Here is a 144,179-nt window from a genome sequence, read left to right on the forward strand (position 1 = left end):
GATCGGCATGGGGCCACTGAAATGTACTAGTCATCCTTGACTATGCCACGTGGTATCCAGAAGCCATTCCTTTAAGAAACCCCACATCCAAGGCAATAGCAAAAGAACTTCTCCAGGTTTTTTCCAGAGTGGGCATCCCTAAGGAGATCCTGACAGACCAAGGAACCCCGTTCATGTCAAAATTAATGAAAGACTTATGTACCCTACTCCGCATCCAGGCCATACTTACCTCAGTCTACCATCCAGAAACAGATGGACTGGTCAAGTGGTTTAATCATACCCTTAAAAGTATGATCCGGGAGGTGGTAGCACAGGACAGAAAAGACTGGGATACCCTTCCACCGAATCTAATGTTTGCTATATGGGAAGTCCCCCAGGCATCCACTGGTTTCTCTCCCTTTGAACTACTATACGGGCTCCACCCACGCGGAATATTAGATATTGCCAAGGAAGATTGGAAAGAATGTCACTGAGCATGTGACACAAATGAGAGAGCGAATAACTCGAGTAACCCCTATAGTATGAGAACATTTGGAAAAAGCACAAAAGGTCCAGCGGACATATTGCAACTGTCGGATGAAAGTACGGAGATTTCAGCTGGGGGAACGGGTAATGGTGCTAGTACTGACAGCAGAAAGCAAGCTCCTAGCCAGCTGGCATGGATCATATGAGATCGTGGAAGCCATTGGGGAGGTGGACTATAAGGTCAGACAACCAGACCACTGAAGGCCAGAGCAAATCTACCACATCAACTTACTGAAGCCCGGGCATGACAGATGACCCACAGGGGCAGGTGAAGATATCTTCTGAGTTAACTCCAGAACAACGAACAGAGGTCATTGATATGATCCAATGGAACCAGGACATGTTCTGTACACAGGTGGGCCGTACAACACTGGTCCAACATCATATTCTCACCAGTCCCAGAGTAAGGATGATGATAAGACCGTACCGAATACCGGACGCTAAAAGGGACGAAATTAGGACAGAAGTGAAGAAGATGCTGGAACTCGGGGTTATTGAAGAATCCCACAGCCAGTGGTCCAGCCCTATCGTCCTAGTCCCCAAGCCTGAGGGCACCCTGGGGTTTTTCAATGACTTCCAGAAGTTGAATGAAGTATCCCAATTCGATGCCTATCCGATACCAAGCATTGACGAGCTAGTTGATCAGTTAGGCGAGGCCCGATACCTAACCACTCTAGACCTGACCAAAGGATATTGGCAAATTCCCTGGCCAAGAATGCCAAGGAAAAGACTGTCTTCTGTACACCCGATGGCCTGTTCCAATACACTGTCCTCCCTTTTGGACTCCATGGGGCCCCTGTAACATTCCAACGACTTATGGACAAATTGCTGCGACCCCCATGCCAAGTATGCTGCTGCCTATCTAGACAACATATTCTTCCATAGCCCTGACTGGGAAATGCACCTCGGAAAAGTAGAAGCGGTGCTAGATGCCCTGCGGAAGGCCAGCCTCACTGCCAACCCTCTCATGATAGGACTAACTGAGGCCAAATACCTCGGGTATGTAGTAGGGAGAGATTTGGTGAAACCCCAATGGAACAAAGTGGAGGCAATACAAGGCTGGCCTCGACCAGTCTGCAAAAAGCAGGTCAGAGCATTTCTAGGATAGTAGGATACTATCGGAGATTCATCCCTCATTTCGCCACAAGAGCAGGGCCACTGACAGATTTGATAAAGTCTCGAGGCCCCGAGATAGTAAAGTGGACTGGTGTGGCAGAAGGAGCATTTGCAGATTTAAGGACTGCCCTTTGCTGCCATCCAGTACTCATAGCCCCAGACTTCAAGAAGGACTTCATCCTACAAACAGATGCCTCAAGGGTAGGATTAGGAGCCGTCCTTTTGCAGATAGTAGGGGAGGAGGAACTCCCGATCTTGTACCTCAGCCGGAAACTCCTCCCCAGGGAACAAAAGTATGCCATTGTTGAAAAGGAATGTCTGGCAGTAAAATGGGCTATGGACACTCTCCGCTACTACCTACTGGGGCGGCGGTTTACCCTCGTGACAGACCACGCCCCACTCCAGTGGGTGCACAGAAACAAGGAGAAGAATGCAAGAGTGACTAGGTGGTTCCTATCCCTGCAGCCCTTCCGTTTCCTGGTACAGCATAGGGCTGGAACCCAACACAGCAACGCTGATGGCCTATCACGACGGCACTGCCTCTCATCCCAAGTAGCCCAACTCCATGGTGTTGAGCAGGGGCGGGGGATATGTGATACAGCATGGCCAGAGGGCAGTAGGAGAGTGTTAGAAAAGAGCCTTATTCCCTGTAGAAAGAAGAAAGTTTGCTATAGATTAATTAAAGCACCTGAAGCCAATCAGAGCACCTGAAGCCAGTCACCTGATAAAAAACCCCCTGCTTCAATCAGACAAGGGGAGGAGTTGAAACAGCATGAATTGGTGCTGGAATAGAGAGCAGTTTGAAGGAGTTGAAGCAGAGTGGATTGGTGTTGGAGCAGAGAGCAGTTTGGAGGGAAGCAGAGGAGAGTTTGGAGAAGTGCTGTGGTGGGCTAAGAAGACCAAGATCCTAGGTAAAGGGACACCTGGTTTGTGCAGAGGGAAGCAGGAAGCTGAAGGGCAGGAGAGGGAAGTAGCCCAGGGGAAGGAACCGCTAGTTCAAGCAGTTTACTGCTATCCCTAGGGCCCCTGGGCTGGGACCCGGAGTAGAGGGCGGGCCAGGGTCCCTCCCTCTCCACTCCCCTCCTCTAGGACACTAGTGGGGCAGTTAATACCCTAGTTCAGGAGTGAGAAACGGTGCCCTGAACCCTTCCCAAGAAGAGAAAGCACAAGACACATCAAAGTAGTGCCGGCAATTTGCCACAACATAAATGTTGTTATTTAGAGCTAAGTGTATGATTTCAGCAGATAACTTATCTGATTATTTTAGCCACTCTGTCTGCTCCTATGATATCCAGGAATACAGTTTGTAGGTTTTGCAAACTGAAAGTATCAGTGTATATAGTGTGTGTGTGAGAGAGAGAGCATTTTTAACTCGGTAGCTTGATTCCCCAGTTTCGTGATGTTTACTGTCTATGCCATGTTGGATAGCAGTGCTTGGTTAATACTTGTATGTACACATTTATATTCATATTGCCATGAATATATTTGCATGTAACTTTGAAATTCCCTTTCTGTGAACATCCACAGTAATATTCATGACTTCATGAATATTTGTAGAAAGTCACTACAAATGGATTGCAATAAATTAATTTCAAAATATAGATGCATTTTAACTGATTCCTTTTCATTTGCAGTATCTGCAAAGCTTTCTCTTTACTGTCCATGAAGGACAAAACCTTGTGTCAGATTTTGCCCTCAAGATCCTTACAGAGGGAGGCTGCAGCATGCACAGATCTTTCCCCTTTCATGATTGATGCAAACCCCTTCCTCCCTTTCGACCTCCAGGACTCTGCTGTTGGGTCTCTGCTGAAGCTGGGAAGTTTGCAGGCTTGTAGTGGGAGCAGGATAGGGCATCATTCCCAAGAACTCTGTGCAATTTCATCATAAAATATACATCCTAGCTATCTTATCATCATAAAATATCACATCCTCAGACCCTCTGCACACTGGCGGACCCCTTTTAAGGAGAATACAGAGGGCCGCTATAGTCAGAGGACATCTTTACTTTACAGGGAGCTGGTTGGGAACTCCATGTGGCTAGCCATGATCTCCTCTAGAAATCTTCTGAGGTCCATAGTTTCTGAGTATGAGAGTACAATTCATTACTAGTCTTGCGGTGGGGATGGGAGTAGGACACCTCTGCCCCACTTCTTACTTGGAATGATTTAGCAGAACTCCACCAGGAAATCCTCATTAATTTTCCTCCCTCAAATTGCATCCCTTTGCAGGTATTTCCATGGGAGAGGATGTTCTCGGCCTAGATGATGATTCTGCAGTATTGCCCTGACAATGCCCAATATTTAAATCTTTTCGTGTATATCTGTGTGTAAGCAATCATACTGACGTTACATGCAAAGATCACTTTCATGGGTATTCTGTTTATGGATAAACATATAGCTAAAAGGTAGACAACTTCTTGTTCTCCTTCATTTTGTTCTGAAGAAGTAATGCATGCAGTAGATTCAGTAAGGGATGCAGTCATGTGGACCTTAGAGTCCACTAGGAACCTATATTTGAACATAGCCCTTTTCCTTGTAGTTTTAATATATTACAATGGATTATTAATGTCTCTATCTTAATTCCCTTAAATGGTAGCTAAATGCTAAAGACTAAGGGATTGTGTTTGCTTTAATTGTAAAGGTAGTTTGATCAAATGCATTAGCAGCTGTATTTTCATGAGGCATTTTTCATGGCAGATGAATCATTATAGTTTCAATATTAACATTCAAAATAACACTCCTTTATATAGATAGTGAGTTTCAGAGCCTTTTCATTAGTATATCTTTGGATATAATTCTGACTATCTTGAATATTTGTACTGGCTTCAGTTTTGTACTGTAGCAATCAGATAGTGAAGAACATAAGTGGTTATAAAAGTTCACTCCCTTTCATATATAAAACTAACCAATATCTGTGAGCAAGTATAGTGCACTATATGAGGAATAAAATTCTGGATTTGTTTCATATGAGGATGGATTCACCTATTGGTCATAAAATTATTTTCATTTTTTAGCTATTTTTCGTTAATCTTAACTAGAATGTATTTAAGAACTATATTTGTGTGTTTTTGTTGTTTCAATTGTTGTTCTTAGATCAAATCAAATAATGGTAGGATTTGTTGATCTGAAAAATTGCCTTCCACGTATGGATTGGTAGAAGATTATCCCACCGGGAGGTTACTATCTGGGAAATTAATATTAATATTTTGGTGACTAAATGATTCCAAGGGGGGAGAATCTATGATAATGAAACTAAGTCTATTCTAAAATGCATGGCATCCTCCCTAAAGCTGGTGTTAAGCACACTCAGAGAAAAGTTTGTGCATTATGATTATCAAACTGGGTCTCATTTAATCCACTGATATTTAAAGAGTCTTTTAAAACCATTACTCAGAAAAATCTGTGGATAAAAAGAAAGATTTTAGAAATAACAGAATAAAAGAATGAAGCATCAGTGACCTTTATCCCTCTATTGTTGTTGTTAGGAAAAAAATCCAAAAGTGGCTGTAGTCCTTGTGTAAATACAGTCTATGTCTGTTGAAAATACAATAATTCATCATAGTGTTCTCCATAATTTTAAGAATTTGAGAAATAAAATGCATAATTAAATAGAAGGCAAGACTGTATAATAAATAAGGCTGTATATAGCAAGCATGCATCTGAAATACATGCCAAATGTGATCCTTTTTCAATATGTAGCGATGCAGCTGGTTGAAGGAAATTTGTTTTGCTGTAATCAAGACAACCAATTTTAAGAGTATTTACTATAGCTGAAGTAGCAAGTCATTAGCTTTATTTTATGATAATAGAAGATATGTTGCTGTATCAGCTGGAGTAACGTGAATATATATTTTTGTTTCCTAGACTTAGCATATGAATACAAAGCTGCTTACAGTAATATAAAGAACTGCAAAATAGCCTTGTGAGAAATTTAGCTATTTGGAAACTGGTAAGTAAAACTTCTACATTTGTCTCTGAGGAAGTAAAGGAATGGATATTAACTTCCAGTTTTTAGTTATATTTGATATGGAGGACTGGTCTATATAAGCAGCCCCTTGAGATATAATTCATGTGTACCCTCTTTTTGTATGCATTATTTTTTACTGGAAATTACATATACTAAAATGTATTCACAATATACTGAAAATAGTCATTGTGTAACTGAAAACAAAGAAGTGATAATTAACATTGTTTCAATTTTGCCTTTGTACGAAATATTACAAAAGTATTTGAAATACTATAAGTATAGTAGTAACAATTAATGATTGACATATCATAGACTCATAGAATCATAGAATATCAGGGTTGGAAGGGACCCCAGAAGGTCATCTAGTCTAACCCCCTGCTCGAAGCAGGACCAATTCCCAGTTAAATCATCCCAGCCAGGGCTTTGTCAAGCCTGACCTTAAAAACCTCTAAGGAAGGAGATTCTACCACCTCCCTAGGTAACGCATTCCAGTGTTTCACCACCCTCTTAGTGAAAAAGTTTTTCCTAATATCCAATCTAAACCTCCCCCACTGCAACTTGAGACCATTACTCCTCGTTCTGTCATCTGCTACCATTGAGAACAGTCTAGAGCCATCCTCTTTGGAACCCCCTTTCAGGTAGTTGAAAGCAGCTATCAAATCCCCCCTCATTCTTCTCTTCTGCAGGCTAAACAATCCCAGCTCCCTCAGCCTCTCCTCATAAGTCATGTGTTCCAGACCCCTAATCATTTTTGTTGCCCTTCGCTGGACTCTCTCCAATTTATCCACATCCTTCTTGTAGTGTGGGGCCCAAAACTGGACACAGTACTCCAGATGAGGCCTCACCAATGTCGAATAGAGGGGAACGATCATGTCCCTCGATTTGCTCGCTATGCCCCTACTTATACATCCCAAAATGCCATTGGCCTTCTTGGCAACAAGGGCACACTGCTGACTCATATCCAGCTTCTCGTCCACTGTCACCCCTAGGTCCTTTTCCGCAGAACTGCTGCCTAGCCACTCGGTCCCTAGTCTGTAGCTGTGCATTGGGTTCTTCCGTCCTAAGTGCAGGACCCTGCACTTATCCTTATTGAACCTCATCAGATTTCTTTTGGCCCAATCCTCCAATTTGTCTAGGTCCTTCTGTATCCTATCCCTCCCCTCCAGCGTATCTACCACTCCTCCCAGTTTAGTATCATCCGCAAATTTGCTGAGAGTGCAATCCACACCATCCTCCAGATCATTTATGAAGATATTGAACAAAACCGGCCCCAGGACCGACCCTTGGGGCACTCCACTTGATACCGGCTGCCAACTAGACATGGAACCATTGATAACTACCCATTGAGCCCGACAATCTAGCCAGCTTTCTACCCACCTTATAGTGCATTCATCCAGCCCATACTTCCTTAACTTGCTGACAAGAATACTGTGGGAGACCGTGTCAAAAGCTTTGCTAAAGTCAAGAAACAATACATCCACTGCTTTCCCTTCATCCACAGAACCAGTAATCTCATCATAAAAGGCGATTAGATTAGTCAGGCATGACCTTCCCTTGGTGAATCCATGCTGGCTGTTCCTGATCACTTTCCTCTCATGCAAGTGCTTCAGGATTGATTCTTTGAGGACCTGCTCCATGATTTTTCCAGGGACTGAGGTGAGGCTGACTGGCCTGTAGTTCCCAGGATCCTCCTTCTTCCCTTTTTTAAAGATTGGCACTACATTAGCCTTTTTCCAGTCATCCGAGACTTCCCCCGTTCGCCACGAGTTTTCAAAGATAATGGCCAATGGCTCTGCAATCACAGCCGCCAATTCCTTCAGCACTCTCGGATGCAACTCGTCCGGCCCCATGGACTTGTGCACGTCCAGCTTTTCTAAATAGTCCCTAACCACCTCTATTTCCACAGAGGGCTGGCCATCTCTTCCCCATTTTGTGATGCCCAGCGCAGCAGTCTGGGAGCTGACCTTGTTAGTGAAAACAGAGGCAAAAAAAGCATTGAGTACATTAGCTTTTTCCACATCCTCTGTCACTAGGATGCCTCCCTCATTCAGTAAGGGGCCCACACTTTCCTTGACTTTCTTCTTGTTGCCAACATACCTGAAGAAACCCTTCTTGTTACTCCTGACATCTCTGGCTAGCTGCAGCTCCAGGTGCGATTTGGCCCTCCTGATATCATTCCTACATGCCCGAGCAATATTTTTATACTCTTCCCTGGTCATATGTCCAACCTTCCACTTCTTGTAAGCTTCTTTTTTATGTTTAAGATCCGCTAGGATTTCACCATTAAGCCAAGCTGGTTGCCTGCCATATTTACTATTCTTTCGACTCATCGGGATGGTTTGTCCCTGTAACCTCAACAGGGATTCCTTGAAATACAGCCAGCTCTCCTGGACTCCTTTCCCCTTGAAGTTAGTCCCCCAGGGGATCCTGGCCATCCGTTCCCTGAGGGAGTCGAAGTCTGCTTTCCTGAAGTCCAGGGTCCGTATCCTGCTGCTTACCTTTCTTCCCTGCGTCAGGATCCTGAACTCAACCAACTCATGGTCACTGCCTCCCAGATTCCCATCCACTTTTGCTTCCCCCACTAATTCTACCCGGTTTGTGAGCAGCAGGTCAAGCAGGCAACTCTAAAACTTTAAAAGTGTTCCATAGATTATAAGGCAAGGAAGGACCACTCTGTTCATCTAAGTGATAATCATACATGTGGCATAGGAGTAAGTACACCTCATATGGAAATGTATACATTGTGATAAAGGTGTGATTACAGAAGTGCTTTGCTCCTGGCCCCCAGTCAGATGAGTCAGGGCTATAAAAGGTGTATATCTAGTTTTGCTTTCTCTGTTTTATGGGGCTTTGTATTAGCGTCAGGGAAGGACTGAATTATAATCAGAATAATCTTCAAGTTGAGCCTTCAGTGGCTCCCTCATTGAGCTTTCGCTTTCTCATTGGCAGATTGCTACAATGCACTCACATTATACAAACAGGCCTATCTTTTCAGGATATCATGAATGAAATATTTTGGGTGGGACAGTGCTTGTAAACAAATACACATTCAAAAATGGCTAGCATTGTGATAGTTGTAAAAAGTTTTATCAATCTGGATTTATACCAGTGCATATTTATATTTATTTATATTTATAAAAATGCCTAGCCAATTATTTGGATATTATATTCTCTCTCTCTTACTTTAATAGATCCCAAATCCATTTAATCCATGATATTTTATTCATTTATGACTGCAAGCATCCATATATTGTGAATTCATTGAAGGATAGCTCAATATGTTCTGTATATGTAAAAAATAAATACAAATAAAATAATGTAGATATGAGATATTATAAACCCCTTTTTGCATTATGGAAGAACATGTTTTCAGTTTGTCTGCTTTCAAATAAGTTCCAGCTTATTTTGGAATGACTGACTATAGAAGTCCTGCTGAGACATCCAAAGCATGGCATTTTAATTTACACCTTCTTTTCATTTCTAAGTAATGGAATGCTTTTCATCTCTTGACATAAGTTATCATTTTGAGGCTCAGCTGGTTAGTTCTATATTTTCATTTATCCTAGACCCCAATACCATATTTTCAGATGGTGTTGGGATTAGACATGGCTTTCTACTGCAGCTGTATGTTTAAAGTAAAACAAATTCAAAGACTGTCTCTAAGAGTCAGTAACATTTATTAACGTGGTATTCAATCAATCTGTTGCTGAAAAGGTTGTAAAGATTATAAATTATGACATTTTACCATTACAGATAAAGACACTGAGGCTCAGGGCTGGCCAAGCTGTGCTCAGCACACGACCCATCTATGATGCCTCAATCCCTGGGGGTCAGTTTGGCTACTGGTATAATTAGAGAGAGCCTTGGTGCTGCTTCATTTATGAAGACACCCGAGAATGCATGAGATTGCCAGAGTGCAGCAAGTTTTGGCCTCATCTTCTCTCCTCACTGGCACCCTGCCAGTGTGCACCCTACATTGGGGTCTGTAGAAATCTGCCTATGCCATAAAATGTTTCCCTTTTGCTAGGATGTCTCCAGCTGGCCATTTCAACTATCTTTAAGCCTTCTCTGTGCCAAAGAAGAGTGGCAAAGCAGCCTTATTTGGACTGAAGATCTGGCAGATATATAGGATCTCCGTATCTAACTTTGTTGAATGTTACATCAGTGATCCAAAATGATGGTTTCGTGTTGTGTTCATCTATTACTGTTTCCTCGGTAGCGTTCAGAACAGAATAAAGTATGGTATTCCTATCTCTCTATTTGATCTATGGGATATTGAATCTTGATTATTTTAAGGATCACTTTTCTAATCCCAAATGGCTTGTACCTTAAAGTAAGTAATGAATAGATGCTGTCTTCTGCAATTCATACACTTCTAATGTTTCTGAGTTGAGATTTTTACTACTTTAAAATTGCTTGGTTGGGGTGAAAATTGCATCTGCAATTTTATCAATGAAAATTACTTTGGGTGGGTTACATGCATAACCCCCTTCACCCTCCACCTCTTTGTGAGGAGTGGACAAATTCGCTTATCTACACATATTTTAAATTGTAATTCTTGTCACAGTTTGTGTGCAAAAGCAGCATTTTGAAAATTTAGCCATTACTGATCAGTGAAAATATCATTTCTTGGGGATTAATCCAGAGTTAATGTGGAGAAATCAGCCTAAGAGAGGGAGACAGGCACCTTTTGAAAATTAGATCCAGCCCATTTTTGTTCATAGGTGGATCTGCTGTACTGTGTCCAGGAGACACAGGTAGGAGGGTGTATATTTGCAGTCTCCTCACCTGACATGATCCCAACCACAAGAAAAATCTCTATGTATAGGTGTGGATCGGAGGCTTTTTGCTTAATGCTTATCCAGAGAACAATAGATTTTCTTGCAGAAATAAATTCTGGCAGGGATTACCAAGTCACAAAACTCATAGAACTGTAGGGTTAGAATAGTCATCTAACCCGCTGCCAAGATGTAGGATTTCTTGTGTCTGAACCAGCCAAGGTAGATGGCCATCCAGCCTCCTTTTGAAAGCCTCCAATGAAGAAGCTTCCACAACTTCCCAGGGCAGTCTGTTCCATTGTCTTACTGTTCTTACAGTTAGGAAGTTTTTCCTGGGATTTTATCTAAAGCTTCTGTGCTGTAGTTTGAACCCATTGCTTCTTGTCCTGCCCTCTGTGGCAAAAGACAACAACTTTTCTTCATCTTTTTTATGGCAGCTGTCATAAATATAAAGGACAGGGTAAACCCCTTTAAAATCCCTCCTGGCCAGAGGAAAAATCCTCTCACCTGTAAAGGGTTAAGAAGCTAGGATAACCTCACTGGCACCTGACCAAAATGACCAATGAGGAGACAAGATACTTTCAAAAGCTGGGAGGAGGGAGAGAAACAAAGGGTCTGTGTTTGTCTGTATGCTGCTTTTGCTGGGGATAGACCAGGAATGGAGTCTTAGAACTTTAGTAAGTAATCTAGCTAGGTATGTGTTAGATTATGATTTCTTTAAATGGCTGAGAAAAGAACTGTGCTGAATAGAATGACTATTCCTGTCTGTGTGTCTTTTTTGTAACTTAAGGTTTTGCCTAGAGGGATTCTCTATGTTTTGAATCTAATGACCCTGTAAGGTGTCTACCATCCTGATTTTACAGAGGTGATTTCTTTACTTCTATTAAAAGTCTTCTTGTAAGAAAACTGAATGCTTTTTCATTGTTCTCAGATCCAAGGTTTGGGTCTGTGGTCACCTATGCAAATTGGTGAGGATTTTTACCAAACCTTCCCCAGGAAGTGGGGTGCAAGGGTTAGGAGGATTCTGGGGGGAAAGACATGTCCAAACTACGTTTCCCAGTAAACCCAGTTAGAGTTTGGTGGTGGCAGTGGAGATCCAGGGACAAAGGATAAAATTAATTTGTATCTTGGGGAAGTTTTAACTTAAACTGGTGAAAGTAAGCTTAGGAGGTTTTCATGCAGGTCCCCACATCTGTACCCTAGAGTTCAGGGTAGGGGAGGAACCTTGACAGCAGCTTTTCAAGTATCTGTAGACTGTTAATCTTCTCTTTCCCAAACTAAACATACCCAGTTCCTTCAGCCTTTGCTCGTATGGTTTGCATTCCATCCCTTTGATCATCTTTGTCACTCACCTGTGGATTCTTTGCCATTTCTATACGTCCTTTCTAGCATTGGTGACCAAAATTGGATACAGTACTCCAGCTGAGGCCTAACCAGTGCCAAGTAGAGCGGTACTATCACCTCCCATGACTTGCATGCTATGCATCATTAATGTAACCTAAAATTACATTTTTTTTTTGCAACAGCATCACATTGCTGACTTACGTTGAGGTTGCGATCCACCACAACTCCCAGATCCTTCTCAGCAGTGCTGCTACCAATCCAGTTTTCTGCCATTCTGTATTTGTGCATTTGGTTTTTCTTCCCTAAGTGTAGCACCTTACCTTTGTCTTTGTTAAATTTCATTTTGTTGTCTATAGCCTAGTTCTCCAATTTATCAAGATCCCTCTGAATTTTAACTCTATCCTCCAAAGTATTGGCTAGCCCCCTCCCCGGAGCTTTGTGTCGTCTGCAAGCTTGATCAGTGTGCTCTCTATACCTACATCCAGGTCATTAAAAAAGATGCTAAACAATACTGGACCAAGATCAGATCCATGTGGAACCCCACGTGAGACCTCCCTCCAACCTGACATAATTCCATTAATAGTGACTCTTTGTTTGTGATTGTTTAATCAATTACGTATCCACTTAATCTACTTGGTTCTGTTAAGCCTGCATTTCTCCATCTTACTTATTAAAATGTCATGTGGGACTGTGTCAAAAGCCTTTCTGAAATCCAGGTATATTATGTCTACTGCTTTCCCCCATCCACAAAATCAGTTATTCTATTGAAGGAAATCAAGACTGTTTGGCATGATTGGTTCTTGGTAAATCATTGCTGGCTGCTAGTGATTAATCCCTTCATCCACCAGGTATTCACAAATTGAGTGCTTTATACATTGCTCGAGGAGCTTCCCCCAGTATCAAAGTCAGGCTGACTGGTCTATAGTTCCCCAGCTCCTCCTTTCCCCCTTTTAAAGATGGGTACTATATTAACCCTGCTCCAGTCTTCCAGTAAATATTATTGCCAGTGGCTCTAAGATTTCTACAGCTATTTCCTTCAATACCCTCAAGTTAATAGTATCTGGCTGCGCAGATTTGAAATCATTCAAATTGGTCAGAAGACTTTGACATGTTCTTTACTTACCTTAATCTGCATCCCTTCCCCTTTATTGTCTATGATACCTTTGCTAGTCATCCAATTACATGTTGTTTTTTGTGAGAAGACTGAAGCAATGTAGGCATTGAGCAGCAGTACCTTCCTGTTACCTTTTGTTACCAGCTTGTCTTCTCCATTGAGTAGCAGACCTACACCATCCCTGATCTTTCTTTTTTCATCTGACATATTTGAAGAACTCTCTTCCATTTGTGTCTAACATTTCTTGGCAGCCATAACTCATTCTTTGACTTGGCTTTCCTGATTTTGTCCCTACATGCTCATGCTATTTCTATGTATACTTCCTTGGTGACATGTCCATCCTTCCATTTTCTGTATGTATCCATTTTGGGTTTTAGATCACTAAAAAGCCTCTTATGCAGCCACATTGGCCTCCTGTGGCTCTTCTTATCTTTCCTCTGTACCGGAATAGCTTTATGTTGAGCTTCTAATATTATGTCTTTTTAAAACTGCCAGTGTGCTTCAACTCCTTTTCTTCCAATTGGTCTTTCCATGGGACCTTGCCTACTATTTCTCGGAGTCAGTTGAAATCCACCTTTCTGAAGTCCAGTGTCCTTGTTTTGCTGTTCTCATGTCCTCCTTTCCATATGTTCTTAAATAATCTCAGATCATGATCACTTCCTCCCAAGTTCCTGACCACCTTCACATTCACAACTAATTCATCCCTGTTGGTCAAAACCAGATCCAAAATGGACGACCCCCTAGTTGTTTCCTCAACTTGCTGAATCAGAAAGCTGTCCCCTACACATGCTAAGAATTTGTAGGACGTATTATGTTTTGCTACAATAATCGACAACAGAGGTCAGGGAAGTTAATATCCCCCATTAATACTAGTTTGTATGTTAGCTAATGTTGTTGCCTACTTGTAGAATGACTCATCCGCTTCCTCTTCCCGATTTGGTGGTCTAAAATAGACCCCCCCCACCATAATATCACTACTGTTCTTTTCTTTGTTATCCTCACCCAGAGACTCTCAGTAGGTCTGTCGCTCACTTCCCCTGGGATCTTGGAGCAAGTGTATACATTTTTGACATATAGCATAACACCTCCTCCTTTTCCCCCATACTTTTCCTTTCAGAACGAGCTATATCCTTCAATGCTGGTACTCCAGTCATGGGAGTTGTCCCACCCAAGTCTCCGTGTCAATTAACTCATAATTTTCTTCATCTGCCATGACTTCCAGTTCACCCTGCTTGTTCTCCAGGCTCCTTGCAATTATATACAGGCATTAAAAATATTTTGTAGACTGCCCTGTTGCTTTTCTTTTTGCCCTTTTAATGCAGTTGTGATTTCTAGACCCTTCTCCAGAAATTAGCTCATAAAGGCTTATGCACAGTTGAGATCCTTCACCTACTTGTTGGTTGAAGTCAGTGGGATGCATATTGTGATGGAAGTGGCACACAGCTAGACACATGGAAAAAGAATAACTGTTGGCTCCGATGGTGCAGCTTGATTCAGGGCTTGTGTATTTTGGGAGGTTTTGCACGGGACTAGCTAAACTGATCTAACTACACCCATGCAACCCCCCCAGTGCAGATGTACTGTCACTAATCTGAAATGGTTTTCAGATGTGTCAGAAGTCTATTGCAGATGGATCAAACTATTCACATCACTCCCAGATTTGGTATCTCCTCTGTAAGGAACTCTCCATAGTATGACAGGTTTCAGAGGAACAGCCGTGTTAGTCTGTATTCGCAAAAAGAAAAGGAGTACTTGTGGCACCTTAGAGACTAACCAATTTATTTGAGCATGAGCTTTCGTGAGCTACAGCTCACTTCATCAGATGTGATGAAGTGAGCTGTAGCTCACGAAAGCTCATGCTCAAATAAATTGGTTAGTCTCTAAGGTGCCACAAGTACTCCTTTTCTTTCTCCATAGTATGTGTCTGCATGTTTAACCCCATACCTGAATGAGGTGTTTGGATATGCTTGGGTTGTGCTTCACTCACATTTTGTTTGAGGTTGTGGGAAGACAAAAGTTACGACAGATTCTATAGCAATTTGAGTTGCTTCTCAGGCAGGATACCTTTACTGAGTAGCTGACAGTCAGTGGTTAGCCCCTTCGAAGTAGCTGGTGGCTCTTATATTAGTAAGAACATGCAGTGGTCACCATTCAAAATCAGTATGATCCAACAGAAGGTGCACAGTGATACCCGAGGTTGAATAGAACTAGGAAACAATTGTCCTATCTGATGGCTAAACATGGGATTTGAATGGTGATCACAGTAAACTGCTCAATTTAAGCTCTGATTCAAGAAAGCATCCCTATTTAGGAAAGCTCTTAAGCATGTGCTTCAGTTTCATTGATTTCAGTAGGAGTTAAGTGCATGTTTATAGTTAAGTGTATGCATAAATGCTTTCCTGAATATGGCTGGAGTTAAACACATGCTTAAAAACTTTCCAGAACTGGGACCATAGTCCCTCTCTCTCCAAATGGATATTCAGCAGTCACAAATGTACTTGGCCCTTCTGGAAGGAGAAGTTAGTGTAATATTGTTGCAGATGCCTGGACCTGGTGATACAAAAGTTTGACCACATGTGTGGCACTTGGCTCTTCTGTGCACATAGTCGGACTTTCATGAATTTTGAACGAAAGTGTAGTGAATACATTATTCCATGTCAGATTTGGAATAACTTCTGCTCTCTGGCTCATTTCTTGTGAACTTTAGAAATCAAGTGCTCATCTCAGACCTCTGCCTTTTTTTTTTCTAGCCAACTCCCAGACTGTATTACCAGTCCAATGTGCTATTCTGTCTCTTCTCAGAATCCCTCTTCTCTACTGTTCTTCTACATACTCTATCTCTCTGTGGAGATAGAGGTGGTTAGGGACTATTTAGAAAAGCTGGACGTGCACAAGTCCATGGGGCCGGACGAGTTGCATCCGAGAGTGCTGAAGGAATTGGCGGCTGTGATTGCAGAGCCATTGGCCATTATCTTTGAAAACTCGTGGCGAACGGGGGAAGTCCCGGATGACTGGAAAAAGGCTAATGTAGTGCCAATCTTTAAAAAAGGGAAGAAGGAGGATCCTGGGAACTACAGGCCAGTCAGCCTCACCTCAGTCCCTGGAAAAATCATGGAGCAGGTCCTCAAAGAATCAATCCTGAAGCACTTGCATGAGAGGAAAGTGATCAGGAACAGCCAGCATGGATTCACCAAGGGAAGGTCATGCCTGACTAATCTAATCGCCTTTTATGATGAGATTACTGGTTCTGTGGATGAAGGGAAAGCAGTGGATGTATTGTTTCTTGACTTTAGCAAAGCTTTTGACACGGTCTCCCACAGTATTCTTGTCAGCAAGTTAAGGAAGTATGGGCTGGATGAATGCACTATAAGGTGGGTAGAAAGCTGGCTAGATTGTCGGGCTCAATGGGTAGTTATCAATGGTTCCATGTCTAGTTGGCAGCCGGTATCAAGTGGAGTGCCCCAAGGGTCGGTCCTGGGGCCGGTTTTGTTCAATATCTTCATAAATGATCTGGAGGATGGTGTGGATTGCACTCTCAGCAAATTTGCGGATGATACTAAACTGGGAGGAGTGGTAGATACGCTGGAGGGGAGGGATAGGATACAGAAGGACCTAGACAAATTGGAGGATTGGGCCAAAAGAAATCTGATGAGGTTCAATAAGGATAAGTGCAGGGTCCTGCACTTAGGACGGAAGAACCCAATGCACAGCTACAGACTAGGGACCGAGTGGCTAGGCAGCAGTTCTGCGGAAAAGGACCTAGGGGTGACAGTGGACGAGAAGCTGGATATGAGTCAGCAGTGTGCCCTTGTTGCCAAGAAGGCCAATGGCATTTTGGGATGTATAAGTAGGGGCATAGCGAGCAAATCGAGGGACATGATCGTTCCCCTCTATTCGACATTGGTGAGGCCTCATCTGGAGTACTGTGTCCAGTTTTGGGCCCCACACTACAAGAAGGATGTGGATAAATTGGAGAGAGTCCAGCGAAGGGCAACAAAAATGATTAGGGGTCTGGAACACATGACTTATGAGGAGAGGCTGAGGGAGCTGGGATTGTTTAGCCTGCAGAAGAGAAGAATGAGGGGGGATTTGATAGCTGCTTTCAACTACCTGAAAGGGGGTTCCAAAGAGGATGGCTCTAGACTGTTCTCAATGGTAGCAGATGACAGAACGAGGAGTAATGGTCTCAAGTTGCAGTGGGGGAGGTTTAGATTGGATATTAGGAAAAACTTTTTCACTAAGAGGGTGGTGAAACACTGGAATGCGTTACCTAGGGAGGTGGTAGAATCTCCTTCCTTAGAGGTTTTTAAGGTCAGGCTTGACAAAGCCCTGGCTGGGATGATTTAACTGGGAATTGGTACTGCTTCGAGCAGGGGGTTGGACTAGATGACCTTCTGGGGTCCCTTCCAACCCTTATATTCTATGATTCTATGATTCTATGATACTCTACCCTGTACCATGCCCATCACACTCTTTGCAGCAATGTACTTTGGTCAATGTACAGGTGTGGGTCTCAGCTTAGGACTGAGCCTTTGAGATTTTTATCTGTTTTTAATTCCTGTCAGAATTTATTTGAATAGGAAAATTGGCAGACATTAATTAAATACTCATAAGAAAGAATCCTGGTTGTCCATTTGTGCCTTTGTTTTGCCTGTCCTTCCTTGGGGTATAGAGTTGAATCTGAACAACTCATGCATTTGTTTAAGATTTGATTAAGTTGGAACTAAATTAGGGAAATTTCACTTTGTCCTTGTGATGGGATATAAACCCCACACTGGTACAGAGGGTTCACAGGAGCCTGAAAAGGGGGGTGAAGTAGTGCAGTTAACAGGTTCACCTGGGAAGGAGTCAGGTTTCCTTAGAAGGACTGAGTAAGCTCAGGTAGGGGGGGTTTTGCTCTCTGAAAATGGTCTGATAGAGTCAGAAGAGAGGAGAATTGGGAAAAGCCACCGGATGGTGGGTTTCAAATTAGGGTTGAGACTCCAGGGAGGTGGCTGTCAGGGTTCACCTTTAATGCAGAATACTGCGGGAGCTGTGTACAAGGCCTGGAAGGGTGGAAGTGATTTAGGTTTGTACTTTTGGTTTGGCAGTTGCTGGAGAATTCCAGGGGAAATCCTGAGAGCCACAATCGTGAAAGCAGGGCCAAGCCTGAGGCCTCTGGGAGCCTCAGAGGAATGCTGACACACAGTGAGCCCAGGAAAGGACTGTGGAAAAAGCCTGCAGACAAGTTGAAGGAGGATGGAGGGGGCCTGAAAAGTCAGACCTTATTTGTTTATTACAGGGTCCCTGGGCAGGAACCCTAAGAAGAAGGAGGGCCTGGGTTCCCCTACCAAGCACAAAGACTCCAGAGATCAGGGATGAAAGGACTATTGAATCAAGACTCAGGCCAAAGACTTTGCTTAGGGCTGTGGGACTACTGTTTATTAGAGTTTTGATTACCCTGGAAGGGATGGAACTAAAAGTGACCTGGCCAGAGGACTGAGTCACAAGAAGGGGCAGACCACTGGAATGGCTGTTGGTAGGGGGCGCTAGATGAGGAGAGCCTGCTATGCAATCACTAGCCATTAGGGGCTGCACCAGTGAGGAGTGCACTCTGACAGTTGAGTGTTCAAAACTATGATTAAGTTATCAACATTTTTAGTAATCATAACCTTAATACTGCAAGGTGCTGAACATCTCATGTGAGATACTAAGCACCCTCCTTTTATTTTGAAGCTGTCCCTATATGATGTTTGCAAAGTTCACCATATTAATCTAATTATTTCCATCAACTGCTGCATTTTGTCAAGGCCTGAAAGTAGTGAAGTCCTGGCCCTTGTTATAATGGAAGGTCAGGTCAGCTGAAAGTGGGACCACACATTTCTGGCAAACTAATTCTAGCCCTGCTTCCAACAATCAATGTATATCACAAAGTATCAATCAGCATGTGTTATCATGTTCAGACATCTTAGGAATTCCCTACACTAAAGCCTTGAATTTTAATACATTATAATCAAAAGTTTTCTCTATGAGAGTTAGCTGTTGGAATTCTGTACCTGTCAGAACCTGTAAGTTAACTGCTATTCAGATGCAACTAAAAGTAATTCAATAGCAGCTGAAATATGTTTAAATTCATTTAAAATTTCATTGAGATGCTATATGAGTAATCAAGGAGGAGAAGAAATTTATTTTTATTTTCAGTGTCTCCTTGGAGATGCTAACTATTTGAAGCAGTAAAATCTTACCAAATCATTGCAGAGGAAGATTATTACATTGACAGCAGGGGCTCCAGTGTAATACTTGGTACAAATATTATTAACATACTAAGTGAAGAGAGGTACACTGGGATGAGTTATACTATTTTGCAGGCATTTTGGAGAATTGAAACTAATAAATATGGTCATTGTCATCACTGGTTAAGCTGGTATAATTTTTATCAGCACACAAGTAAAATTCCTGTTTGTGGCTCATGAACAGCACAGAAAGGTTTTGACATTTGCTCAAAATATGTTTCCAGTCTGTAATGAAGAAAACAGACAACACATACATAAGGCCAAGCAGTCATAAAGTGACCTCCCTCTGGGTCGGTGAGTAGACTTCAAAAATGTTTATATACACTGTGACGTTCCCCTCTGGTGTTGTCTGGACCAGTGATCTGCTAGGTCACTCCAATCCTTGACTCTGGGAGCCAGCCTTACTCTGCTCTGCTGTGAGAACCCCCACTCCTAGGCTGTTCACGCACAGCCTCTGGCATGTAAGCTGCTCCCAGCTACTTGCAACTGAATGACACTAGCCAGTATCTCCAGTCCTAGACACAACTCTAGGAACCTCTGTTTTGCAGTGTTCAGTTATGCCCGCCGGACACTGCAAGCTTATATGACTTCATAAATTTAACAAAGAAATTGATATGTACCAGGCTTGTTATCCCAAGGGGAGCTTCTGACACACTTCAAACCAAACACACTGCTTCAGGTAGAATAAACAAACAAATGTATTAACTATAAAGATAGATTTTAAGTGATTATAAGTCAGAGTATAACAAGTCAGATTTGGTCAAATGAAATAAAAGCAAAACGCATTCTAAGCTGATCTTAACACTTTCAGTGCCCTTACAAACTTAAATGCTTCTCACCACAGGCTGGCTGGTTGCCCTTCATCCAAGCTCTCCCCTTTGATCAGGGCTTCAGTCGCTTGGTGGTGGTGGTTTCTGTAGATGTAGGTGGAAGAGAGAGCATGGCAAATGTCTCTCGTTTTTATCATGTCCTTTCTTCCCTCTTGGCTTTGCCCCCCCACCCCTTCAGAGTCTGGTGTGCATTAGCTCATCACAGTTCCAACTGACCAAAGGAAGTGGTGTGACTCACTGAAGAGTCTAACAGATTCTTTTGTTGTTTCCTAGACCAGTATCTTTTGTTCCTGTGAGGCTGGCCTGGGTTTGTCCCATTCACGCCCTGATGAGGTGTGAAATGCCCCTCTGCTTCTCGAGAGTTTTGGTCTTTTTTGGATTTGCTTTAAGCCATGAGGATACATTTTCAGCCTCATAACTATATACATGCAATTATACCCTATAACATCACTATAACAACAATACTCAGTATATCATGAGCCTTCCGAAGACACCCGACATGACAAACTTTGCATTGGATACCACACAATCATTTTACAAGGATGAACATGGGGATGCTGGGTATTCCCCCGAGGTACAGAGAGTCACATAATTTTTATCAGCACCTAAGCAAAATTCATGTTTGTGGCTCATGATCAGCACAGAAAGGTTTTGACAATTGATCACAATACGTTTGTAGTCTGTAATAAAGAAAATAGACATCACATACATAAGGGCAAGCAGTCATAAAGTGAGCTCCCTCTGGGTGTGTGAGTGGACTTGCAAAAATGTTTATACATACCTTCTAAATATTAACATGTGGAATAGATCAATTGTACATGCTGATGCTCCACAAGAGCGTCCTGCAAATGAAGCTGCCACTTTAAATGCACAAAAATGGAGGCAGGATTGTTGTACAGGCAAGAACACCCCAGTTGACAAGAAGGTCTGAGTACTGTTGGAAATAGGTGTCATCCAACTTGATTGCATTGGCTTTGTTAGCACTATAAAAGTAATTTTCCCTCTCTTGATATTCACCCCTTCTTGTCAACTGTTGAGAATAGGCCACTTCCACTTTAAATGAATTGGCCTTGTTAGCACTGACCCCCCCACTTGGTAAAGTAATTCCCATCTGTTCATGTGCTGTGATATATATACTGCTTACTGTATTTTTCACTCCATGCATCTGATGAAGTGGGTTTTAGCCCATGAAAGCTTATTGTATAGGAGTGTAAGGACCTAACTCAGGTTTAATGGGTTAGAGGCACCACAATGTTCAGTGTTGCAACACCTAAGTTCCTTTGTGATTCTGGGCCCCAGTCACTTGCATAACATGAATTGCTGATCTCAGTCTAATTTATAGTGCTCAGACACACTAATTTATAATGCTCGGATGTCTATATTGCAGAATAACTGTCATGTTTTGGGGTGCAATCCCAACCAGTGGGGGGTTGTCATTGCCTGTCCTGTAACCATGGTTGCCTTAAATGCTCTGATGCTTTGGCTCATAGCCTGGACTCCAACAGTCTCAGCCAAGAGTGCACCATCTGTATTAAGCAGCTCTGTCTCAGCTCTGATTCCTGCAGCCTACTTGTTACACCACAACAGTCCCACTGTAGTCTCACTCACCTAGTTACCTTGTGCAAGGGTGACCCCAACACACTGTCTCAAATTCCCCAAAAACTGTCTGCCCTGAAGTGTCTGGCCCTCCCCAGGAACACTTAGAGAAATAGTACAGTTCATTTGCTTTTCTAAAGAGACAAAATTCATAGCTTATCACTTTGATAGGAGTTAACTAACACTTCAGTTCAAACTGAGCACTGGTTTGTTTAGGTAAAAAAATCAAACAAGTTTATTAACAAAAGGAGATAGGATTTTAAGTGAATTCAAATATAAAAGATAGTGTTAGAAATGGTTACGTTCAAATAAAAGTGAAAAAATGTTTTCTACTGGCTAAAACTTAACACTATAAGCTACAGCCTTTATTCAAGGTAGTTTTCTTACTTCCAGCACTCTGGTCAGGATCTCCCACAAAATCCAAATTGCTCAGTTCTTTTGTCTTCTTAGGTGAAAGATAACTTGGGATTTTTTGCCCTACTCTTGTATAGTTCAGTGAACTTTTGAGATGGATTATTCTGGAGATTACTCCCCAAAGTAAAGTTCATTCAAGCTGTGAGGAAGGCAACATGGAGTCTCCTGGTGAAGGAAGTTTCATGCTGGTTTCTTCCCCTGCTTGTGTTTGCTAATGTGCAAATAAATGGCCACTTGACATGTGATTGCTAATAGAGTCTGACACCTGGTTGGAGACATCAGCCTGCCCTTTGTCTGGGAGAAACGTGTTTATCCACTCCCAGACTTCTCTGGTGAGCACTACTTAGTTCTAAATTTCATTCATATTTGTATGTCCTCTTGGGTGTTTACCATACATACACCATCAAGAACATTAATGATCAGTGTGTTATTAGTTTTCCAAGGATACCTTACATGCCACATATCAGATACAGTTTGACATTAATGAATTGGGACACACTGAACTGGTCAGGCCAGCTGAAACTCATTAGATACCATGAGCCCATTGCCCTCTTGCACTGGGATTCTGTTAGGGTCACAATAACACAGCAGCAATTAAAATCAGTTATACCCATTTATTACTGGCAGTCTCAGCAGAGAGAACAAGGAGTCAATGGGCATGGAGAATGAATTAGCCTTTTATCCCGGTGGAGGTTTGCCCTCTGGATCAGGGTTGAGCTACATTAGAGAGGGAAATTTGCACTCCCTGGTGCTGACTGTGGGATTATCTGCTGTACGGACTCTGTATTGGCACCGCTATTGTACTATAGCTACGCCACTGCAGCACCACAGCTTAGATGCTTCCTACAGCAATGGAAGGGGATTTTCTGTTGTTGTTAATCCACATCCCTGAGTGGCGGTAGCTAAATCGATGGTAGCATTTTTCCATTGATCTAGACACGTCTACACCGGTGGTTAGGTCAGCCGAGCTACAGCACTCAGGTGTATGAATTTTTCACATCCTGAGCGATGTAGCTATGTCAATCTAAATTTTAAGTGTAGACCAGGCCACAGTTATACTTGCTGCATGAACAAGTGTTCTAGTTTCCAATAATTCCAGTCTGGCTTTTTTTCATAAGCACTAAACTAAATTTAAAAAAAAAGTCACTTTTTACCTTAATCTTCCTCTTTCTGATGTGGTGGTTTCTTGCCTTTTTTAAAATCGATGATTATTAATTTCTCTCCTTTGGTTAAATTCTATTTACTCACCTCCATCTCTCATCAAAAAGTGTCTTAGACCTCAGGACAGCCTGATTTCCCCAAATTCTTTCTTTGAACTTTCAACTCCAAATTTTAATGAGCACCCATCTGATTCAGCTCAAGCTGAAGTGGGTTATTCTAACTGCTCTGCTCTAAATTGTCTGGTTGCACTATTATGCAAAAGTTCTTGAAATCTTTGCTACCACCTTGGGTTAACATAGGTCTTTTAAAAATAAAAAGCAATTCTCCATTATTTTGAAGGGAAATATGTTTCTAAATCAGAGTAAAAATACCAGGGGTGAAACTCCTGGTTGCCCTGATGTGAATGGGAATTTTGCCATTGACTTCAGGGGAGCCAGAATTTCATCAAAGATTTTGAAACGGCATCATTTTGATCTTAGAGCTGTCACTGCTGACAAGTCTTTTGTTTTTGTAAATATATATTAGCTATTGTAGACCATATATTTCCCATTGCTTTATTTTAATTGGTAGCATATCCTCTGACAGCTAAAATCAATATAGATTTCAAGCACTCTTCCAGCATTTCTTATATGAATTGAAGTAGCACTTAGATGCCCAATTCCTGTTGTTCTAGGCCCTGTACACACACACACAACAAAAAGATGGCCCCTTCCCCAAAAAGCTTACTATAGAAATATAAGATGAAAGACAACAGATGGATGTTCCCAGTGGTATCTTTTGACCCTCCTAAGAGGGTTTGTATGTGCTCTTCATTCAATCTTAGCACCATTTTGCTATGTGTACAGTGTCATTCTGGACCCACCTTGATTTATGGCACTTCTGCTGCTACTTCTATTTAAAGAGACCTTTTAAAAGGGTTTACTGCTGTGGATAACTGTAAAGCATGGCTTATGTGAGACTTCAGTGGTGGAACTGCCTTATACTGCACAAGGGAAAATTTCACCTTTATAAATGAATTTTACTATAATTATTTAATTAAAATAAATCATAATTTTTTTCCCACAGACTATTTCTTGTACTCTTTTCCTAAAGTACCATTCATTTCTTTCTAAAATCATACAGAATGTAACTGAAACATAGTTTTGCGAATATTTGCTGTTCCTTTCCAAAAAAACCCATCAGTTTGGTTATACATTCTGCACCTGTAATGATGAAGTAGCCTCTCTCTGACTGGTGTGAAATAACCTCCTGTTTCACTCAATAGTCATGTTGATATGTTAGATATATCTCTGAAATTCAGTAATGTTGATCAAAAGAGAAAAGAATCTTGTACTATGAGTGAAGCAGTGTCCTCATTTGTCTAACCATTCACTTTCTTGGTTCCATTCCCTTTGTATCCTATTGGACTTATTCTTTTATATTTGGATGATTTACATCCATCTGTCTTTTACAAATGCATGGTTCCCTTTGTTTAATATTTATATGATGCCACTCAGAGGTATCATTCACAGTAATAATTTGTCTTTTTGTTCTTATGTAGATGATACACAACTGCACTTGACATTTCTCTTGATTCAGGGACAATGCTGTAGTTCATCTCTGTCTAGTTTTGTGATGTTCATCATTTGATCGAAGGGAATTGGCTGCATCTCAGTCTGGGCAAAACAAATTGTAACTTGTTGACGACCAATAAAATTCTGTTAAATTTGCAGATTTTAATCTTTTTATGGAACTACGTTCCTGATGTGTCTCTCCTTCAGATTCTGACTTATGCAGTATAAGTTAATTGGTTGAAATATGATTTTCAAAAGAGAAAATTCTCTAATATTCATAAAACATTGATTATGTTCTTACCTCTGACTCCCTTATATTTGTAAATTTAGAGCTTTATTTTAACTAAATTTAGGTTTTACTTCTGGTAGCACAAGCACATCTTGTGTTAATTAAAGGAGAATATCCATACGCACACAAAACATCACCCTCATCTTGAACTTCAATAGTTGTAAAATATTGAGAAGTAAAAATCAATTACAGAGTTCCAGATTAAATAATTTGTAATCTCTCATAAGAGAGACACTTTTGTTCAGATGTAATCAAGTACTTTGGAGAAACCTGGAAATAGCAGACCTTTCTAACACATGCAGTTTCTGTAATATTGGTCTCAGAATTTTAGGAAAAGAATCAATTATCAGAAGCCAAATCAGAGCACAAAACAGCCTTATTATTCGAGTTTACAGATTGAGTTTCCCTATTTCCTTTAGAACTTTGATGGTCAATATAAGCCTGTGTTCTCTGGGGGCAAAGATACAGAGGGGTCAAGAGTGGGAGACCTGCAAGATATTCTGGCTGAATCAGGCAGAATTCTTCAGTGAGCTCTGAGGAGTGCACACTACTACAGAAGCTGTAACATTTGCTTACACAATACAGTATGATGGCCTACCTTTCTTGCTTGGTGTGAAAGGAGTTGAGCCGTGGTTCTGCCCTTTCAGGTCCTTTGTGACTCTTAGCTCTGCTGACGGGTAGGTTTGTCCTCTGTCTGTACTTTCTCCTAGGATTGTGTCTGCATCCTGGGTGAAGAGGGGAAGGCTTCTTGACTCAAATAATCAATTGCATTCACCTTTTATGTGCACAAGCGTAGGGCTAACAACAGTCAGAACCTTCTAATTCCAGAATCCTTTCTCAGCCCAAACCAGACTTTAAACCCTGTGGATGTATATGAAGAGAGTCATCTGGGGATTTTAATTAGCTGTTCAGTTCTTGGTTTTTTTGGTCTTTTGGGGAGCTAAGTTCTTTCAGATTCATATTACACAAAGAAATTCTTTAATGTAATTTTATACACATTATAATTCTTTAATGTAATTATATAATTATACAGACACAGAAAAATTTTACCCAAATAATTAAGGCTAACAAACTATAAACAAATATAATAATTAGTACTGATTGAAAATTACCTGTCATTTTTCTGATAGATAATTTGGTTTTCAATTAGAATCATATTTTTGAGGAAAATATTGCTTGAAAATTTAGTTTTCAGGTGAATTTTTTTTTCCTGGTTTTCAGTTGCCAAAAATTTGTTTATTCTTTTTTTTAAAAAAAGGGAAAAAATCTAGACAGAAATGGAAAAAATAGTTTCCTTGACATTTTCTATGGAAGAAGAAACTATTTTGTGACTAGCTCTAATAAAAAACCAGGCAAGATTGATCCTGCATGGTGCAGATTTAGACAATTGCACACATACATGTAAAGTAAAAAAGATGAATTGGGCAGAGACCCAGGGTAACAAAAGTTCTCCTTTATTAAGGTGGCTGCTGCTATATCGCAGCGAGTTACTCACATTCCTAGTTGGGAGTAAGGCCAAGGGGGGTGAATTGCTGAACACTTCATTTACAGGCTGAGAAGAACACTTAACCCTGTGTCCCATCAGACTTGTCTAATCTCTTGTCATAATCCTGCCCTTTATTATACCTCATGCTCTGGAAGCAGATATGAAAGGGAATTGAGACTTCACTCAGCTCAGAGGGCTGTCCCTAACATTCATGTTGTTTGCACTTGTGTAGCCTTTGCTCACCTTTGTGCTGGAGTAAAAGTTTTGTGTTTCTTGCTGCATGTTGAACAAGATCAAGGCCTTAGTGTTAACAGAGGCACACTTTTCCCTACACCAAAGAAAACTGCTGTACCATCCCATCTAAAGATGTTGAGGAATGTTCGTTAGAACCGAATTTCCAAAGCCTTTATATTAACTCTTACATGCATGTACTTGTAAACCTCTTGAACTGAGACTTGAATTAAAAACACTCACTGCTCCAGTTAGAGTTCAAGATTGTTCCTATATTAGTAGTAGGCATCCTTCACTCTCGAGAGATCGTGGGTATGCACCCTTGAGAGTTAAAGAATTTACTCAGTTGGTTTTATGGCAGCGATGAAGGTGGCTGAAGAGACCCACTCAAGGGAGACAATCTCTGCTGCATCTGTTACATTTAAAGGTGATGTTTCGACCCTTTGGGCTCTGCCTACTGTGAGCTCTTTTCTCCTCTGCTAAGCTGGAAGGCTTCCTCTCATAACTCTGGAGACCTTTGTTAAGCTATTGTTTCCAAAGGCTGTGGTCTTGAGTGTGATCTTCCCATTTGTCCACATCAATGTCCATTTTTTTGAGGTTTCACTTGCACACATCCTTGAAATGCAATTTTGGGCATCCTTAGGGTCTTTTTCCATATGCCAATTTGCCATAGAGAATGTCCTTTGGGATGTACCCATCATTCATTCGGCACACAAGCCCAAGCCAGCAGACACATTTCTGTTTGAGGAGTGTTTGCATGCTGGGTATGGTGGCCCGTTTGAACACTTCAGCGTTGGCAACTCTGTCCCTCCAGGAAATTCCAAAGATTCCATGAAGGCAATGCATATGAAAGCTGTTGAGCCTCTTCTCCTGATAAGAGTATAAGGCCCACGTCTTGCTCCCATACAAAAGATCTTTGTGTGTTCTGTCAGTTTGTTGTGGCGGCTTTTCCAATGTGGACAATGAGTTCCATTTCAAGTGAAAGGTTGACTGCGATAGTGGACCCCAGGTATGTAAACTTGTTCACCACTTCAAGTTCATAATTGTTGATCTTGATGGAGGATGCTTCCTCAGCTCCTTGGCACATTAGGTTAGTCTTTTTTAGGCTTATAGTAAGCCCGAAGTCCTGGTAGGCTTTGGAAAAACTGTCCATTAGGTTTCGAAGATGAGCTTCCATGTGGGTTGTCACTGTTGCGTCATCAGCAAAGAGAAGGTGTTGGATAAGGGCCTCCCAAGTCTTGGTTTTAGACCTGAGTCTTGCAAGATTGAACAGCTTTCCAAAAACCTTGTTTCAGTAGCAGGGAGAAGATGATCCTAAACAGAGTTGGGGAAAGTACACAGCCTTGTGTAACTAGACTACGAATCTGGAAAGCCTCAGACACTAAGCCATCGTATTGGACTGTGCCATACGTGTTTTCATAGAAGGACTGAATCATGCTTAAGAGCTTGGGGAGACATCCAATCTTTTCTAGAAGCGTAAATAATCCACTTCTACTGACAAAGTAAAAAGCTATGCAGAAGGGCTTTTTTTGTTCTCTACATTTCTCTTGTAGTTGTCTCAGCGAGAAGATCATGTTGATAGTAGACCTTTCAGCTCTGAAGCCTCACTGTGATTCAGGATAGATTCTATCTGCAAGGGTCTGAGGTGTGTTCAGGACAACTTGGGCAAAGGCTTTTCCCGATAATACTAGGAAGGTAAATGCCATGATAGTTGTTTCAGTCACTCCTGTCACCCTTGTTTTTATAGAGAGTGATGATGTTGGTGTCTCATTTCGTGTGGTACTTTGCCTTCTTTCCAGCACAGGCAGAGCAACTCATCAAGATGTTGCAGTGGAATAGGTTTTCTGCATTTTATGACCTTGGATGGTATGCAGTCTTTTCTGGGGGCCTTAACATTGCGGAGGCCATCTATGGCAAGGCTAAGCTCCTCAACAGTTACTTCATCGTCAAGTTGGTTCATGACAGGCAGGCTTTTGATGGCTGCAACCATAACAATATTTTCATGAGAGTAAAGCTCAGAGCAGTGTTCTACCCAGCAATCCATCTGCTTGATGCAGTCATTGATTGTTTCCCCTGTTGTTGATTTGAAGGGGCTGTCATCTTTGAAGTTGGATTTCTTGATCCCCTCATGCTTGTTTCTGATGTTACCTGCATCAGCTGCTACTTGGATGCTTTTACATAAGTGCCCCAATAGTCATTGGTACATCGAGCTTCCATGTGGGTTGTCACTACTGCGTCATCAGCAAAGAGAAGGTGTTGGATAAGGGCCTCCTAAGTCTTGGCAATTTGTTGTACCTTGGTTCTTGCCACTCTCAATGCTTGTAAGGTTTTTTTCATTTGGGTATCTCTCATTTGGTTTGGGCTTTGCGTTTGACCTCTATGACTGGTGTCAATACACTGGAATATGCATCAAACCAGTCGTCGGTCTTGTTTTCCTTCTTCCTAAAGACTGACAGAGCTTCATCGTAGATTGTTCTTTAGTTGTTCCCACTTCCTATATTACTACTTTTAAAAACTTTTACTGTGATTCCTATTTCATGCTTGTATTGATTTTAAGACCTCTCTACTTCATTTTGTGGAACATAGCTGATTATGGATTTGTATCTCCTTTCCACTTTTACTGTCTGCTCTTCTAGCTCCAGATTTCCAAGTGAAATGATGTTTAGATAAAATAGTCATCATTCCAGATCCTTTGTAGTTTATACATCTTGGCTACATTACATTCCACAAATAATTAGGGAAATTATTGCCCCTTGTTAAATACAAGGAGAAAATATGACAACTTCTTGTCATTTTCAGTTATTTCTATCCAGTTAATTACTTGGGTTGTCATGGAGTGATAAAACTAGCACTATTGTTATAATTGCATATTGATCTGTTTTTTCAATGTTACTTTAAAATGGAAGGTGCTATAAATTGCTGTGATGATACTCACTTAACTGGTTAATACTCACATAGATAGTCCTGTTGAATTTAACTAGCTAATTTAATAGAAACCATTAAAAACTAAAAACAAATAGCCATACAGTATCTTCCATTGTGTTTAAACATTGACAAAGATAAGACAATCCTTAACTATATACCTAAAATGGTTGGCGTTTGAGATCTTTATCTCTAGGTCTAATTAAAATTTTTTATTACTTAACTGCTGTGCAACTACTTGTGAATTAGAGTTTGCAAGACTGGACACAGAGTGGGAAATCATATGCAGATTGTGAAAACCCATTAAGCCTAGGATTTTTAAAGGCACCTAAGGGAGTTGGATGCTAAGGTCCCACCGACTTTGAAAGTCAACAGGGGCAGTATATGTTCCTCTCATAATAGGAATGTTCCTGTAATAAGATCTTGGACGTGAAAGAGGTTTTAAGAGATTATACTATTGTATTTTAGTGACTTCAGAAGGGAACATTATAGAATGTATCCAAATTAATGTCGTCATTATTTAGTGATTTATTAATCTCCAAAGACTTGCATTTCCTATAGATCTTTTGAAAAGTTTGCAAATTTGCATACTAAAAACTGTCTTTTCAAATTTTAAGCATTCTTCTCATAAAAAAATCCTGTTTGTCCCATAGCTGGTGTACTGTACCAGTGCAATATGATCTCCATTATAATAACCTACTTTATGAAGATTAAATGGTTTTGCAATTCAAACAAGGTAAAATTGGTTTAAAGCAAAATCAAACACTATTTTGCTAGTTCAGGATTTGAATAGTGGAATGAGAAGTCTTTTTTATATTGCTATTGTGCACTGGTCAGCTAAGAAGTAATTGCTTTTTATAAGGCAAATTTGCTTTTACTTTTTGAAGGTAATGAAATGAACCTGAAACATTTCCTTTGAAATCAAAGTCACTATCACTCAAATGTCACCAGCAGAATTCCATCATATAGTTTCAGGAAATGCATAATAGGAAAGTTTGTGTTTGGAATTGATTGACAGAATTCTATTAGAGAGTCTTATCACACATTCATCTTTAATTATCTGTGTTGTAAATCAATAGTGATTTTATTTCTTCATATTTGCGTGTTACTAACATGTACAGAAAAACAGATCTCAGGGCTTTTCAGAAAGAAATAGCTTCCTGGCATATGCTGGAAAAATGCTCAGCACATCAAGGGGAAAGATGCTACACATTTTATTTTCTGAACCACAAATGCAATACAGCATTTAAATGAATAGTATATCCATTGACACAAAGACGATCCTAAAATACTGCATGCAGATTTATTCAGAATGAGTCAACTCTTTACCATAAACTAACTTGCGTAAGGGTCTAACAAAGAAATTATTCCCAAATAGGTGGATATTCAAATGGCTCAGAATCAAAGTTTATGAAAGGAAACTGGCGTCAAAGATAGCTTAGTTCATCTCCAGCCTAATCAAGTGCTCAGAAGAAGTGATTTTTGGACAGTCCAGGGGAAGTGTTTTTGGGGGGCCAGGAGGACAAGTAATATAAATTAAATCTCCGTGGAAGGGCTGCATATCACTGAGTAAAGTAGAAAGAGATTGAGAGAGCAGTGTTGCAGTGAAAAAGCTATATGAAATAGCACGAAGTTCAAACCCTCCTAATGACCTGGAGATATTTCTTTTAAATAAGAATAAAATGAAGGCCAGAAAGTTGATGATATGTGAATTAAATAAACACAGTCTCATGCTAATGCAAAGCCATTACAGTAGCATCAATGGGCTCCTTATGCTGTCATAGGAAACCATACTTAAAGGGCACTCTAGATATTACTCTGCAATGGAAAGAAGCAAAACTGACAAGAGTGACAATTTTATTTACTCTTCCTAGTGTTCTCTTAGATTGTTGAATTGAAGTATAGGTGTAGGATAATTATTGTATTAATGCAAAATAAACAGAGACAGATTTTGCCAAACCTCCACAGTGGCGCACATCTAAGGTAAAGTGCAAGGAGCACTTATTGCCTCCCCTCCCTCTGGCTCCCCATTTTCTGTCTTCATAATAGCTAGGCATAAGCACAGTCTTTGCTTGGCAAAGTAGATGCTCTGCTCTCCCAGGGATACGTGGACCCTGAACAGAATGGAGAACAGGTGGGGCTCTCCCTCCAAAGTCCTCCACATATTCCCACATTGTAGTGAGCAAGAGTCATGCTGTGTTTATTGGTACAGTACCTCCAGGGGGAAAACAGATAGGCTCTACAATAATTAACAATTATAATACCTAGGAGCTCTAGTCATGGACCAGGACCCCACTGTGCTCGGTACAGTACAAACACAGAGTCAGAAGGCAGTCCCTGCTTCCGTGACCACATTTTCATTGAGGAATTTTCAAAAGGAATTTGCGCCGGTGGTTCAGGTGACTGGGAGTGGGAGTCCTAATATAGATCAGGCTCCAGCTGCTTCATAAGTTTTTATCACTATATTTGTTAAAAATACTGAAGAGCAAGAAGCCACCAGAACCTGGCTACACTTGGCGTACTAATGATAGACTCAGTGGGAATTTTTTTCTGTAGACTTCCCTAGTGTAGCAAAGGGTGATGAAGCAGAATGCCTCCTGGTACTGCTCCTTGGCAGTGTCTCAGAGGCACAACCTAGCCCACAAATTGTAGAATTGCATACATGTGTGAGAATTTACAGACATGGCTTACCTGACTGGATGCCCCAAACCATAATTAAATCTTATCTGTACTTACCAGTAAAAATGCCATCCACATCACTGGCATTGTACAGGGAAAAAGACATAGGGTTGGATCCTTAGCTGCTATACATCTGTATATTTTTACTGAAGTCAATGGAGCTATGCTGATTTACACCAGCTGAGGGTCTGTCTCTGCAGTCTGTAAAGGATATAGTCTGGCTGAAAGTAACTTCTCTGCAAAAAAGTCTAAATCCTCCACTGGGTAACATTAACCCTCTCTTAGGCCTTGTGTACTTGACACGTTTTTCCTGTTTAGCTTATGTTGCTTGGGAAGGGATTTAAGCTCAACACCAACAACAAAAGCCACTGGTAGTGAAATAGGACAGTCCACACAGGGGTATATAAATGTATTGGTATGACTGGTAACACTTTCCTGTATAGACCTTAAACTCCACTGTAAAGGAGTAACAGTGCACAGAATGCTGTGTAGGTCCTCTTCACCTCCCGAGAATTTCATCCCATGTGCATAGATATAAAAAGTCTGAATAGAGCCTGAAGGCCTGAATCATTACAGCATTATTCCATATATGCTTCTGTATGTGCTTTTCACTGGTGTTACTTCACTGGGATCAATGGAGTGACCTAGTAGTAAATAAACCCCAATTGGCGGGATTATTTTGTGTCTTCTCAAATAATTTAAAAGTAAAAATGTTCAAAATAGTTTCACAGGTTTGCTCATAATCTTATAAAGTAGCAAATGTAGTTAGAAAATTACTTCATAAAGGAGAAGAAATGACCAAATATAGTATGTTAATACTATTTAATAAAATTATAAAAGTAAAACATCTACATGATAAAGAAGTACTAAAACTTCTGTTGAAAAGATTGTCAAAACTGATTTTCCTCATTGAAAGGATGCATGACACAAAGTATAAATTAGAGGAATGCTACATTGAGGTCTAAGATTCTCTTTAATTGTTGTATAGTAGGGGAGTTTTGTTATTGGTAAGAAAAAAAGCAAGCAAGGAAACATACTTCAACTGAAAAATGTAGGCCTGTAATCTAGACTACATTTAATGTTTAATATTATAGGGTTTAATTGGTTACTCATTATTGAATGCTGTAGTTTCATACTGGTTCCAAAAATGATTATTTTAAGCTGCATTTGGTTACACATATCCCATAATTGTTCTTAGTATAGCTTGGTGTATCATGACTCCTTGCAACAAGAGAGTTCTCATTGCAAATGGAATAGCAGAAGCCATGGGACTTCGTTCTCCATTATCTTACACCTTTTATAGTCATTTCTACCTGTGCAAATTGGAAATGATTAATACAAGGTACATGGCACTACAAAGCATGTCTTTGGCCTCCATTACTATGGAGGGGGAAGTATGAAAGGATAAACACAACTTTCCCTCAACCAGTTGGCTTATCCATCCATCCTTCAAAATTGGGCAGAATCTTTGAGCTGGCATCAGTGGAACAGGCTGGCAAAGGAACAGAACACTCTTAAAACATTTAGACTGCCCCATCAGTCTTGAGAAATCATCTTACACTTCATTAATGGGTTCACATATGACTTATTCCATTAGATTGAATTGGTCAAACAAGTTCATGCTACCTTCACTGAGATGCTCAATTCTATGTCAACTCAAAAAAATAGTCTTGACTTCCAGCTGCACAAAGTTGCATTGTAGCTAGACTCAATATAATAACACTTATGATAATACACCTGATAACTTAATCCTCAGGTTGCTGATACATCATGGTCAGAGTGAATCACAAAACAGGCATGATTTGATACAGTATAGTCTTTTTTCAAAAGTGGTTTATGATTCCATTTTGCAACTCAATTGCATTCTTTGTGCATATACAGAAATGTACAATACTGATTGATGTCAGGACCTTTCCATTCTCTTTAACCAATTTAATCTGCACCATTTATTTTGAATTTACAAATGAAAAAAGAAACCTGCAGAGAAAAATAGATAAGCACATCTGTAATGCCTTTAGAAAAAAGTAAGGGAGCTACTTCTATTAGCATTTTGTTGCTTCTTTAGGGGTATCAGTCAGTGTGTTTTTCCTTCTTGGAGGGAAAGAAGACCTGGGAATGGGTGACAGGGAATGGATCACTTGATAATTACCGGATTCAGAGTAGCAGCCATGTTAGTTTGTATTTGCAAAAAGAAAAGGAGTACTTGTGGCACCTTAGAGACTAACAAATTTATTTGAGCATAAGCTTTCGTGAGGTACAGCTAAAGCTTATGCTCAGATAAATTTGTTAGTCTCTAAGGTGCCACAAGTACTCCTTTTCTTTTTGATAATTACCTGTTCTGTTCATTCCCTCTGGGGCACCTGGCATTGACCACTGTTTGAAGACAGGGTACTGGGCTAGATGGAACTTTGGTCTGACCCAGAATGGCTGTTCTTATGTACTTGCCCCCTGACACCTACACACATTTTTCAGTATATTTACATTATATTCAAGAAACTATTAAAGACATTCTGTAGTTAATTTAACTCTTTTCATTGTCCACTAGGCAACAGTGCTTTTGGTTAACAAAGTGCTTATTTTACATGTCAATCGTGTTTTAATCAAGTGCTGCTTTGATGATGTATTTAGGTAAATTCTTTACTTTTTCCCCTTCTTGGGAATAAATGGCCTATGACATCTTTCATCCCCACAACTATTCTGCACCTAATGTAAATATATAAGGCGTGATTCACCAGTGCATTACTCTAGGATTGTGCCACATTGTGGATAGTTCTCTGAAAACATCCACTCAATGTGCAGCGGCAGTCAAAAAAGCAAACAGAATGTTGGGAATCATTAAGAAAGGGATAGATAATAAGACAGAAAATATCATATTGCCTCTATATAAATTCATGGTACGCCCACATCTTGACTGCACTGTACTGCATGCAGATGTGGTCACTCCATCTCAAAAAAGAAATATTGGAGTTGGAAAACATTCAGAAAAGGGCAACAAAAATGATTAGGGGTATGGAACAGCTTCCATATGAGGAGAGATTGATAAGACTGGGACTTTTCAGCTTGGAAAAGAGAGGACTAAAGGGGTATAGTAAGGCACTGACTCACCGGTGTGGCACTTCCTGCTGGTCATTCAGGAATTAGCTCTCTCAGCCCTGGAGCACCCTCTATGGGCCAGTGTCTCACCCTGTTACCTGCCCCTCTGCAGTCCCTTTATCTCCACTATGTGTAGGCCCCACATCCCACCCAGACTACAGTGCCCCTTACCTTGGGTGCTGCCCCTGACCCAGGGAAACCCATTCCCCTGAGCCCACCTCACCTCAGTGATCCACTGCCAGTCTTCATCTAGCCCCATCCCTCAGGGGAAACTGCAGTCTGAAGTGGCCACTTATCATTGGCTAGGGGGTTGGACCTGTTGCCTTTTCCCTGGAGCTCCAGTACCTCCTTAGGCCTTCCTGTCAGACCTCAGCCTGAGAGGTTTCCAGGCATGAGCTCCCGAGCCCAGCCTGCCCCTTCCCCAGCACGTCTCTGTTGAAGGTACCCTATGCTCCTAGTCCTCCCCACCCCAAGGCTGGAGTGAGACTGCCTGCCTCCTAGCTCACAGCCCTCTTTATACCAGGCCTGGATTGCTGCTACCTGCCTTCCCCTGATTGGCTCTTCGGGGCAGCCCTTTCCCAGAGCTGGTTTTAACCCTTTCTCTCTGGAGCGGGGCGCTTGCCCTGGTACAGTGGGGATATGATAGAGGTCTATAAAATCATGACTGGTGTGGAGAAAGTAAATAAAGAAGTGTTGTTTATTCCTTCTCATAATGCAAGAACTAGGGGTCACCAAATGAAATTAATAGCCAGCGGGTTTAAAACAAACAAAAGGAAGTATTTTTTCACACAACGCACAGTCAACCTGTGGAACTCTTTGCCAGAAGATGTTGTGAAGGTTCAAAAAAGACTAGACTAGATAAATTCATGGAGGATAGGTCCATCAATGTCTATTAGCAAGGATGGGCAGAGATGGTGTCCCTAGCTTTCGTTTGCCAGAAGCTGGGAATGGGCAACAGGGGATGAATCACTTGATGATAACCTGTTCTGTTCATTCCCTCTGGGGTACCTGGCATTGGCCACTTTTGGAAGACAGGATACTGGGCTAGATGGACCTTTCGTCTGACCCAGTATGGCCATTCTTAAGTTGTTGGTATAACTCAATTGATTTCAGAGCATAATATGGTAATATTATGTGAACCTTAAATGTGTTGTGCAGTCTGGAAATAAGGCCAAAATCAGACTCAAAATTGGGAGGAGATGCAAATCGCCATAAAATGAGTCTGCTCTTTTGCTGCAAAAACACCTTTAAGACACATCTGAATGCCCTAAAACTACTATCATAAGCATGAGTAGGAACATGTTTCAAAGATCCACTTCCTATAGCCAAACAAAGGACCAGGTATTTCACTGATGTTTCTTACCCTTGGTTCTACTATGCTTCAGCTCCACGTTCTTGGAGCAAAATCCTTTTGTTAAGGCCTTACCTCAGAGTTAGGATCTTGTCTATATCATCTCTAATCAATATCTTACTTTTAAAAAAAAAATCCCTCATAAGAAGATAGGAAATTCTATAGAGTTTAATCCTGCACTATTGAAATCAGGCTCATGGTGATCAAAATTGTACCTTTGTATCTTCCCACCAATGCTAATCACAGAAAATAATGGAAAAGGTGCACCACTGATGGAAACAGGTGCATCTTGTTCCAAGATGGGGCACCAAAATCCAATTTCTGTTTACTTTTTCCATCAGTGCAATTATCGATTCATAATCACTGTTTTTCTAAAGTACATAAAAAACTGTATGATCCGGAATATTCACATGTCAAACTGCCAAGTTAATCCAATATGTATTGTAAACATATGATGCTTACTCAGACATCCAGGTTAGAAAAGGTATTAGCTCATTAAATGGCCAAATTCAAGGAAATAATGGGTGTAACATCATCTACCTTTGGGTTTATCAACATGAAGGACAGGGAAATATATTTCTAATTACCTTGTTCAGCTTGACCTGATCCAAAGCTCACTGAAGTCAATGGAAACCTTTCTGTTGATTTCAATGAACTTTTGACCAGACTGTAAGCAGTTCAAGCTTTTCCAACTTGACTGAATCTTTCTTTATTTAACTGTGTGACACATTAATGACTGAAAATGATTTTATTAATTTGATGTTTTGTATGTGAAATGTGTTGAATAAAGAGGCCATAATCAGAGTTAAAAAAGGATACAGACTATCTACATACCCATACCAACCACCCTCTCACATCCCCCACACACCAGTAATCCAAGATGGCAATTACATATTGGTAGTCACACACACACACAGAGCTGATGATGTGATCAGAACCTTTCATACTGCTTAATGGAGGGTCTTTCTGTTATGTAATTTATATATTTGAACAGCATTGCAGGATGCTAACTGCAAAACAAAATGTTCTTGTACATCATTATTTATTTTTACTTTTGTAGAAAAACAGGAAAATGGGTAGGAGGAGGAAATAATCTATGTAGATAATTTTGTAAATTTCCAGCTTGACTTTAGAAAATTCAGGCTGAGTGAAGAAAGAGTGGGTGAGATTGCAAAATCAGATACAACTCACTAAACATATCAACATGTTGCAATCTTTTTTGTTAAAATTCTGTAAAGGTTGCTCTGTACATTCCTTTGTGCTTTAAAAAGTCATTTCACAGTTACTGCATGACCTTGCATTTGTGAAAGTCAGCCTTCTGATTAAATCATAGTTGGGAAATATGATTTATTTTGCTAACGGATGGAAGGATCCTTCCTATATCTGTTTTAAGATCACATATGTAAAATATACGATACCAGGAAAACTCCAAGTAACCTAAAAACAGTGATGTGTCCTTGTGGCACCTTAGAGACTAACACATTTATTGGGCATAAGCTTTTGTGGCCTAAAACCCACTTCATCAGATGCATAGAGTGGAAAATATAGGAGCAGGAAAATATACAAAGTACATGAAAAGATGGGAGTTGCCTTACCAAGTGGGGGGGTCAGTGTTAACAAGACAATTCAATTAACAGTAGCACTGACTCCTCACTTGGTAAGGCAACTCCCATCTTTTCATGGACTGTGTATATATACCTGCTACTGTATTTTCCACTCCATGAATCTGATGAAGTGGATTTCAGCCCACGAAAGCTTATGCCCAAATAAATGTGTTAGTCTCTAAGGTGCCATAAGGATTCCTCATTGTTTTTGCTGATACAGACTAACATGGCTACCATTCTGAAACAAGTAGCCTAGTGTTGCCTGTGAAGTTATAATTTTGCAATGATATTTCATATCACTTTTGTATGTTGTTGATGTTTCACACAAGTTTAAATATATTCTCTTACTCACTAATATACGGCCTCAGTGTATGACTTCAAAAACACCAAACAAACCTCTTCATTAATTTCCAAAATAGAGAATGAGAACAAAAATAGTGAGCTGCTATAGGAATGCCAAAGAGCCTATCTCTGTGTTTCCGTGATGCCTGATACTGAAATCAGATTCAGGTCATTCCCCAGCATAATCTATCTGGTTGATTTACAAGCTGCTAGTGTCTGCATGGTGCTAATGGGAGGCTCACTGCACCTGTCCTCGTGCCGAGATGAAGCCAACAAGCAAAAAACCTGCATGATTTCTAGGTGAAATACAATCACTGAGGTAAGGGAGGGAAAAGGGAGGAGTGGCTTCTGGCCAGATGCTGGATCTTATCCTTTAAGTTGGAAATGGGAAACATTTCTTTCTAGAATCCTTCCTCAGTGGGACTGTCTGACTCCTTAATGTTCAGATTAATCACAATTCCATTACTTATTCTTGGTTGCAGCACAAACTTAACAATTTTTTTCTTTTTGCTTTGTATTTTTTTCTTCCTTTTCTACCCGAGTCCAGCTGCATTTTATGTGTGCATGTCTAGCAGCCAATGCAGTTTGATTAGCTCTGATAATTGTTTCCTCTCCCATTTTACTGAGGAGATGTTTTGTGCTTTTGAAGTCATAAACCACCAGCCATGTGCTGTGTGATCAGCTACTTTGTCTTGGAACCATAAGGTATGTCTTGATGGTCTGATGGAAGTGTAGTTTTTAGAACTAAGGACTAGCTCTGCCCCTCCAGATATTTTTCCACTCCCTTTTTCCTCTGCTCCCAAGGCCATGTGGAAATGTTGTTCTCTTGAATGCAAGGGGCTAATAACACTGACTAGAATGAAATATGGTGTGGGCAGATGAGCTGCAAACTTCCCCACTGATGGCTCTGTGAATGTACCTTATCTTTAAGTTGGAAAAAATATGCTGTTTCAGTCCTGAGTCTCTCTTCAGAAGAATTGAGCAAAGTGTTAAGACAACTTTGTAATGAGGACAAACACTGCCTAGGGATGCAAGGTCATAATCTGAGTTCCTTCAACTCGCATTGACATTAATGGGAATGGAAGACGCTTGTCACCTTGCAAGAGGCATGTGACTCAGACCGTAAATTGGGAACACTAATGCTAACTCTGTCCCAGTACTGGATCTCATACAGTGTGTCCATTAGGTGTGTAAATCTCAGAGTAGAATAAAGATGTGTTTGGTTCTGGTGTACGTATCCCCTGTTGCACTCTGGAGAACCCTGTAAGATTATGAAGTTCCTGACTGCTTGTAAAACCCAGGACTTGAAAGTGCTTGGTGCCTTCAAATAGCCACACAGATGAGTTTGTGAAGTCCTCTCAGGATTTTGTAGCACCATAATGATGATGGGATCAATGCTGCACTAGGTAGTTGTAGGTTTATTTCATATAGACAGTCATGCTTTGGATTTGGTGTTTCAGAAGGGATTAGAAATTGGAAGGTTAGACACTTGTACCCATGTCTGATCATTAACTCAGGTGGCTCAAGTCTCTTATTAGGGTAATTGACCTGTTTTGACTAGAGGGCCCTGATCCTCGACTGGGGCCTCAAGGTGCTACTTGCAAATAAATAATAATATTAATGGTCTGCTGTCAGAGACTGATGAAAATGGAGATCTCCTAGAGGGCTCTAAAAGAGAATATTGTGGCTCCAACAGACTCCTGTGTTGATGGATTAGTAAACTTGATCATCTTTTATCCTCTCCATCGATAAAGTGGCTCCTAGGCTTCCTTTCCCATGGCTTTGTCCTCACAGGTCACCTTGGTTTATTGATGATCAGCAACAAATGAAGCGAGAAGGAAGACAGCTGGTACGCCAGTGGCAGGAGTCCTAGGCTACAGATAACTGATTATGACATAAAGATTCTTCTTTGAGTAGATGCAGCCATGTATTCCGCTTTGGTGTGTGCATGCCCAGGCACTGGAGCATAATTGTGTCTAGCTGTACCCATACAGGAGTGATACTCATGCCCCATGGCCATATCCCCTCCCCTTGCTATATAAGGTGGCACCTCCCTGTTTCCCCTCAGTTCCTTCTTTCAGGTCTGTGGTGGGAGTCGGAGCTCTGTGTGGTCTTAACCTTCACAATCTTTCACAATGTTAGTGTCTTTTTCTAGTTGTATATAGTTAGTAGTACCCTTAGTGTTAGTTAGATTAGAATTGGTTGTATTTTATTAAGTATTCTCCTGTGATGCCCTGATTGGGGTTTAAACATTGTCCATCATGTGGGGGGAGCGATCCCCAACAACGATCCTCACACACAGTGCTTGCTGTGCTTGGGTGAGTCCCATTTCAGGAGACGGTATTCGATCTGTAGATTGTTCACAAAATATACTCAGGTGGCTAGGGACCTTCACCTAAAGCAGCTCCTGCTCAGACAGGCCAGGCGGCCTGCTTTGGTACCGAATTCCTTGTTCGATTGGAGTTCGCCCTTAGGTTACGAAAGTGCTGCTACTTCACACTGTGGAGCAAGTGCCTCTCCGAAGACACAGTGGAGTCATTCCCCACTGTGTGCGCTGAGGAAAAGGTCACCAGTGGAGACCACTCCAGGCATCTCTTCCACATCCCCCAGGAAGAGTGTGGGCCAACCATTTCCTGGTACTAAGTATGGAGGTTAAGACCCTGTACCATCAACTGGCTCTGGGGCATTGGTTGAGTCCGGACTTTATGAGGGTGATGCTGGCACTTATTGTTTTGACACTGGTGGCATACCAGGTGGATACTGTCTTCCTGTTTTTCAGTCTCAGCCTCTTCCTTGGTCCAGGACTTTGCCAGGGCTGTGTCATTTATAGCCCCGTCAACTGGATGGGCCACTGAACCCTTAGGTCAGTTGGCACTGCACCTTGATGTTCCCCTTTCACAGTCTGTGGAATCGGGGCCAGTACAAGGGACATCCTTGGCACGAAACTCCTTGGCACTGTTACAGTCAGCATCGCCGATATTACCATGGCATCTTTCATGGCCATCCACTTCAGCACCACCAGCTACTTCTGGACCACTGCTGACTTCAAGGCTGACATCACTTCTGGCACTGGTATACTTGGTGTCAGAGGAGCCGCTTCCATCATCGGCACGGGCTCCTGCCTTGTTCTGTTTGATGGATGAATCAGAGCACTCCCTCAGACCTGGCTCCACTGTTATCCCCAGAAACCAGAGACTTTTTGGTATTGAAGTCATGATCTTCCTCCTCTCACTCTCCATTGCCCCCCACACATGTCAGGGACCATTTATGGAGCACTGTGTGTACCAGGATTGGGCCTCATTTCATGGTCAGGACAGGGGCCCTGACCCGGCACCTAATGCCCTCCCCTTATCAGCAGCCTCCATGGAATCTATGGGTTGCTGCTTGGTTGCAGAGGTTGCCCTTCTCAGGTCGTTTTAAGGCAAGGTTGCCAGGCAGATTGGTGGCAGGAACTGCAAACTCATGGTAGGTTCAGGCACCAGTGACCCTTCCCTGTGCGGAGCCCATAGAGCCATCCCTTCCAGCTCCACCAGTCCAGGATTGGGAGCCAGCCTTGGTACAGTTAGCTTCCTCTTCTTCATCCACAGATGATTCAGCAGTGCCCAGGTGTTCCACTCCTCCAATATCAGAGGATTTCAAGGCCTATCATGACCTTTTGCTGCATGTGGCTGCTTCCCTGGGCATTCAGGCAGAGTTCCTGCAGAACCACACTCATAAGTTAGTGGATATCGTGCAGCTATCTGCTCCTGGGGAAGTAGCCCTCCCTATCAATGATGTGTTCCTAGAGCCTGCAAAGTTTCTCTGGGAGCATGTCATCTTTGGTACTGCCTACTACAAAGCATATGGAGAAACACTATTTCATCCTGGTGCAGGAATCTGAGGTCTTTTATTCCTATCTGGTCCCAGATACCCTAGTTGTAATCGCAGTGAATGGTAGAGTCTGGAAAGGCAGGTTTAATTCCACTCCAAAGGACAAGGACTCTAAAAGGACAGATTTAATGGTCAGGAAGATTTATACCTCCTCGTCTCTACCAATGTGAATCGTAAACCAGCAGGCATTATTGTCCACATGTGACTTTGTAAATTGGACAACTATGTCTAAGTTTGCAGACCAGATGCCTGAAACCTCCAGAGAGGAATTTCTGGCATTTATCAGTGAAGGATATTTAGTGGCCAAAACGTCATTGCAGTCTGTGTTGGATGTTGTGGACACTTTGGCTAGAGTTATTGCCTCTGTGGTGACCAAGAGAAATGTGTTCTGGCTGCAGAATTCAAGTATTGCTCCCAACATGCAGCAGGACATAGAGGATTTGTCCTTCGATGGCTGGGTGTTGTTTTCAGACGAGATGGATGAGACCCTGCACTCCTTCAAGGATTCTAGGGCCACAGTATGTTCCTTGTGGGTGTATATGCTGGCAGTGCAGAGGCATCACTTTGGTGGCCAACAGCAGCAACAATAACATCTGCAGCTCATCTTTGGGCAGCCTTTTCTTCTCTTAACACAGCAGGATTACTCCAGAAAGGGGCATAGATCCCAGGGGAGAAGGCAGTTGGGTCCAGGGTTTAGCCAGTTAACAAGGTCTCCTCTGGTGTCCTCCAAGCATCCGTTTTGACTTCTTGGTCCAGAGCAGTGGTCCAATCATCACTTCTTTTACCCCGTCTCTATTCAGGGACAGGCTGGCTAGCTTTAACAATGTTTGGGGCTCAATTACAACTGACATCTGTATCCTAAGCACTATCATATCGGGCTATTCCATCCAGTTCGACTCCACTCTTCCTTTCTCCCACCTTTCCTCTCCATTCCTCTTCAAGAGATCCCTCTCATGAGATAATGCTCCTCAAACAGGTCTGCTCTTTACTGGCCTTGGAAGCAGTGGAGGAAGTTCCTGTGGAACACCGGGATCAGGGTGTGACATTCTGTACTTTGAAGGAGCACCCTGTAACCCCCATATTCCTCATCTGTATATAGTTGTGATATTACATATAAAGCATGCCTGGTAAGGTATCAGGAGAAAGGTTACGGTCTGTGGAAAGTCATTTCTCTATCCATATGTGTGTATCATTAATGCATGTGAACTTATGAGAATTGTGTTGTATGGTTGTCACTAAAACATGCTGTAAATTGGGGAATCAAGCAGATATTAGCTCCCCAGAGGCAACAACAAGGAAAGTTACCAACACCTGGGTGAGGTGTGAAACGACCCATCAACAGCCATTGTCCAGCAAGGGAACTACAATGCAATGACTTGCCTGCATGAGGCCACACCAGGGGAATTGTTCAACCTTGCTTGGAGAGATTCAGTGATGCCCCCAGACGTGCCTGGACTTGTTTTTTCCAAGCACCTGGACTGAAGGTATAAAACAGACAGAGTGGACACATATGGGACCCTTCTCCTGCGCTCACGTACACTGTAAGCAACCAAGACCCTGGGTAGAAGACAAAACTCCAACAGAGGAGATTGGCCCAGGTTTAAGGAATAAACCTGTATATTAAGGACTGCAATATCCAGTGGGGTGAGAAAAACTGCTTAATCTAGTTGCTGTCCAGTCTAACAGGGTTGAGAGTTTAGACTATGTGCTTATACTTTATTTCTTTTGGTAACTAACTCTGACTTTTTGCCTGAACATCACTTAATGTCACTTAAAATCTACCTTTTATAGTCAATAAATTTGTTTAATTGTTTATCTTTACCAGTGAGTTTGTATGAAGTATGGGGCAAATCTGCTCAGCTTTTGACAAAGACTGATGTATGTCCACTTTCCATTGATGAAGAGGTGAACCAGTTAATAAATTTGCATGGCCTATCTTGAGCAGTGGAAGATGGTATACTCCTGGGTACAGTGCGGGGAGCTGGGGGGATTTGGCTCTGGTACTTTCTCTGAGTGATTCATTAGTGGCTCTGGGAGCATTCATGCAATATAGCTGGGTGTGGGGCTCCACATCCTGTTGTGCTGAGTGATCACAGCTTCTGGAGGAGCTAGCTGTTGTCACTAGCAAGGCACTGTGAGAGACAGCCCAGGCTGGAGAGAGTTAAGGGGGCACAGCGGTCCCACAGTCCCAGGCTCCACCCTGGGGGGATGCCATCAGACAGGGCTTCTATTCCTGGTACTTCCTGGTTCCTAAAATCCAAGAGAGGGGTAAGACCTATTCTTGACCTCCGCATCTGCAACAAATATATCAGATACATGAGGTTCCGTGTCATCACCCTATCAACTACCCTCTCTGAGTTGACTCAGAATGATTAGTTTGCTACTCTGTACCTTTACGATGCTTATTTCCATGTGGCAATTCTCCCAAGCCACAGAAGATTTCTCTGGTTCGTTGTAATGAACTGTCATTTTCAGTACACAGTCCTTCCCTTAAGTCTGTCTTGTGCCCCCTGGATTTTTACCAAATGTATGGTTGTGGTAACAGTGTGCCTCAGGAAGAGTAGCAGCCGTGTTAGTCTGTATCTGCAAAAAGAAAAGGAGTACTTCTGGCACCTTAGAGACTAACAGATTTATTTGAGCATAAGTTTTTGTGAGCTACAGCTCACTTCATCGGATGCAGTGAGCTGTAGCTCACGAAAGCTTATGCTCAAATAAATTTGTTAGTCTCTAAGGTGCCAGAAGTACTCCTTTTCTTTTTTCAGGAAGAAGAGAATCCATTTCTTCTTGTATCTGGACGACTGGCTATTCTAGGGCAGGTCTAGGGAAGAAGTCCTTTCTCATGTATGCATTACACAGTGCTTGCTTGACTGTCTTGGTCTCATTCTAAACACCAGAAAGTCAACATTGGTCCCCACTCAGAAAATCAAATTAATTAGGGCCCTAATAGACTCTACGAGTTTGAGAGCATTTCTGCTGTCTGACCATTTCCAGGCAATTTGCTGCCTTTGTCTTGGTCTGCAGTCTCAACCTACCACAACAGTTCGTATGTGCCTGAGGCTTTTAGGCCACATGTCCACATGTATGCAGGTGGTTCAATTCACAAGGTTGTGCCTTCACCCTCTTCTAATGTGGTTCAGGGCTGTTTACTGTCCAAGCCTTCGCCCCCTAGATAGGTTGGTTTCAGTCTGTCTGTCTGATCATCAACTCCTGCACTATAAGGTGGGTAGAAAGCTGGCTAGATTGTCGGGCTCAACGGGTAGTGATCAATGGCTCCATGTCTAGTTGGCAGCCGGTATCAAGTGGAGTGCCCCAAGGGTCGGTCCTGGGGCCGGTTTTGTTCAATATCTTCATAAATGATCTGGAGGATGGTGTGGATTGCACTCTCAGCAAATTTGCGGATGATACTAAACTGGGAGGAGTGGTAGATACGCTGGAGGGGAGGGATAGGATACAGAAGGACCTAGACAAATTGGAGGATTGGGCCAAAAGAAATCTGATGAGGTTCAATAAGGATAAGTGCAGTGTCCTGAACTTAGGATGGAAGAACCCAATGCACTGCTACAGACTAGGGACAGAATGGCTAGGCAGCAGTTCTGCGGAAAAGGACCTAGGGGTGACAGTGGACGAGAAGCTGGATATGAGTCAGCAGTGTGCCCTTGTTGCCAAGAAGGCCAATGGCATTTTGGGATGTATAAGTAGGGGCATAGCGAGCAGATCGAGGGACGTGATCGTTCCCCTCTATTCGACATTGGTGAGGCCTCATCTGGAGTACTGTGTCCAGTTTTGGGCCCCACACTACAAGAAGGATGTGGATAAATTGGAGAGAGTCCAGCGAAGGGCAACAAAAATGATTAGGGGTCTGGAACACATGACTTATGAGGAGAGGCTGAGGGAGCTGGGATTGTTTAGCCTGCAGAAGAGAAGAATGAGGAGGGATTTGATAGCTGCTTTCAACTACCTGAAAGGGGGTTCCAAAGAGGATGGCTCTAGACTGTTCTCAATGGTAGCAGATGACAGAACGAGGAGTAATGGTCTCAAGTTGCAGTGGGGGAGGTTTAGATTGGATATTAGGAAAAACTTTTTCACTAAGAGGGTGGTGAAATTGGAATGCGTTACCTAGGGAGGTGGTAGAATCTCCTTCCTTAGAGGTTTTTAAGGTCAGGTTTGACAAAGCCCTGGCTGGGATGATTTAACTGGGAATTGGTCCTGCTTCGAGCAGGGGGTTAGACTAGATGACCTTCTGGGGTCCCTTCCAACCCTGATATTCTATGATTCTATGATTCCTTCCGTAGTGCATGGTTCAGGGAAATGTATATCAAGGCATTTCCTTCACTCAGCCCTTACCAACTGGGACTGTTGCCACTGGTGCCTCCCTGATAGGTTGGGGAGCACATCTGCGGTCACTGAAGATTTTGGCCTCTTGCTATAGCAGGAATCTCCACTGCATATCAGTATGCTGGAGCTTTGAGCCATCTACAATGCCTGTTTCTTTTTCCCAGACTACATTAATGGTTTGGTAGTTCCCATAATTATTGACAATACCACTGCCATGTAATATCTGAATAAGCATGGGGGAGCACGCTCAGGGGTGCTCTGCCAAGAGGCAATCAAGTTGTGGTAGTTCTGCATTGATGAGAGTATCACTCCAATAGCTGATCAATTGCTTAGGGTCCAGAATCATCTCATGGACAGCACTAATATTCCCCTGAATCATGAGTGGTCACTGAAGCCCAGTGTTCTGCAAGTCATCAATGCAGCATAGGGCATCCTGACAGAGAGAGGAGGCCTTTGTTTTTCTGTTATCTTCCAGCCCATTCTCCAGTCCTGGGGACATCTGGGGCTGGTTCATTGTCCAGCACAAGTTAGACGAGCCTCAGAGCAAACACAAATTTACATGAATAATTTTGAAAATCTAGCTTAGTATTAGTAAAAATAAAACCACTGCTTGTGCTCAAGCAGGATTCTGGCAGAGTTTGGGGTACTGTTGGGCAAAGTTTCAAAGGTCTGTAAGTTTTAAACATTCCCTGGTCTGCATTAGCTTAGCTGACCACACTACATGCCTGTTCCATCTCCTCAGTTAAATGGGTAAGAAAGCCAGCATTAGAGCTAGTCATAGCCTGCATTGTTGGCTAGCTGCACATATGTAACATGCAGCTGGAGTCCTGTACAAAAAGAAGAAGAAATCCTCACTGATTTAACCACTAGTGGAAGGCCAAGAGTGTCTCTTGTCTTGCCACTTGGTTGTGGCAGCTACTTAGGGTTGGGTGAGAAGAGATGTATGGACGATTAAGCTGATGAGCGCAGTCAGTCATGCAAGCATTAGGCTACAAAGGTCTGACTATCATATGCATGTGAATATTAGCCCATACTCTATCCCTAGAAGAGAGTAACCATTTTTAAGGTGAAAGAACTAAAATGCTCTCTTTTATCATGTCTCAGGCAGTATATATTTTGTGTGGACTTTGAATAATTGGTGACTGAAGTTTCAGTAAGTTTTTATCTCTTTTTAAAATATGCTATGAATACCAGAAGTAAAATAACCTTTCCTTGTTCTTTTATTTACTAGCATTTTGTTCTTGACAAATTACATCTAATTAGAGAATGCCTGAAATCTACAAACAACCAAAATACAAGAAAGGATTTATGAAAAAATCAGTCTGCTTATTTTATATCACTTTAGGATTTGATTCAAGAGGCTACGGTTACTACAATTTCTTGTGGGTCACAACATTCAAAAAAATCTACAGTGTATATTTCAAATCCATCTCCTCTGATCACATGGGTACTGCTTCTCACAACTTCAGATGTGTTACAAATCAAACAGCTCCATCTATCTTGCATCCTTTTTTTGTATCTAAATTCAGCTGCCAAATTAAAATTTCTGAGGGAAGAGAATAGCTAAAAAACAATGTGGCTGGTATTTAATAAACTTGTAAACTCCAATTTGCTTAAAGCCTTTTTGAAAAGAGCGTGAAACCTGAAGTCTTTTGAAATGCCTAAAAATTATTATAAATAAATAAATAGAAGTGGAGTTTGAGAAACAGGAGAGTTACCATTCTGTATAAAAACCCATTCAGGAAAAAACAACAACCTGTAAATCAAAACAGTTAGGTTGGGATTTTTAAAAAGCCTAAGGGAATTAGGCACCCAGCTCCTATTCAGTGAGACACTGTCTGTCTTGAGTAGGAGCTGGGTGTCTAATTCCCTTAGGCATCTTTGACAAGCCCAAGCTTCTGGCCAGATTTATTGCTGACTTACATCCAACACAGCCCTACTGCAGCTCCCTAGGAGGACCTGCATATCGTATAAGTCAGTACAGACCGCGACCTTATGTCGACGGGTGTGGTGGGGAATTGCACGTAAATTGTAAACAATTCTCATAATAAATTATTATTCTGGGACTAGTTTAAATGTAAGTGATTGATACAGAGTGCAGCCATTCTTTTTTTCTGAAGATGTGCTTGGAGGACAGAGCCTCCTTACATGCAACTTGGAGTTGGAAGTTTTATTTTATTTTTTTAATTTGGTATACCAAAGGGCATCTGAAGGCAGGCGAAACCATAAATAGTGCTAAGGTCCTAGGCAGCCTGCCATTCTGACAGCATATTTTATAAACAACCATAAATAATACTCACTGCAGCATATCAGAGACAATTATACCATGCCATCAGCCCCATTGTTTTGATTTACTGGGGTCTTCGAAGCAAAAGAAATACTTACCTGTCATGCCTAACTGTAAGGCTCTAATATGGTTGATATTTTTTCTCAGGGTTTATTATGTTTGGCTCTTGTTTTTGTTATTTTTAATGCTTGTTTTCTGTTTCAAAATATGGTCAAGAGGGAACCTAAGTATTTTTTCTGAATCAAACAGTATGTGCAATATGAATACAGTGGAGTAGCATATCTTATAATACTGCTTTCTAAAACTATGGCACTTATGAGGAGAAACCATGGATGTATTTGACCAAAAATATCCAGTCTTGGAAGAGCAAAATGGAATAGAATCAAAGCAGCACTGAGCAGGAAAGATAATGCAGAACTAGAAGAACCAGGGGAAGGAGGAGACAGACAGACAAGACAATGGGTTTATCAAGCACATACTTACATGTTTCAGAGTAGCAGCCACGTTAGTCTGTATCCACAAAAAGAACAGGAGTACTTGTGGCACCTTAGAGACTAACAAATTTATTAGAGCATAAGCTTTTGTGGACTACTTACATGCTGTCCCAGATTAGGGTCCAAGAATTCAATCTATAGAGTGGTCATTGAGAAATGCTTCAGAGGATAGCATGAAACTTCAATAATGCACCACTTATGGAATCCTGCCCACTGAACAAGGCTGGGGAAAATCCCTGCCTGACCCTGCAGCTGTTAATTAAATTAACCTATACGGTGACGATGGGCATGCAATGTACACCAGGTAAATCATAACCAATATGCCTACATCAGTGTACATTGTACCAGACTGCATACTATGGAAGCAAATATTTTGACAATTATTAGGAATTTAGCTTGAGAAGTAGCAGAAAGCCTGGTATGGCGGTGATATTATTTTAGAATAAATATTCAGTATAGAGGCAGCACGACCCAAAGGATAGCATATTCCACTGGCACATAGGAGACCTGGAATGTATTCTCAGCTCCAATACAGACCTGCTCTATGAGCTTGGCCAAGTCACTTCACCTCTCTGTGCCTCACTTACCCTTTGTCTGTGTAGACTGTGAACTTTCCAGGGCATGGACTATCTTTTACTGTGTGTATGTGCAGTGTCTAGGGCTTCTAGGTGCTACTGCAATACAGATAATTAGTAATGATGATTCCAAAAAGTTCACCTTGAAGGCTGGACCTAAACAGCACACTCTGACCTTCTCAGAGCCAAAGGCCAAGTCTGGGAATAAAGGGGATATTTTTAAAGTGCCTACATGACTTCGGTGCCAAATTCATTCTGAAAATCAGAGATATAAGTCCCTAAGTCACTTAGGCACTTCCAAAGTTAGGGATCTATACCACCTTGCAGCCAAACTGCTTATGCATGTGATCTCATCCAGTCTTATAAACTAAGCGGGATCAGCTTCTATTAGTGCGTCAGGGGGAGACTTCAGAGGAAAACCTAGGCACTGCAGGCTGAGGGGGTGATTCAACAGGTGGCACTCACTCTTTCAATAATGTCTCTGTATGATGTTAGTACTGTCTGTCTGCTGTTCTTAGAGGTCCATTTATCAGATGAAATTCTTTATCCTTTGTGGTTATTAAACATTCAGTGGCACTTTTAACAAGAGAATAGGACTGAGTCCTGGTCTCCTGGTTATAAGTCCAGTTTGGCAGTTAAGTTCTGTCTGCCTGAAATTCCCCTATAGGTTTTAAATGGCTGACTTAATCTTCCGTTTTCATCCTGAACTGTTGTGGTGTTTTGCTGTATGCCACATAAAACGGCTACATTTCCATGATGGGAGAAGTGTATTCTGTAGTTTGCAATGTTTTGAATGAAAGGCGCTTCAATATGAAAATATATTATCCTTATTAGCACTTGACTTCAAGGTTAGTTTTGTAATAAACAATAATTGTCATTTGTAATAGAATAACACATTAAATATCCCAGCATATTAACCAGTCTCAGACACATGAAGTGAAAGAAGCAGAATTTCTTTATTAAAATATTGTCTTTTGTGGTCTAACTGTCCATGTTATTTATAGATACTTTCATCAAAACAAGATGAACTTCTGTCTTCCAGGAAGTGTCTGGCAGTAAGAGGGCATAATTCCAAAAATTAATGCAAATAGATTGGTATTAGATGGTGGCCATCTGGAGGAAAAGCATTACCCCAAGGAAAGTTCTATAAAATGCATTTTAAAATGATATGTACAGTGGAATACTTTAAATTGTTCACTTTCTACTCAGCTGCTCATGCTTTTCCAAGATTTGAATGCCCTTGTAAGTGAAGAACAACTATTTTACTTTTTAAATCAACAATCCCATTCATACATGTTGCCTGTAAATATTCAGTTAGCTTTAACAGATGCTGAACAGCTGCCTTTTAATTTTTTGCATACATTTCTTACCTTCCCAGGCCGAGTAATATATTTCTGAGTATTGACTGTATTGACTCAAGAGCTTATAAAAATATTAGAGAATGATGGTGTTGGAAATTAGTGTGACTGATGAAAGGGGACAGATTTACATACTTTGATAAAGAGGAATCTGGGATAATTATTAGTGTGCACGTTGGGTTTAATCTGTTGGATTCCACTGTGATTAGAAAGCAAACGAATTGATTCTTCTGATAAGCAAAAGAACTGGGCTGTTTCCTACCTTCAGATGTTGTTTCAGTTTACAAAATAGACAGATATGAATAGACAGCATGCATGTGTGTATGTATATCTTAGTCACTATATACATACATAGTGACTAATTTCCTCCTCTACCTTGGTGGGTCTTGCACTTATTGGCAGATTTGCTCGCCTCGGAGATTCATGGCAGCCCTCAGCTTGGCCGTTTTCGTGAACCCACAGTCCAGGTCAGCTTCTCCTGTGTCTGACCAGAGAGGATTTGGGGGAAACCCAGGCCCGCCCTTTACTCCGGGTTCCAGCCCAGGGCCCTGTGGAATGCAGCTGTCTAGAATGCCTCCTGGAACAGCTGTGTGACAGCTACAACTCCCTGGACTACTTCCCCATGGCCTCCTCCCAACACCTTCTTTATCCTCACCACAGGACCTTCCTCCTGGTGTCTGATAATGCTTATACTCCTCAGTCCTCCAACAGTACGTATTCTCACTCTCAGCCTCTTCCTCCCAGCTCCTCACACGTGCTCCAAAAACTGGAGTGAGCTCCTTTTTAAACCCAGGTGCCCTGATTAGCCTACCTTAATTGATTCTAGCAGCTTCTTGATTGGTGGCAGGTGTTCTAATCAGCCTGTCTTAATTGTTTCCAGAAAGTTCCTGATTGTTCTGGAACATTCCCTGTTGGGAAACGGGACCGTCCCTCGCTTGCTCCTGAGCTATCTGCTTTCTATCCTTTCCTAAAGCCCCCTGGCCTGGATTTTTCTTACTTTTTGATTTTGCCTTAGTTTCCCCCCCGACCGGGCCGGACGCTTTTTTGATTTTTTGTCATTTTTTTTTCTTGCTGCCGTTTCAGTGCTGGTCGGCCTCCAGCTTGCCACCAGCACCCGCCCCCCCCCCACACACCTGCTTTCGGGCGCAGCTATTTGCCTCAGCTGAAATCCCCGGAGGAGGGGGGGGAGGGAGATTGCCGATTTTGCTATCCGGAGGGAGGAGTGGAAGCCCCCAGACCCAGCCGTTTTGCTGTCTGTTTGGAATTCCTTTCTTATCTCGGCCTGCCGGAAGCCTTGGTACACAGCCAACAAGCTGGAGAAGAAATCACCCAGGGAAACTACAAATCATCGTGAAGGGTGCCGTAAGACTGAGTAATTTTTTGAATTATACTCGTGGGGGGGGAGTTTTGACTGTGGTTTAATTGCGTTTGCGGTGGCACAGGGGGTGTGGCACGGAGCTGCCCCCCGATCCATCGGTGCCCACCTCCCCACCATTACTACAACTGTCACGGCCCCCCCCGCCGTCCGTCCCTGCGGGCAATCTGCCATCTACCTTCGGATCCAGCTGTTTGCTTTGAACTTTGCCTTTCGGACCGGACATAACAGCCGACCAAACAAGACTCTTTGGACAAACATGCGTGGGTCTACCCCCACCCCCTCCCCGGACTGCTTATCCCACAGCTTGCCCCTATCACCGGACCCCGATTTTTGTTATTCCCCCCATCCCAGTCCAACCCATTTGGTACCACCACCCCCCCCCCGCCTGCAGCCCAGCAGGGAGGAGTGGTTAATCTGCTTCCCCCTCCTCCTTCCGGTGTCTCCCCGTCTCTCCCTGCTCACAATGGCGGGGAATGAGAGGGGCGAGGCCCCTTTACCAACATCAGTTGTTCCTCCCCCACCTCCCCCCCTACCCAACCCTGACCCCCCACCCACCACTGTCAAAATACCTGCCACCGCCCCAGCTGGGGCACCGGCAGCAGGAGGCACCGGGGCAATTACTGCCACTGCTACGTCCACTGCCCCCCCCAGATTCTAGGAACCCCCACCCAGCTGGCTGAAAAGGCCAGGGCGGGAAGAAAGGAAAGGGCCCCGCTAAAACCACCAGGCCCTCCATGGGAGGGGCTGCCCCCACCGCTGTGGCCCCGTCATCGACCGCGGCGTCCCCCCCTGCTGGTCCCTCCACCAGCTCTGCGAACGTCCCTCCCCCGGCCCCCAGGACATATGCCCGGGTGATGGCAGGCTCCCCCCTGCCTGCCGCCTCGTCATCTCACCCATCTCACCCATCATCGCCCCCGCTACCATCACCAGAGGCCGGAGCCCCTTCCCCACCTTGACCAGGAGGCACGGTGTCCGTTGCCTCCTGGTGCCCGCCTCGCCCCACGTGGAGACATACGTGCAGGCTTTGGCGAAGGTGGTAGGACCCACAGCTATTATGGCAGCCTCCAAAATGTATGGGAAGGTCATTTTTTTCTTAGCTTCGGAGGCTGCCGCCCAGGAGGCGGTGGAGAGGGGCCTGACGGTGGGGAGGGTGTTTGTCCCCCTAGAGCCGCTAGAAGACCTGGGCGTTCGCCTCATCCTCACCTCCGTTCCTCCCTTTTTACCTAATGCTGCCCTGTTACCTGCTCTCTCCACCCTGGGGAAACTTGTCTCTGTCATCAGCCCTCTCCCGTTCGGCTGCAAGGACCCCACCCTCCGTCATGTCCTTTCGTTCCGCCGGCAAGTGCAGCTTCTACCGCTGGCGGCGGTGCATGACGGAGAGGCGCTCGAGGGGTCCTTCCTAGTCCCCTACCAAAGAGCTCACTATCGGATCTTTTACTCCACCGGAGAGGCCCGGTGCTACCTCTGCCACTCAGCGGGGCATGTCCGAGACCCAGCAAGACATCGGCCCCGTCGTTGCCGATGCCCCTGGCCGCTCGGCACCTGAAACCAACCCTCCTCCTACTCAATCCACCACTGCTCCCGTCCGGGCCCAAGAAACACCTTCCCTACAACGCCCAGGCGAGCAGGGGAGTCCCACCCTTGCTATTACCAATCTGGTGGAGCCTATGGAGGAGGGTGTGGCAAAGATATTACCGGATATAGGAGAGGACCCGCCCCAAGGAGAACCCCCCGCCCCTAATGCTGCCTTACCGTTACCCCTTCCGAACCCCTGAACCATCGCCTCCGCCCCCTGACACGATCCCTGCTAACCAATCCCCAGACGACGCTATGGAGGGCTGGACCCTAGTCCAGGGGAAGCGAGGCAAGCGGAAGGCTCGAGTTCCGCTGCACCCATCCGATGCAGAAGCCCCCCGGAAGACCAGGAAGGGAGGCACTGATATCGAGCCTTCCGCTACGGCCATGAGTGAGATCCATCCGCTGGTGTCGGGAGGGGAAGACAGACTGGCATTGGAGGGCAGAATCCCCCCTCCACGAGAGACCCTCCCCTCCGAGACCCCTGAGGAAGCTCCTTTTGCCTGGATACCACCCGAACCCCCCGCGAACCCCGAGGCGACCTTTGAGGCGGGCCCTAGAGGAGAGGCCCCCGGGGGGGAGGAGTTGGCCTCTCCTCCGTGTATGCGGAGATTGAGGCCCTAGATTTGACCCCGGTCACCCAGGGAGAAGATGATCTACTGCCGGCTGGCCTCGATCTGGGTAGCCTCACCCCAGTCCCCCTTTCCCCATGCTCTCTCCCGCTAATTGCCTTCCCGGGGGAGCGCACCGCAGAAGGTGGTCCACCACCTGATGCCATGGCACCAAAACCACCACGGAGCCAGCGCCTAGTGTCACTGGGAGTCCCCTCCCTTACCCCTTAACCCTCGACTCTGCTCAGGAGGCATCTTTTTTTAGCTGCTCGCCTCATGAAGTCCAGAGCTTTACCTCTGCCCTCGCCCCCACCCCTGTCCCTGCCCAATTCCCCTCCTCCTGCAATGCTAATGCCGCCCCTGGAGTTATTTCTTTCCCGCCTTTTGCAGATTCCCCCCAGGGAGCAGTCTTTGCGCTTTCTAGTCGTGACCCATTAGGAGTTGCAATTTTTTCCCTGCCATCCCCTTCCACCCAAGGCGTGAAATGGATTTAATAACCCCAGCCTGTCAGACGCCCCGTCGCTGGTCTGCACCCTGTCTACCCGCTTTAGCGGACCACGAGGCTGCATTAAGAGCCCCTCCAGGGAATAGCCCGGAAATCGTAACCCCACCCCCCCATGAGCTGCGGCATGCACTACGGAAGTTCCTAGAACACACCCGTGGCGCCCGCAATAGGGTACAGCTGGCTCTTCAGCTATGGGGGGACTTTGACTTAATCCTCCAGGCCACAAGGGCCCTTATACAGGAGGGCAGGGGGCAAGGAAAGCGCGATGCTGCAGCCTACGAGCGGGCCCGCGGCTTCCGAAACGATCTACTCATCCACGGGATGGGTCACGGGTTGCTGCGCAACCCGCCGGGGGCCACGAACATCCCCACCAACAAGAAACCCCCATCCCCCCCAGCCCTCTGCATGACACCTCTTATTATTGCAACCCTGAATACCAGGGGCTGTAGGATGGCTCTCCGCAGGTCCCAGGTGCTCTCTTACCTTCGGGAAGGGGGGTACTCTGTATTTTTCATGCAGGAGACCCATACAGCTGGAGTGGCGACCCCGTTCTCCCCCAACCTACAGCCTGAGGTGCTAGGGGTCAACGAGGCCATGCCAGGCCACCTGCTGCACCTTCGAGTCCGTATGGAAGGGTTCGTGGTTAATCTTGTTAACATCTATGCCCCGCAAATGAGCTCCAGGCGGCCACAATTTTATCAGCAGGTGTCCGACTTTCTCGGCACCCTGGATTCGCACGAGTGCCTGGTCCTGGGAGGGGACTTTAACACCACCCTCGAGGAACGGGACCGCTCAGGGGCCGAGCCAAGCCCGGCCGCCGTGAATATTCTCCGAGGACTAGTGGAGCATCACTCCCTAGTGGACGTCTGGCGTGACCATCACCCAGATGACACTTCCACGTTCACTTTTGTCCGGGTGGAGGCCCATCGGTCACACCACTCTCGGTTGGACCATATTTACTTATCCCGTTTCCATCTTTCACAGGCCCACTCCTCCGCCATTCGGCCGGCCCCATTCTCCGACCATCATTTAGTCACCATAACAGTCTCCCTCCGTGCAGAGAGACCGGGGCCGGCCTATTGGCACTTTAACAACAGCATATTGGAGGACGAGAGCTTCGTGACGTCCTTCCAGGAGTTTTGGCTGGCCTGGCGAGAGCAGTGGCGTGCATTTCCCTTGTTGCGGCAATGGTGGGATCTCGGGAAGGTGCGCGCCAAGCTCTTCTGCCGTGACTACACTTGGGGCACCGGCCGATGGAGAAATGCGGCGATAGAGCAGTTGGAACGGGAGGTCTTAGAGATGGAGAGCAGCCTGGCTGCCAACCCCGAGGACCCGTCCCTCTGCGGAGTGTGCCGGGAGAAGCGGGAGGAGCTCCGGGCCCGAGGTGCCTTCGTTCGGTCCCGCATCTGCCTCCTTCAGGAGATGGACTGCGGCTCCTGCTTCTTATATGCCCTGGAGAAAACGAGGGGGGCCAAGAAACACATCACCTGCCTTCTTGCGGAAGACAGCACCCCTCTCATGGATCCGGAGGAGATGTGTGGGAGGGCCCATGACTTCTATACAAGCCTTTTCTCCCCGGATCCGACCGATCCTGGTGCTTGCAGGGTGCTCTGGGAGGAACTCTGCACGGTCAGTGTGGGCGACCGAGACTGACTAGAGCTGCCTCTCACCCTGGCCGAGTTCTCGGAAGCCCTCCGTCGCATGCCCACCAATAAATCTCCGGGCATGGATGGGCTGACTGTGGAGTTTTACCGTGCGTTCTGGGACATCCTCGGCCCAGACCTAGTCACTGTCTGGGCTGAGTCCTTGCAGAGCGGGGTCCTCCCTCTGTCGTGCAGGCGAGTGGTGCTCGCCTTCCTGCCGAAGAAGGGGGACCTCCGCGATTTACGAAACTGGCGTCCCGTCTCACTCCTTAGCACGGATTACAAAATCGTAGCGAAAGCAATCTCGCTGCGGCTAGGGTCCGTGATGGCGGACGTGATCCACCCAGATCAGACCTATACTGTCCCAGGTCGCAGCATTTTTGACAACCTATTTCTAGTCCGAGACCTTATGGAACTCGGGCGGAGAGATGGTCTGTCATTCGCCCTCCTGTCTCTTGATCAGGAGAAGGCGTTTGATAGAGTAGACCATGGGTACCTCCTGAGCACTCTGCAGGCATTTGGATTCGGACCTCAGTTTGTGAGTTTTCTCCAGGTGCTGTATGCCTCCGCGGAATGTTTGGTTAGGCTCAACTGGACCCTGACTGAACCGGTCAGCTTTGGGCGAGGAGTGCGGCAGGGGTGCCCCCTCTCGGGCCAGTTGTACGCTCTGGCGATCGAGCCTTTCCTCTGTCTCCTCCGCAGGCGGATGACAGGGTTGGTGCTGCGGGAGCCGGAGCTGCGGCTGGTCCTGTCGGCGTACGCTGATGACGTACTCCTCGTGGTCCAGGACCCGGGCGACTTGGCGCGAGTGGAGGCATGCCAGGCCATCTATTCGGCAGCCTCCTCCGCCCGAGTCAACTGGGTCAAGAGCTCTGGCTTGGCGGTGGGGGACTGGTGGCGGGTGAACTCCCTCCCACCCGCGCTTCAGACCATCCGGTGGAGTGCGGGTCCACTGCTCTATCTCGGCGTTTACCTTTCCGCCACGCACCCTTCCCCGCCGGAGAACTGGCAAAATTTAGAGGGCGGGGTGATAGAGCGGCTCCGGAAATGGACGAGGCTACTCCGATGTCTCTCCCTCTGAGGGAGAGCACTGGTGCTTAACCAACTAGTCCTGTCCACGCTCTGGTACCGGCTCAACACCCTAGCCCCGGCCCTGGGTTTCCTGACCCACCTCAGGAGATTGATTCTAGAGTTCTTTTGGTCAGGAATGCACTGGGCCCCTGTTGGAGTTCTTCATTTACCCCTGAAGGAAGGAGGGCAGGGCCTGAAGTGTCTGTACACTCAGGTCCGCGTTTTCCGCCTCCAGGACCTGCAGAGGCTCTTTTGTAGTGCATGTAGTTCGGCGTGGAGCATACTGGCGCACGCCTTCCTGTGCCACTTCCAAGGGCTCCGATATGACCGGCAGCTCTTTTATCTTTGTCCGAGAGGTTTTCCACGAGACCTCTCCGGGCTGCCAGTCTTCTACCAGAACCTCCTCCGGACCTGGAAACTGTTTCTAACGACCAGGTCCGTGGCGGCCACCGTGGGAGCAGATCTCCTCACGGAGCCCCTGCTGCACAATCCCCAACTCCGTGTGCAGGTGGCGGAGTCCCGCTCGGTGCACCAGAGGTTGATCCTGGTGGAAGTCACGAGGGTTGGAGACCTCCTGGACTACAACCAGAGAGACTGGCTGGATCCCCTGACGCTCGCTCGGCGCATGGGGCTCTCCAGCCCTCGTACCCCCCGGCACGTACTTCAGGAGGTGAAGGCCGCCTTGATCCCTGCTGCTCGGGCTTATGTCAACCGAGCCTTGCGCGAGGGCGCACCCCGCCCATCCTCTACCCCAGACCCGCTGGACTTTTCCATTGGGCCCCTACCCTGCCGATCCCAACAAACCCCTCACCCTTTCACTGCAAGCCGGCTGCATGAACTGCAGTCAGTCAGTCTTCAAATTGCATCACGGAAATATTTATACACACTCACGCTTCACACCCTTCACGCCTACATCCTGGTGTCCCGCCCCGATACAAAGTGGCGGGACCTCCTGCCACCTTTGGAAGGTGAGCAACCTCGATGGGCCAGCCTGTATTCCACCTTGGTCCCGAGGCCCGTCGGGGACATCAGTTGGCGGTTCCTTCATGGAGCTGTGAGCACGGGCGTGTTTCTGACACAGTTTACCCCCATCCCGGATACTTGCCCTTTTTGTAATGTGAGGGAAACCCTGGCGCACGTATATTTAGAGTGTGCCAGATTGCAGCCCCTTTTCCGGCTCCTCACAAATATTCTATTGCGCTTTTGGCTTCATTTCTCCCCTCACGTTTTTATCTATACACTCCCCATCCGTGGCCCCACAAAATCGCGAGACCTCCTGGTTAACCTCCTCCTAGCCCTGGCTAAAACAGCCATTTACAAAACCAGAGAGGGGAGGTTGGCCCATGAAGCGTCCTACGATTGTAGGGCCTTTTTCCAATCCTCAGTACATTCACGTATCCGGGCGGAGTTCCTCTGGGTGACGTCCACTGACTCCCTTGACGCCTTCGAGGAGTGGTGGGCGCTGTCCGGGGTTCTCTGCTCGGTGACCCCGTCCGGTTCCCTCCGTCTGACCCTTTAATTGAGGGGAAGAGCGAGAGACGCCAGCCCCAGCCGTTGCCGCTGTGGATACCATCGTTACTGTCATCTAGGAGGGGTCCTATAATACATGGGTGTCTACACCCCCCACCCTTAAACCGCCCACCCCGCAGCCATGCCCATCTTGCTGGGCACTCTAAGGAGAGGGATAATCGGTGACACTGGGCGCGGCACTAGGTAACTCGATGGGGGGGAAGACCACGGGTGTCGAGGAAGACCCCCGCTCTAGGCCACCAGGTAACTCAGGAGGGTGGAAGACCACGAGTGTCGAGGAAGACCCCCCGCTCTGGGCCCAGGCTAGCCTGAACACTTCTCCCTCCTGAAAGCTGCTGTGTTATACCTTCTGTTTGCGTTGTTTTGTTGCATAGTTTGTTTTGTTTCCTCTGGTAATTCTTATAAGTGTTACAAATAAACTTCTTTTCTGTTTCAAAAAAAAAATAAAATAAAAACCTTCTCTGTTACCTTACCCAGGGAAAAGGGACCTACTTAACCCGGGGCAAATATATCTGTCTTCTATCACTGTTCTGTAGCCATCTGGCCCAACCCTGTCACAATATATAAAACTGACGGAGGTTTGATTAGATAGATTAATCCGTGCCTCTTTTTCATTTCGCATGCTACTGTGTGCACTTGAACATAAGTGTCCAATTGTGCAAGATATTCCAATGGGACTCTTTCTTCGCCTGCACAGTGTTTAATCTTTTATGTCAAAGACTCTTCTCACAGATGGCTCTGCATTGTGTGTATTCAGTGTAATATCTCTGAACACACGCATTTAATCACTTACATATGAAATTATTCAAAATTTCTATACCCCAGCATCTACTGAAGCTTCTAATTGAAGCAAGATTTTGACAGTTTCTCAGTTTGAGCTATGGCAGTTTCTATGTTGACCACTAAGTGTGCTGACCTTACACATGAAAATAAAAGTCCATCCAGATATCTCATTAACTTACCCCAATCCAATAAAATCAGATATCTGCACTGCTGTGGAATAATTGTGTTTTGGAAGAGCACTCTAGCTATTAACTAGAGCTGGGTAAACTATTCTGGATCAGATTAGTACCATTCTACCAGGCAAAAAAAAATCTTCATTTATGCAGAAAAGTGAATATTTACATGTGGAAATGAGGTAATTATCTGGGGAATGAGATCTCTAGTCCAAAATGGTTCAGATAAGCTTTGGATATGTGTGAAAGTTAAAATTTTCAAGCCTATAATGCCTTAAGTTAGGCTCCTAAAATGGTCTGAGTTTCAGAAGCTTTGAGCACCAACAAATAACATTTATCTCACGGGGGAATGGCAGGTGTACAGCAATCTACATATTAATTTAGGAGCTTAAGTCACTTAGGTGCCGTTGAAAAACTTGCCCCCAGTCGAGCAAGTTTTGGCCTTCTGAGAAATGGAATGTGTAAATCGTCATATAGAAATTAAAGTGGGGAGGGAGATACTGACTGATTACACCATTTTGTATTATCCTAACTGCAAGGCGGTTAACTGGAAAGAAATTAACCACGGCCTTTTGCAGTGATTAACAGACTACTGTTTATCAATAACATTGCTGATATTTCTCATTGAACATGGAATGCTAGGAAACCTATTGGAGTCCATATTTGAGTCCTAGTTAAATGGCGGCCATTGGATACACTAATACGTAGAAACACTATCCGCTATGATACCAAAGGAAAATGGGCAAAATCCTGTGAATACTGACAACCCTCCACTTCCACTGACATCCCTGAGGGCACTTAGCACCTCATAAAGTAAGAGAGCAGTATGACTGCTCAGCGCTCCATGATGGAAACTGGAGAAAAGCCTGTTGAGAGTCTCTGGGTTAAGTTTAGAGGTGAGAACAACAAGGGCGATGTCATGGTGGGTGTCTGCTGTAGACCATCAGACCAGGAGGATGAGGCTTTCTTCGGACAACGAACAGAAGTTTCCAGATCACAGGCCCTGGTTCTAATAGGGGACTTCAATTACCCTGACATCTGCTGGGAGAGCAATACAGCAGTGCACAGACAATCCAGGAGGTTTTTGGAGAGTGTTGGGGACAACTTCTTGGTGCAAGTCCTGGAGGAACCAACTAGGGGCCGTGCTCCTCTTGACCTGCTGCTCACAAACAGGGAAGAATTGGTAGGGGAAGTAGAAGTGGGTGGCAACCTGGGCAGCAGTGACCATGAGATGGTCGAGTTCAGGATCCTGACAAAAGGAAAAAAGAAGAGCAGCAGAATTCGGATCCTGAACTTCAGAAAAGCAGACTTTGACTCCCTCAGGGAACTGATGGGCAGGATCCCCTGGGAGACTAATATGAGGGGAAAGGAGTCCAGGAGAGCTGGCCATATTTTAAAGAAAGCCTTATTGAGGGCACAGGAACAAACCATCCCAAAGTGCAGAAAGAATAGCAAATATGGCAGGCGACCAACTTGGCTTAACAGAGAAATCTTTGGTGAGTTTAAACACAAAAAGGAAGCTTACAAGAAGTGGAAACTTGGTCAGATGACTAGGGAGGAGTATAAATATATTGCTCAAGCATGCAGGAGCGTAATCTGGAAAGCCAAAGCACAATTGGAGTTGCAGCTAGCAAGGGATGTGAAGAGTAACAAGAAGGGTTTCTACAGGTATGTTAGCAACAAGAAGGTGGTCAGGGAAAGTGTGGGACCCTTACTAAATGGGGGAGGCAACCTAGTGACAGATTATGTGGAAAAAGTTGAAGTATTTAATGCTTTTTTTGCCTGGGTCTTCACAAACAAGGTCAGCTCCCAGACAACTGTACTGGGCAGCACAGTATGGGGAGGAGGTGAGCAGCCCTCAGTGGTGAAAGGACAGGTTAAGGACTATTTAGAAAAGCTGGACATACTTTTTCCATGGGGCTGGATCTAATGCATCCGAGGGTGCTGGGGGAATTGGCTGGTGTGATTCAAGAGCCATTAGCCATTATCTTTGAAAACTCGTGGTGATCAGGGAAGGTCCCAGACGATTGTAAAAAGGCAAATGTATTGCCCATCTTTAAAAAAGGGAAGAAGGAGAATCCAGGGACCTACGGACCGGTGAGCCTCACCTCAGTCCCTGGAAAAAATCAAGGAGCAGGTCCTCAAAGAATCAGTTTTGAATCACTTGGAGGAGAGGAAAGTGATCAGAAACAGTCAACGTGGATTCACCAAAGGCAAGTCATGCCTGACCAACCTGATTGCCTTCTATGATGAGATAACTGTCTCTCTGGATATGGGGAAAGTGGTGGATGTGATATACCTTGACTTTAGCAAAGCTTTTGATATGGTCTCCCACAGTATTCTTGCCAGCAAGTTAAAAAATGTATGGATTGATTGAATGGACTATAAAGTGGATAGAAAGCTGGCTAGATCATCGGTCTCAATGGGTAGTGATCAACGGCCCGATGTCTAGTTGGCAGCCGGTATCAAGCAGAGTGCCTCGGGGGTCTGTCCTGGAGTCGGTTTTGTTCAACATCTTCATTAACTATCTGGATGATGGGATGCTTTGCATCCTCAGCAAGTTTGCAGATGACACTAAGCTGTCGGGGAGGGATAGCTCAGTGGTTTGAGCATTGGCCTGCTAAACCCAGGGTCGTGAGTTCAATCCCTGAGGCGGCCATTTAAGGATCTGGGGCAAAAATTGGGGATTGGTCCTGCTTTGAGCAGAGGGTTGGGCTAGATGACCTCCTAAGGTCCCTTCCCACCCTGTTATTCTATGATTCTATGATATACTGGAGGGTAGGGATAGGCTGAGTGACCTAGACAAATTGGAGGATTGGGCTAAAAGAATCTGATGAGGTTCAACAAGGACAAGTGCACAGACCTGCACTTAGAACAGAAGAATCCCATGCATTGCTACAGGCTGGGGACCGACTGGCTAAGTGGCAGTTCTGCAGAAAAGGACCTGGGGATTACAGTGGACGAGAAGCTGGATATGAGTCAACAGTGTGCCCTTGTTGCCCAGAAGGCTAACATCATATTGGGCTGCATTAGTAGGAGCATTGCCAGCAGATCACAGGAAGTGATTATTCTCCTCTATTTGGCACTGGTGAGGCCACATCTGGAGATTCCATCCAGTTTTGGGCCCCCCACTACAGAAAGGATGTGGACATATTGGAGAGAGTCCAGCTGAGGGCAATGAAAATGATTAGGAGTCTGAGGGACTTGACTTATGAGGAGAGGCTGAAGGAACTGGGCTTATTTTGTCTGCATAAGAGAAGAGCGAGGGGTGATTTGATAGCAGTCTTCAACTACTGGATGGGGGGTTCCAAAGCGGAATGAGCTAGGCTGTTCTCAGTGGTGGCAGATGACAAAACAAGGAGCCATAGTCTCAAGTTACAGTGGGGGAGGTCTAGGTTGGATATTAGGAAAAACTATTTCACTAGGAGGGTGGTGAAGCACTGGAATGGGTTACCTATGGAGGTGGTGGAATCTCCATCCTTAAAGGTTTTTAAAGCCCAGTTTGACAAAGCCCTGGCTGGGATGATTTATTTGGGGTTGGTCCTGCGTTGAGCAGGGGGTTGGACTAGATGACCTCCTGAGGTCTCTTCCAACCCTAATCTTCTATGATTCTGTGAAAGTCAGGCCCAGTGATTGCCTGATCTATTGAAAACATGGGCATTTAAACAGGAACAGGGTGCATTTTGCCATCATATGCTGAAGATAGATGCAGTTGGTACAGTATTTCTGCCAGACTAGTGCTGCCCATAGAATTGTTTCACTGGGTTCTGTTGGAAATGTTAAAATAGCATTTTTTGCTCAATGCTCATGGCATTTCATTTTGGGGATTGGGGAGGCTCTAAAAACCATCTCCTTTTTCTGCAATACTGATGTGAATGATGTTTAAGTGAAAATTATGTGTTGAGATATGGGGGTACCTAGTGATAAGTCAGAACTGCCTGTAGGAAGTGAAAATCATTGAAGACATTTATTGTAATTCTTTTTTGACAAATGAATTCAGAAGGAGAAACTAATATTAAACAGAGTGAAAAGTCAAAACCAGACGAACAAAGTGTCTGTCCTTATATAATACTATTTACTCTTCTGGCTCATACTTTATGCCCTCAAAATGAGTATTAATTGACTGACATTTAAACAGGGATTGAAAAAAAATAGATTCCAGTTCCAGATCAATACCAGTCTCCAAGAATGTCTGGAAACCAGTAATCTCTCTAGGAGTACAACCAGAAGTGTAAGGGGGAAATTTATGCTTAAATATTACATTAATTGGTGATAAATAAATGTGTGTGTGGGAGGGAACTGTTTCATAGATTCCAAGACAAAGAAAGGACTATTGTGATCATCTGGTCTCACCTCCTTTATAACACTAGCCATAGAACTTCCCAAAATAATTCCTGGAGCAGGAAACACCCAATCTTGATTTTAAAATGGTCAGACTCCACCACAACCATTGGTCCAATGGCTTTACCCTGCTCCAGGCACTGCCCAGGTTTGAGCCCGGGATCTTCTGTTTAGTAGGCAGCTGCTTTGACCAACTATGGCACAGCATACTCCAAGTGGATAGCATGGCTCAGAGCCAATGTAGAAAGTCTAAGTCTCACTTGATACATGTTTTGTTTCCTAATAAGATGGGTATGAAGGAAACAGAAGGACAGATATATGCTCAGAAAAAATGGGCTCCAAAATATGCACCCTTATCAGCCACAAAGGGCCACATTTCCTTCACACTGAGGCTCAAAACCAAAATTGATGTAACTCCACTGATTTCAGTAGAGCTATGCCAATTTACACCAGCTTAGAATCTGGCCCACAATCTCGAATGATATAGAGAGTCCTAATTTTCATTACTTTCCTGCTCTGAAGTTTAATTTAGGACAATAAAACAATATTCTGAGGCTAGTCAGAATGTATCAAGACCATGGAATTTGTTAATACAAGTGAAACAGAAGAACTGCATTGGATAACAATATAACGTTTCTTCCCACTCCCCCACATGCTCAAAATTTCATCCAAAATATGAACTTAATGTTCTTTGAAAACCTTTTTATTTTGTCAATAATATACATGAACTAAAGAAATTTAACCATTCAGATTATACAGCTGTTGAGCCTTATTAACTTTAACATAATACATTCATTATTTCCACACCACTGTAATAAATTATATTCATAACAATTTCCACATCTCTCTTACTAATTCCACTTTATTTAACCTGTGAAGAATCAAGAAGATCTCAACCCTAACACTTTTGAAGTTTAACAAATTTGGTTTGCCATGAGTTGTTTTATCTCTGGGTCCCTGCATCTCTGGGTCCCTGCTCAGGCATGGAAGCAGAATTGTTAAAATATTACCTCCCCCTACCCCACACACCCTCAAAAAAAGGTGCTATTGCGAGTTCAGCTAGAAATAGAAGAAACTTCATGAGATTTTTCAAACTCAAGACACTCAGCAGGATGAAGTTGAACTTCATCAATTCATGATCCTGCCACATTTGTTCCTATCCTAGAAGGAGCACTTGTCCAGAGGAAGGCAGTTTTCAAGAAGGACTTTCTCTCTTCAGGGACTTATATTGGCACCCATTACTGCAATATCTGAGTGCCCTCTTCTCCCCTATAGCCCCTACCCCCTCTCGGTAAGAGTCAATCTCTCGTTGTGTCTGAGTAGATTCTTGTACTATATAGTGCTGGAGATGCAAAAGAGAGGAAGAGAAGCAATAGTAAAAAGCAAAAAAAAACCCAAAAAGCACTTTAGGTTAACTGATTATTTTGCAAATGTACCAACTGTACAACACTAAAAAAAACCCCAAAAAACTGTGATTTAGAAAATGCATAGTGTTAGAATGATTCTAGATCAGAAAGTGGGTGACCAGTAACAGGAATATTTTTGTGTGTGAGGTGCTTTTCCATTCAATGTAGAGAGCAAGATTATCATAGTCCTCTGTCTCACTGGAGGGAAAACAAAGTCTCTGTTACTTCCCTGCTCATGTGACTCAGACTATAAAAAAGGGGGAAAGAATCACCTGATATTCTGTAGTGCAAGCTACTGTGCGGAGAAGGGATCCAGAGGGACAGGGAATGAGAAGAGCTATAGTTTCACCTTTCCCACTCAATGACTGGAGTAGTTGGTGAGGTGCAAAGCAGCAAGTAAGCTGCTCCATGAAAAGGAGCTTATTTCCAGCCTCAGAATAAGCAGAGGGCAGCTTTATGAGTCACAATTTGTCACCCACAGTAACAGAAGCAAGGAGGAAAGATAACTTATGTCTACACATCAAGGAAAAAATCTCTTACTCTAGGATCTTACATTCAAAAGCAAATGCTATATACACATTCTAAATTATAATGAAGACTTCATGTTGGAGAAATTCTGTAATGATACCAAAGATTCAGCAGAAAGCTCAGTTTCAGATTTCAGTTGAAGCTTGAAGAGGAGAAAATACCTGCATAAGCAATTTTTGTCAAAGTGATGAGATGAAAAGAAACATGCATGCCACTATCAGAGCATGTGGAAAAAAGACAGACATTATTGGGGTCATTTATTTTCTGTATAGATCTAGTGTCACATCAGTCAATAGTTATCTTAAGGGTCATTAGAAAGAAAGAAAATACCCATTTGAAAAACATGCAAGAGTTCAGTTAAGGAATTAGAGAACACCACTTAAGAACAGCTTTTCTAAGAAGTACTGGAGAGAAACATCTGCATAGCTAGCATGTATGAGTTCAATTAAGGAAAAGATGAGAACACAGTAAGAGAAAAAATTAGATCCGAGGAAGCCACCACATGAAGTGGTTGGTTTTCCCTCGTCATCCTAACATCCGGTATTACAGAAGGTAGCAGTAAGATAAACAGATTGCCTGTCCAATACTGTATTACCTCTTATTATGGAAGAAAAGATCATTAAGGGGAACAAAATGCAGCCCAAACCATTCTAGTCTATACACTAAGTCCAAAACTTTTCAGAACTTTTGCAATTGACTTTCTTGAAATTCTCATGTTTTGTAGAGGATTAGCTCTTTAGTATCTTGTTGGATACACAATTCTCAAAAAGATGAAATATCCACCAAGGGGTTCCTAGAGCTATTCAAAATGCTCTTAACAGCATTTTTAAAGCATTCAGTAGCTTTAATGGCATGCAAGTTACACATTATAACTTAATTGCTGATCTGTGGTTCTGTGGACAGAGATGTATATAGCTTCTCAAGGAGTGCCTTTTTTCTTTGCATCCATCTCAGCAAGAAGCAGCCAGATTTCAGTCACCTAGTGTCCTTCACCAAATAGCAGTTCTCTGTATTTGGTTCTGAACATACATTTCTCATAGCAAACATATTTAGAGAAGCTTCATGATACTTTCCATAAGCATTGTAACTCTTTTTAAGGTTGGTGACAGTAAAATCAATAAAGGCTTTGCTTTTAATTTAGCACCAAAATCCAAACTCAGCTGAGGTGATTTATGTTTTTTTTCCTCCTTAAGTAATTCACAAGGGTATTGTGAAGATTGTTTACAATTTGGCAAGTGTTTTGAGATTCTTAGGTGAAAGGTGCTATCAGGAGTGTCAATTCTTGTACTGTTGTTGTTTTATTAAAATTCTTCATATTCATGTGTGGCAGAAAGAAACACCCCATCACCTACATAATGTTAAGGTAGGGAGCTGGTCCATTGTGTAGCTCAGATTTCTGGGAAAATGAAGAATGACACTTTACCTTCCCATTGTTTTAACTCAATCTTTTATATTCATTTTAGTTAACAAGAAATGTCCCTTTTCCCTTGAAAGCAAACATGTCCCTATCACAAGTGTCATCCTTTTTTTCTCTGCTGGTGAAGCTTCAGCTGACAGACAAGTATTGCTCTGAAAGAAAGACAATATGGACATGCTAACATTATAGAAATAAGATGGGCCCAAGCCACACAATTGAGATCCAGATTTCAAATACCTTCTGAAATTGAACCATCAAAAACTGATTATTCCTTCTGCCTTTTTGCAATAGCAAGAAAAGTGGTCAGACATGTCTACTCACAAAAAAAAAACAAACAAACCCCACCTCAATATTAGAAGCCATTTACACTGCATTCTAAGTGCACGTAGCTATAAATGTAAATTACTATTTCATGAAATTTACTTGGTACAGCGGTTCTGCAAAAGACCCTGTATACCACTTATGTCCCAGTTCAGTAAGGTATGTAAACTGGGGTTACCACCTGGCTGGTATTTGACCAGCCTGGCCAGTTTCTTTTATGGGTTTGCCAGTTGCAAGAAAAATAATTGAATTTCCCAGGTTTTTTTAATGTGGGTCTAAAGATGTGCATATTATCACAATATACTGGGATATCTAATGTAAGAAGTGTCTGTGTCCAGCTAAAGATGGTGCAGTATTCCCACTTCTGCAGTTTATGTAAAAAAATTATGTTATCAATCTTATCTATACGTGTTCTGTCTCTAGATACTATAAACAGCTGTTTAAGGGGGAGGAGGTTGCAGAGTTGCCTTATGGTGGGGGGTTGAGGTTGTGGTGGGCTTGCCTTGTGGAGGGGGGGAGAGTGCCAGGTGATCTGATTGTCTGAGGAAAAGGAACTCAGCTGTCCGTGAAAACATTAGTTTCTGACAGCACATTCTGTCCATGGCAGAATCTTTCTGAATCAGGGCTTAAAGCTGTTACGTAGAGAATAAGAGACTTGTGCAAGCCTGCTTCAGCGAGGAAAAAAAATTACCCATAGGCTAATGCCTTCAGCTTTATTCAGGACAAACTTCTACTGCTTAGATTGGGAGCTTTGCCAGCACAGGGAATACAGAACATGGCCCACTGATTTCACATTGAACAAATACCATTTGAAAACTAGCGACTTGAGAGAAGTGTAACAGTGATATACAAATTTGGTAAAATTGAAAAACATTTGAATCCCTAGACTGTTAGTTAATAAGCATATTGTATTGCAGCTAAATTAATAAAAAGGAAAGGAGGACTTGTGGCACCTTAAAGACTAACCAGTTTATTTGAGCATAAGCTTTCGTGAGCTACAGCTCACTTCATCGGATGCATTCAGTGGAAAATACAGTGGGGAGATTTATGTACACAGAGAATATGAAACAATGGGTGTTACCATACACACTGTAGCGAGAGTGATCACGTAAGGTGAGCTATTACCAGCGGGGGGGGGGGCGTTTTGTAGTGATAATCAAGGTGGGCCATTTCCAGCAGTTGACAAGAACCTCTGAGGAACAGCAGGGGGTGGGGGGAGGAAACATGGGGAAATAGTTTTCCTTTGTGTAATGACCCATCCACTCCCAGTCTTTATTCAAGCCTAAGTTAATTGTATCCAGTTTGCAAATGAATTCCAATTCAGCAGTCTCTCCTTGGAGTCTGTTTTTGAAGTTTTTTTGTTGAAGAATTGCCACTTTTAGGTTTGTAATTGAGTGACCAAAGAGATTGAAGTGTTCTCCGACTGGTTTTTGAATGTTATAATTCTTGACGTCTGATTTGTGTCCATTTATTCTTTTATGTAGAGACTGTCCAGTTTGGCCAATGTACATGGCAGAGGGACATTGCTGGCACATGATGACATATATCACATTGGTAGATGAGTAGGTGAACAAGCCTCTGATGGTATGGCTGATGTGATTAGGCCCTATGATGGTGTCTCCTGAATAGATACATGGACAATGTTGGCAACGGGCTTTGTTGCAAGGATAGGTTCCTGGGTTAGTGGTTCTGTTGTGTGGTGTGTGGTCGCTGGTGAGTATCTGCTTCAGGTTGGGGGGCTGTCTGTAAGCAAGGACTGGCCTGTCTCCCAAGATCTGTGAGAGTGATGGGTCGTACTTCAGTATAGGTTGTAGATCCTTGATGATGCGTCGGAGAGGTTTTAGTTGGGGGCTGAAGGTGATGGCTAGTGGCATTCTGTTATTTTCTTTGTTGGGCCTGTCCTGTAGTAGGTAACTTCTGGGTACTCTTCTGGCTCTGTCAATCTGTTTCTTCACTTCAGCAGGTGGGTATTGTAGTTGTAAGAATGCTTGATAGAGATCTTGTAGGTGTTTGTCTCTGTCTGAGGGATTGGAGCAAATGAGGTTGTATCATACAGCTTGGCTGTAGACAATGGATCTTGTGGTGTGGTCTGGATGAAAGCTGGAGGCATGTAGGTAGGAATAGCGGTCAGTAGGTTTCCGGTATAGGGTGATGTTTATGTGACCATCACTTATTAGCACCATAGTGTCCAGGAAGTGGATCTCTTGTGTGGACTGGTCCAGGCTGAGGTTGATGGTGGGATAGAAATTGTTGAAATCATGGTGGAATTCCTCAGGGCTTCTTTTCCATGGGTCCAGATGATGAAGATGTCATCAATGTAGCACAAGTAGAGTAGGGGCATTAGGGGACGAGAGCTGAGGAAGCGTTGTTCTAAGTCACCCATAAAAATGTTGGCATACTGTGGGGCCATGCGGGTACCCGTGGCAGTGCCGCTGATTTGAAGGTTACATTGTCACCAAATGTGACATTAATTGCATTCTTGTGGCACATAAAAGTGTGACTCTTGTTTAATTCTGCAAAGAGAAGGAGACTACATTTGCTAGGGCAATGCTTTCTTGCAAGTTTAGGTGATGCATTTGCTGTGGCAGAAAATAAACTGTTAAGTTTATAAAGAATAATGCAGGAAAAAAATGTATTCTTCTGCTGACATTAGCTGACTGCACATCAGCAGAAAGTATATTAAGCTGGGTCAGTGATGGCCAGCTTCATTTTCTCCTCCCCCACAGTTCTGCACACCTTAATGAGAAGAACCTTCCTGAAGTCTCTGGCTTTCTAAAATTTGCTTCAGGGCAGTATGAATTTTTAGCATCCTAAAAGTAATGAAAAGTTCCAGAAGATGTAAAAAAAATTAAATTAAAAATAAATTTCTCAAAGCAATGAATCACAATTAGTGACCGATACTGCGACAATTATTGAGAATCCCTCCTGAATATGTCACAAATGCAGCCAGATGCACTTTCTACATCTAATAAGGCCCAATGTTGTATGACATTCTGTCCAAAAGACCTCCTTGCTTTATTAAATCTCACTATAACCATCTGAACTGCAATACTTTCCATAATGATTAAAAAAGCTTGACTCCCAAGCCTGACATTATAATGAGGATGGAGGTCATAATATAAATAAGACACTGCATCATTCAGCATAGGCTCAGTCCACAAACCAAAATATAAATGAATGTCCTCCATGTGGTAACCTTACTGTGTCCATTAAAAAGTCAGACTATTTCAAAAAATAACATTTGTTGGGTTTTGTAAATACAAGCTAAAATCAGCGCTGCATAGAAGATAAAAGAATAATTTGCATATTTAAACTGCAGAAGTACAGACATTTATATAATATAATATCAAAAGTTTATATGTAACATGATATACTTTAATTTACTTAAACTAACAAAAGATGGAAAGATTTATTTAATGCTTCCGTACACACACCAGTGTGCGTATGCATATTTTTGCACGTATGGGGTTGCTAACTCAGCTGTCCTGGCCTAATTCCGACTTGAATAATTCTACCTTTCTTTCTCTGTAGTTTCATTTAGATGCAGCAATTCTCATTTCCTTTCCTGTAAGGATAGTGTGTGTGTAAATATATTGTGTATATGGGTATGTCTACACTACGAAATTAAGTCGAATTTATAGAAGTCGGTTTTTTAGAAATCGGTTTTATATATTCGAGTGTGTGTGTCCCCACAGAAAATGCTCTAAAGTGCATTAAGTGCATTAACTCGGCGGAGCGCTTCCACAGTACCGAGGCAAGCGTCGACTTCCGGAGCGTTGCACTGTGGGTAGCTATCCCACAGTTCCCGCAGTCTCCGCTGCCCATTGGAATTCTGGGTTGAGATCCCAATGCCTGATGGGGCTAAAACATTGTCGCGGGTGGTTCTGGGTACATATCGTCAGCCCCCCGTTCCCTCCCTCCCCCCCCCCCCCCCCCGTGAAAGCAAGGGCAGACAATCATTTCGCGCCTTTTTTCCTGAGTTACCTGTGCAGACGCCATACCACGGCAAGCATGGAGCCCGCTCAGCTCACTTTGGCAATTAGGAGCACATTAACCACCACACGCATTATTCAGCAGTATATGCAGCACCAGAACATGGCAACGCGATACCGGGCGAGGAGGCGACGTCAGCGCGGTCCCGTGAGTGATCAGGACATGGACACAGATTTCTCTGAAAGCATGGGCCCTGACAATGCATGCATCATGGTGCTAATGGGGCAGGTTCATGCTGTGGAACGCCGATTCTGGGCTCGGGAAACAAGCACAGACTGGTGGGACCGCATAGTGTTGCAGGTCTGGGACGATTCCCAGTGGCTGTGAAACTTTCGCATGCGTAAGGGCACTTTCATGAAACTTTGTGACTTGCTTTCCCCTGCCCTGAAGCGCATGAATACCAAGATGAGAGCAGCCCTCACAGTTCAGAAGCGAGTGGCGATAGCCCTGTGGAAGCTTGCAACGCCAGACAGCTACCGGTCAGTTGGGAATCAATTTGGAGTGGGCAAATCTACTGTGGGGGCTGCTGTGATGCAAGTAGCCCACGCAATCAAAGATCTGCTGATATCAAGGGTAGTGACCCTGGGAAATGTGCAGGTCATAGTGGATGGCTTTGCTGCAATGGGATTCCCTAACTGTGGTGGGGCTATAGACGGAACCCATATCCCTATCTTGGCACCGGAGCACCAAGCCGCCGAGTACATAAACCGCAAGGGGTACTTTTCGATAGTGCTGCAAGCTCTGGTGGATCACAAGGGACCGTTTCACCAACATCAACGTGGGATGGCCGGGAAAGGTGCATGATGCTCGCATCTTCAGGAACTCTGGTCTGTTTCAAAAGCTGCAGGAAGGGACTTTATTCCCAGACCAGAAAATAACTGTTGGGGATGTTGAAATGCCTATATGTATCCTTGGGGACCCAGCCTACCCCTTAATGCCATGGCTCATGAAGCCATACACAGGCAGCCTGGACAGTGGTCAGGAGCTGTTCAACTACAGGCTGAGCAAGTGCAGAATGGTGGTAGAATGTGCATTTGGACGTTTAAAGGCGCGCTGGCGCAGTTTACTGACTTGCTTAGACCTCAGCGAAACCAATATTCCCACTGTTATTACTGCTTGCTGTGTGCTCCACAATATCTGTGAGAGTAAGGGGGAGACGTTTATGGCAGGGTGGGAGGTTGAGGCAAATCGCCTAGCTGCTGGTTACGCGCAGCCAGACACCAGGGCGGTTAGAAGAGCACAGGAGGGCGCGGTACGCATCAGAGAAGCTTTGAAAACCAGTTTCATGACTGGCCAGGCTACGGTGTGAAAGTTCTGTTTGTTTCTCCTTGATGAACCCCCCCGCCCCTTGGTTCACTCTACTTCCCTGTAAGCTAACCACCCTCCCCTCCTCCCTTTAATCATTGCTTGCAGAGCCAATAAAGTCATTGCTGCTTCACAGTCATGCATTCATTATTCATTCATCACACAAATAGGGGGATGACTACCAAGGTATCCCAGGAGGGGTGGTGGAGGAGGGAAGGAAAATGCCACACAGCACTTTAAGCACAGCACTTTAAAAGTTTACAACTTTAAAATTTATTGAATGACAGCCTTCTTTTTTTTGGGCAATCCTCTGTGGTGGAGTGGCTGGTTGGCCAGAGGCCCCCCCACCGCGTTCTTGGGCGTCTGGGTGTGGAGGCTATGGAACTTGGGGAGGAGGGCGGTTGGTTACAGAGGGGCTGCAGTGGCAGTCTGTGCTCCAGCTGCCTTTGTTGCAGCTCAACCATACACTGGAGCATACTGGTTTGGTCCTGCAGCAGCCTCAGCATTGAATCCTGCCTCCTCTCATCACGCTGCCGCCACCTTTGAGCTTCAGCCCTGTCTTCAGCCCGCCACTTACTCTCTTCAGCCCTCCACCTCTCCTCCCGGTCATTTTGTGCTTTCCTGCACTCTGACATTATTTGCCTCCACGCATTCGTCTGTGCTCTGTCAGTGTGGGAGGACAGCATGAGCTCGGAGAACATTTCATCGCGAGTGCGTTTTTTTTTCTTTCTAAGCTTCACTAGCCTCTGGGAAGGAGAAGATCCTGTGATCATTGAAACACATGCAGCTGGTGGAGAAAAAAAAAGGGACAGCGGTATTTAAAAAGACACATTTTATAAAACAGTCGCTACACTCTTTCAGGGTAAACCTTGCTGTTAACATTACATACATAGCACGTGCTTTCGTTACAAGGTCGCATTTTGCCTCCTCCCACCGCGTGAACGGATTTTGGTTGAATGCCAGCAAACATACACTGCAATGCTTTGTTCTACAGTGATTCCCGAGTACGTGTTACTGGCCTGGAGTGGTAAAGTGTCCTACCATGAAGGACGAAATAAGGCTGCCCTCCCCAGAAACCTTTTGCAAAGGCAGAACCGCAAATGCCAGGGCAAAGTAATCCTTTCACATGCTTGCTTTTAAACCATGTATAGCATTTTAAAAGGTACACTCACCAGAGGTCCCTTCTCTGCCTGCTGAGTCCAGGAGGCAGCCTTGGGTGGGTTCGGGGGGTACTGGCTCCAGGTCTAGGGTGAGAAACAGTTCCTGGCTGTCGGGAAAACCGGTTTCTCCGCTTGCTTGCTGTGAGCTATCTACAACCTCGTCATCATCATCTTCTTCGTCCCCAAAACCTACTTCCGTATTGCCTCCATCTCCATTGAAGGAGTCAAACAACACGGCTGGGGTAGTGGTGGCTGAACCCCCTAAAATGGCATGCAGCTCATCATAGAAGCGGCATGTTTGGGGCTCTGACCCAGAGCGGCTGTTCGCCTCTCTGGTTTTCTGGTAGGCTTGCCTCAGCTCCTTCAGTTTCACGCGGCACTGCTTCGGGTCCCTGTTATGGCCTCTGTCCTTCATGCCCTGGGAGATTTTCAGAAAGGTTTTGGCATTTCGAAAACTGGAACGGAGTTCTGATAGCACGGATTCCTCTCCCCAAACAGCGATCAGATCCCGTACCTCCCGTTCGGTCCATGCTGGAGCTCTTTTGCGATTCTGGGACTCCATCATGGTCACCTGTGCTGATGAGCTCTGCATGGTCACCTGCAGCTTGCCACGCTGGCCAAACAGGAAATGAGATTCAAAAGTTCGCGGTTCTTTTCCTGTCTACCTGGCCAGTGCATCTGAGTTGAGAGCGCTGTCCAGAGCGGTCATAATGGAGCACTCTGGGATAGCTCCCGGAGGCCAATACCATCGAATTGTGTCCACAGTACCCCAAATTCGAGCCAGCAACGTCGATTTAAGCGCTAATCCACTTGTCAGGGGTGGAGTAAGGAAATCGATTTTAAGAGCCCTTTAAGTCGAAATAAAGGGCTTCATTGTGTGGACGGGTGCAGGTTTAAATCGATTTAACGCTGCTAAATTCGACCTAAAGTCCTAGTGTAGACCAGGGCTATGTGTACTACAGACACTTACAAAACTTTCACTCTTTTTTTTGGTTTAAGTAAACTTAAGTATCTCACTTTATATATAAGCCTTTTTATATATTGTGTCTTTCATTCAAATGGATCCCCAAAGGTATTGTACAAAATAAGGCGCCCGGTCCTGTAAAGAACACCAGCTGCATACATTCTTATTCCTACATGGAGTCTCTTTGGGAGGCATGGTAGGGAGCACTGAGATATGGTGTGGAGGTTGACTCTATGGGGAAATAAGGGTGCATTCAGATCTCTTTGCTGGATCAGGTCCTATAGGGGTGTGCGCGCGCGTGTGTGTATACAAACATGACATTGTCATCTACAGAAGTCCATCTGTTTCTGGTTAAAGCCCACAATGTTTAGGGGCCAGAAACAGCAAGCTGAAGAGCACCATCAACTCCCTTTTACTTCATTAGGAGTTGAGGATGTTCAGCATCTTTCAAGGTTGGGCTCTAAGGCCCCAGTCCTGCGAATGCTTACTCATGTGCCTAACTTTATTCTCATGAGCAGTTCCAAAGGTACTACTTACATTCTTAAAGTTAAGCCCATACATAAGAGTTGGCAAGGATAGCCCTGAAATTAGCACACCGACATTACATGGCTATTAGAGAAAGGATGTGAAGTATGCTGCATCCAGGTGAATTATACTAAAAATTTTTAAAAGGCTGATTAGGATTATTTAAATTGGAATTTGGCCAGGACACCAGGGTTAACAATCCCATACTCTTTCAGAAATTGCTATGGAATTTTTAATTACCACAACTGGTCAGGACCTTGGTTTACCTCTACTCTGAAAAACTGCACATCGCATAGCACAGAGCCCATGTATGGGCATTGATTCAGGCCTGATTTAAAAGACAGGGTAGTATGGACAATCACCTACACCACATCCCCACAACAATGTTTTCATTAGAGGTCTCTGAACCAAGTTTCTATTCAACCCAATGCTGTTGGCTGTTAGCTGACATTTTCACAAGCTTGATGTGATAGGATGACTTCCTAGGTAATATGTTTTTATTTTCTGATCAAATAAATTGCACATACCTTTTACATAAATCTGATAATGCATAAATTGTATTGCAATAATACCATATTGGCTAACTGTTTTAAAAATGTGTGTTCTAGAAACAACCATGTATTGTGATATGATTTTAGAGGGGAAGGGGCATTTTTTAAAATTAATGCACTAATATAGATAGAAAAATAGTTAAACAAAGCCAGTGTACATGGAAATATGCTACACAGGCAGGCCAACCTCAGGATACAACTACTATGTTTCTGCAAACTAAATAACTATAGCTTTGTTGTACTCTAGCTCCTAAACTGAATCTGTAACTATCTTGCTCAAACTTGGAATCTGATGCTGACTGGTGGGCAATGTTTCTGTTGGACTGAAAAAGCATGTTTTTCACCCCAGAAGTGGCTCAGATGCTTGACAAATTCAGATTTATACACAGGTGATACCAACTTCGCTAAACTGGACACTTGTATGGCTGCTCTTTTGTGCCACACAGCTGGAATATGCCAATGAATCTGGCCTCTGGTTTATAAACTTAGAGCCCAATCCTGGGTCTATGCTGGGATGGACAAACACTGTTCTGAAAAGGGCTAATGTCACCCCTTCCCTGTAATACTTGCCAGCTACAGTAATCCTGATTGGAATGACCTCCACCAGGAGGAAATAAAAAGGGAGGAAGCATACTTCAGAATGCGACTTCCCTGACTGGGGGATATTGAGTCTGAAGTAGAAAGAACATAGGATGCGAGCTGAGCAGTCCTACTCTATGAAGCCAAGGCAGCAGCCGATTCTGAGAAGAATAATTCAGTTCAACTTTTTTGCTTTGTTGTTCATCTGTGTATTAATTTCCCTAAACAAAAGTTGTTAGTTTATGGTTTATGTTGCTCAAGTGAAAATCCCAGCAAGACAACATGAAACGTCAAGGAAATCAATAGTTAAGGTAATATTAACCAGCAGGCCTAATACAATTCATGTGTCTAATCACTCAAATACCATTATACCCCAAAGTACTAACATACGCATCCTCTCCACCACACACTCTCTTTCAAATCCAACCTAGTATTACCCAGGATACACACATCAAATTCCTCACAATCACCCTCAAACTACACAAACTCTGACTTTGTTCTCTTTAGGACCCACTAACACACAGTACATTTGTAAAGTGGAAGTATGTCTTTTTAGTAGAGTTTCCTACATTTTCTGAGGGAAGTAGGGGACATAATATGGAACTGTGATGGTGTTGGGGATAGGCATGGCTTTTCAAGGATTGGGGTGATGATAATACCAGGGAGAGGAGCATAGCTGTGCGCGCGTTAGTATGGAACAATGTGAAAGGGCATGGAGGAGTGTGGCATAATGGACAATTCTGCATTGGCATATCCATGGTGGTAGTTTCTTCCTACTGAAGTCAGTTAGTGATTGGCATCTGTCCTGAGGGATGAAGGCTGCTGTCCTTTATACATTATATTCTAGTTAGTGAATTACCTTTATTTAGTTTTTTGTGTGTACAAGAGCACCTTAAGGTCCAAAAGCTGCACAGCCTGTGGCAGAGAGAGTGTGGGGCATGGAGATGTTACTCTTTGCACCATACATTGCAGTAATCCTTCTAATCAAGATGTATGGTGGGGGCACACTTTGATGCTCCTTTGAATATGTATGTGTGCTGATCATTACATTCACCAGATAGGGGCCAGCATATACCCCATTTGGGGACAACCTACAGAGGCTAATTTGGTTGCAGGACTTCTCCTAGCACTCTCTTGAACAGCTGTTTACATGGGAAATGTAGTACTGTTTACAAAGGACAACAACAATCCACCCAGCTACTAACAAAACAGAGGACAGCAGCAGTGCATTTACATAGGACATGGTCTCACCATAACAAAATAGTTGTGTAACACACTACATTAAAGGAACTGGCACATGCAATTGCAAGCCCAATAGCAAGAATTTTTAATTCATCTGTAAACTCAGGGTTGGTACCCTTAGATTGGAGAATTGCTAAAATAGTTCCTATTTTTAAGAAAAGGGAAAAAAGCGATCCATGAAACTGAAGGCCCATTAGTTTGACCTCAATTGTATGTAAGATCTTAGGACAAATTTTGAAAGGGAAAGTAGTTAAGGACACGGTTTTACAAAAGATAGATTGTGCCAGTCCAACCTGATCTCCTTCTTCGAGAAGATTACTTATTATTTAGACTAAGGAAATGCAGTAGATCTAATTTACCTGGATTTCAGTAAGGCATTAGATACAGTTCCACAAGGGAAATCATTAGTTAAATTGGAGAAAATGAAGATTAATATCAGAATTGAAAGGTGGATAAGGAGCTGGTTAAAGGGCGACTACAACGGGTCATACTGAAAGGTGAATTGTCAGGCTGGAGGGAGGTTCCTAGTGGAGTTCCTCAGGGATTGGTCTTGGGATCAATCTTATTTAACATTTTTATTACTGACCTTTGCACAAAAAGTGGAAGTGTGCTAATAAAATTTGTGAATAATCTAAAATTGGGAGATGTTGCCAATATGGAGGAGACCAGAATAACATACAAGAAGATCTGGACAACCTTGTAAACTAGAGTAATAGAAATGAGATGAAATTTAATCATGCAAAGTGCAAGGTATGCATTTAAGGACTAACAACAAGAATTTCTGCTATAAGCTGGGGATGTGTCAGTTGGAAGTGTCAGAGAAGGAGAAAGACCTTGGTGTATTGGTTGATCACAAGATGACTATGAGCCACCAATGTGATGTAGCCATGAAAAATGCTAATATTAGGATGAATCAGGCAAAGTATTTCCAGTAGAGTCACAGAAGTGTTAGTACCATTACACAAGGTACTGGTGAGACCTCCTCTGGATGCTGTATGCAATTCTGGTCTCCCATGTTTAAGAAAGATTATTTCAAACTGGAATAGTGCAGAGAAGGGGTATTTGGATGATCCAAGGAATGGAAAACCTATTGGGGCCAGTTTTGTTCAATATCTTCATTAATGATCTGGAGGATGGCGTGGACTGCACCCTCAGCAAGTCTGCAGATTACACTAAATAGGGAGGAGTGGTAGATACGCTGGAGGGTAGGGATAGGATACAGAGGGATCTAGACAAATTAGAGGATTGGGCCAAAAGAAATCTGATGAGGTTAAACAAGGACAAGTGCAGAATTCTGCACTTAGGACGGAAGAACCCCATGCACTGCTACAGACTAGGGGCCGAATGGCTAATCAGCAGTTCTGCAGAAAAGGACTTAGGGGTTACAGTGGACGAGAAGTTGGATATGAGTCAACAGTGTGCCCTTGTTGCCAAGAAGGCTAATGGCATTTTAGGCTGTATAAGTAGGAGCATTGCCAGCAGATTGAGGGACAAGATCATTCCCCTCTATTCGGCATTGGTGAGGCCTCATCTGGAATATTGTGTCTATTTTTGGGCCCCACACTACAAGAAGGATGTAGAAAAATTGGAAAGAGTCCAACGAAGGGCAACAAAAATGATTAGGGGACTGGAGCACATGACTTATGAGGAGAGGCTGAGGGAACTGGGATTATTTAGTCTGCAGAAGACAAGAATGAGGGGGGATTTGATTGCTGCTTTCAGCTACCTGAAAAGGGGTTCCAAAGAGGATGGACCTAGACTGTTCTCAGTGGTAGCAGATGACAGAACAAGGAGTAATGGTCTCAAGGTGCAGTGGGGGAGGTTTAGGTTGGATATTAGGAAAAAACTTTTTCACTAGGAGGGTGGTGAAGGACTGGAATGGGTTACCTAGGGAGGTGGTGGAATCTCCTTCCTTAGAGGTTTTTAAGTTAGGCTTGACAAAGCCCTGGCTGGGATGATTTAGTTGGGGATTGGTCCTGCTTTGAGCAGGGGGTTGGACTAGATGCCCTCCTGAGGTCCCTTCCAACCCTGATATTCTATGATTCTACTTTATGAGAGGAGACTCGAAGAGTTTATCTTGTTTAGCCTAACCAAAAGAAGGCTGGGGGGAGATATGACTGCTCTTTAAAAATATATCAGAGGGATGAATACTAGGGAGGATGAGTAGTTATTTAAGTTAAGCACCAACATGGACACAAGAATGAATGGCTGTGCATTGGCTATTAACAAGTTTAGGCTTGACATTAGATGAAGGTTTCCAACCATCAGAGGAGTGAAGTTCTGGAACAGCTTCCCAAGGGGAGCAGTGGAGGCAAAAACCCAAACTGGCTTCAAGACTGAGCTTGATAAGTTTATGGAGAGGATGGTATGATGAGACTGCTTATAATGGCATGTGGCCAATCTGCGACTGCCAGTAGCAAAAGCCCCCAGTGGCCAGAGATGGGACACTAGATGGGGAGGGCTCAGAGTTACTACAGAGAATTCTTTGCCAGATGTCTGACTGGTGAGTCTTACCCACATGTTCAGGGTCTAAGTGATTGCCATATTTGGTGTCGGTAAGGAATTTTCCCCTTGGTCATACTGGCAGAGATGTTGGAGTGTTTTCACCTTCCTCTTCATAATGGGGCATGGGTCACTTGCAGGTTTAAACTAGTGTAAATGGTGAATTCTGTGTAACTTTAAGTCTTTAAATCCAGTGATGAGCTACCAAAATCTTAACAACTGGTTCCCTCCTCACCCCGCAAGGGGGTCATTGCCCAACCCCACCTCTCATGACCCCTGCCCCATCCATCCCCACCCCTGTCCCCTGACTGCCCCCAGAACTGGGCAGGAGGGTCTCGTGGGCCACCGTAGTGGGTACCCACTGTGCCCCTAAGAGCCAGAGGGACATGCCGGGGGGTGGGGGTGAGGTGGGGAGTCCCAGCGGTGCTTACCTGGGGCAGCTCCCAGGAAGCATCCGGCAGGTCCCTCTGGCTCCTAGGGGTGGGGGAGCGTAGCTGGGGGGGAGCAGGGGGAGTGGCTGCTCCCCCCACTGATCATATCAAAAGTGGTGCCTTAGGTGCTGACTCCGTGGGTGCTCCGGGTCTGGAGCACCCACAGGGAAAATTTGGTGGGTGCAGAGCACCCACCGGCAGCTCCCCACCCCGCACCCAGCCCCAACTCACCTCACCTCTGCTCCGCCTCCGCCCCTGAACGCACCGCCCTGCTGTGCTTCTCTGCCCCCTCCTCCGGCTTCCCGCGAATAAGCTGTTCGGCAGGAAGCCTGGGAGGGCTGAGAAGTAGGCGGCAGCTTCCCGCTCAGGCCAAGGGTGGCGGAGGTGAGCTGGGGTGCGGAGCGGTTCCCCTGCATGCCCTTCCCCCCCCCCCCCCGGTTACCTGCTGCAGCACGGGCGGCCGTCCTCGCGCCCCCCTGCCCCAGCTCACCTCTGCCTCCCTGAGCCCAAACGGGAAGCCGCCGCCTGCTTCTCAGCCCTCCTAGGCTTCCTGCCGAACAGCTGATTCGTGGGAAGCCAGGGTGGGATGCACAGAGAAGCGGGGCCGGTGCGTTCATGGGCGGAGGCGGAGTGGAGGTGAGCTGGGGATGGGGGGAGGCGGGGAGCTGCCGGTGGGTGCTCTGCACCCACCAAATTTTCCCCTTGGGTGCTCCAGCCCTGGAGCACCCATGGTGTCGGCGCCTAAGGCACCACTTCTGGCCGGTTAAATTTAGAAGCCCTTTTAGAACCGGTTGTCCCTCATGGAACAACCAGTTCTAAAAGGGTTTCTAAATTTAACAACTGGTTCTAGCGAACCAGTGTGAACCGGCTCGAGCTCACCACTGTTTAAATCATGATTTGAGGACTTCAGTAACTCAGAGGTTAGGGGTCTATTACAGGAGTGGGTGGGTGAGGTTCTGTAGCCTGCAATGTAGAGGAGGTCAGACTAGATAATGATAATGGTCCCTTTTGACCTTACAGCCTATGAGTCTATGAAGACATTGCTGCTGTGATGCGCTAAAGAGATTTTCTAAGGCTTATTTCTAGTATTATTGATTTAACTTAAACATGGTGTTCTCATGATATTTTTGAGAGCATTCTACATACCGAAGTAAAAACCACTGTTTTATTTTGTGTCTTGTGACAAAAAAAGGGACTGTGAGCTTTTGGAAGCTGTCTGGTTCAATAATCATATCATTGTCATACCGTTGTGGAGGTAATTGAATTTTCCACTTGAACTGGTATTGGGGGGAATTTGTTGTCATTAAAATCTTAATAGAGGATAGCCAACAGTTGTACCAGAAGGGAGCTGTATTTTTCACATTGTTCTTTGAAAACACAACTGCTCTAGGATATTACAATGTGTATGTGTGATTGTGACAGGGAACGTTTCCCCTCCACTTCTGTTTTCTTGTAGAAATGGCTCTAATACCTCTGGGTTGTTGTGACGGGGTGTCTAAGAAGCAGTTCTCGGCTAAAGAGGCTTCCCCCCCTCTGCCTTTGCTGAGCATGCTCAGGTGGAGGCGGGGTATGAAAGCCAGCCAGGTAACTCAGTCAGAGGCTGACAAGCCAAGGAGGAGGTCATGCCCTGGGTGCTCTAGGGAAGGACCAGAGCTGAGCTGAGGAGCAGAGGTGCCACAGTGACAGGGTCAAGGGCTGGAAGCCTGGAAGTTGATGTTCTCCACAAACAGGCAGCAGTCGGACTGGGTGCAGACTAAGGTTGGAAGTGACCCAGGGAAGCTGACTCCACATGCCGACAGATGAGTGCTCAAACCATCCTCCCAGGGCCCTGGGTTGGAACCTGGTGGAGTGGGAGGGCCCAGGTTCCCGTACCCCACCCTGCACTATATCCACTCAGTGGGGTTGCTGCCTTGAGGACTTTATCCACTAGACAGGGTTACTGCCCACTGGAGCAGACCCATTAGGGGAGACTGCCACCATAGACAATAACCACTATGCAAGGGAACCTGCCCTCCCCCCGATCACAGTTGTAAATGCCAACGTATAGTTTTTGTGTTATGTCTACCACCACCAACCCTTTACAGTCCTGTTCAGCAACTGTTTACAGTGACATACAAACATCATTTTGCCATACAGAACAGAGGGAAAAGATCTCTCCACACAGAGATCTCCCTTTGCCGTGGCCTTGCTAGCCCTTTCCTCCCTCTCTTTGCACTTCCCTCCTGTGTGACTTTCTAATCGCCCAGTTAATGGGCTACCTAGCTCCTTCGCTCTCCCCAGTTTAGCCTGATTTAGTAATTAACCCCAGCTTTCCTGATTCAGACCCTTCTCTGGGGAAACTAAATGGACTTTCAGTGACCAGAGTGCTGGTTCAGCTGCTAGTTCTCACCACTGTCACAGTGATGTATAAGTAAATAATATGTCACTATAAATCTGGCTAAGCCTAGCCATTGTGAATTAGAACATTAACTCAACAGAGCCAGGACTGTCAGGCTTTCATGTTTCTAGGAAGTGTTTCTATTCCATTTTCATGAGTCACCTGCTGTCATAAATATAAAGGAAAGGGTAAACACCTTTAAATCCCTCCTGGCCAGAGGAAAAACCCTTTCACCTGTAAAGGGTTAAGAAGCTAGGACAACCTCACTGGCACCTGACCAAAATGACCAATGAGGAGACAAGATGCTTTCAAAGCTGGAGGGGGGGGAGAAACAAAGGTTCCCTCTGTCTGTGTGATGCTTTTGCCAGGTACAGAAAAGGAATGGAGTCTTAGAACTTAGTAAGTAATCTAGCTAGGTATGCATTTGATTCTGTTTTGTTTAAATGGCTGATAAAATAAGCTGTGCTGAATGGAATGTATATTCCTGTTTTTGTGTCTTTTTGTAACTTAAGGTTTTGCCTAGAGGGATTCTCTATGTTTTGAATCTGATTATCCTGTAAGGCATTTATCATCCTAATTTTACAGAGGTGATTCTTTTACTTTTTTTCTTTAATTAAAATTCTTCTTTTAAGAACCTGATTGCTTTTTCATTGTTCTTAAGATTGAAGGGTTTGGGTCTGTGTTCACCTACGCAAATTGGTGAGGATTTTTATCAAGCCTTCCCCAGGAAAGGGGGTGTAGGGTTTGGGAGGATTTTTGGGGGAAAGATGTTTCCAAGCGGGCTCTTTCCCGGTTATATATTTGTTAGATGCTTGGTGGTGGCAGCAATAAAGTCCAAGGGCAAAAGGTAAAATAGTTTGTACCTTGGGGAAGTTTTAACCTAAGCTGGTAAAAATAGCTTAGGGGGTTTTCATGCAGGTCCCCACATCAGTACCCTAGAGTTCAGAGTGGGGAAGGAACCTTGACGCCTGCACTATCAAAGGAAGCTCCAACCTACTTCACATTGTAATGTAGAAACTAGTAAATGATATGGTAGGCTTCCCAGTCTTGGTGGAAGAAACCTTTTGCATAAGTGGAAGAAGGAGTTTTAAGTATAAGGGGCAGTATGGAAAGATGTCAGGAAAAAGTAAATGAAGAGGCATTGGTGGAATGAAATAAGCAATTGGGCAAGAAGTTAGAAATGAAAGCCTAACTAGACTTCTCCAGCTCATACTGGGACTGGGCCAGTGCAGAATCAGGGAGATATAACTTCTCCTGTCCCTTCCCTGCTGAACAGAGTTCAGCTGCAGAGAAGACTGTGGTCTAAAATGTGTAGCTCATTTTTGCACATGTTAAGTTTGAGTTCATGGTGGGACATTGTGAGTGAGATATTTCAAAGGCAGCTTGTGATGCAAGACTGAGCAGAAGTAGTGGCACCAGGAGTGGTCAATCAGGTTTGTGATTCAGTGTGTGGCAGGCATTGAACAGATCAATAAGAATGAGGATAGAGAAGATGTCCTTAACGTTCTCCAGGAATTGTGACATTGGAAAAGGGGGTAGAAGAACTTCAAATGGTCCCTATATTTGCATTGCCAAACACACTGCAGTTGGGTGAGACATGCTGGCATGGCCTGATTAAGCCAAATGCCAACTCTGGATGAAATTCACCCCAGTGCAGAGCATCTGCCCAAGACTCATTTTAACCCTCTATAAAACAAAATTGAAGGGCTAAAAGGTGTGCAAGAGCTTATATGGGCTCTCTGTACCACTTCATGTCTAGAGTTCAGAAACTACTGACTACTTGGCATGTGACCCAGAGGTCAATAATGTGGTCAAGCGGTGAACAATGCAACAGTATTTTTGGTCACATGACACTGACCCATCCAACTGTACTTGGGTGTGCACATATTAAAAAGCAGGATAAATTATACTGAATAATAAATATTTTGAAAAACATGACATTCACACACTAGATAAAGCTGAAATTGGAATGTATTGTCTTAATGAAGAGAATGAAGTAGAGAGATGTGAATACTAAATGATTGCAAGCATTAATTATACATGATGAATTGTATATTATGTTAATGCTATTCCTATTGCAAAGATTTTCAAACCAAAGGGCTTGTTCAGTGAGTTTCCAGGAATTATTCGTCTGTTCATGGTTCTGATCTGCTTCAATGCTTAATTAACTCTCACAAACTTTGAGTTGCTACAGAGCTTTGTGAGTAATCCATTTTTCACTAAATAATGTAGCACATTCTAATTTTAGCTATGTGTTTTTAGTGAATAATTGTCTTTTCTTCCTTTCATGTTTGGATAGTTGTTTACTCCTTACCATGCTTACTTTGAGTTTATAGATGCAATACTCTGCCTATATCTATGAAAGCCATCAGTCTATTTTGCAAAGGAAGAGAGAGCCTTGCAAGCATGGACAGGATATAATGTGCTTACATAGCTTGCTCTGCCAGTAATGAAATGTAATAGGAAATGTTGATACTGTGCCAGTTATGAGACAGTGCCACATGCCAGCATGATTATTTAACTAATAGGATTAGCGAAACAGGAAGCCTTGGGCTTGTGGCAAGTGTCACACTGCCAGAAATGTATCTCTTCCAAGGGTTGAAACATAGCATCCATACATTAATTTGTTTGAACTACAAAAACCTCACAGGAAAATCCTTTCTAAAAGACTTGTATGCTTGGATGTGTAGACTGTTCATATAATTCCTGTGTCTGTCATTGCCACTGTTCCACAGCCAATTGGGAAAACTCAAGGGACAAGAGCTGTGTAGCTGATGCTGGGAAAAAGAATGAGCAATGTAGCTGGTTTTGCCCTGGTACATACAGTACCTGCCTTCAAAAGATATATTGCTTTCACACACTGTAGTACACAGCTCAGATTCTTAGAAATTTCCCAATGCTTTTTTCCAAATAAAATAAACACCCGTGTCTTAGGGTTTTGGGGTTTTTTGGCAGTATCTGAAAATAATACACATTCATGGCTATGATGAATAGGTGGCACTTCTATCTTAAGCAAAAGGCAGATCTGATCACTGAAAACTGCTCAGATTCTAAACCCTTTAGAGGACCACTGAGCCATCACTTAGCCACCAAATTATCTGAATCCCCCCTCAACTTTTGGTCCAGATTGTCTGGACTTTGGGGTCAGCATGAGGGCTGACACTTGCAGTGCTGGTTTTGGATCCGATCTAGACCTCAGATGGGCCTATTTCTATTTATGGGTTTGTGGAAGGGAATATTAGAGGACACTGTCCTCATAATATTTCTTCCTTGCTCAGGCTTCTCAACCTCCTTCCTCCTAGCTCCATCCAGGTCCTATCTCCCACTTCCCCAGAGACTTGGTTGTCCCAGGGTCTTCCCACAACCCCCCAGACCCTGCCACTTCTCATAGACTTTGTGCCCCCACACAAAGACCTACAATTTTTTTGTCCACATGCCTTTACATGTTAACCTTCTTGTTTTTGTGGTGGTAAAAAAAATAACTGAAGCTATATGCTTACACTGGTTTATCAATTTGTGGGATCTCTTTTAATACCTCACAAAGATCCGGTATGTGCCAAGAACCCATTCTTTGTTTAATGTCAATTCATACTCTTCTTCCTACCAGATTTGGCTTTTGGTTTTATTAGTTGGTCCTGTAGCTCAAATGGTAGCATTCTATAGTGCTAGAGGTTCAGTGTTCAAATCCTGCTGATGATGCATAATAGGGTGGGGGTATGGTTATTACAAAATAGTTGTAATAGCAACATGGTGTAGTAGATTACAAGACTAGGCTTAGGGGACCTCAATTCTATTTACAGTTATGCTAGTGGCCTACAGTGTGACCTGGGGCAAGTCGCTTCACTTCTCTGTGTCTCAGTCTCTCCATCTGTAAAACTGGGATAATGATCCTGACCTCCTTTGCCCACTTGGAGATCTACAGATGAAAAGTGCTAGATAAGGTATTATTACTATTTTGAAAATGTATGATCAGTTTAAGGTAGAGGAGGTTGGGCACTCAGTAGTCTGGCTGGCCTGCAGTAAGGGAGGACATGCTTTATCCCTTTCTGCCAGTATTGTTGTTAATTTATGTATTATTTGTATTGCAGTATCATCTAAAGACATCAAACAGAGATTACAGATTCATTGTACGAGGCACTGTAAAAACAAATAACACAGACAGAACCTGTCCCCAGGAGATCCCAGCCTAGGAGTTAGACAACATGTAACTGTGAATAAACAGATAAATGGAGGCGGTGGGTGAGGGAAGGCAAGGTTATGGTAGAGACAGTTGTGTTATGTAAATTAATAGTAACAGTGGTCTCCATCATCACAGAAAAGATGGGGAGTTCATTGCAGGGTACCTTATTTTCCTTCACTTGTCACTTGCCTTGCCTTTTCAGATATAAAATACTGCGTAGTAACTTAAAGAGAGCAAATATCCAGTTGGTCAGCTCTCTGGGTGTGATGACTGTGTACCGCTTAAAATTGTTAAATTTGGGAGGATGCCTCCTATGCCTCTCTCCCTTCATTCACGGTGAGTTTCTACCACTTCCCCACTTTTGATCTGAATCTCTCTGCCTCTGTTCCCCATCTGTGAAATGGGATAATACCTCTCACCTCACCGGGATGTTGTGAAAATACCTTAATTGATGTTTGTAAAGCACTCAAATACCGTAGTGATGAGCAGAAAAGCTCAGGAGGAAACAGAGTTCTATCTTCTGAGAAGGGTTTGAATAGCGTGCAGTAAATAAGGCCTGGGGCCACACATTAAACAAGGAGGAGAAACAAAATTTTGAATAGCTGTTTATTAAGTGAGCACCATCCATTCGGTACATTGAATGAGGCATAGTCCTATGGAAAAAAACCTGTATCATAATGCACATGCACAAGGAGGCTGAATTAAGGTTGTTCAGGCAACCTGAATTCTGGCATTTCCTAGCTTTTGAGTGCTTGGCTTTGCTAATTCTCCAGGGCAACTTTCAGCTATCTTAACCATGAAACAATTATTTCTCTGCCTGCAGTCCCTTGCCTCATTCACTATACACCTTCCAACTTCTGCAGCAAATGAAGCGGGGGTCCTAAAAGTAAGTTTCCTCATCCATTCCCAGAAGAAGGCCATTGTGTGTACTGAATGTGGCAGGGGACAAATAGTATGTGGTCATGTTATTAAAGATTGTATCATAACTCACGCACACACAAAAAGCCCACATTAAGGTTGCACAGGCAATCTGAATTCTGGCATTTCCTGATTTGTGTCTGTCTATCACTAAAACTGTCTCTCCTCCCTTACTCTCCTTCCTCCCACTGCATTGATTCCCAGTGTCTCCTGTCAGCTCCTTCTCTGATTTCAGTCTTTTCCCCTCTAGCTCTCCCTCTGTCTGCCAGTCTCAGTCTCCTTGTCCAGACAGTTCCAGTCTTCTCTGAGGTCAGACTAGATGATCTAATGGTCCCTTCGGGACTTAAATTCTATAACTCTGTGTATCCTCTGGCTCTCAGCTCCAGTCTCCCTCCACCCAGTTCCAATCTCCTTGTCCAAACAGTCCCAGTTGTCCTTCCAAGGTTCCAGTTTCCTTGCCCAGCTAGTCTCACTATTTCCCCTGGAATTTAAAACCTCAGAAGTAGACCCGAGGAGCTGGATGCTTTTCTAAAAATGTTGCTCTATTTCAAACTTGAATTAATCCAAGGAAGTCCTAAGGCCTGTGATACGCAGGAGATAGACTAAATGCCCATAATGGTCCCTTCTGGCTTTAGAATCTACGAATCATTCAGCTTCCTCATGCCAGCAGCGTGGGTCATTAAGAACATAAGAGAGACAGCCTTCCTGCTTTTAGATCAGATGTCTGGCCCTCGCCTGGTCCACAGCAACCCAGAGATGCAATTGTAGAGAAAGTCCTGTTCAGCTCCCTGCACCTTCAGGCTGTACTGTGCTCATTGCGGATGGAATTTTTAGCGATTTAGCTGCAAAACTGTAACAAGTCCTTACTGACCCTGTATATACTGAGATTGTCAAAGGCTTATAACATGGCCCAATCTGGGCAAATATTGACAGGGATGGCAAAAAGACACATCTTTGACACAAAAGCCAACCCCCTGCCAAAATTCAAGTTCCTGTTCTGAAGCATAGATGTACTAGTGCTTTTCAAAGAAAAGGTTGCCAGAATTTTTTAACATGGTGTCAAGGTTCCTTCCCCACTCTGAACTCTAGGGTACCTGATGTGGGGACCTGGATGAAAACCTCCTAAGCTTACTTTTACCAGCTTAGGTTAAAACTTCCCCAAAGTACAAACTATTTTACCCTTTGCCCTTGGACTTCCACTGCCACCACCAAATGTTTATCTGGGTTTATTTATTAGGAAAGCGTTGTTTGGAAACATCTTCCCCCCTAAAATTCTCCCAACCCTTGCACCCCACTTCCTGGGGAAGGTTTGGTAAAAATCCTCACCAATTTGCATAGGTGAACACAGACCCAAACCCTTGGATCTTAAGAACAATGAAAAAGCATACAGTTTCTGAAAAGAAGGATTTTACTACAAGTAAAAAAGAATCACCTCTGTAAAATCAGGATGGTAAATACCTTACAGGGTAATTAGATTCAAAACATGGAGAATCCCTCTAGGCAAAACCTTAAGTTACAAAAAGACACACAGACAGGAATATCCATTCTATTCAGCACAGCTTAATTTCTCAGCCATTTAAAGAAATCATAATCTAATGCTCATCTAGCTAGATTACTTACTAAATTCTAAGACTCCATGCCTGTTCTGTCCCCGGTAAAAGCATCACACAGACAGACACAGACCTTTTGTTTTTCTCCCTCCTCCCAGCTTTTGAAAGTATCATATCTCCTCATTGGTCATTTTGATCAGGTGCCAGTGAGGTTATCCTAGCTTCTTAACCCTTTACTGGTGAGAGGATTTTTCCTCTGGCCAGGAGGGATTTTAAAGGTGTTTACCCTTCCCTTTATATTTATGACACATGGCAAAACAACTTTTTTTTTTACTTGCCTTATTCTTAGGAACAGCTGAACAGCTGGCTGAAATTCTCCACAAAAATTCAACCTGAGATATTCAGCCTGGACAATGTCAGCACTAATGGTTAAAGTTTGGCAATATTATAAGCAACTGAAAAGAAGGTCTTACAATGGGAACTGTAGGGCAACCTTAATAGGCGGTTCTACCAGCCTCATGTATAATTAAACTCTAGTATCTGGGATCAAAATAATAGCATATTAATCTGACCATGTGTATATTTTATGTAGTGCCTTGATTTTAGAAAATATTTGGTATTATTATTATCCTAATTTGAAGTGAACTGAAGTAGACACAAGCCAAATCTGATTTCAAGTACACGGGTTTACACCAGTAAAGTCATGCAAGGTTTAGAGACCTCAGTAGGTATTATCAGAGGAAGTGTGACCTGGAAGCAAAATTTACATTTATTTGGGTTGAGTTGTGTTCAGTTGCTAGATCTAACTGTATTTGTTAAAAGGCTTTTAAGTAGAATATTTTTTGAGAATATTGAGTTAATCTTGCATAAAATTCTTCATGGCAAAAGCAGAGAAATATTTGCATACAAAAAGAGAAAACAATAACTAAAACTGAAAAAGGTATAACTGGGAAAGTCGTTCAGCCTCTGACAATCATATCTCCTCCCTTTGTGTTAAAATGTAATAATATTAGAGAGAGGCCCAAAGTGGAATACCACATCCAATTCCTCCTCCAACTTCTAAACTGTGGAGATCTGAATGCAGATCTGAACTTTTCAATGTGACCTATCTGTGATACTGCTTTTTGATATTACCTTGGTTCATTCTAAAAGCCCCTGCATAAGAGTAACAGTGGTTTTCATAGACCACTTCCACCTCCCAACACACCAGTTTGCCTGTGCTTGATTCTCCAAATGTTTTATTTGGTGAACCAAAAAGACACATGCAACAGACTGAGAACCATTGTCATAAAACATTGGAGTGTTATCTGATCTTGCCTGTTGAACAACCATGTAACTGAAACTAGTGAACAATAAAAAAAAATTATGCTATCTGAGCTTTGACCATAGCAAGAAGGTACATAGCAAGAAGGATTAGGCCAGTCCTTCTGCCCTCCTGGTGGATTGCAAAGTGTGTAATAGCTTTTGTTTTGGGATTAAATCTAAGAGTAAACACCACATGGTACCTGAAAGAGTTAGAATCACCGCATGCCACAAGTTCAAATGACATATGGCAAGTACTTCATCAGTTGCAGCTTAAATAGATTCCGCTAAATTCAGTAGTGTGTCTTCTAATTTATCTTTCTCCCTTTTTGCATATATGTATCATTTAGGGCCTACTCCTTCACTAATTAGTCAGAACTACAGATGACTTCCATGGGATTAGAGACTGCAGGATCAACTCCTTCAAGTAACTTGTAGTCCCTCTTGGGCAGTGAACAGCTTTGTTTTTAACTGAATCCACCTATTGTTTTCACCTCTGTATCCGTGTGATGATTATCCTGAAGGTGAACAATATACAGTGTGCAGGATATAGTGCCTCTGTGAAGAGGACAATTCAGGATTTTAGTGCCTAATTTCCTTTTACGATGCACTCCCCCTCCCCCATCTGCCTTTTCATGCAATTAGTCATTAACTGAAAAGTTCTGTGATCAGGGTCAAAGAATTCTCAAAGTCTACAATATAAAACTTGTATTGGCAGCCAGATGCTTGGAAGAATTCAACAACATTTGGTCGTGAACTACTTCCAACCAAGATTTAATTATAATATTCATTACTTCAGAGACTAGGAAAATTCAATATTGCTACCTTGAGGGACTAATAGTAATAAAATAATAAATGGAAATTTCTAAGAAATCAGCCTAGTGAGAGAGTATATCTATATCACTGTAAAACAAACTATCATAATTAAAATAGTCATTTAGCTTCAAATCTATGTGAGTGTATCATAAAGCCTTTAGAGAAATGAGAGGATAAAAAGCAAAACAATTTAAACATTTTTTGCTCAGACTTTTGCTGGATATTGCAGATCATTATTTTGCTGGTTACATGTGCTTTTTTCTAATTTGGGTCAAAGGCACATATATCTTGCTGTAATCACTCTAACCTTTTATTCCTTATTGGCCCTTATCCTGTGCTATCACACTGAAGTTCAAATCCCTACCCATCTGGCAACTGACAGAATAGGGCAAGGGTCAAGGGCTGCCTTTTCAGAATATGCTATGCCTGCTGCCTGGTCATAATGTCCTTCAGTGCCTTTCTTTATCATTGTTTAAAAGGCATGTACTTTTCACATGCACTTCTTGTATTCTGCATCATGGGAACAATTCAACTTTAGTAAAACTATGTTTTAGGTAGCATTTTTCACCTTTTTGCTGTTCTGAAATGGCAAAACATACTTAAAAAGCTCCATATCAGCTCCAAGCACCTTAGAAAAATCATGGAATGGAGCCAGTGGCTCTAGTGTCAAACACATGGTCAGTACTTTCTGAAATTGCATTTGTTTTGGCATTAGTAAAAATATACTTATTTACACCAGGCAGCAAGGTATTAAAATAAACCATTTACTGCATATGGAGGGCCATGCCTTTTGCAGACAATTCTTTATTATGCCTGGCTAGTTGTATATACTGTTGCCTACTGTAATGTACATCAAGAAACATAATGTACTGTCAGTCAGTAAGCAAGAAGGAGCTTGGTCCAAAGTTCACCAAAGTAAATTGAAAGACTCTGTTGCCTTAAACTGGTTTTGTGTAAGGCCCAAGTAATTGATAGAGGCTAAAAAAGCATGTTGTTTATTTTCTAAAAATTATTTCCAGCATTACTAGCATGGCTTGCTGCCCCCTCCCTGCCTTCCATATACTCTATTATATAGTTTTGACAGGAAGTTACTATTAATCAGACATTTTGTCAACACTACTATAACAACATAAACAAACTTCCATGATAGGAATTTATTTTTAATCACACAATTCCTACCAATATAGGAGGAGGAAAACAACCGTTCAGCTAATTTTATTTATCAGTCAGTCTGGTTTATCCAATGATTTGTCCTGGTATTCATACAGCATAAGATACTTTCTCTTATCTAAGTCTCACAGTGATCAAGCCAGTGCTCTGTTCTTCTGTGATTCTTTACTTATGAAGTGTTTCATCCACTACTATATGTGATTGGATGAATACCCCATACTGGCAATGAAAGGTTTAAAGGGAGCTGGAAGGTTCGGTTAGGATATCTGGTGGCAAGTATAGGGTATGTCAAGCTCAGTTAAGGATGAGACCTAGCTGGGGAGGAGCTGGGTGACTAACATAAAGGAAGGGCTTAGGGGCAGAAGGAGGCAGGAAGACCAACAGGGAGAATAAGCTTTGGGATCCACTCCTGAGAAGGGAGTTCTGCAAAGGGCCAGGTGAGACAACAGGAAGCTACAGAGGTGTAGGGCAAGGTCCTGTGGTGAGCCTTGACAAAAGGGCAAGACTCCCATGAAGCAGCACAGGGGTTTGTGTTGCTGGAGGAAAGAGAAACTGACACAGAGAGCCTGGATCAGGGAGGAGTCAGACCAGGGAGAAAGCACTGACAGCTAATATCTGAGGAGGATGTTAAACAGCAGCTACTAAAGTCAGCCACTTTTAAATCAGCAGGTCTGGATAACTTGCACCCAAGAGTTTTAAAAGAGCTGGATGAGAAGCTTGCTAGACTGCTAATGTTGATTTTTAAAAGTCTTGGAACACCTTGGAAGTTCCAGAAGACTAAAAGAAAGCTATTGTTGTACCAATATTTAAAAAGGGTAAGTGGGATGACTCAGGTAATTATATGCCTTTCAGTGTGACATCAGTCCTGGGTAAGATAATGGAGTAGCTGATACAGAATTCAATTAATAACTAATTAAATGAGGGTAATGTAATTAATGCAAATCAACATGAATTTATGGAAAATAGATCCCGTCAAACTAACTTGATACCTTTTTTTGTTGAGATTATAAATTTGGTTGATAGAGATGATAGTGTTGATCACATATATTTAGACTTCTGCACCTTATCATGTTTTGATTAGAAAGCTAGAACAATACAAAATTAACATGGCACACATTAAATGGAATAAAAGATGGCTAACTGATAGGTCTCAAATGGTAATTATAAATGGAATCATCAAACAGATGTGTTTCTGTGGGGACTTGAAGGGATCAGTTCTTAGCTCCATTATATTTACAATTTTTATTAAGTGCCTGGAAGAAAACATAAAATCATTGCTGATTAAGTTTGCAGATGACAAAATAATTGGGAATATATAATGAAGAGGACCAGTCACTGATACAGAATGATTTAGACTGCTTGATAACCTGGCACAAACAAACAATATGCATTTTAATATGGCTAAACGTAAATGTATACATTTAGGAGAAAAGTATGTCACCCATACTTACATGATGGGGGAGTCTATCCTGGGATACAAAATATCTGAGTCATAGCAGATAATCAGCTGAACATGAGCTCTCAATACGACCCTATGGTCACAAGGATGAATGCAGTCCTTGGATGCATAAACTGCTGTGACAGCTGCTGGAATAGTGTCCAGTTCTGGTGTCCAGAATTCAAGAAGGATGTTGATAAATAGGAAATGGTTCAGAGATGCACAAGGATGATTAAAGAATTTGAGCATATGCTTTATATTAATAGACTCAAGAAATTTAATCAATTCATCTTAACAAAGAGATAATTAAGGGAATTGCAGTCTATAAGTATCTACAGGGGGAACGATTATTTAACAATGGGCTTTTCAATGTGTAAGAGAAAAGTATAACATGATTAAATGGCTGGAAGTTGAACCTAGACAAATTCAGACTGGAAATCAGGTGTAACTTTTTAACAGTGACAGTCATTAACCACTGGAACAATTTACCAAGGTGTGTGGTGGATTCTCCATTACTGACCATTTTAAAATCAAGATTGGACTTTTTTTTTTCTAAAAGATCTGCTTTAAGAATTATTTTAGGGCAGTTCTATGGCCTGTACAGGAGGTCAGATGATCACAATGGTTCGTTCTGGCCTTGGAATCTATGAATCCATGGCATAAACTGTGTTACAGAGTACAAGGGACAGACAGAACTCTGCAGGGTCCAGGAAAGAGTGAAGAGTGTGGAGGAGTGAGTCTGGGAAGGGGCTGGGGAAGAAGTCCTAGAGACAGGCCAAGGTAGGAAGTGGTCCAGAGAGACAGCCAGGAGTCTCAAAAAGCAGATCTGTTAACTGCTTGTTACAAGGGTCCTTGGACTGGGTCCCAGAACAGAGGGACAGTCTGAGTTTCCCTACTGGCCACTGAGGAAGGTAGTGTGAAAGCTGCCTGAGGCAAGCAATGTAAGGATGATTGAACCTAGAGTCAGGCTGAAAACCTGGTGTAAGGTTATTGGACTATTTTGTGGGACTCTCTGCTACCCCAGAATGGGTAGGACTGATTGTGAGCTGGCAACAGGGAAGAAGAGCTCCACAGAAAGGACTGCTAAGCTGTGTCCAGCCACAAAGGGGCATGCTGGTGGTGTTACCCTTCTATATTTTCTAAGGGGTAGGGCCACTTATTCTAGTGGTGATTGCATGCTAAAGGCTAGCTGATGTAAATAGGTCTGCCTAGAAACACCTCTGGAGCCTGTTGGAGACAGTGGGGCTCCACAAGGGTTCACTTGAGCAGATCCATTTTCAGAATCTAGCCCTAAATGTGCACACAGTAATACCTTTGGCAAGTAAAGAAACAGAGAAAGCTGTGCTACTTAAATGTGAAAAATAAAAAATTATTTTTGGTACTATTTTTTACCAAATGTGCCATAAAATATGTTCTTAAATCTAGTATACTTTTTATCTACACAGTCAGGTAAGAGAAGGTGAGATCTAGACGAAATATTTCATCAATGGTAAAACCTAGTCACTTTTATTGAACAATCATTAGACTATCTGTTGTGTTCTCTTAGATAAACTCTTCTGAATTCATAAGCTTTCCATTTTACAATAGGCAATAGTGCTTGACTCTGGCTTTTATGGTAAGTAATAAACTTCATATATTTTCACCCTCCATTAAATATCAACCTAGAGCATTAAGTGTCATATCAACATAACGTGGGACGTGATCCTACAAACCCACTACTTGCAGAACTCCCATTGACTAGAATTGGAGTTGAGCGAGCCAAGGATTTTTTGTATCAGGCTCAAAGGTCTCACTAAAGACTGTTGACGTGGACTTCAGTACCTATACTGAGGACAGAGGGCTATAAAGAGTATTTTCATTATATTGTACTAAGCCAGTACCTGATCTGTGGAGTTGAAAAATGGAATGTGATATTTTTATTTCTTAATTTGATTTACCTCACATTATTATTGCTTCATAAATTCAAACCCATTAGAAATAAAACACTACATTATTTCTGTGGGAAATTATAGGCATAGAAGATAGCATTTCTATCAGTAGATTCCAGCAAAATCATTTACAGGATGAATCGGGCCATAAACTGATCAGGAATTAGATCTGGTATATTAATATTACTCAAATTCACAGATGGGGAGGAGGAAGCAGCAGTTGACCACATACAGGATGGCTGTTTCATCAGCAAGTAGGAGAATAATTCCAATTTGTCCCATCCTCTGCTTCTGCATCCCCTTTAATTTGTCCCAGCCTGTGCTTCTTTCAACAGACAAAGTTTCAGGCCCAGATCCTTTAGGCATCTAACTCTCATTATTTTCAATGGGAATTAGATGCCTAAATACCTTTTGAAGGTTTGGGCCTCAGTTTCTTTTAAGGGAGTTTAACAGAGTAACTGTGCTGGCTGGGTTTGTCACATCCACAGACAGCCCGAGAGGGAAAGGACCCCTCGGAGGATGGTCAAGTGACGGGATGTTTCGTACCTGAGGAAGGCAAAGTCAGCAGCAGCTGGAGGGGAGCTGCCTCAGTACCCTCTTACAGTAATAATAAATAATACATGCTTTGTTAATGAGACCATGCTAGTGGCACCATTCCAGGGAGTCTCACTGCTGTGCTAACCTACAAGAAGGAGACTGCAAGGTCATACAACGGTACTGTCAGCAAACTCTCTGAGCAAAGCATTTCAACCAAAATTTCTTCTGAATAACTGAAAATAGCTGAAAACCAAGTGAAAACCAAGGAGAGACAAGATCATAGACCCAAAGGGATATAAACTCCATTCAGAGCCATCCATATGGAATTAGTTATGAAGCCATTACATAAATGGTATCATTGAATACTAGAGACTTCTGAGTATACGGTAGGGAATATGGCCTAGCAGCTTGAGCACTGGCCTGGGAATTGGCACACTTGGATTGTACCTCTGCCACTGGCTTATAGGATGACTTTGGCCAAAGTCACTTCCCTTCTTTATGCCTCAGGTTCCACATCTGTAAAATGAGGATAATGACACTTACCTCCAGGGGTGCTGGAACTAGCAGTGCTACCGTGTCCCCTGGCTTGGTGTAGTAATAGCAAACACCAACTACGTGGTTTGCATGGTTTCCATCATCAGCACCCCCATGATAAAAATTGTTCCAGCACCCCTGCTTACCTCCCTTTGTAAAGTGTTTTGAGATCTACAGATGAAAGGTACCATACAAGAGGGAGGTATTAGTATTTAATGGCAGCAATTCAAATCTCTATAGTAGAAGTATCGTCCATGTGAGCACGTGGCAGATGAGCTTTGGTTCCCTGCACTCTATTAATTTCAGTCCTAAAGCTTTTTTGATGCGTTTTTGTGTGTTGGTTTGAAGGGGTTTTTTTGTTGTTGTGGTTAAGCTATGCAGACAGAAAGCAACATGGGAGGACTATGGTTGCTCATTTTCCCCAGGATGAGTATTAGAGGTGCTCACGCACCCAAGGGCAGAACAGACCACAGGCTTAGCAAAAATACAGCTTTTAGGTCCTGCAGATAGCTGAACAAGTTCAATGTAACACTGCAGCTCTCAAAGGTATTAATCAGAAAATGAGGCTGCTTGAAACCTGCCTGAGAGATCAAGGCAGATGACAAGGCTCAGACTATCAGACAGGTAGTGGCCAGGCAATTCTGGACTCTTGATAAGCTATTCTCTGGGTCCTTCACACTTGTAGTTTCAACCTGCAAGTTATTGGGATGTCAAGGCATGACATTTCTACTTTCTATGCTTTATTTTGGGATCTCCTTGGATCTTCTTTACAGGACTATACAGGAAATTTAAAGAGCCTATTTGACCTCATTATCAAGGCTCCCTGATGGTGACTGTCTGCTGGCTATAACTGTAAAATTATTGCTTTAGCAAGAGAAAATTGTTCTGAGTGAAGTTCATAAAGTAGTGACTCCTATAAAGGGGATGACAAATCTTTTTTTATTGAGATCTCTGCCTGGAAGTGCAGAAGAAGAAGGCAATATTTTTCCCATTAGAAATAATTATGAAGCAAAAATATATGACCCAGTTGTCAGATATGTTTCTGATACAAAGTACAGTAGCTGGTAAAGCTAGGAATTCCCCCTTCCGTCAGCTAAGATTCTGTCCCTCTGTATATTTTTTCCATTATAGCATTCATGTAAAGATATAATAGCACATTTAAGTACTTAAGAGACAGAACTGAAAGGAAGGGATGTGAGAAGAATTTTTTCCCTCTCCCCTCCCGCCACTTCTGCATTTCTGTGTCTACCCTTCCTTAGGTTTTCTTTCCATTGCATTGTCTTTATGCTCCTGAACAACATCTTTCCTCAATATAGCATCATTTAATGTAAATGGCATCAACAATTCTAGGAAGAGAGAAAATTATTTCTTATTTAAAGAGGAAGAAGACTTACTCTGGCATGTTTACAGAGGATGCATGTTTCTGCAAAACCACAGGAAATTGAAGCATAATTGAATCAGGAGAAGTTCTTTTTGTCTCTGAAAGAAAACAAAAGGAGTAGTAATTCTTGCATACACATTCATTAACTTCCTATTGAAAAGGAAGTACATTATAAGGAGGAAACACATAAAAACACTTAATACAATGAATTGAAAGAGTAGGTGCATGCATCCACAGAGGAGGACTGAAGGTAATTCTGAGACAGTAATAAATACCTATGCCCCAAGTGAAGGACTAGTCCCCTTTCTAAAAGAAATCTTGGATATTTTTTCTGCAGGATCTTCAGGCATGGCTGCAAATTTCTCTCTCTCTCTCTGTCACACATACATACCTCTCTCGTTCTCCCTCTGCCTTTCATTTAGCACTGTGTTACTCCAGTTATCTGTGCAACTCCTCTGAAGTCAGAAGTCAGAGGTAACATTTTCTTAATGTTAAGCACATGCTTATGTGCTTTGCTGAATATGGTTCAGAGAAAGGAGTCTGCCTGGCTAAAAATATAACCCATACGGGTATGACCATAGTGGAAGGCTTATTAAATCTTGCAGTCTGTCTGAAGGTTTTTCTTGAAATGTATGGTTATCAGATCCATCTAAGAATTCTTGGTCATGTGCTCAAATTCTCCAATTTGTTATGTAGATTTGCTTGAGCATAAGTTAATTGGACAGCCAAGGAGAGTCATTTTACTACTTTAATGGGTAGAAAGGACAGGCCTCAGAGGAAATAAGACTCCATAGTGATTACTGTCTATCTTGAGCCTTCATGGACCTTCTCATCACATGGTCTGTACTGAGAGAATGTTTTGGCTAGAAACTCATTAATCTGTATATTTCTCTATCAATACTACAATAAAATAGACACTGAACCAATCACTTTTTCCATACATTGCTTCCACTGTATGTGAGGTAATTTTATAATGTTATTTATAATGAAAATAAAACATGGAAACAAACAATTATGGCTGAAAAAAATGCAATTTCTGTCTTCCCACTCCTATTTTTTTTTCTGTTTTAGCTGCAATTTTCATCCATCCCTAAAAATTCATCTTTTAATTTTTCCATTCATTTATTATTAAAGCTGTAAAAATTGCCTGCTAGCAATTTAGATTCTAGCAAACACAATCTTCCAAGCCTACAAGTTTTAGGTTTTAAGTTCACTTCCATTAACTCATTAATCCATGTGGCCATTTGTTGTTAAGGGGCTGTGGCACATTTCTACCAGACCAAGGACTATAGTTAGTTGTTAAACCTTAACAGTTGCTTATTCTAGTGGTTCTCAGCCAGTCTACACAGAGGTCTTCCAGGAAATACATCAACTCTTTCTGATATTTGCCCAGTTTTACAATCGGGTTACATAAAAAGCACTAGCAAAGTCAGTACAATACAATACAAAGTCGTACAGACAATGACTTGTTTATACTGCTCTATATAGTATACACTGAAATGTAAGTACAATATTTATATTCCAGTTGATTTATTTTATAATTATATGGTTAAAATGAGAAAGTAGGCATTTTTTTTAGCAATAGTGTGCTGTGACACTTTTGTATTTTTATGTCTGATTTTATAAGCAAATAATTTTTAAATGAGATGAAACTTGGGGGTGTGCAAGACAAATTGGACTCCTGGAAGGGGTACCATAGTCTAGAAATGTTGAGAGACACTGGCCTATTCAGGTGGAAACACTGGTGACAATAGGGTGGCTGAAAGAGTGAGAAGCTCGTTCCCTCCAACTTCTCTTCAGGGAGGGTAAATGGAAAATCCCCAGCAGTAGAACAAGAAACCAGATGTTGGTAGGGACTTATAAATTTGAGGACACACAGAGTAATAAAAGAAGCTTTGTGCAGGATAGAAAGGCATGATCTTTTGTGGGCATGTCCTGTTCTGTGGGACCTGCCAAGGTCAGGGAAGGCGAGTTACCTTAAGGAGGGAGAGAAGCTCCATGTTTCTGAGGAGAACCTATGAGCTGCATGAGAAGGTTTCTGGCAACCCCAAAGGTCTTTGCTCACTTTCCAAAAAAGTCTCAATATTGGTGGGGAAACTGAGGCAGGGAAGTAAGTGTTGGTGTGTTTCTTATTTTGGCTAGATTTGTGTATTTCTTTTGCTAAGTAAAAGAGTAACTATGTTTAGCATCCAGTGCAAACTCTGCATGTCTGTTAGATTTCACTCTTGCATGCCCCTGAAAAAGTGAACTGTAGACCCAGAGTGACTGGAATTCTGGCAGAGAATGTGTTTATGCTATGACAGAGTCTTAGGGATTAGCACTGGTCCCTCAGTTTAAGCACTAGGATCATAGGATCTCAGCTTTCAGAAGGTGTGCTAGACAGAGAATCAGCACCCTGAGAGTGTGTCTAGAGACTCCGGCCGGGGCAGTGCCTGGACTCTGTTCTGACTTGGGAGGCTTAAAGAATACATGACCCTGTTAGGTGTGCTGCAAACATAGCATCCTGCTGTGTGTGTCCAGTCAGGGAGATGGAGCTTTATCACAGCTGTGTGACAGTCCATTTGGCTCAAATTTGACAGAAGAGTGTCTTTTTCTGCTATCCATTATGAAGCACTCAGATTTATATTCATACTGATGACTAAATTAAAAGCCATACATAGGAGCAGCATTAGGCCCTTATTCAGTAAAATTCTTAAATATATGTCTAATTTAAGCATGAATAGTCCCAATGAAGTCAGTAGGAGTATTCTTGTGCTTAAAATTTCTGTTTTGGGAGTTTAATGCTTAGGATGAGTAATACCAGTGAATTCAGTAACTTTTTGTCCTGTGTTTATACTGTGCCCTAAGAGGCCTGGTCTCTGACTGGGCCTCCCAGCTGCTACTGTAATACAAATGATGGGTAACAATAAGTGCTTGTATGTGGGAGCTGAATACATGGATGATGATTTGCACAGTCAGGGTGTAGATTTTTTTTCTTTACTATGATATTTGAAGGTCTGTTTTAGCTTCACATGAATTATGACAAGTGAAAATTGTTTAGAAATATTCAGCATACATTTTTTAAATTTTAATTATTTCTGATTGAATATGTTTTTGAAATAGCAAAATAAATATTTTAAGAGTTTTGAAGTTGGTTCACTTGAAAATATGCCTGGTTTATATCCACAACGTCAACAAGGGCGCAAAAGATGCATTTTTAATTAACTTAAATTTATAGAGCTTTGTTCATAAGCTTGATTAAATTTTCCTCACAGGGAAGAGCTTGCTTCCCTAGCAATTTCATTCCAGAATTTTACATATTTTTATGTATTAATTTTAGGCCCCAATCCTGCAATCAGATCTTAGGTCTCTCCTCCACTGCAATCAAAGGTGTTCTGTACAGGTGAAGAGGTCTGGTGAGTCTGATTGCAGGATCAAGGTCTAAAGCTGTTACAGATCCTATTGCTCAAAAATTCTGACTGTTCTAAATGATAGATCTGTCTGTGTGTTACACTGCAGCACAAACCTGACATTTTAAAACATACAAACAAATCCCTAATTTAAAAATATACATTATATGTAGTTTAAACTATTTGGAACGCTATATGGATATTTTTAATAATTAAAAAGTACCTCTACATTTCTGTGCTTGGAATCACTGCACATATTTCTCAATATCATAACACAGTAAACCAGTATCAGCTAATTCATGTTTATAAACAGGTTGTCAAAATCTAAGAAAAAGCAGAGGGATGGTATTTATTGCCCTTCTTCTGAAACTCTAGAATCAGTTGTGTGCATTTTTCTACCATATCCTGTCCGGCAATTAAAAAGAGAAGTCAGAATGCCAAAGCAGGTAATCAGTGTCAGCTACGAAAAACAGTTTATCAGGATAAAGCACAGCTGCCATTATATTTTCCTCCTGAAGTCTTGCTTCCTTTGTCCTTTTTTAGGGTAGCTAGACTGAGATACAGAAGGATACATGCTCTGAGTTTTAATCCTGACCTCACTGTAGTCAATGGTAAAACTCCCAATGACTTCACAGGGGCCCAGATTTCACTCTGTTGTTCCTTTCAGTGTTACCATTATGTTTTATTCTGGCAGTGTTTAAAATGTCTTCCTGATCTTGTGTGTGAGATTGCTGCAGTCAGTGTTCCCAGATGATTTTTTCCCTTCCTTGATCTAATTGGAATACAGTGGCAACCTTGTACAGAGCTGTTTACTTCTCATGACTGCCATCTCAATCGGTGAGGCCATATTGGGCTAAAATGTTCTATCAGTCTCAGATACAGTTAAGTGTAAAACGGCATTTCCAAGAAATGTATGTACTCTTGCTCTCTCCACACACACAGAGAGAGTTGAGAAGTGATATATACCTGTCATAAGAGTAAAAAAATAAACATGCTTTCACATGACAAAGTTAAGAATGCCCATTTTTGCCATTTTATATTCTGTTTAAAGTCTTCAAGATGTTTACCCAGAGCTTCATTTATTTCCTTAAATTTTTAAAAAAATTAAAATAAATTTAATGAATACTAAGGGGTGGCGGTCTTCAGATTTCTTGGCTTGGTCTCCTAGGGCTAAAATAGGGAAAAGAGAACTTCAAAGGTAAATGTATGATTAAAAAGAATAAGAAATGTATTAAAGATTTATTTAAGATTAAATATAAAAATGATGCAGAGAGCACCTAGGACACATTTCTCCAAGAACTTGAAACTTAACTATTCTCATTTAGAGTTTAGAAATGACCTTTTATTAAAAACAAAGTTGTATTTATTATGTAAACATACAGAAAGATATTTAGATGTGTTCCTCTTTGAAAGGCCAGCTGAATCAATCCCCTGTCTGTTAATCAATCCCCAGTTCCCTTCAAACAGGCTACACATCTTTGTATGTGTTCCTTGATCAGGAAAGCTTGACCACTTGTGCTTCAGAGATCATCAGTATTGCTAATAGGCTATCTATCAGAGCAACACAAGGTTTGGCCTTCCTCTGAAATCCACAGTATGCCCTTATATCCCTCACTAGCCCTGTTAAGGGTCAAGGTCAGAATTCAAATTTGCCCGTCCAACTTAGCTATGCATACAGTCAGCACAGGCCATGCTCATTAACTTTGAACTGATTACCAGAAATGTTTGAAATATTTTAAGGCACTGTGAAATCAACCACCATGTTGACCTTTCTGTCTCACCCTGTGAATAACCTGAAAGACGCTTGAGATGGTGTGAGTATCCAGCTGTTATATTGCAATTCGGTATATATTTTGATCTTCTCCTGCAATGGCATTTCTGGAAAATCTATAAACTTGTCAAGATCCTCAGTATTTTTTTTTTATTATAAAGCATTCATAAAAGAAATTGTTGGCTAGAGGGACACCCAATTCCTTTGCAAATTATCTAGACACATTTTAGTTTTATTTAGTGTCAAAACTTAAAAACAAGATAATTCACAAAACTCTAATATTCTACTCCAATCATAATTTCTTGCACCTATATCCTTATTGTCTTTTTATCAGAGGATCTCAATGATCTTTATGAACACAAAAGAATTGAGCCTTTCAACATCCCTGCGAGGTGAGTCATTCCCTTTCTACACAGAGAGGTACAGAGATATTAAGGGTAAAAACTTGGTCCTATTGAAATCAATGGCAAAGCTCCTATTGACTTCAATAGCAGAATCTAGTCCCACCGAAGATTGCAGTAGAGAGGATTGGCTGGCTCAGAAGATTAAACTGAAACATTAAAGTTATGGTTTCATATTGATTATTATAGCAAATTCTTCACTGCCTTGCACTTTGTGTGGTCATTTACCCCCAGTCAGAAGAGGTGTAAAATGCTGCCGTTATGGTTTGGTGGGGCTTTGAATTTACTTTCCATATGTATACTTTCCATATGACTGTAAAAGGTGCAAGGCATCGGAGGATCAAAGTCCAAAGTATTTAATAACATACATTTCAATGTGACTTCAATGTGTTTCTCATATCAATATTTTAAGATATTGGTTTTGTGCATCCCACAAGCAGATTCTTATAGAAATATTTTATTTGACAATTGAAAGTCAATTAATATTTTATTCTTAGTTAAGAGTGTGGAAAATTAGTCTTTACACTCAAAGAAAGAAATGGAAATATGGGTCATACTTGGAGTGGTCTTTATGAGCAGTAGCAGTGCATAAATTTGCACAGACAGTTCTGGAATGTCACCTCTTTCTTCACCATGAAGTCAGCAAGAGTAGAGCTCTGATTGGAAATGCATAACATGCCTTATTCTCAAGCAAGAAAATATGGAAGCTTTCGGCAAAATTGAACATGAGTCACAAAAATGTCATCACAGTCATCACAGAAACCTCAACAAACTTCCTTGTGACCTAATACAAAAGAGATCAAAATTAAAGTAATGAGACATTTTATCAATTTAGTAGTGACAGTCTTAATTTTAAGTGGAGTGTCCCTTTGAGAGTTCTGACAGTTTATCTCAGAGGATCTCTCAGCTTGCAAAAGGATTTCTTGAATACAGTCAAGCAGAGAGGATTTTTTTATTCAGAGGTGGCCCTTTTTTCACTTTATTTGATATTCAACCCCAGACATGGTTGTAACGATAAGAATTTTCAGCCAGAGCATGCATAATTTCCCCATATGGTGGCATGCGTTTTTTCCATGTCATGTTCCCTCCTGAACTGGAAGCCATTGTGCCCTCATTAACAATGGAACTCAAACCTATATGAATGAGGTCGTAGGAGGTTTGCCACCAATTGGGGCCACGCTGGTGTTTAGATTCCAGACTGAAGGGTTTTCTGTGGGACTAGAGAAAGAGAGAGCATGCCGGACACCCTACTCTCATATGTGTCACCACCCCAGTTTAGCTCCTTACACCAATGGAAATGGAAGATGTGGAAATACTCCACTATTTATGGACAGAGCTCAATCCTGCTGTTACTTAGGCAATAATCTCATTGATTTGTAATCAATTTCTCCTCCGTGTGAGACTCAAAATCAATGGGGAGTATTGGATGTCAGCATCAGGGCTAGAAATGATTTGGGGTGAGAAAATAAAATCATCAATTAGTTTTGCTAGAAAGAGTCATTCTACTAATATTTGTCACAGTGAATTAATATCTTCCTCCTCCTCAAATCAACAAAATACCTTTTGTGTTCTTATGTTTTTCATATAAATACATTGGTTTCAAAGGGTAGAAAGAATCAGAGCCTGATGTGGTTGCTTTAAGTAATTTCAAATGAGTAAAAGTAAAAATATATATGCAAACAATCTCTGTGGTAGAGCAACAGCATTTAGATTATACTTTACAAACTCTTTCAGAAACATATAATACAAATAGTATCCACTGTATACTATTATATATAAGTATTATAAACAAAAAATTTTCCAAAGTGACATCTCATGTTTTACTGTATTTATTTTTTCAATTTTGAATATGCCACCCAAGGTAGATATTTCCATTCAGTTCACTAGCTTGTCTTCTGGATCCCTTTTGGATAATGGTTCTCACTAAGAGCAACAGCAAGAATAATGCCCCTGTGATCTGATAATAGCTGCATTGAATATCTGAGATATACAATTTAAGCAAATAAAAAAGGGAAAAGCAAAACCATTTGAGTGCAGACTAACAATATAAGTATAATTTATATTGTCTTGTAAATGTATTACTTATTGATAACAGATTGGCTAATTCTTTTTGGCTAGGTTTTTTTTTTAAATGAATGTAATGGCATTGGTGGGTCCGCTTCAGGGTAGTTATTTACATATGTTCAGATTAGACTGGTAGTTTTTTGCACCACTTTACACAGGTACAGATGGTTAAGAAAGGTGAAAAGCAGTAGATAGCTGGTGCAATGTTATGGTATCAAACACCACAGTTGTCTAGTTAGCAGGTTTCCTGCTAGTATTTTGTCGGTCAAGTGGTGACAGGAATTAATTCAATGCTTATTTCATAATCTCATACTTGATTGTTGAACCATAAACCATGGTTTTCATTGCAAACCGTTGCTGTGGTGAAGGCAAAATGTAATGGCCAGTTTCTTATCTACACTAACTCTGACAGTGTAAAGGGGCCTTAATGGGGGAGAAAATTCTATCACACCCACATTAGGGCTGCTTTGTTACCCACTTGAAGCCCGTTTACACTGCCAGAGTGGTCAGTGAGAATCTGGTTCCAGTTGGTTGTTGATATTCTGGAAAAAAAAATTACATTTTAACATTTACTAAAGGTCAGGGAGCAGGGCCTGCAGCAGAGCCAGTCTCTGGGCAACCTAATCAGCACAGCTGGCCTGCATTAGGCTGCATCATTGTCTACACTGCCTGACTGATAGGTAGGAGTCAGCAGACTGGCTCTTAAGCCCAGCAGCAGGAGCTGCACTTCGGTGGCTGCTCAAAGCATTTGCTCATGCCCAGCCTTGCCTCACTTTGACCTTTGCTCTGATTCCGGTCTACCAACCTGTGCTCTAACCACTGGGCAACAACCACCCACATCCCGGTCAGTGAGTTCAGACCAGTACTCTCTCTGCCTGAAAAGCATTAACCTTTGTGTTAGCATTGGTGATGAGAGCCCAGGTCTATCACTGGTATGTTGAAGAAAAATGGATTCTTGATATTGAGGGGAATAATTTTTTTTTTTTTGGTCTGGAGTACATAGAAAATTGATTCCCCACCAGTGTTTGTGATCAAAGACTCAGGAAAGTATCTATAATATAACTTTTCAAAAAATAAAAGGCCACTGTTTAGGGTTAATGGCAGGTCTTTGTGTTTGAGATGTAGTGTGCAACATGCAAGAAACTGAAAAAGTTACAACCAAGAGAAAAAGCTACATTTTTCATCTGTACTCTTCCGTGCCTTTGCAACGTGCATTATCAAAATTTGTAAAATGCAGTTAAAATCTGAATGTAATAGAGCAGTGGTTCCAAAACTTGTTCTGCTGCTTGTGCAGGGAAAGCCCCTGGCAGGCCGGGCCAGTTTGTTTACCTGCCGCGTCTGCAGGTTCGGGCAATCGCAGCTCCCAGTGGCTGCGGTTTGCTGCTCCAGGCCAATGTGAGCTGCTGGGGGCGGTCAGTATGTCCCTCGGACCGCACTGCTTGGGAACCACTGTAATAGAGAATGGTAGAATTAAAACTAAATTTTTGTCAGCCAGTGCAGATCATTAAAAATCACATGTTGGAACTATACAGCTAAATCTACAGAAGACCAAAGTATAATACAGACTAGCTGTTAAAGTGCACAGAATGAAAAACATATTGTGCTATAAAGCAGGAAAGTTCCAATGGTAAGGAAATATGACACTATTTTTAATGTTAGGAAGGTTTCCTCTTACTTTAGTTTCATAACTATATTTCTGAATTTGAAGAGTTGCTGGAATACACTTATTTTTGATCTGGGGAAGAGCAAAGCTTTGAACCAATACTTAAGATTGCTTTGCAATATGTGAGGTAATAGAAATATCATAATGGAAGCACTACTATTATCTATATTGCTACAAAATGTAAACCTAAGGAAAGCTCTAGTTTTTATTGAGTAACAAATCCAAGCTAGTTTAAATAGCCCATCCCAGGGTGAAGCTGAAATAGTGTCCACTGCTTTTGTACATTTGCCAGGTCTCATTTTGAGTGAAATTTGCCCTATGCAGAGCCAACAGAAAAATCTATGCACCACTTAAGCTCTATTTTAAGGGCTTAGTGGGACTTAGATGGTATATTGGCCTAGTACTAGCCCTCTGACCAGGGATAGATTTTTACCCTCGGAGTATTTCTTGCTTACCACAACATATTAAGGGACATATTCTTTTCTAAGTTAAAAACATGCAATCTCACTGATTTCACTTGGAGTTACATGAATGCCTTTAAGAATAAATTATTTTGTAAATGGCTAATCTTTTAGTTGATAAGTTTTCATGTATAATAAATTCTCAGAACTCTAGAGATATACCTAAGTCAAGAAATACACGACTAAGTACATGGTGAGAAACCCAAAAAGCTTTTCTTTCCAGCTGAGATGCAAGCACTTTTTTATAAATGAAGAAAGAAAAGTAGTTTTCCATAAGAAAATGTAATTTTCTCAAAAATCTAAATGTTTCACAAGAATGTTTCACAACTTTAACAAACTTTTGACAGGAAAAATGAATCATTTTCACTCCCTCGTTTTGTTTTGATAAGGTAATGTTTATGTAAACTTTCTGATTACATTTAATTTTGTTTTTACTTTTATATTGTATTAATAGTATAATATATATGATATATTATAGTTAATATTGTGGTGTTTCAGCATGATCTGAATGAAACAGTTTTACCTTATTGTGAAGCAATATATTTTGATATTATTTAATCAAAATTATTTGAGCTTGAAATAGAAGATTCTGATGTGTCTGAATCTATTTATTTTTAATTTTCATTTTGTGGGAAATTTCTAAATTTCTGCTTTTCTTTCCAATTTGGAATGAAAGCTAATTTCAGAATGTCAGAATTTCCCACTGAATGTAAATTCTGTTTGTCCCACTCAGATATACACCCCCCAACACACATGCATGCAATCTGTGTTGCCCTAGCACCTAGGAGCTCCAATGATGGATCCTGTTGTGCTAGGTGCTGGACAAACACAGAACAAAAACAGGGTCCCTACCCGAAAAAACTTACACACTCAGTAGACAGGTAGGTAGATAAAATACATGCCATCCCAAAAGACAAGCTAAATTGCCTTACAGGCCTCCGAAAGATTTCTTAAAAGATTGAGATGGGAAGCTAGAAGGACTTTTAAATCTCAGGAGACTTGGGGCTGCAAACACTGTTTAGATTTTTTCAAGACAGGAAGCAAGGGTGTTTTTAAATCCCAGGAGAATGTGAGCAGAAAAGTTATATATTGTGGATTTGCGCAAATATTAAATGTCTGGCACACTTTGATGCTATTACTTTGTTTTACAGCTGTAGGACTGCAGAGATAACACAAAGTAAAGCACTGTGGCTTCTTGTAAAGCGAGGGAGAAGAACTGCATAAATGTCTTGATGTATTTTAACTTGTTAAATTAAATTGCTTTACTGCTGTATATAGACCTTGGGTATTTCGTTCCATCTGTTGTACACTATGCAGTTCACGGTGTTGCTAACAAACACCATGTATCTTTTTACGAGGCACTTTGTGTCTGCCATCATTTCTTTTTAAGTGTTTTCCTACACTCCAGCGCTAGCCACTTCTTTGGAGCAATCATTTCCTATACATCAATAGAACGAGAAGTTCAGCTATGTACAAATAGCATTGCTCTTTTGTAAACATTTCCAATTACCAAAGAAAGACGTTTCCTCAGACATCAATGCGATAACATTTGCAAATGTTAACATGCCTTGAATATAACAATACATAAGGAGAGAATACATGATGTGGGATGGTATAAAATTTTGGTGGCATGAGTTTGGGATGCCTGTATTACTCAGATGAAACCATAATTCATGTCATTTCAAATGAGTCCCAATAAAACTGTTATAAAGCACCATGTATTCTGTATTTGCCATATATAGATTTTACAGAAAATCTATTTCAGGAAGGTTTTAGAGCATTTAGAAAAATTGAGATTGTTTTTAATCCCTTCACCTGTAAAACCAGGGGCCTCACTAGTTGACCAACTGTGCAGGGCTCTCGGGGAACTATGCTAATCTCTCAGAAAACACAAAATAGCTCTTTGTTGCATACAAATATAATCCTTTAAAATCTATTATCTAGGCACCTTCCAGGGCTTGAAGTGCTGTGTCCCACTAGGGAACTCATCCCAATGCTGTGTCATAGCTAAGAAATTCAAAAAGCTATAGTTGTAGGGAAATAAATTATAGTTTGAAAGAGAAATCTCTGCTTTAATTGTTTTTTTTATTTTTACAATGGATAAGTAAAAGATCACTGAGGGTCCAATTCTGATAATAGCTGAATGTCCTTAACTCAGTGAAGACAAGATACTCAATACCTCTCACTGTTAGGGCTTTTGATGCTGATCTACAGCCCATTGAAGTAAATTGGACCTTTCAATGGGCTTTGGATGCGGCCCAGGTTGGAGAATTATAAAATATTTATGGGCTAGGTCCACAGTACTCTCCACATACTTTGTTGTTTATGGCTGTCTAGTACTGCTGGAGTGGTGTGAAGCAGCATGTGACTCTTCCCTGTATATCTCTGATCACTTGTGTTTCCATTCCCAATCTTCTTCTTTTCTTATAAGCACCCAGGTTGGTTACTGTTTATGTGATAGATCCAGCAGTCAGGAGCCTGGAATAGCCAGCCAGCCTTTATTCGAGAAGTGGTCCAAACCATGCCCAAGGTACTCAGGCACTTTACAAACCATTAAAATACAGCCCCAATAAATAAAAGAGTTGGCTGGGTTTGCAATGCCCTATACTCCATTTGATGTTATTTCTCCGTCTATAAATAATACAGAAACATCTGAACTTTTCACCTGATCAGTTCCACAATGTCAGGAATGTTCTAGGCCCATTCTGAAATGTTCTAGAACCTATCAATGTTGGTTTGAGTAGAGTTTAAAATGTTGACACCCTGAATGAAAAAAAATGTGGAGGGGCCCACAGAGCCCTGGCATGGAGGTATTGGGGTTTCTGGCATAGGGGATGGGAAAAACTGGGGACACACAAATCCCCTAGCATAGTATGAAAGGGGAAAATGGTGGGAAAATGAATATAGGGGGCACCCATGTGGAAGAGATGGAAATGTGGGGGGACACAGAGTGCCTGGCCTGAGGGATGGCGTAGGAGGCTACAGAAAGTCCATAAAATAGAGGGGGTGAGAAGGTGCCACATTGGGAGCTTGCTGGGGACACGTTGGGGATGGAGGGATGCAAGGAACCTTAGATGTGTGCAATGAGCTTGGCCCACAGAAGCTACAAAGTGTGAGACTCTTTTGTAAAATATATAAAATAAAAAAAAAAAAAAAAGATTAACAGCCAGGGAAAACCAAATAGCATAATTAAAACGAGGTCTCAAGGGGGGTCAGAACAGGGGCCAACAGCAATGAAAGTAGAAAAAAAATTCTGGTAGTATGTGTTTCACTTTATGGGGATTTCTCTTTAACTTGATTGAAGCCTTCCCTTCTGTCTGAGTAGCTCTCAGATGGAGATAACATGCAACCACACAGGGCATGTCTATGCTACAGCTAGGAACTAGCCTCCAGCCTGGGTAGGACTTGAGCTAGCACACTAAATTTAAGTGGTTTTCAAATTGCGGTTCGCGACCCAGTACTGGGTTGCGGAATGTAGGGCACTGGGTCGTGGCGGCTCTGGTTAAAAGGCCTGTCGGTGGTGCTGCCCGGCTAAGGCATGCTAGTCCCTGCCTGTTCCAACACTGCGTTGAGCCTCGGAAGCGGCAGGCAGCAGGTCCAGCTCCTTGTGCTGCCCCCGTCGAGGGGGCCATGGGGCTCTGTGTGCTGCCCCCATCCCAAGCACCGGCTCCGTACTCCCATTGGCCGGGAACCATGAATGGGAGCTGGGGGAGGCAGTGCCTGTGGGTGAGAGCCACACAGAGCCACTTGTGTACCTCTGCCTAGGAGCCGGACCTGCTGCTGGCCGCTTCTGGGGTGCAGCTCGGTCCGCAGTGCCAGGCCAGACAGGAAGCCTGCCTTAGCACCCCCACTGCGCAGCTGACTGGGAGCTGCCTGAGGTAACCCCGTGCCCCAACCCCACAGCCCAAACCCCTGCCCTAGCCCTGAGCCCCCCTCCAAGCCTGGAGTCCCTTCCTGCACCCCAAACCCCTCATCCCCTCACCCCAAAGCCTGTACCCCCAGCCCAGAGCCCTGACCCCCAACCCTTGTCCCAGCCCTTGCTCCTCCCACACCTCAAACACCTCATCCCCAGCTCTGTTGGGTCACAGGTATCAACAATTTTCTTCAACTGGGTTTCCAGAAAAAAAGTTTGAAAACCACGGCTATAAATAGCTGTGTAGATGTTGCAGCACCAGTGAAGACTGGGGCTAGTGAACTGAGTTCAATCCTAGGGAGTCAGGGGGGTCTGAGCTTCGGTGGCTAGCCCAAGTCTTTGCCGGAGCCACAATGTCCATACAGCTATTTTTAGTCTCTAGCTCAAGCCCCACTACCAATGTCTGTCTATCCAGGCAGGGAGGCTCACTGCTAAATGTAATGTAGACGTAACCTAGGACGGCTGCCAAGTCAGCTCACAGGCCAACTTTGTTGTAAATGGTTTTAAAAAGCTAAATAGTGTTTCCATCACTCGTGAGTGATATTTTTGTGCAAAGGTGACTGGGTCCTTAAATGTGTGGTTTAGGAGAGTCCATAATCCCTATATTTATGATGGGGTAAATCTCAGGTCAGCAATTAGTTTAGCTATGCTATCATTGATGAATGCTCCTGACAGTAATTATGTTAAATGTTGTTTACTGTTTTAGTTGGAAATTGTGTGTCTTCTGTGAAGTGATTTAGCAATCAGACCCATAATTTTACACAGATGCACTGCAGTTACTAATTGTTTTTACAATTGGTCTGATATCAGTGGGTAACCTTGTAAAAAATTAACCTCTGTGCTTTAGGGCATGATTTTGCAAGATACTTTCTCTAGGTGCTCTTAAAGGCATTAAAACCCAGGTTCCTGATGCTCAGTAGCTCCAGGTGTTCCTCAGCCCCTTGGAGGACAGATTTACTTAATTACTATTACCCTTTTCTTTATAGGCTGTAGTGGAATGGACACCCCCCCCCCATGCATGTAGTTTCAGATTAAATATCCAAGGCCAAATCAACTGCTTTGCATGAGATTATGCTATATGACTCTCCTCTGCACATGTAGAAGAGAGGAGAAAAAAATCAGCTTGTAGTGATGTGGGACTCATCCGGCAGCACCTCCTGCTAGTCGTCCAGGGAATTAGCTCACCAGCCTCCAGAGCACCCTCTGTCAGCCGGTGTCTCACCTGTCTCTGCCCCCCCCCCCCGTCCCTCTTGGACCACAGTTCCCCTTTCCCTTGGGTCCTGCCCCCCAGTCTCCATGTTTCCCCTCCCCAGGGAACCTCCAACCCCCTATCCCCAACTCACCTCAGTATATGGCTACTGTCAGTCACCACCTAGCCCCCGCTCACTGTGGCAAACTGCAGTGTACAAGCCACTCATCACAGGCAAAGGAGGTTTGGACCTGCTGCTTCCCCCTACCCTTGGGCTGCCCAGTTGCAACCCTAGTACCTTGTCTGAGGCCGTTTGCCAGGCCTGCAGCCTGGACTTTTCCAGCCTAGAGCCTCCCAGCTCATCTGGCCTTCCCCAGCCCTGCTTCACCTCAGGCACCCTGGTACATTCCCCAGCAGCCAGGCCCATCTCTCTCTACAGCTAGAGGAGACTCTGTCTGAGCATCTGGCTCACAGCCCTTTTATAAGGGCCAGCTGTGGTCTGTTTGGAGCGTGGTCCCAGCTGTGCCTACTTCCCCAATCAGCCTGGGAGCTACTTGCTGCCCAGCCACAGCTATCTCTGGGCTGTTTTAAGCCCCTCCAGGCAGGCAGGAGTGGGTGACCACCCTGCTACACAACTCTTTATTCCACAGACTCCTCCTTCAGTTGAAGTGCCGTACACAACAGGCCCTTCAAGGTTTTAGGGAGCGGAGAAAGGAACAAACCCAAGGAGGGAGATTTCTGTATAGAAGTTTTGGAGCTATATTACTGCCTTCTGGAGTCCCTCACTGGCTGCTTAGCCATGCTCTCTCTTGAATGCCTCAATGGACCTACATCCAATAGGTGCATGAGCTGACAGAGTTACAGTATGCCTTCCCTAATTGTATTCCCTCAGTAGCAGGCTACTCTGAGCTGAGTATAAAATGGTTGCAGATAAAAATAAAACCCTGTTAGATGACTGAAGATGAAGCTCCTAGATCAGAAGCAGACTCATAACATTTGTGCAATGCTGTATACATAATAGTGTACAACCAGGGCAATTTATGGGAAACCAAGAGCATGAAAAAAGTTTTCCAGGGAAACCAGACCTAGTGTTTAGCAGAAAGGCTAGAGCTCTGCTGTGTCCACTGTTGGATCAAGCAAGATAGTGTGTGTCATAAATATAAAGGGAAGGGTAAATACCTTTAAATCCCTCCTGGCCGGAGGAAAAACCCTTTCACCTGTAAAGGGTTAAGAAGCTAAGATAACCTCGCTGTCACCGGACCAAAATGACCAATAAGGAGACAAGATACTTTCAAAACTGGAGGAGGGGGGAAACAAAGGCTCTGTCTGTGTGATGCTTTTGCTGGGACCAGAGCAGGAATGTAGGTCAAAACGCCTGTAAAGAGTTAGTAAGCAATCTAGTTAGATATGCGTTAGATTCTGTTTTATTTAAATGGCTGATAAAATACGTTGTGCTAAATGGAATGTATATTCCTGTTTTTGTGTCTTTTTGTAACTTAAGGTTTTGCCTAGAGGGATTCTCTATGTTTTGAATCTGATTACCCTGTAAGGTATTTACCATCCTGATTTTTCAGAGGTGATTCTTTTACTTTTTCTTTAATTAAAATTCTTCTTTTAAGAACCTGATTGCTTTTTCATTGTTCTTAAGATCCAAGGGTTTGGGGTCTGTGTTCACCTATGCAAATTGGTGAGGATTTTTATCAAGCCTTCCCCAGGAAAGGGGGTGTAGGGCTTGGGGGGATATTTTTTGGGGGGAGACATTTCCAAGTAGGCCCTTCCCCTACTATTTTTGTTAGACACTTTAGTGGTGGCAGAATAAGGTCCAGGGACAAAAGGTAAAACAATTTGTATCTTGGGGAAGTTTTAACCTAAGCTGGAAAAATAAGCATAGGGGGTCTTTCATGCAGGTCCCTACATCTGTACCCTAGAGTTCAGAGTGGGGAAGGAACCTTGACAGTGTGGCTGGAGCATGAAGGAGGTCACGGGGAAAAGATGGAGAGAGATGGCTGAGTGCTAATAAGGATTCTGTTCTCTGGCATGTGGCTGGACAGTATTTAGAAGTTAGAAAATGTCTGTTGTTTAACCGCAGCCATAATCCTCGGAGAGAAATTATTCTGCCTTCCACTAAAGATGGCATTGTGAGATAATTTGTTAGAAAAGTTCCTATTTTCTGTCTGTTTTAAAAGTTGATTTTAATGTAGCTTTTAAACTTCAAGCAGGCTGTCTCAAATTATGGGGCCTGACTTCATTGATTGAGCTTGGAGAGTGTCTGATTGGGGCCTGGAACTTTTGTCTTACTTTTTTTTATTTATGGTCTTGAAAATGAGAGAATGAAAGGGTGAAGGAGTTGGGAGCGCAGGTGGTGTTCTTGTCGATCTTTCCAAATATGGGGAATAAGCTGGAAGAACTCGAAATGCTAGTAAATAAAGCCAACTATGACATAGTTGGCATCACAGAGACTGGTGGGTTAATACGCATGACTGGAATATTGGTATAGAAGAGTACAGCTTGCCCAGGAAGGACAGGCAGGGGGAAAAAGGGAGGAGGTGTTGCCTTATATATTAAAAATGTATATACTTCGACTGAGGTTGAAATGGAAATAGGAGACAGACTTGTTGAAAGTCTCTGGGTAAGGATAAAAGGGGTAAAAACAAGGGTGATGTCATGGTAGGAGTCTACTACAGACCACCTAACCAGGAAGAAGAGGTGGATGAGGCTATTTTTTAAACAACTATCAAAATCATCCAAAGCACAGGACTCGGTGGTGATGGGGGACTTCAGCTACTCAGACATCTGTTGGGAAAACAACACAGCAGTGCACAGATTATCCAACAAATTATTGGAATGTATTGTATACGCTTTTTTATTTTAGAAGGTGGAAAAAGCTACTAGGGGAGAGGCTGTTCTAGATTTGATTTTGACAAATAGGGAAGAACTGGTTGAGAATTTGAAAGTGGAAGGCAGCTTGGGTGAAAGTGATCATGAAATGATAGAGCTCATGATCCTAAGGAATGGTAGGAGGGAGGACAGCAAAATAAAGATAATGGATTTCAAGAAGGCGGACTTCAGCAAACTCAGGGAGTTGGTAGGTAAGATCCCTTGGGAAGCAAGTCTAAGGGAGAAAACAATTGAAGACAGTTGGCAGTTTTTCAAAGAGACATTATTAAGGGTACAAGAGCAAACTATCCTGCTGCATAGGAAAGATAGGAAGTACCCTGACTTAACCAGGAGATCTTCAATGATCTAAAAATCAAAAAAGTGTCTTACAAAAAGTGGAAACAAGGTCAAATTACAAAGGATAAATATAAACAAATAACACAAGTATGTAGGGACAAAATTAGAAAGCCCAAGGCACAAAACTAGATCAAATTGCTAGAGACATAAAGGCTAACAAGAAAATATTCTACAAATGCATTAGAAGCAAGAGAAAACCAAGGACAGAGTAGGACCATTACTCATTGAGGGGGGAAACACAATAACAGAAAATGTGGAAATGGCAGAGGTGGTTAATAACGTCTTTGTTTCGGTTTTCACCAAGAAGGTTGGCAGTGATTGGACATCTAGCATAGTGAATACCTGTGAAAATGAGGTAGGATCAGCAGAGACTGAAATAAGGAAAGAACAAGTTAAAAATTACTAAGAGAAATTAGGTGTCTTCAAGTCACCAGGGCCTGATGAAATGCATTCTAGAATACTCAAGGAACTGACTGTGGAGATATCTGAGCCATTAGCAATTATCTTTGAAAAGTCATGGAAAACAGGAGAGGTTCCAGAAGACTGGAAAAGGGCAAATAGAGTGCCCATCTATAACAAGGGAAATAAGGACAACCGAGGGAATTACAGACCAGTCAGCTTAACTTCTGTACCTGAAAAGATAATGGAGCAAATAATTAAGCAATCAATTTGCAAACATCTAGAAGATAATAAGGTGATAAGTAACAGTCAGTATGGATTTGTCAAGAACAAATCATGTCAAACCAACATGATAGCTTTCTTTCACAGGGTAACAAGCCTTATGGGTGGGGGGAAGGGGTATATATAGACGTGGTATATCTTGACTTTAGTAAAGCTTTTGATACTATCTCGCATGACCTTCTCGTAAACAAACTAGGAAAATGCAACCCATATGGAGCTACTATAAGGTGGGTGCAAAACTGGTTGGAAAACCGTTCCCAGAGATTAGTTATCAGTGGTTCACTGTCATGGTAGAAGGACATAATGAGTGGAGTCCCTCAGGGATCAGCTCTCTGTCCGGTTCTGTTCAATAACTTCATCAATGATTTAGATAATGGCATAGAGAGTACACTTATAAGGTTTGCAGATGATACCAAGCTGGGAGGGGTTGCAAGTGCTTTGGAGGATAGGATTAAAATTCAAAATTATCTGTACAAACTGGAGAAATGTCTGAAGTAAATAGGATGAAATTCAATAAGGACAAATGCAAAGTACTCCATTTAGGAAGGAACAATCAGCTGCATATCTACAAAATGGGAAATGACTACCTAGGAAGGAGTACTGTGGAAAGGAATCTGGGGGTCACAGTGGACTACAAGCTAAATATGAGTCAACAGTGTAACACTGTTGCAAAAAGAGCGCACATCATTCTGGTATGTATTAGCAGTAGTGTTGTAAGCCAGACACGAGAAGTAATTCTTCAGCTCTACTCTGCGCTGATTAGACCTCAACTGGAGTATTGTGTCCAGTTCTGGGTGCCACATTTCAGGAAAGATGTGAACAAACTGGAGAGAGTCCAGACAAGAGCAACAAAAATGATTAAAGGTCTAGAAAACATGACCCATGAGGGAAGATTGAAAAAATTGGGTTTTTTTAGTCTGGAAAAGAGAAGACTGAGAGGGGACATCATAACAGTTTTCAAGTAATTAAAAGGTTTTTACAAGGAGGAGGAGGGAGAAAAATAGTTTTTCTTAACCTCTGAGGATAGGACAAGAAGTAATGGGCTTAAATTGCTGCAAGGGAGGTTTAGGTTGGACATTAGGAAAAACTTCCTAATTGTCAGGGTGGTTAAGCACTGGAATAAATTGCTTAGGGAGGTTGTGGAATCTCCATCATTGGAGATTTTTAAAAGCAGGTTAGACAAACACCTGTTAGGCATGGTTTCTAGATAAACTTAGTCCTGTCGTGAGTGCTAAGGACTGGACTAGATGACCTTTCAAGGTCCCTTCCACCCTATGAAGGTGGGGTCTATGCTGATTTTCTTTATAGTAGTAGAGTGTGATGGTTAAAATTTTGAGAACTGCTATTTTGGAGACTTTGGAGACAACAAGAACCATAAAAACATTCTAGCCATGTTGTGAGTTGACATTTTTATTTGTCGTCTTCTTTTCAGAAAACATATTACTACCGAATCTTCACCCCCATGGTTAGAATAAAAGAGCTATGAACATGAGTTATCCTGGTGGAATACAACCATGGTCCAGTATCCAGTCTCTGCAAGAGGCCTAGGATGAGACTAGCCTTGCTTTTGCGCTTATCGAAGTTAGCACTTAGTATAAGGGAAAAGAAAATCACTCTTTACCCCTTACCCTACAAGCGATCAGTATGTTTCCTAATCCATGAGTGTGATTTAGCTCTGATTAAATCAGCAGGTTTGTTTTGCCCTCTATACTTATTTGCTGGCCGTGACCAGTACTAGAACCAACACTCATCTCCTGCTTTGTCATTTGAATTATCCCCTTGTGTGCTACCTGCCATAGCTTTTTGCAGCACACCTCACTGGGAGAGGACACTTGTGTCCATGAATCTTGACTGGGACTCAGAGCGGGAGTGTAGATTCCAGAAACTTTACCCTTCACAACCTCTCCTTAGATGTTACCGATGTTTTCTCTTGGGACCTCAAATGAAATTATCCAAAAAACACTAGTCTTTACCAAAACCAAGATTTATTTAAAAAATAGAGAGGACATGGAATTAAAAGCATAGAAATTGTGTGCTTAACATAGATTTGCTCTTCTAACAAACAAAACCAGGCGAGGCAATTCTCTCTCTGACCACTCTTCGGTCACACTGCCAACATCACTTGCTAATTAAACACCGACTCCCTTCCTGAATCCAGGACCCACTTTTTAAGTTCCTGCTATTGAGTCAGCTTGCATGTTCAAACAGGCTGCTCTTGGTTGTCCAATGTGTCTCTAAAATTTTAGAGGCTATTAACACATCAAGGTGAAGGTTTCATTAATATTTATGCAACAGAATGTGATCCAATATCCTATTTGGGACGTGACTTCCTGGTTCCAAGGCTGGTATGTCAAAAGCACTGGTGATTTAATTTCTTTAAAGTAAGTGTGATGATTAGCTTTTGATCTGTACTTTAGTTCTTTTCCATGGGTGTTCACCCCTCGCCAGTTGCATAGACCCCTCTTCTCCATTTCTTCTGAACAAAGAGATAGTTTGGATTTAAAAATTTCTTTTATTAAGATCTGACAGACCCTAGATCTTCTATCACACTGGCTTTCACCCAGACATCTTTTAAATTCCTCTAAACTGATGGATTCAATCATTTTTGTGGTACTGAATTCCTCAGATTTATTATACACTGTATAAGGCATCATTCTTAAGTTTCCTCGTAACCAGTTTCAATGAGTGTCCCCATATACTTGTGATACAGCATGCTACTGTATATACTGATCTCTCCATTGGGAATTTTCTTGGAATTTGTGTTTGAGAGCAATTGAGAATTCTCTTGACTATTTTATAAAAGTAGACTACACACTCCTCTTCAGTCTCACAAATTCTTCATCTGACAATGAAGCAGTATCTTCAGGTAAATTATAATGGTTTTAAAGAGTTTTACAAATTAGCTGGACACTATTCATTTTAAGGATACTGGAAATCTAAATTAAACGATTTGAAGTAAGTGCTTCCATTTTTTTGCTTTCAGGGTCTATGGTTATTTTGGGCTCACTTGTCACCTGTTGCCTGACCCTTTTTGAAGGTTAATAATGTTCAGATTAATGGCCAATTGATCTGACTGTGATGAAGTTCTTCCACCAGAATCAGGCTACAAAGAATTCACACTATGGAGTTCAATATCTTGTGGGAAGTTTCAGGGTGGATGACAAGGATACTCACATTGAGGGCAAAGTAAAACCTTAGATATGGTAATTAGAATAATGGATAATGCTAGAAAAGATCCAAGCTACATAACACGATAGAGATAATTCAATATTATGGTATCATTTGATGCATAAGCTCTTAAATTGCATACTTACACCCTTTGTTAAGGACCTGGTGATAAGAGACAAAGGACTAGCCTTATCTCTGGTCCAAGTTCCCCAACAAGTTGAAAGGTCAAGTAGCAGAGAAGCAGACATCAATGGAAGAGGCCCAGGAGAGAACAGGTCCCAGACCACATAGTGTCTGCCCTGTTATAGGGTCATCCTCTGCTCATGCTCAGTCCTCCATGCCCATATTTAGCCTTTTCATCAACATAATACTGAGGTGTGCTTATTCTGTAGGTTAACATATTGAAACATCTAACTGCCATTTAGCTCATGATCATACCTGACACCTCTTGCTTAAGCAGATTTGTGGTTATTACTTTCATGTTTCTTGTGGTTGCACTGATTGGAACTTTTAAACTCCTACCATTGAGCAAGCTCTTCTTAGTTCCCAAAATCTAAAGGTAACCATTGATCGGTGCCAAGGGTTATGACCTACTTTACCACACTTATGATACCTTTTGCTTCATCTAATATCTTACAGCATACAGGCCAGTAGGTTCCTTATGTTATAGCTGAATATAATAAAAAGCAGCTAAATATACTGAAGGCAAGCCAGTGAATATAGTGGGGAAGCTTATTGAAACTCCTTTCAGTGAGTAGTTCATTTACCATTATGATGCAAGATGTGAAGTACTGTATGAAGAAAAGCATATATCAGAGAGTTTGTGTTAAATTTTGAAAGTAGTGAAAGTGTGATATGGTGGTTTAAGCATAGGAGTAAGAGTCAGGAATGCCTAAATTCTGGTCCCAGGTTTGCCACAGGCTCACTGTGGATAATACTCGCTTCAGTCCTAATCTTACGAGTTCCAAATGTATGGATCCTTGTGCCTGCATGGAGCCCCACTGAAGTTGATTGGGAAAGACACTAATCTTCTTTGTATATGTTTACCATGATTGGGTAGCCTTCCGTTTCAATATCTATTGATATCTTGAAAAACACCTTCCACCATAAATAGATTGAGACCTAACAAGGAATTTTGTTATTGCATCATCACCATCAGAACTTTGTCCTCCAGCTTTTATTAGTGCATATATTTTGCTTTTGTATTTATTCTTAAGATCTGCTGTGTACAATGTATCTTTTTGCCGAACAGTTGCTTTTTTTTGCATATGTGTGATTGCACAGCTTGCGTTGGGCACCTTTGCCTTGTGTTGTGATTGTGCTCAAATTTATTGCAAATAACCCTTTTATGAGGTGTGTATGTCTTGATATACAATTTTTAATCTGATGTACATTGGTTCTTTCACTTTTTCTTAACTTTTTCATTTAAGAAGCATAGTTTCACTAGCCCTGCAGATATCTTTTCAAAATCAAGTCCATTTCTCATGATAACTTTGCTTTGACCTAGCTATCAATTATGCTACAAACAATTTGTTTAATTAACACATCTGCTAACTGTTGAGATTCACTTGTTTTACCTTTATTACATAGATCTGTACCATATTGGTCACACTATTGGTTATAGTTTTCTGATCATGAAAATGTGCCTCTGTAACCCTAGGCATCCCTGTATTCACACCCTACACACTACTGCAATGATTTTTGTGCAAAAGAGGCATCATTTGGGGTATCATTTGAAAACTAATAACTGGTCAATAATATCATTGTAAAATATGCATGACAATGCTGTATGTGAAATTATGGATACTCACTAATATTATGCTTTAAAGTCAGTCACTAAAAGGTGTGAAAACCAGGGGTGTCAGGTGATGCTGATAAACAGATTTTCTCCAGACGAAGGGAAGAGGCTAACAAATCACTCCAGACGTGGCTCAAACTCAATGTGCCATTCATTTGTATCAGAAGTTGAAACAGAAAGAGATAATTTGCATAGTAGCAACCACCAGGGGGGAAGAACCACCATGGAACCTTATCTTCTGGACCTCATGGCTCCTGTACTTAGCCTGAACTTTACCCATGGGCACTCTTCAGAAGAATACATTTCAAAGGCTCATGGAACTATAAAAGAGAAGGTCAAAGAACCTCAAGTTATCCTTCTCTTTAAGAAAACAAAGAAATGAAGTGATTTGATCTCTGTGACGAGTCCTGGCTAGGCAAGCCAGTAAACATCAAGAAAGAAGACTGTGGACGAGAGAAACCATCTTGAACAAAGGTTGTACCTTGCTAGATTTTTGTCTTTTAGATCAGTGTTTTCACTTTTATTTGCTGGTGACCATCTCTACCTTTATTTCTTTTACTTGGTATGACTTAATCTATGCTCTTACATTAATAAACTTGTTTTGCTTTCATTGTAACTCATCAGTGCTGTTTAAGTTCAGTAAAATGTGTGCTTCTTGTAAGCTAACAGATTGGAATGTTATGCTACCTTAGTAGAGGCAGCAGACCGAATATTTTTTCTGTGAGGGACGAGTGAGAGGGACTGGTCCCTGCAACAGGACAATTTTGGGGCAAATTCGGGACTGGAAAGATACTAGGTCGGCCTGCAAGGAATAACCAAGTTGGGCAAAACCAGGGTGAGGCTTGTGGGCTGCTAGCAAGCTGTTGGGGTCAGAGCTCTGAACCAAAGCTGCACAGCCACAAGACACCCAGAATTACAAGGCAGACATTGACTGACTGCTTTGCTGGACTGGGTGAACCCAAAAATTTCACAGCCTCTCCCAGTTGACGTTACTGCATGGATCACATTGGAATGATTTTGTGTAGTAGTTTGCAGTTCAGTCTCTGTCATACTCTCACTAGTATATACTATAGATCTTTAAGGCCTCTGGGCCTGCCACATGTAACAGGCCTTTGGGATTTTCTTTCACTACTACTTTCCTCCAGGAGAATTAGGAAGTACTGCAGCTCCTCCACAATTTTTTTTCCCCAGGATCCCTTCCAGACTGAGCGATTCTGGCAGCTTCATTTGCTCCATTTTGACAAAGGTTTATTTTTCTTCTGACATCATTTAATAAGTGAGCTGCACGCAGGAGAGCTAGTAAAGAGACCAATATTTAATTCTTGTCACCAGTCATATAACATGCATGGATCAGGGTGACAAAAAAGTGACTTCTCTCACATAGCAGAGGTCAGTATCCATTGTCTCCATGGCTATTACACATTCAGGCTCTCTGAGAAAACCTAAATTAGTGGTGGGTCTGCTGGTGGCTTTGCTTCACTCCTCACTTACCAGAGAGATCCATCTGAGGGGAGGAGTCAGGACTCCTTGGTTCTTCAGTGCTATCTACTGCTCCTAAGGAGAAGAAAAAAGTCATTCTAAGAGGCCAGTAGTTTGAAGAGAACGTGAAGAGCAGCCAGGAAGCTGGCTTTAAAGGAACCACCGGCTACTCTCTGTACTGGGAGCAGGAGTCTGGCTCCTCACTTCTAATCTATGCTGGCTCAGTGGAATCAGCAGTCCCATTAAGGAAGGGCAGACAGTATTATACGGGAAGTGCACACACAAACTGTGTAATCTATCCTGTGATAAACCCTGTGTCCCACGTGTGTGTGTGTGCACAGAGAGGAATTTGGAGGGGCTGGGAAATCCATTGACTTGTTTTCCTGTTTAAATTGTTTTCATAATCAAGGAAAGAGACAGCATCAGTGGGTGGACAAACTTTAGTTGAGCTCTATTTTGCTGGAAATACATAGTCATTTTCTTGACAAATATACCTAGTGTTCTCCTTGTATTATTTGATGTGCGTGATACATGTAGGAAAGGGAATTATATATTGCCTGTTCCCATAGCAGGAGGAGATTACTGACCAAAACCACTAGTGAAGTTTCTATCCCACACCCAAATCTAAACCCAGATTAACCACGGTCAAGGAAATCTGAAGTTTGCAGGTAGCTGCTCTGCTACCATCATCTTAAGAATCTTTCTCCCAAATGGGAAATTCAGTAATGGTCTAGTGTTGATTTCTTGAGTGAGGTCTCGCACATCCCTCTTAAGAATACGTGCCCTCTAGCCCTCAGGCAGGAAATTCAAATTCTCATACACATACCTCTCCCCCTCTTGGTCAACAGCATCATCTACTCAGGTCTCCTGGCTAGGCAGGAACAGTCAGTTCTTCTTTGAGTGCTTGCTCATGTCCATTCCATATCAGGTGTGTGTGCTTGCCACAGGCACTGGTGCCGGAAGTTTTTCCCTCAGCAGTATCTGTAGGGGAACGGCTCTGGTGCCCTCTGCAGTGGCACCCATATGGCGTGGTATAAGGGGCACCACCAGCTCCCTCCACCCTCAGTTCCTTCTTGGCGCAGATTATCATGATCGCCCTGGCGTAGCCTTGCCAGCACTGGTTCAGGCACTCATGAACCTGTCAGCATCCCCTCCCTGGCCCCTGCTCAACCGACCGGACCTGCTGTCACAGGACCTCGGTCGGCTCGTACACCCCAACTTTGCATCCCTCCACCTCTCGGTGTGGATGGTGCATGGCTGAACCTGGAGGAGCAGACCTGTTCAGAGGAAGTAGGAAGCCCTCAACTAGACTCAGTTACCTGGCCAAGTGCACAGGGTTTTCCTGCTGGGCATCTCTCCCTCGCACTCTTCCATAGAGGCTTCATTTCAGGAACCAGGGCCTGGCACACTCTTCCATTAGAGTGCATCTCATGGCTATCTCTGCTTTTCACCCACCCATCCAAAGACAGATGGTGTTTTCCCACGACATGACAATCAGAGTCTTGAGAGGGCTTGAGTTACTCTTTCTGCAGGTACGGGCTCCCATCCTGCAATGGGATCTTAACCTGGTCCTCTCTAGGCTCACAGGCCCACCCTTTGAGCTGCTGGGCTCCTGCTCTCTTTCCCACCTGTCATGGAAGGTCACGTTCCTGATGGCGGTGACATCGGCGAGACAAGTCTCTGAGATTAGAGTCTTGACCTCAGAACTGCCATACATGGTTTTCGGTCTTTCTGCTGAAGGTGGTGTCTACCTTTCATACCTTTCATATGTTGTCTAGCAGGACATCTTTCTCCCAGTGTTCTGTCCCAAACCACACAAGATCAGTGACGTGGCATCTTCATGTGCTGGACATCTGAAAGGCCTTGGGTTTTTACTTAGAACTTACCAAGCCTTTCCATAAATCAAATCAGCTCTTCATTGCTACAGCGGATAGGATGAAGGGCTGTCCGGTGTCCTCGCAGAGGATTTCCAATTGGATCACCTCGTGTGATAAGGACTTGTTACAACCTGGTGGGTCTTCCGCCACCGCCGATTGTCAGAGGCCACTCGACTAGAGCTCAGGCGTCTTCGACGGCCTTCCTGGCACACATCCCTATCCAGGACATCTGTAGAGCCACAACATGGTCGTCTGTCCACACGTTCATGGCTCATTATGCTATCACTCAGCAGGCCAGAGACGACCATAGGTTTGGTAGAGCTGTGTTGCAATCTACCCGTCCGTGAACTCCTACCCACCTTCAGGGGGACTGCTTTGGAGTCACCTAATATGGATGAGCAAGCACTCAAAGGAAAAAAGACAGTTACCTTTTCCATAACTGGTGTTCTTCGAGATGTGTTTCTCATGTCCATTCCACAACCCTTCCTCCTTCCCCACTGTCGGAGTTTCTGACAAGAAGGAACTGAGGGTGGGGAGATCTGGCAGTGCCCCTTATACCGCAATATCTGGGCATCGCTCCAGAGGCAGTCCCCTACAGATACTGTTGAGGGAAAAACTTCCGGCACTGGTGCATATGGCAAGCGCACACACCTAATATGGAATGGACATGATCAATACATCTCGAAGAACACCTGTTACGGAAAAGGTAACTGTCTTTTCTCCCTAGGCCTAATTGACCTCAAGTCATCATCTAAAGAAGAGGTTTTTCTGATTGATTGATTGGATTTTTAGGAATATGCTGGCTACTATGTTCGGTAATAGATGTTAAACACAACTTTTTTTTCATTTACATATTTTCTTTATTTTCTTAGATTTATCCGTTCTTCAGTGAAGTCTAGCAGCATGTTTTTATACTGGGCCATTTTTTCAATTGTTGGTTACCAAAAAGTTATTTTTGTTTTGACTGGACCTCAGGAGACCTGAGTCTCAGCTCAGCCAGTGGTCTGCTGCGTGATCCTGGGCAAGTCACTTTGCCTGTGCGTGCCTCAGTTTCTCCAATTTAAAATGGAGATAACAATACTGACCTCTTTTGTGAAGTACACTGAGATCTGATGAAAGTGCTATACAGCCAAGCTAGGTATTGTTTTAATGGTGACTATATGTATATACATATATAATTGTGAAAATCACAGAACAGATTTTCCTTATAATTTTCTGGCAGTGAAGAGGCTTGACATCTTTGGGGTGAACAAGTCCAAAAGGGGACTTTCTCTCCAATTGATGATGAGAAAGGGAACACAAGATGTTAAAAGGAAGTTTAGTTGTAAAGTTAGTGTTCTTCATTTGTAACAGTAAACTGTAGTACATCCATACGTGCGCACACACACACATATAGTACAGCATGAGTATATAGACATATTAAATATCACTGCCACTGTCAGGGGGATTTAGATTTTCTGAAACTGGCCAATGCTCAGTGCTAGGGTTTTAAAGTCAAAAATATATGAGGAGTGTTGCATTAAAGTTAATTCCCTTCACCATATCAAATCTTCATGGAGCATTCTTATTACAAATCAAAATAAATTCTTTATAGGTTTATTCCATTTTAAATTAATCTGCAGGATTAACTCCAGATGGTTCTAAATAACAAGATGAATATTAAGATTTCTCACAAGTAAATGTTTTTTATAAGAATGATCCCTGCACTTTTAGGGAATCATATAAGTATTTTCATTTTAAAATGGAGATCACACACCAACATACAATAGAACCTCTGAGGAATGATTCCTGACGGAGATACTTCAGTCATATTTGTAGATTTATCATCTTGTTTCAGAGTAGCAGCCGTGTTAGTCTGTATCTGCAAAAAGAAAATGAATACTTGTGGCACCTTAGAGACTAACAAATTTATTTGAGCATGAGCTTTCGTGAGCTACAGTTCACTTCATCGGATGCATTCCTTGTAATACGTATAATTGACCAATGACTCATTTCATAGTCTCAAATCCAGTTGAGTAGCTAAATTTGAGCCTCTCTGAAGCGTTTCATGTAAGTTTCAACCTATATGTCTTTTTGCTATTATACTTGGAGTCAGACTTCTTTAGTTTCCTGTGTGCCTAAAGGGATATAGCCAGTTCTGTGTCTTGTTAAATTAATACTGTACATCATATTTATTTTAAATAACAATTTACAAAAATGTTCTTAGAAATTCCTTCATATTCAGAGCTTGAACTGGATCTTAGCAATTGTACGGATAGCGGGTGAATAGGACTTGGACTTGAAATACAGCTGAATAATAACGTTTAAAACAGCAGAGTTATCTCTTCATGCGATATAATCTCTCTTGTATGTGAATAATAAATCCTCGTTTTTACAAATGGCTATTTAGACTTCACGTGGCCTTTTTAGGACATTGTCTTCACACTAAAATAAATGGAAACCTGTTTACTTGCCATTACTGTTGTTCTCCATTTTTCCCCCACAAGTGACGGTGATGAGCCAACATAAACACCAATAGCAGAGGTAGAGCTGGTGAAATATTTCACTTGAAACCTTTTTTTTTGTGTAAATGCCAATTCAGCAACACAAACATTTTGTGCATTTGTGTCAATTTTGCCAATTTATTTTGGTAAGGAAAAACCTTTTAAAAATTCAAAAGAAATTAATTTGGATCTATAATGAAAATTTTTTGACTTCTTGATTCTCCAGAAATTTAGAAAAAAGTAATTCTCAATTTGACCAAAAAGATATTATTTTTTAAATGGCAGCAAACCAAAAATTCAGTTAATCACCCAACTGTAGATCGATCCAGTTCTTATTGAAGCAGGTGTTCCCAAACTTGGTACACGGCTTGTTCAGGGTAAGTCCTTGGTGGGCCGCGAGATGCTTTGTTTACCTGAGCATCCGAAGGTGCAACCACTCGCAGCTCCTAGTGGCCGCAGTTCACCATTCCCGGCCAATGGGAGCTGTGGGAAGCGGCGCGGGCCGGGTCACCACTTCCCACAACTCCCGTTGGCCAGGAACTGCGAACCGTGGCCACTGGCAGCTGCGAGTGGTCGTACCTGCGGATGCTCAGGTGAACAAAGTGTCTCGCGGCCCACCAGGGGCTTACCCTGAATGAAACAACAAACCAAGTTTGGGAACCCCTGTATTAAAGTAAGTGGGACTGTTTCCATTGACTTCAGTGGGAGTTGGATCATGCTGTAGGGCCCTGATCCTGCAATGAGATCAGAGACAGATCTGGGGTGAAACCCTGACCACATTTAAGTCAATGGCAAAACCTCCATTGATTTAACTGAGATCAGGATTTCACCTCTGGTCCTGATTAAGGAAAACATCCCTATTAAGGAAAGCACATATGCATGCATATAAGCCACACTGACTTTATAAGCATGTGCTTAAGTGCTCTCCTATGTGATTATCTTGCCTTTTCAATGAGCTGTAATAATGATCTTACCACCATTATCTCTAGCAACTGAGATAGTTTCATTTCAGTAGACCTTCAATTTACTTATTATTATCATTATATTTTATTTATTAGTGAATAGTTTACAGTGTTGAGATTCCAAATACCATTTTGTCTTTCCCTGTCCATAACTTTTCATTGAACACTAGCACTCATGATGCTATTGATTAGATAGATGTCTCTTAACTGCTTCCCAGGCTCTTGCAAAACAATGTGCTGCATGTGGGGGACATTCTTCATCAGACACAGAGTCTATCTGCAAGTTGAAAAGAATAAAAATGTAGCACTTTAAAAGAGCTGTTTGTCTTCTCAAAGGCTGCAGGAAGCCTCTTTGTAAAAACTGTATAACTTTTCAAACAGCTTTTTAAAAGACTTTTTTTTTTTAAGTATTGGGACTTTGTCCTCCTGGTTCCTTTATGTAGAAAGCAGGCTGTTTAAAATAGAAAAAAAAAGTCTTTTTAAAAATTTTTTATGTGGCAAGTTTCCTTCTGTAGTATTATACTGATGAGCAGACCGATTTCAAGATGAACGCTTTACTATGAACAGGAACTATATACAGAAATGAGGTAACAAAATGTTCTACTATTCTGTGTAGCTGCAGCCTGCAATTGCACTGTACTGGGTTTTTTTGCTTCTGCCCCAGCAGAAAATGTCCCAGGAAACAACAGACTGCATCTAGAATGTACAGGAAGTTTGGCATCACTCAATATCCTGGATGACTTAATAACACAGCTTCACTCTTTTAGATCCCTTGTTTATACATTTTCTGAGAGAAATAAATACAATAACTGACTTAACTCTTTAAGTTGCTTAAACACAACCCTAACACATCTTGATCAGTCTCTAAGGAATCTTCCTGACCTGCTGTATTGCAAACCCTCTTTGGTCAAAGCCTTGGCTGTAACAAACTGTTCAGTCTCACGGTCAATAGCAGGGTCAGTTTTTGCATTGTTTTCTACTTGTACATCTGCACTCAGTTCATTGGTCTCAGTCAAGTTGTCAGGTATCTTGAGCAGATGCTTACACTTCCTTTGTAAGATTTTGCCTGTGTCTGTGATCATTGAGTATGAGAGAGGTGACTCCTATTTGATCATTGTAGCTGTAACTGGGCAGTGCCCATCTTGCCAGATTCTCATTGGGTCTTTGTTTCAACTGTAGAAGAGGTCTTGCTCCTTTACTATAATATTTTGTCTGATTGTACTTTCCCAGTATTTTTCTCATGGTTAGCAAACTCCTTAGTCACCTTTGTTTTTGTCCCATATCTGGTAATCAAATATTTATACATCTGCTATTTTGAGCAGTTCAGTAGGTGACTTTGCACATTGTGGTTGTGAGTACAGTTGAGTAGCGGTGACTATAGTTGAGTAGTAATCAATATGGATCTGCTCTTGCCTCCACTGGTTTTTTGAGCAAGGTCTTCACTATACATACTCCACATTCAACTATTCCATAGGTTTGAGAATATCTGGGACTAGATGTCTCATAATGAAAGTTGCACATTTTATCAAAGTCCAGGAATTCCCTATTCTGGAACTGAGATCCTTTCTCAGTTATTACTGTTCTTGGAATTCCATACTGAGCAGATTTAATGTGCCTGACAACTGTTGTTGCTGTGGTATCTTCAAGTATGACTACTTCTGGGAAACAGGTAAAGTATCCAGCTAATCTTATCTTCTCACGTTGAGCATGCCAGTTCTGACTTTGTCCCAGGGAATTGCGAGTTGTTCATACAGTATCATTGGTTCTCTCTGCTGGGAATCTTGGTACTTCTGACATATTTTCCACACTTGTTCACCATTTCTTCAATGTCACTGTTAATCTGTGTCCAGAATACAAATTCTGTAGCTCTCCTTTTTGATTTGGTCATTCCCAGGTGCCCTTCACGTATTTGTTCCAATAGTTTCATTTTCATCATTGTAGAGATCATGATTTGTGACCCTTTCAAGAGCCCTCCTGAGATCGAGAGCTTATTTTTATAGTGGGAATAGGCAGGTAGGAAGTGTTGGGTTTTTTCCCCTTCTTCACTTAGTGCTTGTATCATTGTTTGCAGCATTTCATCTTTAGCTGTTTCTGACTCCCAGTCATCCCGTGTGCCTGGAGATACAACACATGGCACTTTTATCATGTTCACATGCATGTTTATTGCTTGTTCCAGACCATCAGGCTGTGTATTGTCAGACAGTGCATGTGCTGCAAAAAATGTGCTCTCCGTAACTAAGTGCCAGCCAGATTGGAACTCCATATTGGTCACATCCTACGTCTATATTTTCAAAAGTAGTCACTATGTCCTGGGTGATTGTTCTCCAAGTCCCTTTTTGTGTATTGCAGTCAGTGGAGTGTGATAAGTTCCTGTTTTGAAGCTACGACCACAGAGAAAATTATGAAATCTTGTATATCCATACACCAGATCCCATGTCTTCTTCAGTTTGTGCATACATCATCTCTGTGGCTATCCTTGCCCTAGGTGTAAATGAAACTGGCAATTAATCAGTTCCTTGGCTATAATAGGCTATATTAATCAGTTCCTTGGCTATAATATATAAAAGAGGCTCAACCCTCTTTTTGAACCATCTATTGAGATTTTGATGTCTTTCAATAGGTCAAAAAATTGCAGCCCTGGAGCTGATGTCGGAATGTGCTTTAACTCACTGAACTCTCTTTCATGCTCTCGCATCGATGCCCATTTGGTGTCCTTGTGGAGGAGAGGTCTTAGGTGACCTGTGCGAGCTGTAATGTTAGGAATGAACTTGCTGACATAATTCAGCATTCTTAGCAGCCTTTTAATTCCCTTTTTATCTTCATGTCTCAGCTTGTGCAGTATTACCTGAATATTTGATTCATCGGGCAATATTCCCTTTGAGTTCAGTCTCTCTCCCAAGTATATTGTTTCCGTTGTTTGAAACTGATATTTGGCATTATTCAGTTTAAGGTTATTAGCTCTTGCATTTTCCAGTAAACTCCACAGTCTTTCCTGATGTTCCATGGCAGTTTTTCCCCAAATTATTATGTCATCAATGCACACTTCCATGCCCGCTAGACTCTCTGTCATCTGGCTCATTGTATGCTGAATTACTTTTGGAGCTGAACATATTCCAAAAGGCAGGCTTAGAAGGTAATATCTGCCAAATTGTATATTGAAAGTGAAGCTCTTGGAGCTCTTAGTGTCCAAGGGTGTCTGTCAAAATCATGCCTATGCATTTAATTTTGCTGAAGAATTCGACTCCTGCCATCTGACAGTATTTCACTTCTTGTGGGAAAGTGACAATGTTCTCTCTTTATGTTTTAGTTCAGTTCTTTAGGGTCCATACACAGCTGTAGTCTCTCTCTTTTTTCCTCTACAGCAATGGTTCCCAAACTTGGGACGCCGCTCGTTCAGGAAAAGCCCCTGGTGGGCCCGGCCGGTTTGTTTACCTGCCGTGTCTGCAGGTTCAGCCAATCGCAGCTCCCAATGGCCGCGGTTTGCTGTGCCCAGCCAATGGGGGCTGCAGGAAGTGGCACGGGCCAAGGGGCGTACTGGCCACCACTTCCCGCAGCCCACATTGGCCTGGTGCAGCGAACTGCGGCCAGTGGGAGCCGCGATTGGCCAAACCTGCAGATGCGGCAGGTAAACAAACTGCCTGGGCCCACCAGGGGCTTTCCCTGAACGAGCAGCGTCCCAAATTTGGGAAATACTGCTCTACAGTTAAGAAGTGAACCCAATCTGTTGATTCTTCTCTTCTCTGAGTGATACCATTTGCTGTCATGTTTTGCAGCTCTCTTCTAGCATCTTCTTTAAGGCTTGTGGAACTTTTCATGTAGCATGTAATGGGTCTTCTCTTAACCCTATCTTGTATGTTACTGAGAGGCAACCATTTCCTATGAATACATCTTCACATGATATTAGTATTTTCAGATCTGGTTCTTCATCATCTCTCTGACATATATTCTCTTAACAAGAGCAAGCAATTCAGGTGTTCAGACCCAAGACTGGTAGCTTGCCTCTGTGTACCACCACAAACTCTCTTGTTTTATCATTTTTGTATATGTAGCCTTTGTATTTAAGTTTCAATGTGCATTCTCCCAGGACTGGAATTGTTCCTCCACTGTCTTTCTCAGATACTTTTGACTTGTCCATATTTATATGAGCCTTACCGCTCTCTATTTCAGTTTCTGTTATTATATTTACCTGTGCCCAGTGTCCATCTTGCATGTCATAAGTGCCATTTGTGCACATTTAATTAGCCAGTCTTTTGAATGTTCAGCTTGCTCCATTACTGTACTAAAGAACAGCTCTTCCTCTTCGCTTGAACAATCCATTTTTGCACTTAATACATGCACTTACCTACTTTATCTGCACATTTTAGCATAATGATTGGTATTATTACAATTTCTATATATTTGCTTACTGCTGGGAATTTCCTATACTCCATGTTCACTGGCATTGTTTCCTGCTTTCCGTTTGTCTGACCCTGGGAAATTTTAATTTATGAACTTTTCCCTTACCGGTTTAGCTGTTGAACTCACAGTCACATTCTCTGTGTACGTCTCCATTCTTTTTATTTATGTTGCTGTTTGTTCTGCTGCTTAGCATATACATTTTGCTCTTTCTTGTGTCAGATCCATCTCCCTTAGCAACTGTTTGCATGCTTTTTTACTGTTGTGTCCCAGGACAATCTGGTCTTTAATGAGAGTGTCTTTTAATATTCCATAATCACAAGACTGACTTTTTAGTTTTAAGTCTGTGACAGACTCCTCTATTGTTTCTCCTTCGTTCTTTATTCTTATCCTGAGCATACATTTTTTTTTTTTTTTAGGGACACAATGATCTTCCACAGTTTCATTATTTCTGTCAAGCTTTTCTCTCTTTTCTCACCATCGTCGGCAAGGAATTCATTGTATATATCTATCTAGGCCTTCCATGCCTGTCACTGTTGAGAGCAGATCAATCTTTTCTTATCCTTCACTTTATTTGCCCCAATGGCTTTCAATATACAGTTCAATTTGTTGCTTGAGCCTTTTCCAAGCACATCCAGCATTTCCCTGAATTCCCAGGCCTGGTTGGAGAGTTACTTACAGTTTCACTGGATCTGTAGCCGCTATTTCAATGTTACCTTTCTCCATGGTCTTCCAGCCTGCTGTGCCTTCCACAAGCAAACCCGTGTCAGGGTAAACCCTTTATTATGTGCAGAGCTGTGTACAGAAATGAGGTAATAAAACTTTCTACTATTCACTGTAGCTGCAGCCTGCAACTGTCCTGTCCTGGGCTTCTTTGCTTCTGCACGCAGCAGGAAGTATTACAGGAAATGAAAGATTTCATTTAGAATGTACATGAAGCATTGTGTCCTACACTTCCTAGAGGACTTACTCTCCAGCACATTTTTTCCTTAAAGCTTGCCTGACTTTTTATTATACATTTTGTCTTGCTCTTTTTTCCCTTCACAATGCCTTGAAAGGTTTTTGGACACCAAAGAGGTCAGTCCCAGAAGTACGTCACTTCCAACCTGGGCCTCACACCCCCTTAGGGACGGCCCTGCATCCTACCAATACTGGGTGTCATAAATATAAAGGGAAGGGTAAACACCTTTAAAATCCCTCCTGGTCAGAGGAAAAACCCTTTCACCTGTAAACGGTTAAGAAGCTAAGATAACCTCGCTGGCACCTGACCAAAATGACCAATGAGGAGACAGGATACCTAAAAAGCTGGAGCGGGGGGAGAAACAAAGGTTCTCTCTGTCTATGTGATGCTTTTGCCGGGAATGGAGTCTTAGAACTTAGTAAGTAATCTAGCTAGATATGTGTTAGATTCTGTTTTGTTTAAATGGCTGATAAAATAGCTTTGCTGAATGGAATGTATATTCCTGTTTTTGTGTCTTTTTGTAACTTAAGGTTTTGCCTAGAGGGATTCTCTGTGTTTTGAATCTAATTACCCTGTAAGGTATTTACCATCCTGATTTTACAGAGGTGATTATTTTACTTTTTCTTTAATTAAAATTCTTCTTTTAAGAACCTGATTGCTTTTTCATTCTTCTTAAGATCGAAGGGTTTGGGTCTGTGTTCACCTATGCAAATTGGTGAGGATTTTTATCAAGCCTTCCCCGGGAAAGTGATTATAGGGTTTGGGGAGGATTTTGGGGGAAAAGACTTTTCCAAGCGGGCTCTTTCCCGATTATATATCTCTTAGATGCTTGGTGGTGGCAGCAATAAAGTCCAAGGGAAAAAGGAAAATAGTTTGTACCTTGGGAAAGTTTTAACCTAAGCTGGTAAAAATACGCTTAGGAGGTTTTCATGCAGGTCCCCACATCTGTACCCTAGAGTTCAGAGTGGGGAAGGAACCTTGACACTGGGTCAGATGGTTAATGGGAGTTAGATTGAGGAAACCACTCTCCCTGTTTTATCATAGCTGTTCTGCATTTTTATATGAGCCATTTTGCAATTTTCAGTGTGGTTAAAGATAAAGCTTCAGTTGCAAGATACTTGACTTAATGGTTTCAAACAGTTTTTGCACCAATGCTGACTCTCCTTCATCTTGGACCTATCCTGCTGCTAATTTCAGTCCTTTAGTAAAATGGAGTAGGGTTATCATGTTGTCAGGGATCGGGTGTTTTTTTCAAGGGTGGGAGGCATCTTTTAAGCAAGAGAAATATTTGCTGTAAACAATGTAATGTTGTGACTCATATCTGTGTGAATGGTTGCTTTCGACTGTCTGTAAAAGTACCAGCATGATTTGGTGAATATTAAATGCAATTGTGAAGAGGATAATGAATATTCATGTAATGTTGCCTAATTGATCTCTGCCAAATGAAATGCAATGCCAAATTACCCTGTGCAATTACAGATGTATTCATTCTAGAGAAAAACAGAAAGTTGCTAAAAAGAAAAAGTTTTCAGAGACTCTAATGATAACACATTTGTCTTTATCTTATGATTACATATTTAGGATTACACATGATAAATATTTTTCAGGGATAGCATGAGTTCCCATCATCACCAATATTGAATAGACTGGGAGCTCTAGGTTGCTGAAAGCTGGAAATATTAAGATGCCTTTGAGCCATTTGCAGGAAGAGGGTGAATTCTCTTGGGGGTAAAGAGGAATACTAGGGACAGAAGAATTTAATCAACTTTTTCATCAGATTGCATACACCCTATTTGAAAATGTAACAACGATTCAGGCTAGTGAGCAGTTTCATCAGGAAGGGAAACTCCCTCATCTTACATTTGGGGACAAGCAGAAGATTGTGTGGGGAAAAATAGGGTTACATTTTTTTAAAACATACTTACAGTGGCAGCTGGAGGGTCCAGCAGGGGGAAGCTGGATCCAGGTGCCTGGCTTGTTGTTACACAGCATTTTATAATAAATATTTGAAAGAGACACCTGGGTCTTTCGGGATCAAAAAAGAAACGGATTGCAACTCAAAACCTATTTTGCAGAGAAAAGTTGCTACGGTATTCCACTGTGGGAGTTAGGAGGGCTTGCTGGCTTCCTGTAGGCAAATAATGCTTCAAATGCCTTTCAAGCCCAATGAAGGGATGGGGTAGAGGCAGAAGGAAAGTTCCCCCTCTGCGTTGTTTTAGATTAGAGTTTACCAGGAAGAAGGGGGAACAATGAAATTTCTTTCAACTAATGTAATAGACCAAGTGAAAGTAGAGCTTGAAGTGGATATGTAATTGCTTATTTGAAGTTCCTACAAAGACTCTGAATTCTGGTCCTTTGTGGGCCTTGTTAGTAGACCTCTGATGGATTGAAGAATTGAACTCTTAAAAGCACCTGTTTTTCATGGATTATATGAAAGCATGTTGACACCTTTGCACAAAGTAAAGCACCTTTGAAGTGAACATTTCACACTCATACTAGATTGTTGTGGAGCTCCTTGGTAAATCATACCAACACGTGCCCGATTCCACACATTAAAAAATAGGTATATGCACTCTTCCACTATGCTCCTTTATGGGTGTACAGTGATAGGACCAGATTCCGAATACTAGGGCCAGATTTTCAGGAGTTGTACCGTTTGTTCATTAACATTTGTGTGTGCAATTTCTGCTCAGCTGTGTCCACAATTCTTAATGCAAGCCATTCTGCATGCAAGAATGAACTGGCATAAAAGCCTTTTGTGCTCAATCCGCAGCCAGTTTGTGTGCAGCTGAGGATTTTGTTTGTATAAATTTTGTTAGTTTAGTCTGCAAATAAGAGTATACTTAACCTACACATGCTAGACATGTATAAGGACAGGGGGATACAAACTTCTGTTTGTCCCCAAATGTAAGGTGAGGGAGTTTCTCCAACAGATCTTGCTCATCTTCTCTGATATGCCTTTGGCAGTTTTACTTCTAGGAATTTTCTGTAGTGTGTTCTAGACTTGGCCACACCCCATGGAATAAAAGATGGCATGCTATCTTTCAATCAATCATTAAAAGTCAAAGAGGATATACCCTTTGACTCTCTAGCATACATTAACAGAGGAGCCACTGTTGTCAGAGCTGGTATTCTGTTACCACAGACTCGTTGCAAAAATATTAGTGGTGCTTCAAACTACTTTTACATGAAGTATGTGGTTTTTTATCTGACAATCAGATACAAGGGATTTTTGGTTTTCTGAGTAAAATATGTGACTAAAGCTGAACTGATCCTGTCTACAAGGGCCTTTACCAGAGGTCAGAGAAAGAAAATGTATGTCATTACATTGAGCTATGAGCAGGACATCAGGATGTAAGGATATTTAAGATCCTAGGTCCAATAATTGCTATCCATCCATATGTGGCTCGCTCTGCTTCTGTGGGCATGAGGGGAGGGGTTCTACAGAACCATCCCTCCTGTCCTTGGATCCTGCATAGGAGAGGGAGCAAGGGGGAATTAACCTGAACCAGATATTGGTACAATACATGCATAGCCCCAGGGTCCCTTCATCCAGTGGAATTTCCCTTCAAAATGAGCTCAGGAGACTGCAGCCACCTGAGCATGTCATTGCTGCCTGGGAGTTGGAGAGGCCAGTTAAAGACAAAGGATTTCATGGGTCTAGGAGCTTAGTGTATTACTCATTCTTTGGGCTACAGGGGGGGAAATCCCAGTCCCTCAATAGAAACAATCCTGAGAAAATTTCAAAAAAGTTTCCTGTAATTCTGATCCTTCTCCATGGTTTTTTCTAGAGGAGAGAGATCTAGCCTCTCCATGGGTTTTTCTAGAGGGAGTGACTCAATAAAATGGATACATTAATGGTTTTCTGGTATTGGCTCAAGCCCTTTCTTTTTAATCACCCTTCCTCTCCATGTCAGTGTGTGAGCTGCTCTGATGTGCTAGACACCTCTGGTTTACCAGGCACACGGCTTCTATAATAAGCAGACATTCTTAATTTACGGAGATCCACACAATAGTATTGGAGAGAGGAAGAAAATAACACTCGAATCTCTCTCTCTCTCTCTTCTCACCTCTGCCGAACTGTCAGGGGTTTACTTTCTGAGCCAAATTCTGCTCTCAATTACACCACTGCTACCAAAAGCAGAGTGTGAGATGTCCCTCTCCCTACCTCCCCAAAACTAACATCTGGTTATTTTTCAAGCCGTTTCTTTTATGAGCTATTTCTCTGACACCTGTACACCAAGAGCGGATTGCACCACTGTTATCCACTTGATCTATGGGGAACAAGTCCTATAGAATCATAGAATCATAGAATATCAGGGTTGGAAGGGACCCCAGAAGGTCATCTAGTCCAACCCCCTGCTCAAAGCAGGACCAATTCCCAGTTAAATCATCCCAGCCAGGGCTTTGTCAAGCCTGACCTTAAAAACCTCTAAGGAAGGAGATTCTACCACCTCCCTAGGTAACGCATTCCAGTGTTTCACCACCCTCTTAGTGAAAAAGTTTTTCCTAATATCCAATCTAAACCTCCCCCACTGCAACTTGAGACCATTACTCCTCGTTCTGTCATCTGCTACCATTGAGAACAGTCTAGAGCCATCCTCTTTGGAACCCCCTTTCAGGTAGTTGAAAGCAGCTATCAAATCCCCCCTCATTCTTCTCTTCTGCAGGCTAAACAATCCCAGCTCCCTCAGCCTCTCCTCATAACTCATGTGTTCCAGTCCCCTAATCATTTTTGTTGCCCTTCGCTGGACTCTCTCCAATTTATCCACATCCTTCTTGAAGTGTGAGGCCCAAAACTGGACACAGTACTCCAGATGAGGCCTCACCAATGTCGAATAGAGGGGAACGATCACGTCCCTCGATCTGCTCGCTATGCCCCTACTTATACATCCCAAAATGCCATTGGCCTTCTTGGCAACAAGGGCACACTGCTGACTCATATCCAGCTTCTCGTCCACTGTCACCCCTAGGACCTTTTCCGCAGAACTGCTGCCTAGCCATTCGGTCCCTAGTCTGTAGCTGTGCATTGGGTTCTTCCGTCCTAAGTGCAGGACCCTGCACTTATCCTTATTGAACCTCATCAGATTTCTTTTGGCCCAATCCTCCAATTTGTCTAGGTCCTTCTGTATCCTATCCCTCCCCTCCAGCGTATCTACCACTCCTCCCAGTTTAGTATCATCCGCAAATTTGCTGAGAGTGCAATCCACACCATCCTCCAGATCATTGATGAAGATATTGAACAAAACCGGCCCCAGGACCGATCCTTGGGGTACTCCACTTGATACCGGCTGCCAACTAGATATGGAGCCATTGATCACTACCCGTTGAGCCCGACAATCTAGCCAGCTTTCTACCCACCTTATAGTGCATTCATCCAGCCCATACTTCCTTAACTTGCTGACAAGGATACTGTGGGAGACCGTGTCAAAAGCTTTGCTAAAGTCAAGAAACAATACATCCACTGCTTTCCCTTCATCCACAGAACCAGTAATCTCATCATAAAAGGCGATTAGATTAGTCAGGCATGACCTTCCCTTGGTGAATCCATGCTGGCTGTTCCTGATCACTTTCCTCTCATGCAAGTGCTTCAGGATTGATTCTTTGAGGACCTACATTATTCATCAGTGATTTTGGGTATATTTTCAGGCTAACTGGCAAGGAAGCACTTTATTTGGAGGTTGTTTCTTAAAGCACATGGCTGTGTGTTGACCTCTATCCCCCGCTCATCATAAGCAATACTTGTTTCAGACTACATGTCTTATAAGGATAGTGTGTTATCAGCAACACTGTTTTTGCAGAGCAGCAATTTCATATTTACATGTGATAGGAGTCTTGTATCATTTTCAGAATGTCATTCATGCAGTATTCTATTACTGCAAGATTCTTTAGCATCCTGGTTCATTTTTTCTCTATTTCTTCGTTTTATATTAGGTCTTTTTGCAGTTCCTTTACTCTGTCTATTGCTCTTACCCCCAGTGGGATTCTTCAGTTGTTAGTCTCCTCTTTGACAATACTTAGAGAACTTTTCTTGAAGTTTATGGGAATATTTCCATTGAATTCAGTGAGCATTGGATCAGGCCTTAAATCATAATAATATGAACAGAGTAGAAAATAGTACTGGACAAAAAACAAGAATTCTGTTTGGGGAGAAATTTTGCAGTTTGGAAAATTATCATTCTGCATCAGAATGAAAATGAGACCTTTGGCGTGAAAAAACATGAGACCCACCCTAGAATAGCCTAGTAGTTAGGGTGCTCACCTGGATATGTAGGGACTCTCTGCCGGATTCAGAACAGGGACATGAACATCAGTCACCAACAGCCCATGCAAGTTCCCTAACCATTGGACTATAGAATCAGCCTGTCAGTCTTTCTTGTTGGAGTTGTTCCACTTTGTATAAATAATGAAATATTAATTGGACCAGAGAGAGAGACCAACTGTATGGCCCAGTGGTTAGGGTACTCACCTGGAATGTGGCTGATTCGGAGCAGGGACCTTGAACCTGGTTCTCCGGCAGCCCAGATGAGTTTCCTAGCCCCATGGTATTTTGGAGTGGTTCTCTGTCTCACTCTCCCTCCTCAACAGAAATTCTATCCTGGACCTGAGAAACCTTCCTGATGAAAATTTATCAAAACCCATACATTCCTCTGAAAAGGTTTGGATTTGACAAATCAGCATTTTCTGATTGAAAAAAATATTTAGTCAAAAAATTCCTAGCCAGCTCTAGTGGGCAATTGCTTTGGGCCTTTCCAGTAGCTACTGCATGGCAATCTCTGCATTTAATATCTCTACCCTGCTGCACTATTTAATGAACAGTAGCACATATAAGTAATGGTGGACTGCCTAGTGGGGCCAATAGCACTCAACCATGCAAAGGGGACATACTACTAAATCCCCTAAATTTGCACTATATGAAAACTGTCAGTTTCATGCCACATCCCTGGAAGGGGAATCTTAATTCTAGGAAACCAACAAATAGCATGAAACAACATCGGTGCAGGATTTTTTTCTTTTTCAGTGCAGAACATTTGATATTCAGCAGCATTGGCAGTATTACTTAGTGTTAATTAGTGGGGTGATTTTCTGCTACATCTAAATTGAAGATCATAGAACACAGTTTGGTCGAAGCACTTGCTTCTGTAACATTTCAGTGGACAAGTTATCTTTCTGTTTTAGGAAGCCATAACCTATGACCTACTGAGAAATAAGTAGAAAGAGTCCCTTAAAGCCTTTGGATATTCATATTTCAGCCACTTTTACATGTCTTGAAGTGATCTCATAAACTCCTTTGTCTTCCATTTATAGAAGTCAGGAAAGAGAATTAGTTAGGAAAAAAATCCACAGAAAAGGGTTTGTGGATTTTATTTTTTGTTTCTCACATTTTAGTGCTGGTGTTACTATGTGAGTATAAGCTGTAAAATGCCCAGGGAGAGTAACTAAATACATGATACTTATATAGGGCTGGATCCAAAGCAGCATTTCAACTCCGAAGCTGTACCCTGGTTGTATACAAATGCAACAATTATAGTGGAAAGATATTTAAAAATTATGAAAGATAGAAATAAAATATAGAATAGTACTGAAACAAGTATGTGCTGTTTCAGATCAAGTGGTCATGGGAAGAACTGCTTACCACTCTAAAATCTATTCCATTATTAGGCTTGTAGAGATCCAGATACAGTAGTTTCTGTAGTTCATATCTGATCCAAAGCAGGTTGGATAAGATACTTTAGCTGGATGTTGCTGCTTGATTTAAGGTAACTTTCCTGAGATTTTTATGTGGCATGAATATAAAGAAACCTCAACATTTCGAGGGCCACTATAAACAGGCCATTCCCAGCCTATAAAGGCAATGTTCATACTCTGAGAGGAGTAAATATTTTTCTGTCTTGAAGAAGAAAAGAATTAAGGCAGAGATAATGTAAATATGAGGGAAAACTCTATTATCAAATGAAAGGAGAGCTTGATTAATAGGAATATATGTAAAAAGAGAGCCGAAATTTGGGAAACTAGTTACAATTTTTCTTCCTATTTTAT

The 144,179-nt window shown here is 42.5% G+C and overlaps 1 long non-coding RNA gene across 1 annotated transcript; it reads right to left on the reverse strand.

Annotated features, from left to right (window-relative positions):
* Positions 1-25,562: 25,562 nt before the first annotated feature.
* Positions 25,563-100,610, reverse strand: LOC142073112 (uncharacterized). The gene is made up of 3 exons (XR_012669795.1): positions 100,526-100,610; positions 100,264-100,348; positions 25,563-25,683 (listed from the first exon to the last, which is right to left on the reverse strand). It is a non-coding gene; the product is annotated as an uncharacterized LOC142073112 (long non-coding RNA).
* Between the last annotated feature and the right edge of the window lie 43,569 nt (positions 100,611-144,179).

Source organism: Caretta caretta, chromosome 8 (genome assembly GCF_965140235.1).
Source record: "Caretta caretta isolate rCarCar2 chromosome 8, rCarCar1.hap1, whole genome shotgun sequence".
In the NCBI taxonomy this organism is placed as follows: Eukaryota; Metazoa; Chordata; order Testudines; family Cheloniidae; genus Caretta; species Caretta caretta.